Consider the following 119,421-nt stretch of genomic DNA (forward strand, 5'->3'; position numbering starts at 1 on the left):
CGGAGTTCACTTCAGCTGTTCAGGGAAATGGAACAGCCCTTAAGATGGCGGCGGGGATTCCCCTGAGGGCAAGTGAGCGAGGGCGACTCAAACTGTTATTGAAACGCAGCTCCAGTCTTCTGTGAAGCCAATTCTGAAGTGCCTTAAATTAGCATTCTCTCCATTGGCCATCAGGGGGCGACTTGTTTAGTTGCAAAAAGAAGCCTGGTTGTATAGAAGTCTATGAGAAAATGGTCCTACTTCTCTCTGCTGGCCACTAGGGGGCGACTCCTCTCTGGTTGTATAGAAGTCTATGAGAAAATGGTCCTACTTCTCTCTTGATGTATTATCTCAGTAAACATTGTAAACATGAGTTTATGTCTCAATCTCTAGTTCCAAGTCTTCTTCAATCCAGCATGATGTTCATTTAGTACATTATGGTCCATTTAGAGTCCAACAGACCAGAAAGCAGGGGATGCTTGAGGGGGCGGGGCTTACTTGCTGATTGACAGGTCCATTTAGAGTCCAACAGACCAGAAAGCAGGGGATGCTTTAGGGGGCAGGGCTAACCTGCTGATTGACAGGTTACCACAGTGGTTCCCAAACTGTTTCTGCAGCCCCCCCCCATCCCTTTGTGGACCAAAAGTCTGGTGGAACCCCTTCTGTTTGAAAACCACTGGGTTCCCACAATGTCGCTATTGTCACTCTCACGCTACCATCGGTATCACATTACCAATGCAATAAGGTACTTTACACTTTAACACTGTAAAGTTATGAAAGCTAACTGTCAAGACGTGGACGAGGAGGGAGGACCCAGATGCAGGACAAGGCAGTTTTAAAAGGCTTTATTCAAAAAAACTCAAAAGGTGGCAAAACGTACAAAACAAAAGACCAAGGAGGAAAAGACTAACTCTAAAAAATAAACTAACACTACAAAAAAAAAATCACTCCACAGGGAGGAAAACCAGACTTCAAACATAAACCGCTAACATAACTTAACTGGGAATTGTAGAAGGCTGTGAACATGACGAGAGACGTAGTACGAACTGGCACAAGACAAGGGGAGACGCAGACTTAAATACACAGCGGGATAATGGGCAACAGGTGACAACAATCAGGGATCAGGGATGACATCAGACCAGGAAACACATGAGGAAGGGCAAGTGACCTGAAACGAGAGGGGAGTTATTTTCCAAATAAAACAGGAAATGACAAGACAAAACCCAAGACGAGACATTACCTCACCGGCGTGACACAAATTTTGTAACAAGAAGCCAGATGCAGTAAGTTATGCCAAAAAAATCTATTATAAAAATGTAAAATTTAACCTGTTTTATAAAAAACACTTTTCATGCTATAACGTGAGTGAATAAAATGTACAATGAGTACAGAACATCTCATACCCCTATTTGGTCCTTATATAAATTAGTTTAATAATTAGACGCATGAAAGAGATTGTAAATGTTATAAGTTACACTTGCATTCTCTTCATGTTAGAGTAACAGAGGACTGGATGTTGTAAAGAGTCCTTGGCTTTATCCATCCATCCATCCATTATCTTCCGCTTATCCGGGACCGGGTCGCGGGGGCAGCTGCCTGAGCAGGGACGCCCAGACTTCCCTCTCCCCAGACACTTCCCCCAGCTCCTCCGGGAGGACCCCAAGGCGTTCCCAGGCCAGCCGGGTGACATAGTCACTCCAGCGTGTCCTGGGTCTTCCTCGGGGTCTCCTCCCGGTGGGGCATGCCTGGAACACCTCCCGAGGGAGGCGTCCAGGGGGCATCCGATGCAGATGCCCGAGCCACCTCAACTGGCTCCTCTCGATGTGGAGGAGCAGCGGCTCTACTCCGAGCTCCCCCCGTGTGACGGAGCTCCTCACCCTATCTCTAAGTGAGCGCCCCGCCACCCTGCGGAGGAAGCTCATTTCGGCCGCTTGTATCCGGGATCTTATTCTTTCGGTCATGACCCAAAGTTCATGACCATAGGTGAGGGTGCCTTGGCTTTATGGCAAATTGTAATCTCACGCAGGTCTGGTCCAAGTTCTTTTACACAAGTTTTTCAGGTAAGGATCTTCTCTCATAGCTTGAGAGATTTGACGGAATTATCAACAAACGACTCTGTGATAATATGCTTGTTAATGTTGTATCTGCATCCAATCAAAGCTCTCGGTTTGAACACTCATGATAACGTCTTCGCAAGATTTGGGACGGCGTCCCGATTCCCATCCATCAATTAATGTTGAAGAGCAAACAGTGCGTGCAACCCTATTAATGAGCCGCTCATTAATTATGAGCGTGTACGTTGAGCTACACCAGCCGAAATCTCATCCGATCCCTGTTCATGTGCAACACCGGAAGCCTTGAGGGTCTTCAGTTCTGTTCCACAAACGGAAAAGTATCCAATTACATTGCAAGATACTTATTTATAAGAGGCGTAACGATTCATTCGATTAATCGATTAATCAATTGTCAGTCCTATAGATTCAACTAAATCGATCTGCTAAAATAATTAAATAGAATGAATCGTTTTGGCTTCACCAATAATAAATATAAATGCGTTTAATCTTATTAATCGTGATTCTTAATTATGATTAATGTTTTAATACGTTTAAGACACTCTCTCCCCTGCCAGCATGTAGTCTATTGCAAAAATAACTGAGCATTACATTTTTGTATTCAGCATAAAATATTATGCAGGACTACTTTTTTATAGAATACATATGTTAAGTAATTCTGTGGTCTGTTTATTTTTTCACCTTTCAGAAGAATACAGATTGTCTCACTCGCATTATTGCATGTTTATTTCATGGATATAGAATTTTGGTTACAAGTTACCGAATTGAATCGTGGTTTACAGAATCGAATAGAATCAACAAAAAAAAAAAATTGTCCTTGGATCAAATCGCCAACTGCTATATCGTTAATCGAATCGCTGTGAAGCCAAAGATTCACACCCCTATTATTTATGCATTGCAACATTCCTAATAATGGAATGTGGGTAATTAATAAATAAAAATAATGAAGTAAATGGAATGATGCAGAGCAAGAGGGGCAGACACAGGTGAACACAAGATGGAACACAATCTGTGCTTCATGTACTGTTTCACTGAAGTTTGACTCTTGCTCTTCTTGTCCTGGCTACAGCTTGTCTAGTTTTCTTGATATGGTAAATGTGATTACTTACATGTGATAAGTTATCACATATTTCCAATTCAGCTCCTGACAGCAGTTCCAGGTCGGTATATGTAGTAAACAGTGAGAGGAAGATGTATCAGCCAACTGCACGTGTTGGTCTGGTCATCGTAGACGACATGCTGCAGAGATGGACGGAGGATTGTCTTGTTCAAAGCCTTTTAGCTGATGCTGTGGAGAGCACCTGGAGCCAAAAAGCTATCTTAAGGGTTCAAGGGTTCAATTGTTGTCAGTGTACAACACGCAACAAAGTGCAGTTTGTAGTGCCATATGAAAATACACAATCAAACACAACCGACATAGTGTCCCTCCAAACACATCGGATTTCTGGGAGAATCAAAAACTCTGAGAGTTGGTACGAGTGAGTACAGTGATTGATTTTAATGGCTTCATAAACAACTATATAAAACAGTTCATAAAAATTCATGCACTTTCAGTGTAAATTCATTTTGAAATATAGAGGAAATTTATGTACAACAGTGTGAACCGTAACAGTGACTTCATTCAGTTGGGTGGTTCACCACAGGTATACTTGGCTGCATAGAAACATTGACATTATTGCCTACGTAGAAAAGGAAACTTAAAAGGTAAAGAAAAAAACCCATAAAAAAGTTGAGTTTAAGATCTAACAGGTGCTTCCATTGAAAGGTAACTGTCTTTTTTTCCGACTGTGATTTCAAAAGTCAGTTCCTTGCAACTAGTGATTTCGACACACTGAGGAAAAACTAAGCACTAGAGAATAAAACTGAATATCATTAAAGAACTTTCCCTTTACCAAAAGTGACATTCTGAAAGCATTATGAAAGAACTATTATACAGAAACTCACTCGTAGAATGACAAAAAAGCCTGAGTTGATGGGAAAAAGTAGAGTCATAATAAATCCAAAAAGCCTGAGGAAAAAGACCACCGATTTACTATTTTACAAAATTTACAAGAGTATTACTGAAGGAAAAAAAAATGATACACCTTGCTCTCCAAAAAACCCCAAAACAATCTAGGTTTTTTTTTTACAGCTAAGATATGTTATTAAATAATTCACTCCTGGTGGAAAATAGAAAACCTGCTGAGGAAATGAGAAATGCTCTAAATGAGGTACTTCAGGTGATGAGCCTGAGCCCAAACTGGATTCAACCAGACACCTTTACATCACCGCGCAACGTGATTCATGTGACAACCGACTTCTCATCGAGTTAACACTTAAATAAGGTAGATAATCACATTAAGCATGATAGTGACAGAGACAGACAAACATAGAGAACAGTCATTTACAGGATCCAGTGTCATTGGTTGGTGGGAATATGAGGCAGCACACTCAGGGTCATTCCGTCAGTTCCAGAGTTAAAAAAAAAAAACGTTTATAAAAAATAACCAAAAATCGCTGCATGTTGTTGAACACAACATGACAGCTTTAAACTCTTTAATACAAAAATATGCTTTTTGATTTTTCTATTGTTTTGCTGCCTGGTCTGAGCCGCTCCTTGGCGTGCGTCTCCCAGGCAACTGAGACAGAGCTGCAGCTGAAGCGAGGAGAGGACAGCCATGCTGAACTGACTGGTACACAGAGCTTCAAACAGCTTCTGGTGGAGTCCACAGGTCCTGTAAGGCATTTGCTGTGTTGCTGAGTCTATGGCTGCTACAAGCAGACCGAGGCAGCTCCTGTTATGTCTTGCGGCTGCTCCAGATCTGCTCTGGTGTGCTCTTGTGGTCTGATGAGTAGTCCAAAGGTGAGCGGTGTCCCATTGGTGAGCGGGAGTCGAAGGGGGAGCGGGGCCCGCTGGCCGAGGCCCGCTGCTCCGTCTGCCAGTCTGAGTGGTAGCGGTAGGAGGAGCGGTGCTCTGAATGGGAATGCTCCTTCATATCCAGCCGATCTTTGGTGGAGCGGAACTCTTCCAGCTTCCTGTGCTTACCGTCATTGTAGTATCTGCACATACACAAAGCATGACTCAGCAGGAGGGAAAAGATGACAAAACACGTTCAATGCTAAGAACTACTATCAAAGTACTTTGATATTTGCTTTCATATGTCTAAAGATTTTAACCTTTTTCTGCTGCATTTTGAATGACAGTCGTCAGAAAATGGAGAGATGAGTAGGTACACTGACCAATTAATGTCGTCACAAAAGCAAAATTGTGATTTTGATGATACCCAGCCTAAATATCTCGATATGGGAAAAATCCAAAATGACAATGACAGAACAATGAACTTTAATTTGTTTTGCAATTGTTTAAGAATGTTACAATTTCAAAAAGTATGAATTCATGTACATGGTTTGCAGTAATCTGATGTCTCTATATTTGAGTTTGTGATTTATTTGATGGGTAACTTCACATTTACAACCAGACATAACATTAAAGGACTATTCCAGTCTAATTGTGACTTCTCTCCATTAGCAGAGATGTCTCCCGTCTTCAACACATGCATCAGTGTTTACTTTAGTAGAGCTCACACAAGCTAAGTTCCTGTCTTATAGTCAACCAGCAGCTCATTAAAGTGAAGGAGGTTAGCCCCGACGTTAGCAACAACTCTGGCTGCTCCAGTTCAGCCAGCTTTAAGGTGGACCAGCACTATTCTCCTTTCAGTGACAAGCTGCTCCTCCGAGTCTGATTTAGCTTTTTAATATTTCTAGCTGTGTAACTGATAGCAGGTTAAACAGTAAAATATTAATATCCCAACTGCAAACTCTGCTCTGTTTGTGAGAGTATGTATTTCAGTACTTGCTGATACCAAGTACTGATATGACTCATCAGTACTCTGTATCAGCAAGTACTAAAATGTAAATTCTTGTACTTGGTCTGATAAAGAGTGGTATCGGTGCTTCCCTATTTGTGGAGGCTTCACATTCTGGTGCATAAACGCCTTCTGTCATTTATCTTTCCATTCCCACAACAATATACAGGGGTCATTCCATGTCATTTCATCAAATGCCTCCCACCTGACCATCTCAGAATGTCCTGAAAAAATTCAAGTACAAAGACACACTTGTTAATAGGACAAATCCAAAATATTACGTCTCTACTGTCAACAGTTTTCTCATGAAACATCATTGAATGAAGGGTAGTTTAGACGATTTTTGGCATCATACTCTGAAAAGCCATTTTTAAACAGCAATATCTGGAAAACTATCTCACGTGTGGCCTTCAAAATTTCTACAGTGTATATCTGTTACTAATAGCCTCCAGACATGCACACAATATCAGGGGTGTAGCTCAATGATAACCTAGTATGGTAGGTACTTAAAATGTGGCTTGTTGAAATAAAGTAGTACATTTGAAGAGTGGCCTAGCTCCCATTATTACAGATAAAAGACTTCTATCACTTCTGCCTCTATCTCTGGTGTTAGCTTAAACATTCTACAAAATATGGTCTCTCTTAGATGATTAGTTTCACAGATATTAAGGCTCAAAAATGGAAGTAAACACATCTTTGCCCAACTTCAGAGCCATATTCCAAAAAACTGACAACAAGTATCAGATTCAAACTTACTTTTTTTGAAAGATCATATTCTTGTTAAAATCATATTAAAAAATCGGGAGGGTGTTTTGCCTTAATTTGTCGCAGTGATTTTTAAAAATCCTGATATTGGTGGGGTTTTTGTGGCCGGTTTTGGTACTGCATGTCCTAACAGCCTACTAGTAAACATCACAGCAGGGCAATTCAATTGTGTTTTTTACCATTTACCAAAGACTTACATGTGACTAAATGCTACTGATAAATTTAGCCTTACGAAAACATTAAAATGCAGCACAGTTGTAGTTGCAGAGGCAATAAGTCCTTGAATGTGAGTTAAACATGCTGAAAGCAGCTTTTAATGTCTTAAACCATGAACAAACATAGCATAATATTGAAGACTGTACATTTTGTCATACTTTAAGTATATAAATTACACAACCAAATCAAATAGTAATCTTAATTTGAGCATAAAGAACAGTTTGTCTCTATGCTCACTATGAGGGATCACACATTTTTCATCTTTTAGATCCAATTCCTTCGTCACATTCATTCATTTGGCAGTCACTTTACAAATAGTCTAATGTACATCTCTGCTCTGTTGTGCTCATCTTTTTTGATGGCATACATGCGCCCAGTTTCTGTAGAGGGAACGTCTAGTCTTGCAATGCTACCCTGCAGTGGGACATTGCACATGTCTTCTCTTCTTGGCCAGTAGAAACTCTTGGCAGGGCCATGTGGGTGCATGAACTGAACCAGTTCATCTTCATCTTCATCTTCATCTGAAACATCTCTGATACTTCCTATCCACCATTTCTGATCATACACACAACTCACATATTGTCTCATAGTGAGCATACAGACAAACTTTTCTACTGTAATGTAAAATCTTTATGCTCAAATTAAGATTATTATTTGATTTGGTTGTGTGATAAATGTTTGTTCATGGTTTAAGACATTAAAAGCTGCTTTCAGCATGTTTAACTCACAAGGACTTATTGCCTCTGTAACTACAACTGTGCTACATTTGAATGTTTTCGTAAGGCTAAATTTATCGGTAACATTTAGTCACATGTAAGTCTTTGGTAAATGGTAAAAAACACAATTGAATTGCCCTGCTGTGATGTTTACTAGTAGGATATTAGGACATGCAGTACCAAAAACGGCCACAAAAACTCCACCAATATCAGGATTTTAAAAAATCACTGCGACAAAATGAGGCAAAACACCTTCCCGATTTTTAATATGATTTTAACAAGAATATGATCTTTCAAAAAAAGTAAGTTTGAATCTGATACTACTGATAGTTTTTTGGAATATGGCTCTGAAGTTGGGCAAAGATGTGTTTACTTCCATTTTTGAGCCTTAATATCTGTGAAACTAATCATCTAAGAGAGACCATACTTTGTAGAATGTTTAAGCTAACACCAGAAATAGAGGCAGAAGTGATAGAAGTCTTTTATCTGCAAAAATGGGAGCTCAGCCACTCTTCAAATGTACTACTTTATTTCAACAAGCCACATTTTAAGTACCTACCATACTAGGTTATCATTGAGCTACACCCCATGTCTGGAGGCTGTTAGTAACATATATACTCTGTAGAATTGTTTTTTGAAAAAGAGACATCTTTTTGAAGGCCACAGGTGAGATAGTTCTCCATATATTGCTTTTTAAAAATGGCTTTTCAGAGCATGATGCCAAAAACTTAACTACCCTTCATTCAATGATGTTTCATGAGAAAACTGTTGACAGTAGAGACCTAATATTTTGGATTTGTCCTATTAACAAGTGTGTCTTTGTATTTGAATTTTTTCAGGACATTCTGAGATGGTCAGGTGGGAAGATTTTCAGAAATTTGATGAAATGACACAGAATGACCCACAGAGGAAATGAGAATCTTTCAGGTACGAAAGGCAAATAATTGTGACTAATCCACAGCTACCCTGTGATTAATCTGATTACGAATTGTAACTGCTTGCAAATGATTAAACATCTTAATCAGATTAATCACAGGGTAGCTGTGGATTAGACATGATTAATCACAATGCTTTTCATCCATAAATATACCCCCAAAATTCCCATTTTCTCTGTATTTTGTTTCTTGGAGCAGCATGCTTCGCTCACCTGTCCTGTCTCTCTCTGTCCCTGCTGTCTGGTCTGTAGTGGTCTCTGTGGTCTTTGCCGTTGCTGAAGGATGAGTACGGTCTTTTCCTGGACTCCCCTCCTGTGCTCTTCCTGTGGGACTCCGAGCTATGTCTCTCCTTACTGCTGCTACTCTCATGGTATCGACCTGAAGACTGATGCCTGTCTGAGCTGTAGCTGTCTCTGCTGCTGTCATCCTGGTGAGAGTTGTCCTTCAGCCTTTCAATATCTGAAAAGGAAGACCACAAATCAATCATCACAGTGTCAACTTCCTCCTCGTATTCTGTGTACAATAGAAGGAAACTGAAAGTACCTGCATGTTTATAGCCGTGGGCGTTTACACTTCTAGTGTTCTGCTCCATTGCCTGAAGAAAGAATTCTTCGTCATGATGGATTTGTAACTTGTAATGCCAGTAAAGTATGTCACAGTAATCCAAATGAAAAATTAAGAAAGGACCCTCACATACCTGGGCATTCTCTTGTCTTTTCTTGATTGCATGCTTATACAGTTTGTGTAGTTTCCTGGCATCAAACTCAGTGAATTTGGAAACAAATATCCACAGGTTTCTGTAAAATAAAAAACAATTAGCTTAACATATGGAATATATCAACAAAGCTGCAAGTCTTTTACCTCATTCAAGATCCAAGTGACCCAGGTTTTGATTCTTAACTCTGTGTGTGTGTGTGTGTGTGTGTGTGTGTGTGTGTGTGTGTGTGTGTGTACTAACTTTCTCCACTGTTTGATTTGGTCAGGATTGGAATACTCCTTCAGACACTCAGTGATGTGGTCTCCGATCTTTATGAGGCACTGTCTTGTATGTTCGAGCTGCTCGCGCTCTGACAGTCCTTTCTCTGGTCTGTCCAGCTGCTTCAGGGCTGCTTTCACCGGCCGCATCCTCTCTTTACACTGCAACATTCACAGTCAAATGTCAAATCTAGCAACATGTTGAGTCTAGCTGGACCTTATCTGATCTCTGACAGGATCATCATACAAAGTATGAAGTAAGCATTCTCCTAGTCCTAGTCTGTCATCATTAGGGCTGGGTATCGTGGCCAATTTCCTAAATCGATTCGATTTCGATTCATAAGGTCCTGAATCGATTAATCACGATTCGATTCGATTCGATTGGCTCTTACATAATGAAAATGGCTCAACTGTGTTACAAAATACAGATGTACTTTATTTTTTGCTCTTCACCATAAACAACACAAGTTCTGCCGACACTCTGCTGACTGCATTTTCGTTAGGATGTCGTCTTTCACACATGTATACATCATGGGGATAACTGTTTCAGTCAGATGTTTACGTTGCACCATAACGTAGTGTGGATCGAGCACTAGGGCCTTGACTTTTGCCCAAAAATCATATTCGAAGTTCGTTTGTTTATTAATATTAATATTTGAATATATTCGAATATTTATTAATAATCTTTTGACCATTAAAAGCCTTCAGTAAGACCTATATGGTATGGTATGGTACTTAAGTTGTATATGTTTTGTCCACCAGAGGGCAGTGTATCAGTCAACGTCAATAGGCAGGCAACATGTTTTCAGAACCTTTATTTATTTAAGGTCAGACATAAACTGTGTATGCATTCGGTTTCATCAAAATAAAGCGAAATAAGCCGGTCGGCGGGGTTTGTTTGCCTATTTACGGGCAGTATTCGGGGCGGTGCGTCTTAAGAGTTTACGGTTTTCAGGACGGAGCGCGAGTGCGGGCTCGCGGAGCGTAATTGTGGGCTCGCGGAGCCGTGTGCTGCCCGGTGTCGGTGAGAGCTCCAGGCTGCTTTCGGACATTATTTGGGCCATCAGTGGCGACTGTTCGGCAGTGTTTGTTTGCCTATTTCCGGGCAGTATTCCGGGCGGCGCGTCTTAGAGTTTACGGTTCTCCGGACGGAGCGCGAGTGCGGGCTCCTCGGTGGCTGTTGTCGATGTTGACGCGGCCATTGTTCTGCAAAATTGGCACAAACCAGGGCGCTAATGTCACCTATAGGAGCCATCTTGCACGCTTGTGCGCATGAATGAACGTCAACCGGACGTAAACGCGCCACTGCTGCATCACGCACGAGGGGTAAACTTCATGGGGAAAAATCGATCTCATGCCCTATGAATCGATATTGCAAAATTTAAATGAAATCGATCCAAAATCGATTGAATCGATTTTTTTACCCAGCCCTAGTCATCATAGACTGCATATCAGTCACCCTTTGGTTTTTCGCCAACTTGGATTTTGCCCGTCACCATTTTGGATTTTTGCAACCAGTGAACGAAAGAGACCATATTTGGACTGCAGAGGAGTGACAGGTGGATCTGAAGAACACAAGCGACAGAGCGGCACCCTGAACAGCAACCTTACAGGATCTGGCTTATGTGTGAAGCAGTTAAAGTTTCCATAAATCAAGATCAACTTTATAGCCGAGTTTTTAAGTAATCCATCCATCAATACATCGTCTACCGCTGATCTTGTATTCAGGGTCGTGGGGGGCTAGAGCCAATCCCAGCTCTGATTGGGCGAAGGCAGGGTACACCTGGACAGGTAACCAGTCTATCACAGGGCTGACATGTAGAGACAGACAGGTAACCAGTCTATCACAGAGCTGACATGTAGAGACAGACAGGTAACCAGTCTATCACAGGGCTGACATGTAGAGACAGACAGGTAACCAGTCTATCCCAGGGCTGACATGTAGAGACAGACAGGTAACCAGTCTATCACAGGGCTGACATGTAGAGACAGACAGGTAACCAGTCTATCACAGGGAGACATGTAGAGACAGACAGGTAACCAGTCTATCAGAGGGCTGACATGTAGAGACAGACAGGTAACCAGTCTATCACAGGGCTTACATGTAGAGACAGACAGGTAACCAGTCTATCACAGGGCTGACATGTAGAGACAGACAGGTCTTTGGACTGTGAGAGGAACCTGGAGAGAACATGTTTAAGTCATCGTAGTAGCTAATTGCATTGGTAGCTGCAGTGGTGAGTAGGAGGGTAAATTATGAAACGTTGGGATGAAGCCCCCTTGTGGCCACTTTTCGGTCAGAAATAGACAATATGTGGACAAAGACGTTAGGCAATAATATAATAATGACAAAATTACAGCCAAAATAAATAAAAGAATCAATCTACTAAACAACATACAACACAAACATAATGGGCTACGTTTTGCCATGAGCTCAACATTCATACATCTGAATATGTCATCATCAGTGAAACATACCACACTGAAAGTCCTCTGATCCAATTCCTCAGACTCCTCAGATACTGGCACATTCTCCCCACTTGTTGTTATATGGACCGGTATGTCACAGACTTTCTTTGCTCGTTCTCGTACCTCCGTCTTTACTTCAGCCTGATGAGACAGAGAATTTATTCAGAACTAATCCATTGCCATCTTTCCTCAACAGTTTTACAATCATTATCATTCAAGACTACATCACACGCAGAATTATAATTTCACCTTTTCCATGATCTCCTCTTGTTTATGTACTGCCTCCAGAGGCTTTGTTTCTTTTTTCTCTTTTAGCTCCTTTGTCTCTTTGATGTCCCAACTTTCCTCCTTCTTCTCCTTTTTGCCTTCCTTTTTTATCTCTTTTTCTTTGACCTCCCTCTCCCCCGATGAAGAAACGTCCTCCTGTTCAGGCTCCTCATCTTCATCCTCCTCATCTTCATCCTCCTCCTCCTTCAGCACCACCCTGTCTGCTCGGCCCCGTCTGCTCGGCGCCTTCACTGTTACCACCTCCTGAAATGGGCAAATTACATTACACATCTACTCCAAACTGAAAACATCCATTTCTTGCTACAGCAAGCAAATCAATTCAACTGGTTTCTAATTGTACCTTTTCCTCCTCAATGTCATCCTCATCGTCTGACCTCTTGTCCGATTGGGGATCTGAGGACGTGCCCTTCAGCACCTCATCGGCCTTGATGGGCTTCAGAGTTTTGCTCTTTTTACTTCTTGGTTTCCTCTTCCGTGAATTAGCCTACATACATACAAAGAGGCATTTTTAAATGAAAATGATTCATATATATATATAAAAGCATTCTAGTGAGTGATGCAGAGGAAGCGTTAGTTTAACAGCAAGCTCATTTGTGTCTATTCGCATGACTGACGCTAAATTTGCCTTAGTGATGCTCAAACTATATAACCGTGATTTAATTACAATAAATGGATAAAAAGGATGCAGAAATAACTACATTTCTACACTACAAAATATTTGCCCTGGTCGCACCGGTGCACTTAATATTTAGTGGATGTTTTCCCCCCCACCAGCATACAGCAAAGAAGAAGTACCAAGGTCTGAGCCATCAGAGGCAAAGTATGGGCAGTTTCTTTTTCGCTGAATGTTTGTGGGGAAAAAGAAATCAGGCAGTGTGATTTGGGCGAGAAAAATGTATTGAACTGTAGATTGTTTTTTGGTACAGAAAGGGGCTGGGCACGTAACACCTGTACCAGCACAGACACGACATCATCGACGGAGTTAACCGCTTCACCACCTGTCTCCCCTCACGCTGTAAGAGGCAGACACTGTTCCCACATTTAAGAGTAGGCTTAAAACCTCTCTCTTTGACACCGCTTATAGCTAGGGCTGGCTCAGGTTTGCCCTGAGCCAGCTCTTAGTTAAGCTGCTATAGGCCTAGACTGCTGGGGGATTATAGTGACACACTGAGCCTCTCTCTCTCTCTCTCTGTGTATGTTCCCCCGGAGTCCCTGTGCTCTCTCGCCTAGCAGGTCTCCCTGGACCGTGGTGGAACCTGATCCTGACTGCACCGATGCGGTGGTCTTGTTTGCCTCTTACCGCCAGTATTTTTAATTAAAGTAATTGACTAAAATCGGCATCTCTACTGTTCAGGGGTGCAAACTCATCAGGGATGACAAAGGTGACAAGGACCCAAACCCCCTCGCGGAATATATATATATATATATATATATATATATATATATATATATATATATACACACACATATATATATATATATTGCATATGCTTCAATGTTATTCCTCTGCCTCACTGAAGGGGGCTGGCGAGAGCCTGGAAAATGGACTTCCCTTCCAGTGAAGGTATAAATAATGGGAGACCAATGCCAGGGCTAAAAGGTTTGCTTCAAACGACGGAACATAAAATAACTCGATCGACTCCTCACATTGAAAGACAAACTGCTTTGAAAATATTTGGAACCTCAAGAATAGATTTGACTCTGGACGAACGGAATAAATATTAGCAAGGGGAGGTAGGGGGCTTCTCACCCCTCATTCGCTAACATTACATCGATATCAGAGTAAGCCTTTGCTCCGTTGATTTTCCATTATTTATTTTAGGTTTTTTTTTTAATGTGAAGGTATGGTAGGTACATTTAACGTTGTTTTCTCGCTTAGATTTTTCAAAGGTTCCTGAGAAATAGACACTGTACTATCCGATAACACCGTTATTGTAACCAGCAAAAATGGTTGTGATTTGCGATGCGTATGTCAGCGAACTGTCTGACATTAGCACGTTAGCCTACGTTAGAAAGCCTGATGGTACAGACACACCAACTCCGGCAGCAGACGTCAAGTCAACGGATCCCATTCATTGTCTATGTAGAGCAGGAGCTCCGCATGATGGATACGGCACGTCGAATTGACTGCCCTGTCGCCGTACGTGAATTTGCATAAAGTTCGATGGATTGAACTTTATGCAAATGCCGTCCGTCCAACGCAATGCCGCCGGCTCCAGAAACTTCGTTCAAACTATCAAACTAGGCAGTGTTGATCAAATATGAATCCAGATTCTGTTACTGCACTACACATTTCCCGCCTCAAATGTTTTCAGAAACATGCTTTAGCGTGTAGTTTAACTGTAAAATGAGATCGTTTGTGGCCCGGCCGCCATGTTGGAAACGGCAGAGCAAAACTCAAGTCCCGCCCACTTCGCAGGACGTCTATCCAATTGATCCAACTTGAACACAGAACTGCCCACTCGCCGGTGCGTTCGACGGTCCGTTGCGTCGCTGCCGGAGTTGGTGTGTCTGTACCATGACGTTTTTGAAGCGTACCAACGTCACTCCTGTCTAGTACGGCATCAAGGCAGCTACAGACCCGAAGATGACATGATTACACGGGTTGGCCAAACGAACAAGCTTGGAATAAATATTTATGACAGCTTGCGTTCGCCGATTACTTGGACGCCCCCCCCCCCCCGAAATATTTTTATTGCAGATCTCCATGAATCACACAAATGACCTTTTTCGGAACAAAAACGGCGAATTTCGCCGAAAGGTGACAAGTTTGCATCCCTGACTGTTACTAACTTGACTACTCCCGGGAGTCTGGCTATGCTTTCTGGTCCAGCAGAGTCCACTGAGGTCCTGACCGATGCAGACTGCTAACTGGTCTGAAGCTGGAAACACCACTTTGTAGCTCCACCTGCCCGCTGTGTCACTGCTCAACTACTCCTGCTTTTTGGTCTATGGCGACGTGGTTGGGATGGATCCATCTCGGCGTGGCTGTGCCTGCTGCCATGGACTACTACTGTTGATACTATTGCTTCTGTTAATACCACCACTACTGTTAATGCTACTACTACCACACTACCAACACCAAATGCAGTTGGAACCCAAGGGCATGGGCTGCACGAGATTTCTGCCTAAAAGCCTATTAAGGCATTTTTTTCTCGCCAATGTCGCTGTAACACTTGCCCCTGGGTGTTGTTGGGACTTTGAAATTGTGTTGACTCTTGAAATTTTAAGCGTATTCTAGTCCTGCTCAATGTGTAAGTGTCCTGAGATGACTTCTGTTGTGATTTGACACTATAAATAAAATTGAATTGAAAATTAAGTTTCCTGGTCCTCTCTCATCCGATTACGAGCCGGTGTTGCGAGGAGGGTGGTCGGTTGTAGTTTTAAGAACTAGCCATTTGATCTCGTCTCCGGTTGGCTGCGGGCGGGCCGACATTATGCATTGCATTTACAGCAAAGAGTACAGCCAGAGCAGAGCTGGGATCGCCGCTTTTGCTGACGGAGCGTTGTCGTTCCGAATCGAAACGTTAAAAAAAGAACAAGAAACACAGCCTGTACAGTGACAGGTACCGTGGTCTGGTCTTTGTACTAATATGAGGTACCATTGTAGAGCTCTGGCTGACCACAGGATATCAGATTTTTTGCCTTAATTTCTGATTCAGCAATGTCAGGATGACAGGAGGAGAATCTCAACGTTGATAGGCTTTAGTGACACAGAGCTAGCTTGAATGGCGCAAATGTTGTGTATTCAAGTCTTTGCACTGTCTTTGGATCCAATTGTGCTGTGTGAAAAATTTGCTTCACGTTTGTTGTGAACACAGTGAAAAACTTACTGTCCCTGCTTGTTTCTGTGCTTCTCTTTTGGCCAAGTCCTTGCTTAGCAACTTGATGAGGTAGTCTGCTCTGGTCTGTAGCTGTTTGGCCTGTGGCTTCTTGTCCGGGTCATCTGGTAGGAGCTGATCAATAGTGAACACAGTAAACATTTTCATAAACGGCTGTACACAAATACTCTTAAATTAGTTTGAACTTGCTTCTGTACATTTGAAAGTAAAACATCAATACAAAATATTAAATACTTTTTGGGAACCACTTAAAGCGATGGTTCGGAGTAAAATGCACCCTAGGTAATTTCCACCATGACATCCAGCCAAATACCCCCTCAGAAGCATTTTTAGCGATAGTACTGGCGCGAATGGTACATTATGTATATCTCGTAAATTACCCCACTAATAATGCATGGAATGTTACCAAACTTCTGCAGTAGTACACATAGGGTCTGTACTCACAAAATGAGGCATTTGAAAGTTTGTAAGTACACCAGGAGTTTATTTAAAGGAACACTTGCCTGATAGCTTCTATCCTCGGCTACTAACGCCACCACTGCGCCGACGCCGTGTTTACCCAGCTGTTTCCGTGACGCAAGTTTCACGCGAGAGTATGAAAAAGTTTCGCTGAATTTTTATAAATGCTTGTATTATCAGGTCAACACTTGTCAACACTTGTTAACCTGATAATAAAAGCATTTATAAAAATGTGTTGACCTGATAATACAAGCATTTATAAAAATTCAGCAAAACTTTTTCATACTCTCGTGTGAAACTCGCGTCACGGCATCGGCTGGGTAAACACGGAAGTGGTGTCTACGCTGCAGTAGCGTTAGCAGCAGAGGATAGAAGCTATCAGGCAAGTGTTCTTTTAAATAAACTCCTGGTGTACTTACAAACTTTCAAATGCCTCGTTTTGCGAGTACAGACCCTATGTGTACTACTGCAGAAGTTTGGTAACATTCCATGCATTATTAGTGGGGTAATTTACGAGATATACATAATGTACCATTCGCGCTAGTACTAAGTAATTCGGCTGATAGTCCTATCTTGACCAATGCTGACCATCGCTAAAAATGCTTCTGAGGGGGTATTTGGCTGGATGTCATGGTGGAAATTACCTAGGGTGCATTTTACTCCGAACCATCGCTTTAAGTCTGTAAACCAAAAACAATTTAATAGAAAATATAATTGCGGAACTTAAGACATCACAAAGAAAGTCATCGACAGTGTCTGTAATGACAATAACATGACAATAGGACAATATACAAGACCATCTTTGTTTGGAAAAAAGAGATTAGAAATGCACTGTGCATGAACTCACCTTGTGTGTGAGATTGAGGTCTGGATCCATCTTGATCATCTCCCAGCTGCCGTATCCGTACTCGTAGATTCCTATCAGGAGGCTGGAGTCGTCCTCCTTCCCCCACTCAATGTCAAAGTGTGCTGCCTTCGAGTGGCATGGAATCATATACCTATTCAAATTCAGTCAGGTCATATTTAGCAACAGGTTTTGCTTGATATATCAGAGAGTATGTGCCTTTAAAGTGATGGTTTGGAGTGAAATGGACCCTAGGTAATTTCCACCAAGACATCCAGCCAAACACCCCCTCGGAAGCATTTTTAGCGATGGTCAGCAGTGGTCAAGATAGGGCGATCAGCCGAACAGCTTCGTAATAGCGCGATGGTACATACATTATATCTCGTAAATTTCCCCACTAATAATGCATGGAATGTTACCAAACTTCTGCAGTAGTACACATAGGGTCTGTACTCACAAAACGAGGCATTTTAAAGTTTGTAAGTACATCAGGAGTTTATTTAAAAAGAACACTTGCCTGATAGCTTCTACTGCTAAAGCTACGCTGTTTGCGTAGACGGCACGTCCGTGTTTACACGGCTTCTTCTTCGTTGGTGTTTAATGGCAGTCGGCGTATACACAGCTGTTTCCGTGACGTGAGTTTCACGCGAGAGTATGAAAAGATTTCGCTTATTTTTTTTTATAAATGCTTATATTATCAGGTCGACAAGCATTTATAAAAAAATCGGCGAAACTTTTTCATGCGCTGGCGTGAAACTCGTGTCACGGAAAGCTGGGTATACGCCGACTGCCATTAAACACCAACGAAGAAGAAGCCGTGTAAACACGGACGTGCCGTCTACGCAAACAGCGTAGCTTTAGCAGTAGAAGCTATCAGGCAAGTGTTCTTTTTAAATAAACTCCTGATGTACTTACAAACTTTAAAATGCCTCGTTTTGTGAGTACAGACCCTATGTGTACTACTGCAGAAGTTTGGTAACATTCCATGCATTATTAGTGGGGAAATTTACAAGATATACGTATGTACCATCGCGCAATTACGAAGCCGTTCGGCTGATCGCCCTATCTTGACCACTGCTGACCATCGCTAAAAATGCTTCCGAGGGGGTGTTTGGCTGGATGTCTTGGTGGAAATTACCTAGGGTCCATTTCACTCCGAACCATCACTTTAACTTATGGGATATTACACAGACTAGGGATGCAACGGTTCTCAATACAATATTGAACCGTAGGGTATGCCATGCATGGTTCAATACGTACTTGTGAATTAAGGTATTTTCGGTTTTGCAATTAAATCTCATGTAATTTGCAATGTAATTTCCATCCTTGTATTTCTCTCTGAATTAGCTATGTCGGAGCTTTAGAGTAGCACTTGAACACATGCTGAGATAGGGAAACGCCTCCTTGTGGAGTAAATATCCAACGTCCTGGAAGCAGGACGGCTGAGCAGGTAACTCAGTCAGATAAAAACAGTTGTCTCTCGTTGATGCTTCCAACAAGCCGATTCTACCGGTGCAAAACACAAGAACACAACAAGTGCAATGGGACGTTTATTGCTAAAGATTTGCAGCCCTTTTCCATAGTTGCGGACTTCCATCACCCAATTAAAACGCTCGATCTGCGTTACACTGCCATTGTGCACATTTTTCAGCACTAACGTAAATGCAGACTTCTACAAAACACCAGAAAGGCATTGGCGTGGAACTGGCTAAAGCACAGAGAGTAGCACTGACCATGGATCGTTGGACCTGTCGGGCAACAGAGATTTATCTCACTGTGACGGTCCGCTATACACTATATTGCCAGAAGTATTGGCTCCCCTGCCTTGACTGGCATATGAACTGAAGTGACGTCCCATTCTTAATCCATAGGGTTTAATATGACGTTGGTCCACCCTTTGCAGCTATAACAGCTTCAACTCTTCTGGAAGGCTTTCCACAAGGTTTAGGAGTGTGTTTATGGGACTTTTTTTTTAAATATTATTTTGTCGACCAGAGCGCCGTTCAAGCCTTTAATTATTTTATAGAGACAGTGTGGAAACAGGGAGAGAGAGGGAGAAGACATGCGGGAAACTGATCGCTGGGTCGGGAGTCGAACTTGGGATCACCGTGTCAAGGACGTTGAGCCTCTGTACATGGGGCGGCTGCCTGGGTGAGTGAATACTTTTGGCAATATAGTGCATGTCGGAGTGGAGATGAAGAAGCGCAGTACTCCGAACCCGTCCCCTGTATGAAAGTCATCTATAGGCTACTGCAGTACAGGTATTTTTATTTAAAATGGTGACTTTATGTTTATTTAAAATAAGTACATTTACTTTTGAAATTGTTTTACCCCCTTTTATCCTATACCAGTCGTCAAGGCTAAGAAGCACTTTTGCATTTGAAAGTGTTACATTTATTTATTTATTTTTACATATTTATTTATATTAATATCATACAATACAATTGAAGGTGTCTGAATGTAAAAAAAATCTTAGCTCATAAGCAAAATAAATAAATCATTTTGGAATATATAAATAGCAATTTCTTTTCTCCTTGTGCACAAAATGTGTACCGAAACACAACCGAAACCGTAACCCAAGAACCGAGGTACGTATTGAACCGTGGGCTAACTATTGTTGCATCCCAAACACAGACCCATACAAATAAGTTGTAATGTACATTCCTACAGAAAACATGTAGTGTATGGGGAATCTTACTTCTTTCTCTCCTCAGGGTCAGCAGGAATGGCCTTGTGAAGTGGAGCCAGCTCTTCCTCATGTGAGATAACAAGCTTTGCATTCACCTGGACTCCAGAGATCCTGAATGTGGGGCCCTTCACCTTCCCTCTTCTGCCTCCTGATGAGCAGACAAGTGACAACAGTAAAGCACAGTTTCATGCCTTATTAGTCATTTAATCATGCAAAAGAAATAATTCACATTTTGTGGGGCTCAATGTAAAATACGTATTGTAACCATGGCCTATAGCTCTACCGGTATGTGTACGAACCGCAGTTTAATTCTGGTCTGGAAAAGTGCAACCCTACACTGTGATCAGATGACATTAAAATTGAGTACTATTCATCACACACCTTCCAGGCTGTATTTGAGGTTTTTTTTTTGGTACAAATGAGAAAGAGATGGTACCATCCTGATCATGTGTACTGTGACGGCGTGCCTGCAGCTGACTGAACCAAAAATAATTATATGATTGTAGAAGATGACAATCACAGTGATAATCAGTGGTGTCTACATTTTTGCATTATAATTTTTTAGGGAGCTTTGAGGGTCCAGGGAGACAGGTTATCATGTATTGTACATTTACATTTAGGTCATTTAGCAGACGCTTTTGTCCAAAGCGACTTACAATAAGTACATTTGTCAGAAGAAGGAAACCACAACGTATCATTGCCGATAAAGTAAGAGCTAAAAATAAAGGGGGGGGGGGGGGGGGGGGGGGTGTTAGTGGGTCATTCTAGGTAGCGATTGTACAGATCGTAAAGCCCTCTGTGGTAAAAATGATTACATTGGGATTAGGGCTGGGCGATAAAACAACTGTTCCTCGATAGATATATAAAACAGGTCATTAGAACATTAACATAAAACATTCCTTCCACATTTTGACAGACAAGACAAACAGCCAATGATAATGAGAATAGCACTGTGCCGAACCAACAGAGTTACAGCTAGTCAAATTAGGTTGACACACGCAGAGCGGAGCAGAGGAGAAGCAGCTGGTAGCACACGTGCTAATGTTTACTACTGCAGCGGTGCACATTAGAGTTAAAAGCAAACATGATGACTTCAGAAAATATTAAGTGGAATGTTACCTAAGAAGACATGTTAACGGACACCAAGGTGAGGACACCGTTGAAAAGTGTCAGAGGTAGGGATGCACATGGTTAACCGTTTAACCGTTAACCGATAACAGGAACTTTGACCGATTAATACTAACGGTTAATTTATTTTTTTAACACGTGACAACACGTGCTTTCCGCCACAGCCCACTTAACAGCAAAAATGAAGCGCGAAAAAAGGAGTTCTGTGTGGGACAATTTCGACCGAAAAGGAGATGAGGTTATTTGCACTGATCCTCTTGAGTGTTGGAAAATCCAACAGACGCGCTTCCCGAGGCTGGCCATTCTGGCCCGGCGCTACCTCTGCATTCCCGGGACATCGGTGCCATCTGAGCGCGTATTCTCCGCTGCGGGTCTCACGGTAAACAGACTGCGCACCAGGCTGACCCCAGAGCATGTCGACATGCTGCTTTTTCTTAATAAAAACCAGTAAAAAGAAAACAAATCCGCTATGGCGAGAGAGGACTGGGGTTTGCCTGGCCCATTTATTTTATTTTGAGGGCTGAACATTTCGTTAAAAAAGGAGAGGTTTTTTTTCCGGCTATAGTTGCAGCACCGAGTGGATTCATGTGTATGTAAGTTTTGTTTATCTGGTGGCTATTGCTATTTATTTATCTTTTTTCTGGTGGCTATTTATTTTATTTAGAATATTTTGATACACGGGTCAGACTTATTTTCTTGGTTACACGGGAGGACTTCGTGCAATTATAGATACCTATATCCCTATATCCCTCAGTCTAGCGCGCCTGTGTTTGTGTGTCTGTGTGTGTGTGTGCGCGCGCCTGCATGCGAGAGAGAGAGCGAGAGGAGGGGCTGACTGACAGAAGAGGTGAGAGCCGGTGAAGTGCTGTTAAAAAAAAACTTTTGTTTTCTGTGCAAGACTATGGTAAACACTTAATCGCCCGGGCGTTTAATTGAACCGGCGTTTATTATGCCAAATGAGGTCGGACCCCCGGCGGCTATTAGAGCACAGGCGCGTATTTGCACGCGGGCGATTATTTGGTCATCTACGGTAGATATAACTTTCTTAAGTATGCAGCACGGCACTGTTTTGACTAGGCTATTTGATATTTGAAGTTAAACAAATTTCAATCTGTTTTGAATCGTTTACAGCGCTGCTGTCTTTTTTCTCTCTCTATGTTTAATTCTGTTCAGCAGTGCTGCAGGTGTTTGAGATGTGAACAATCCTAATATTTCGTTGTTTTTGTTTATTTGGTTGGTGTTTATTTGGCTGTATTTGCACATTTAAAAATAAAGCCCATAAGAAAAAAAATTGCCACGGTACTTTTGAATGGGTCACAGACACTCAATAGCGCATTTTAATCTTATCAGTTAACGGTTATTAATCGGTTAATGAGCGTCGGTTTTCGGTCATAAAAAAAATTAAAAATGTGCATCCCTAGTCAGAGGAGTTCGCTAGTGTGGAGATATTTTTTCCTGACAAGAAGCAGAGTCGTGTTCACTGCTAACTGTGTGGAAATCATGTTTCCCACAAAGTCAGGTAACACCACCAATCTGTTTACCATCTGAAGCAGTCCTGTCCTATAGAGCAGGAAAATGCAGGACCTTACAGTCACAGACCCAAACCAGGACCACTGGTCCCTCTAGAACCACCAGTGTAATAGCCAACTAAACAGTTTCTGCTGAGTTCAAAGATGCCTCACACAATAGTCCATGACAGATGCATCATGTGTTATGAAAGTGGCCGGGACGCTATGGAGTAATGTTGCCCCCCCCCTGATTAATTGGTAAAAGATCTGTTTGTTTACCTGAAGTTTTCTCTGGTCCACAGGGGTTTTCTCGTAGCGTTCTCACACAGCCATTGTGAACTGTTTCTGCTAAGCGTTTCAGGTCATGTTCAGACTTATCCACAAGTTCAGCATCACGAGCAATGGCATCCAACCTGAGTCACCAAGACACTTGTTGAGCAGACTGTGTTGCACATTGTTTCATTAATCTTAAAAAACAATCAGAAAATGTATGTGGCTTACCTTTCCAGTGGTCCTCCAAATTTTTTGTAACTCTTGACAAACCTGTATTTCACAGACATGTTAACAGGAATGTGAGAAGATGTGAGTAGGTATATGTCACACTGAGATATTGTAGTTAATATAATTACCTCCGAATCTCAGCATCGCTGAAGCCCTTGATATTTTCTCGTGGAATGGTCCGAGGCCGCCCTCGTTTCTTTGGCCTTTTTCGATCTGAGGGGGAGTCACTGTCAGACCCAGAGTACCTCCTGTTCCTGCTCTGCCGGCCCATACCGGCGTTAAAGCTTATCTGTTTACACAAACCACATGGAAGTTCATTAAAAATCTGAAATTCACGAAACTTTTGAATAGCCAACAAATAGCATGACTGCTTGTGTACCTGTTTGGCACAATTCCTCATGCGTGGCAGCAAGTAGATTTCTTCTAGCTCCTTCTGTCTCTCCTCCTCCTCCATCCTCCTCCTCTGCTCCTCAGGAATGATGTCGTCCCAACTCCGCTGACTTCGCTCAGAGTCCATGTCTATTTCCTCTTCCTCCATCATGGAGAAGTTGGCCACCTGCACAGGTCATGTCACAAAATAACTTTAAATCTTAAATGCTGAAGAACATAGCATCACAATGATGAATAATGTTCAACCCGTTCTTAAAACAAGTCCTTTCTTCAAACCTTAAACTGAGACAGCAGTTCTTCTCCCACTGTGGAAGGTCCTGGATCATTCTCCCTGGTCTCAGCTCTTTTAAGGATCTCGTCAATGTCCATTTCCTACAGAGCAAAAAAGGCTATGACATGCTACTCCAATATATTTTAGAGAAAAGTTGTGATTATGAACATCATTCAGTATATAACTGCATACCTGAGGCTCCTGCTCCTCACCCTCTGGCTCTTTGAAAAGCTCCTCAGCACCAAACTTCAGGATGGAGGACAGCTCCTCCTTGTTGTACGGTGCTGAACTGTTAATAATAAAACAAACTTAAATGAGAACAGCAAAGTGTAGCAGCAACCTTTGAGATGATGACAAACACTAAAGATGCACTCATCAATAACAGGGATGTCAACAAGCACACACATTTGAGTTCAAGAGGAACGTAGGCACAATAAAGAAACGTAGTTAAGCAGCAGAATGTGGTATGCTTCGCTTGCCTGGAGGGAGCAGCACCAGTATGGAGGACAGTTTTCCCTGTAGTGTCCATCCTCTGGATGACAAGGTGATCCAGCACCATTTTCTTCTTCGCCCTCTCAATGATTTCCTCCTCCACTGAGCCCTTTGTCACCAGACGGTAGATATTCACCTGCAAACAGTGTATACAGTATACTGTGGTATCAATGGAATATGATTTAAACAAATTGTGGCAGTGTATTCAGAAAGATAAATCACTCGTCTGTGTATAGTTGGGATGATCTGAATAGGGCCAGGAAGGCTGGACTGTATTGCTGGAATCTAATTAAATACATTTACTGAAATACTCTTCTTAAAGCTACTATGAGGAATTTTAAATTTGTAGCAAGGGGCAGAGGTCTCTGCTTCACACCAGAGCTCCGATTGCAAGTCGAAGGCGGTAGTGAAGCTGGATCTGTCCGCTGGGGACCGCTCATTGCCAGAAGCTCCTCTGGAGATTAACATGCAGGACTTTCTTATGAACCTGCATGATTTCATCATGCGGACTGGGTTGCAACCATCACAGCATGAAGAATAAATATACAGCATCCATGTGAAATGTGATCTCGGCCTCTGTTTGCTCGGCTGCATGGCGGCCACATTTTAAGCACTGGCCGTCTCAGAAACTTGCGGTGGTCCGTTAGTCCGTTTATAAATAAACACAACATAATGTTACTCACTTGTCATTATTAGGGTTGTAAACGATAAACCGATGCGACCGGATATTTGGTTCAACAAGTGAGAGATACGGCTGCATCGGTAGCAGCCTCCTCAATCGATACGAATTATCAATGAATTCCTAGATGTCATGGATCGGGTATCGCAAGACTTTGAAGCGGTTGGCGGCATTACACCAGCGTCTCTAAAACAACGCAAGAGCTAAAGCTGCCCGCTAAACGCCGTAGCTGCCTAGCTGGTATGAGTTATAAACAAGGGACAACACGGAACATGGAGGAGGTGGAGGTGGAGAGGCGGGCGCAGCACAGGTAGGCAGCTGCGACGCTGTCGTGTGACCGCAGGCACTCCACAACCGTACCTGAGAGACGGAAGGCTTTGAATGTCAATCGCTTGTGTCTCAACTTGCGCCACAAGAGGCATCCTGTGCCATACAGCCACAATGTTTGGGGATATGTGGTATTTTACACATTTAAAAAGAAACTATTGTACTGTCACTTTCATATAATCTGCTTCTTTATTTTATAAAATATCTACAACAAATATTAACCGTAGAATCGAATCGTATCGTTCTTACACTGTATGGAATCGATTCAAATCGGTCTGTAATAAAAGGATATCGTTATTGAATCGAATCGTAACCTGTGTATCTAGATGCATATCGAACCGTTTATCACAAAGAGATGTGCAACCCTAGTCATTATTGCTGCTTATTTTATATAATGCAATACAAGTTGTACAAGTTGGATTTAGTGCCGTGAAGCCGTCGGCACAGGTCGCTGATTTTAATTTTCCAGAATGTGTCATAAGGACAAATGCCGGTTCAACCGGTTTATATAAATCAAACCGGTTTAGCCCAGTCTACTGAACCGGACCGGTGAAAGCAGAAATCGACCCAACTCTACTACTTTGTATATGTTGTAGTCCCAGATACACCGGCTAATCAAACAGCGTCCTGTCTGAGTTCATAACGTCACCAAAAGGTGCTTGTGAATGCAATTAAGCTGTAATCAGAGTGAATAACAAGACACATTTCCTGGTTCACTACATCGGTTTGCTCCAAAAACAAATTGGTAAAGAGTCTGAAGTCATGGTTTCTTAAGTCTGATAAGCAAATAACTTTTAAAATGCTTGCTGAATGGCGGACGCATTGACCAGAGCTAGGCTAACAATGGAGCTGCTCCGTTAACACTTAAAATAACGTCGTCTCTGTTAGAAATGTAAGATACTATCGTAGAGCTCTGGGAGACCATAGATCGCTACCAGTGTTGGGTATAGTTACTTTGGAAAGTAGTTAATTAGGTTACAACTTTACCATCAATTAAAAGTTATCAGTTACGTTACAGCGTTACCTGTAACGCGTTAGAGTACTCATGCGTTACCAAAAAGCCATTTGCAGCGCCTCGCACATGCTGCAACTTAACTGACACAAACACTGCCTCCTTTAAATACACAGAGAAGTTGTGACGATGAATAACGTCAGTCAAATTAACTCTGCAGGATAACAATAAAGACAGTTAGCAATATGCCACATTTTTTTTAATCACACAACATATGAATCAAAATTCACACCTAACGACCAGTCAACGATCTAACCGAAATTTTAACAGCTGCCTCTATGTCGAACAAAAATGATAACAGGCCGAATAAAATCGCTCACTGGCACACAGGCAAATGACAAATAGCCTAATAGCCGAACTAAAATATAGTTCAAGTGTCACAGGCCTAAATTCACTTTACCATCCTCCACTTACATTTACTCTTCAAAGTAGTGATTAAAACGTAGCACAAGAAGATTTTCAAAACGTCTGTCCGACAGTCGATTTCTAGAGTAAGAACAAGACTCCACGGGTGCACTGGAGGGTGGTGGGGTATTGAAGCGCTGACACAGGTCGCAGGGCACAGATGCATCACAGCGCTGCGCCTCCGCTGACACATCCGCAGGTGGCAAAATGTGTCTGACAAAAAGCAGGCTGCAATCGGGATTTTCCTTTCCGTATTCGGAGAAATTCTTAAAACAACGGATTACCTTTTTTTTTTAAATAACAAAGTTATTGCTTGATGCACGAAACTAACGCGTTACGTTACACGAAAAAAGTAATTAGAGTACACTGATCGCTACGATGTGTCTTTACGTCAGAGTGTCACACGCAAATTTTCCATGTGAACGCACCATATGGCTTTTATTGTAAAGCAGCTTCCTGCAGCCACAGTCAACATGGTCTGCCAGGTACACACCATGAGTTGGCAATTAGTAAATGGCATACTGCTGCAAAATATATTTCAACAAACGGAAGTGAAAATGGTTCAGGCAGGTGTTGCTTACCTGTCTTTTCTGTCCGATCCTATGGGCTCTGGCCTGAGCCTGGAGATCATTTTGGGGGTTCCAGTCTGAATCAAAGATGACTACTGTGTCAGCTGATGCCAGATTGATACCCAGACCACCAGCACGCGTTGATAACAAGAAGCAGAAATCCTGGGCATACAAAGGTACACTATATGATACAGTCCTAGTTTAATCAAATGAACACACAAAGTGAGTTTACTGTAATAAAGGCATAGAACTTACCTCTGAGCCCTCAGCATTAAAATGATCCAATGCCTGCTTCCTCATCTCCCCTTTGATGGAGCCATCTAATCTCTGTACAGATATATAACATTTCAAGTTCAGAAATTTACAACAGAAATATGTAGATGGCTTTTAATTAGCTGGTCTGTTTTGTGGATCATATCTGTTAGGGGTGTAACGGTACATTTACTTGAACCAGAAATAAAGGGCTTTGGTGTGGTGTGCTACATCCTTTCGGTTCGGTACCTAACATTCTGTCTACTACTTGCACAAACGGAACAGTTTTACCCAGAAAATGTTGGCAACCTACCAGTTGTCTTCAGTTGTAGCATGCCACTGGGTTTCAAAAACAAAAACAGACTGGATAGCGAGCTCTTCTCCTCACAACGTTCAGGAAGCCTAAGCCTTTTAGTTTGTGGACAAGCGTTTTTTGAGTTCAGCATTTTGGCTGACGCCATTTTGGAAGTCTTGCAACAGTAAACAGAAGTGACTATATTTGGACTGCGGAGGAGCTCTGATGAACACAAGAGGTAGAGCAGCAACCTTAAATGCTGGCTCCATCTGGCAGACCAAAATTTAGCTCAAGGCACTTCAGCTTGGATTCACTTTTCCCAACCGGAGGTGGCTGCCGTGTGCTGAAGTGACGCCTATAAGTTACAGCCCAGTGCAGGAATTTCCGACAGGTCAGTTTTATGATCGAGTATTACAGAAGCAGAAATACTTTTTTGATCACTGCAGGAAATTAGGTTACATTTACATAGAACATTTCTGTGATGATTTGTAATTAACTTTTAGACAATATGCCAGTATTTTAGTGACTTAACTGTTAAAGTAAGAATGGCTAATGATTAACTGTTGAATGTTTGAAATGTTTTCAATTAATGAACGTAAAGTTATTTTCAGCATTTTCTTTGTTTTTACTGTTGTACCACAAAGTGACTCAAAAAATGAGGTACTTACGGAACCAGGAATTTGGTGTACCATTACATCCCTGATATGTGTATGCAGTTCAGTATGTCTGATAGATATGTTGTAACAGTGTATAGCTACCTGAAAGAGAAACTGACGGCTCCTCAGATAATCAGCCAGGATATCCAGCATTCGTACCATCTGAGAGAAGATGAGGACTCTGTGGCCTCGCTCCCTCAAACGCACCAGCAGTTTGTCCAACAAAACCAGCTTTCCACTGCTGCGGATCAGTTGCTGTCAGAGGAAAAGAGGGGCAAACAGTTACTGATCTATCCTCTCCAAGTAACATTAGGAAAGCAATATTCACGCTGTGTACATTCTGTATGCTACTGGAATCAATCACACACACTTTCTATGGATTAGAAATATTCTGAAGCCTCCCCCACATCCCAACATACACCCACATAACACAAACAAACCTCCTGTGCTGTGACCTCCTGGACAGAAGATTTAACAATATTGTCAAATTAAAGCAGCTACGATCAATATTTTTTAACAGATGAAAGGTGACAAAACAACTTCTTTTCCTAGGTAAAAATAAAAAATATTTATATCTACATTGCAGGTTGAATACAAATAGTAGTTACAGCTCATAACCACTTGAAGACCATCCAGCTAATGGTCACTGGAAAAGACATTTAAGGCCTTTGCAAACTGAATCCGTTTATTTTTTTGTGTGCTTTTTTTTCATCTGTCAAATTAGAAAGTTGTTACGCACAGAAACATTGCACATTGAGTCCAATGTGTATTTAATATGTATTTGTTGTGAAAATTCACAAAACAAAAATAAACGTCATCATCGGTAGTTTCTCGTCTCACTTCTTGAAAAAAAGAAAAAGAGGATTGTGTAGATTGGTGGTCTTCTTCCTGATGTGCGGCCCCAGTAGTGCTGAAAACAGGACCACTGACATCCTGAAACCCACCTGAACCCGATCAGGATAGTTGCAGCTCCCTTCTTTTTCTTCTTTCGATAATGACACAATCACAACATCTTCCTCATTGTTCATTTTCAACTATCCCCGATCGGGTCCAGGTGGATTTCAGGATGTCGGTGGTCCAGTTTGCGGCACTACTGGGACCGCATATCAGAAAGAAGACCACCAATTTCTGAAATCCACCTGACCCTGAACAGTACAGCCCTGATCCCAAACTGCTCAGCAATCGCTGCAACAATCCGTCCTTCATCTCTGCATCGTTATATCTATATCTATCTATCTCCGACCGTTTGTGGGCTCTATGGTGGCCCTGAGTGGTCAAAAAACCCTCTAAATGCTTTTTGACAGAAGTGAAAAACGCAGAAACTCTAACCTGTTCCGAAAAGTTTTTTGACGGACGAGAGTTTGGGAGCCGAAGTGCAAACAAGATTGCAACATGCAACGCAACAATTTCAGATGGTAAAAAGCGGACTCAGTGTACAAAGGCCTTTAATAAGGAATTGATTACTAGTTACAAGTATCTAACGTGATACTGAGATTACATTTTTACAAGTTGGCAAATGTCGAGGCAAAACAGCTCAATCAGTTACTAACATCTGTGAGGGAAAAAAAATAACAAAAGGGTGTCAAAATGTCTGAAATTTGTTTGGCATTCACCAATTGGATGCATTTCACCTGTTGAACCTCATCAGACGCCCTCGTCCAAGTTTTGATTATATATTCATATTTTATATAAATAAAACCATTTTTTTAAATTAAACAAAAGACATACTTTGTTGAGATTTAGAGCCCTGGGAGTTGCAACACAATAATATAAACAGACCTGTAAGGCTTCAGCTCTGTTGAGGAACTCGTTGTCTTCTGGGGGCTTGATAAGGTAACAGTGGTTACAACACTTCTTCAGCTCCATCATGATGTTTAGGAAGCCAGATGTGCTGCCTTTGGTACCTTTACTCAGAGCTTTGTAGTTCCTGGTCAGGATCCATCTGATTTCAGACAGAAGATAAAAACAGATGCACATGTTTATATACTATTTTATAAACTACACTTAAATTAAAGCAATGCACCAGTAGATCACCAGCAGATAGAAACAAGCCACGTTAAAAGTCAGCAGCCATTATCAGTGTCCGGCCAATCTGTATAATACTTTCAGACTTTTTTTAGGCTGCAATTTGTCACAACAAGAAGCAAACAAACAATGAAGGAGCAACTAACATCAGACACTTATTATATTGTAATTCATTCCCATCCATGCTCAGATTAATAGCAGAGGCTTGCTTTTGCACTGAGCTGAACAGCTAATGTTACCCATGGTTGCATTGACTTGCACTATGATGCGTTCAAGCTCTACTCAATGAAAATTAGTATTGGGAGAAGGTAAATTATAATTCTATCATGAGGTGTTTAAATGTAAAACTTGGTTACAAGTTACAAACTTACAGTTGTTCGAAGGGGATGTTTTCACAGCTATATGAAATAGATATTAGAGAATAGACTAGAGAGGGAATTACTGTTATTATTGTCCAACTTCATAACACAATCAGATTATAATATATAATTAGAACTAATAACTAAACAAAATACAGTAGTTTATTTCTAATAATCTGAATTGTGGTTTTTGCAGGGCTGCACGGTGGTGTAGTGGGTAGCACTCTCGCCTGACAGCGAGAGGGTTCCGGGTTCGATTCCCGGATCGGCCCGGGTTCCTTCTGTGTGGAGTTTGCATGTTCTCCCTGTGTAAGCGTGGGTTCTCTCCGGGTTCTCCGGCTTCCTCCCACAGTCCAAAGACATGCAGGATGGGGATAGGTTAATTGGTGACTCTAAATTGCCCGTAGGTGTGAATGTGAGCGTGAATGGTTGTCTGTCTCTACATGTTGGCCCTGCGATGGACTGGCGACCTGTCCAGGGTGTACCCTGCCTTCGCCTAATGACAGCTGGGATCGGCTCCAGCCCCCCCCCCGCCACCCTGAATCTGTATTCAGGGTGGCTTATCCTGTGATAAGCGGTAGAAAATGGATGGATGAATTGTGGTTTTTGCAATAAACACTTTAAATAACATATAGAATGAAAATAGCAAAATGTGCATGTCTTTCAAGCAGCAAAATAATTTTAACTAGAAATGTCCTCTTTCATAATAACGGTCTTCTCTGTATCACTCAAAAAGGAGCAGTACACAATGTGCTGACTGACAGAAAACATTGCAGGGCACTTCCAAGGATGTTTGAGTATGATGGCAGGCTGTTTACACCATGGACAACTGCAATATTTAACCGAGGAACTATCCTCAGTATGTTCAAAGTATTTTATAAAGGACTTCATTTTTCATGAATTCAAAATTTGGATCATTGTAATCCCCATAGTCAGAGAACTGTAAAGATACCGTTTGCTCTATGGGACTTTTCATTCTCCATTTATCTGTCTGTATAGCACAGAGCTCTTCAGTCATACAAATGTTATTTGTAGCATCCAAAACACTGAACACACCTAAGTATCTTCATTCATTGTATCTACATTTTGTGTTATACAGGTCAAATTTATTTCCAGTTGAAGTTAACGATTAGGTAGAGACATTAATTGGGATGTTAATTAAATGGTGATATTGCCTCTGAAATTCAGATTTTATCAGACAAGGATAGAAAATCGTATTTTATCTTCATCTCTTGAATGTGTAGATAGTTTAGCTAACTTGCGATGAATTCAAAATGCCTTTTTATTGCCTTTCAAAGACCAGATTCATGAATGTAAGCCTGATGGTTAAGGAGCTATTCCTGATTCATCTTGGGTGAATTATTATAGGTGTTTTTACCAAGTATTTAGTTATAGGGCTCAGGCTTAAGACGTTTATGGTGCATAATGATGAGAAACCAAATATCGTAATTTTGATTTAACGGTAGTGCCCAACTCTTACTTGTAATACTGTTTCTGGACAGCACTCATCTCCACTCTCAGGATCTGCTCCACTTTGGCAGGAAGAGATTTCTCCACATCCTTCTTGACTCGGCGCAGCAAAAAAGGTTCCAGCTCTTTGTGCAGACTGGTGTAACCCGAGTCCCTGCCTTTACCGTGTGCCTCCTCAAACAGTTCCCAAGAGTGAAACCTTGAGGAAGACATACCATAAACATCAGTGGTGGTGTGGCAATACAGTCAACCTATGGTACAAGATACAGGATAAAATGCATGATTTATTCCTGATTATCATTCTTACTTCGTACAAAGTGTCTCATACTGTAGAGGGACATTTAAATAACAGTTCAGTAAAGGGGGACAAAATGGGAAAAAGGGCTTAGAAAAAGCAGTTGGTTACTTTGGAGGCACTGTGGTTACATTTTTTTTTTTTTTTAAAGCTGGTTGTGCTTTCTTACCCACACCTGGGTAGCATGCTGGTGTTTTCCCATTTGTTTGTGTGTAGAAAAAGGCTATTTGGGGGAAATTATTAACACATTGGTCACCAAACCTTTTAGCTTGTGACCTGTAAAGTGAAGCAGTGTTTACTTGCCCCACTGTCTCATGTTGCATATGTATGAGCTTATGTCTTTTGTCAGATTGCCTCATTTGAATAATTGAGGCTTTAAGAGTTAAAACTTTTTAGTATTTCACAGGAGAAAAATCAAACAGCGAGGCAGAAGAAAAAAAAGAATAGAAATGTGTATAGGGGTATTTAAAAAGTCTCGATATTTAATTTCTCACATCCTTGGTGGGTTAAATCAATGGACTTAATCTTTAACACCAACCCGGAAAGCTTTATGTGACTGAACTCTTCTCATGCACATCACTGTTTGCAGTAGGGGTGCAGAAAATAATCGATTCAAAGATGCATCAAGATGCTTAATGGGACAATTCTGAATCGATGCAGAAACGTCACAATCGATTTTTATTGCGTTTCCTGTTTCTGCTGGACAATAAAGTTGTAAAGTTCAAGTTGCATTGTGGGTGAAGGACGGACAAGCGAGTGAACACAGTAAAGCTGATGTGCGAAAAAAAAATCCACACAATTTAAAAGCGGATATCTGGGAACATTTCGGACGCGATGACAACTGGACAAGACCCATGCTATTTGTAAAACTGACCCATGCTATTTGTAAAACTTGCCATGCTAAAATCAAATACTTCAGTAACACCAATAATATGAGGAACCACATTAGCCGATGGCACGCTGAGCTAATGTTAGCCTCTGGTCACAACGGAAAGAAAACTACTGACCCAGCACAGCCAAAGATCGACGAGTCCGTGAGAAAGTTGCCATCCAAGTCCGAGAGAGCCCAGAGGATAACTCGGTGTGTAGGAGCTTTCATAGCGAAGGACTTACGGCTTTATAGCGTTGTCATTAACGTGAATGAGGAATTAAAATTAAAACACGTTGGTAGGCTTGGCCTATAATTATATTTTTCTTTACAACTTAAAGGGATAGTTTTGGACATAAGACCTATTTTCCAACTCAGCCGGTGTGTTCGAGACGTCTGGAGACGTTTTCAAGAAATTTCATTCAGTTCTTCTAGTTGCCGAGTTCGCTTGTGCTATGGCTAGCGCAAGTCAATCATTCTAGTTAGCATGTAGGGCTGCAGCTATCGATTCTTTTTGTAATTGATTAATTTAGCACTTTATCGATCGATTAATCGAGGAATCGGATAAAAAAAAAATGCGTTTTTAAACAACCAAAACAAATAATGCATAACGAAAATGATGTGGCTGTAAAATGATCAAGCATTTCTAAAAAAAATAAACAGAGGTATTCATTCCAACTCCAAAATATATGTATTTAGCTTTCTCTATCACTACAGTAACTGTTTGACCATTCTTTTCTCTGCTTTGAACTCCTCCGTCCGTTTGGGCAAACACAACAACTCACGGCCAAGCGTAAATCAGGCTTTCCGATTGGCTGTAAAAGCCGCTACGGGAGCCAATACGAGCGTCCGATGCATAAACGTAACTCTATACGTCACTCGCAAGATGGCGGATGAGAAGTGATCGATATACATAAACAAAACGGAGAAATGCGCCACGGAGACGAGGAGACATCTAGTCACACATTTTACTACTTTACGCATTCGTTTTGTTGTCAGAAATAAATCGCTCACATGGGCAAGCAGGATACCGTTGTTTAGCCCCGTTTCTCTAGTTTAAGAGGGAAAAAAAACGCATGTTTGTAGCGAAAAATTCAGAATGAATGACCGTGTATGACGCGCTGGTGTGCTTCCTGAACAACGGTCCGTGTGGAACAATCAGATCCCTGCACATAGGCGCGTCATAGGAATTTAACGAGGCTTCGAGGCAGATGTTTTGCCTCGAGGAATTTTCATAAACGAGTTAATCGAGTAACTCGATGAATCGTTGCAGCCCTATTAGCATGGCATTAAAAACACTTATACCGACTCCACAGTGCACCCGAGGCAAATCAATTGTAACGGCAGACTATCGATGTTATCTGTGTTGATAGAATGTTTGAAATAAAACCAACCTTGCATTTTTAAGGATTTATGTCTCAGCAGCAGCAGCAGCGTGTCATACTTCCTAGTAGGCTATGGCAGCGGCGGAGTGATATCACCTAGCACTTATAAGTTACCGGTTCTATAATAGTTTGTTTACCTGCTGTCATTGCTACAGACGCAGAGTAGCCTGCAGTGCTAGTTTCTTCAATCTCACAGAAATGGCCACTTTTGGAGAATATACTGAAACTTTGGAAGACTCTGATGGGGAGTTTTTTTCCACCCAAACCCAACCGTACCTGTACGAGCCTGAATATACAGAGGAAGAATTGCGCGAGAGGGATGCTCAAAGGGCAGAACGTGAATGAGCGTCTGTGGAGACCGAGATAGTCCCCGCTGGAGCTGAGAACCGGGACCGAACAAACGGAGACTGGTGGTCCGAGGGTTTACGGTTCTCCGGACGGAGCAGAGGTTCGGGTTCACGGTGCGTAATTGTGGGTTTGCGTGGCCGTGGGCTGCCCGGTCTGTGGGTGAGGTCCAAGGGCTTTTCACCCAGGTCTGAAGGCATGAGGCCCGAGAGTTCGGCGATGTTCAGCTGGGTATTTACTGGCTGGATTCCGCGCGTCTTAGAGTTTTGAGTCCGACGGAGAGTCCGCATGTGTGGATTTGCGGAGCCGCCCGCTGCCCGGTGTTGGTCTGCGCTCCAAGGGCTTTTCACCCAGCTCTGAGGGCACGAGGCCCAACTGTTCGGCGGTGTTCATGTGCCTATTTACCGGAGGGAATCCCCCGCAACGCGTCCGAGGGTTTACGGTTCTGCGGACGGAGCAGAGGTCCGGGTTCGCGGTGCGTAATTGTGGGTTCGCGTGGCTGTGGGCTGGCCGGTGTTTGAGTGAGCTCCAAGGGCTTTTCACCCAGGTCTGAGGGCACGAGCCCGACTGTTCGGCGGTGTTCCTGTGCCTATTTACCGGAGGGAATCCCCCGCAACGCGTCCGAGGGTTTACGGTTCTGCAGACGGAGCAGAGGTTCGGGTTCACAATGCGGAATTGTGGGTTTGCAGGGCCGTGTGCTGCCCGGTGTTTTAGTGAGCTCCGAGGGCTTTTCAGACAGCCTTCAGGTGTGTATTTACCGGCTGGATTCCGAGCAGCACGTCTAAAGGCGGGTCCACACCTCACCGACTGCCCGACTCGCGTCGGTAAATGAAGTAGGGCTACTTAATATGGCCGACTCGAATGGCGGATTACACATTTGAATCGGCTGAAATGATTTTCGGTCCGGTGTGGACCCGCATTTAGAGGGTTGAGTCCGACGGAGCAAAGTAAAATTCCGCTGCTGCTGAGAAACTAGTCCCTCAAAAAAAAAATGGATGATTCATGCGATGCAAGGTCAGTTTTGTTTCAAATATTATTCTATCAACACAGATATGTACATCGACAGTCTAGTGTTTTAATTGATTTGCCTCGGGTGCACTATGGAGTCGTTATGAGTGTTTTTAGTGCCATGCTAACTAGAACGATTGACTTGCGCTAGCCATAGCACAAGCGAACTCGGCAACTAGAAGAACTGAATGAAATTCCTTGAAAACGTCTCCAGACGTCTCGAACACACCGGCTGATTTGGAAAATAGGTCTTATGTCCAAAATTCCGAACTATCCCTTTAATGTAACAAAACATGTGAAATGTGTTAACATCTGAATTTAAAAGCAGCTTTCTAAATAAAGAGTTCATATTTATCTGACTGTTTGTGTTAATTGATGAAAAAGCCATGTGTGGTAATAGAAAATTGAGGATGAAATGCATCGAATCGCATCGTAGACTGGTAAATCGTAATCAAACCGTGGGGGCAGTGAAGATGCACACCTCTAGTTTGTAGTGGTGAAAAGTGGGGTCTTTTGAATCTGTAACCAGCTTCAACCCAATATTTTACATATTTCACCAACTTGTTTTTCAAAATGACAGAAACATACTAAGACTGCTGGTCATTTTGAGGGACTGGAAGTGCGTCTGTGACCACCACGGGTTTTAGAGTGGTTCTGGAGCAGCTGATCCAGCAAGAGAACACACTGCGTTATTTTGAAGTGAATTGTATTGAAGATGATATCACAGCACAGTCATGCGGCGTCACAATGACAATCCCAGCACAATCCCGTCCACATCGAGTACAGTTTGCAGACGAAAACAAAATATTAAAATAATTCTGGTACCAAAAGCGAGTCAAGTCAAATTCAGCATGAGTTAGTATTGAAGCATAAAAAATATGGCCTACTTCTCAGGCATAATGAAGTGCAGTAGGGACCAGAGCTCTTTAAGGGAGTTTTGCAGTGGCGTTCCTGTGATCAGAAGCCTGTGATTGGACTTGAAGTCCATCATCGTCTTGTAGAGGAGGGAGTCATCGTTCTTCAGTCGGTGCGCCTCATCCACACCAATGAAAGCCCAGTTAACACTGCCCAAAAATGACTGGAGACACATACAAGTGTTACAAGTTTTACATGCACTATATATACTATATATATAATATTATTCTGCAGCAGACATTACTATTTCATGTCATAAATAAAGCCTGTGGTCTATGATCAAATTTAGTAGTCGCTGACCTTGTCTTTGAGAAGAATCTCATATGTTGTGAGAAGGATGTTAAATTTCAGTCTCTTGCTATGGACATGGATCCACTCATGTGTCCTAATCTATTAAAATGAAAACACAGGTGATAGAGGAACATGTTAAGACAGTTATTAACAAACTCATACCATTGCTGCTTTTGTCAATGTATGTTAACCTTGAATTACAGGAAAGAAGGATTAGGAACTATTTCAAAAATAATTGTAAGAGTGTGTGTGTGTGACCACAATACCATATTCCTGCTGCTAATGTCTCCCAGGTAGACCACAACATTCATCTGAGGGGCCCAGAGCTGGATTTCTCTCTGCCAGGAGGTTAGTGTAGAGAGTGGGACAACCAGCAAGAAGGGTCCAAACAGTTGGTGATCATTAAACAGGTAGTTGAGGAAGGAGATTGTCTGGATGGTCTTCCCTAAACCCATTTCATCAGCAAGGATGCAACTGTTGCCTCTATGAATGAAGACAGTGCAGAAGAGAGAGACAGCAAAAGCTCAGGGTCTGCACCTTCTATATACTGCAGAGTAATGTAACGTCCAGCATATGACTGTGGGATATGTGATGTCAGCGGTTGACCATTAATAGGTTAGCCATCAAGGCCATTTTTGATCTGTAACACAAGTCAGTCTAAAGGGTTGATTTACATCTATATGTTAACAAATTGAGCTGTGCAGACAGCGAGCTCCACACGGAGCCAAGCCAATGTGTGCAAAATAGCTGGACATGCGCATACACGGATCCAATTTCAGAAGCAATGCATGCTGTGAACCTAATGTATGCAACATTTGTAACCTGAACCTTATAAACGACAGCAAAGCCCACAGAAAATAAAAGACATTTATAACACAAAACATTTAAACTGGGTGAATCTAGCGCTTCGACATGCAGCGGTAAAGCTCATTGCTATGGCATTGATGTCGCATGTGTTTGCTCCAGCCGGTAGTTCCCATGAATATCACTACATTTGTCTTCATTTGTTGTTTTTTGTGTTTGTTACTGGAGCACTGACTGGCATATCACAGAATACACTCATTGGAGTTGGGTAAAGTGTGGTCGCCGACAGAGGTCACATTTCAGTCGAGGTGGGAGTGGGGAAATGCATGTGCCGTAGCTTGCATTTGTTTACATCGATGTTTTGAAGACGTGTTATGAGGCGACGCACTATCGGAGCATTTAACAAGATGAGAACGTTGATCCGAAGATGATAAAAAGACGGTAGTTGCTTGCACGAGGCTGCCGTTGTATCATCAACATGTTTATGATGCACAGCAACTTTGCTTGCGGTTGAAGAGTCATGTAAATATGCAAGACAAGCAAACGTTCACCTTTCACAGTTGTTTCGAAGCCTCGAGCTAATTGGACTTCCCATGCTCATTTAATACATCACACACCCGGCAGCGCCACCACGGCGTCTCTGGTTCCGCAAAACCGGGATGTTTTGTAAAAAGAGACACCGTTGCGGCGTAAAGCAAAGTTCTTTATAAAAGTGCCATCGCGGCCCGTTTTTTGACTTTCCTTATCGTGATTACGGCAGAATCTTCTGTGTAAAAAGGCAGAATGTTTCACTCGGGAGGGGCTGCTGTGGCAAGTGCAACACCTAGTGGTTAAAGTCGGTATACCAGTCTGGTCCGCAGCAATTAATCCAACCCCCACACTTCCTTTCCTTTAAGATGTTGATGAGCGTTAGGCTTGGGTCGGTTTAAAACTATTCAAACCGGTTTGATTAATAGACCTGCTGGACCAAACGCCACAGAAAGCAAACTCGACTGCAGCAGGAAGAAAGGCAGGAGAGCCGAAATTGAAGCTAAACTAAACAGGACCTAAGGCTACCCCACTCTCAAGTCTGCTCCTAGTTGTCTGATGTCTGAAATGTGACTTCAGGCTAACCCAGCAATGGGAGGTTGGGGACTGTTTACAGAGACCTGGCTCCATTATGGTGTCCTGATCATGCTGACCTTCGTGGGCGGACCACAGACAGTGCGCAGGACTCAGGTGGGATGAGAGGAGGTGGATCCATTTATGATGCTTGGTGCTCAAACACAGTCAAAGTTGATGAATAATGTTTCTCTGATGTTGTATTTTTGCTGTTATGTTGGCCATGTTATATGCATACAGAATTTGCACTACAGGAATTGACTACTGTTTTTGTTATATTTTGTTTGTCATGTTTTTCTCATGGGCTTCAACTGCATTTTGTTGCACTTCTGTGTTGCACAATGAAAATAAATATCCATAAACCATTGAGTCAGTGGAGATACATGGGAGATTTTACATTTATACGTTAGGTGCATTCCCCCCGCCCTAAAATCATACTTGCACCAGGAGTGGGCCATCCAGTTCAAACTGTCCAGCTGGTAGTCTCTGAGCTCCAGTCCATCACCTCCTATGTAACTTGGCTGCTTCTTCATAGGCATAAACCTTGGTCTCTGTTTTAGCACCTACAAGAAATAATAACAGGTGGTGATAGTCAGTGTTTTATGCTAAACTCACAGTTCACTTTATTTAAATTTGGAATCTGACACAGAAGAGATCACATGAAGCTAAAAGTGAAAATGGTCAATGGACCTGCGTTTACATAGCACCTTGCTAGTCTTTCAACTACTGAAAGCGCTTTACGCGACATGTCAACATTCACCCATTCATATCAAATAAATACAATAATAAACTGATGTAATTTCAACTACACTGAAATATTGATGGAACAGAATTTGGGTGCAATTTGCGTTTCAATATCTTGCCCAAAGACACTTCGACATGTGAACTGGAGGAGCCAGGGATTGGAACACCAACCACTCTACCTCTGAGCCAAAACTGCCCATAAAACTATCATTCTCCCAAGGTATAAATGCATTACCAACATACTGCCACTGCCTTACCTTGCAGTCTCTGGATGGAATGGTCTTGGACTGGTTTCTGCTCATGTAGTCATCGATGCATTTCTGGAACTTCTTGCCAATCAGACAGCCATCTTCCCAGCTACACTCTGAGTAGGATAAACCCTGCCACTTGCACAGGTAGTCTGGGTAACCTGCCGCTGACTTCTGGTTTGAATGTCCTGCTCAAAAGAAATTCAGAGACCTATTTAGTTACAGAAACCCAGTGGAATTACATGTTTCTCAGTAAAATGCGTCATACAAACAACAATTGATACAGCCTGTAGAAAGTGCACCTATGATTCGCTCTACAATCTGGTACTGAGAGTGCAGGTCATCCATCAATTCTTCCTGGCAATTGAAATACTCTATGTCCTCTGGTGAAGCCGCCTTTAACCTGGGGAGAGGACAAAAAGCATTGGAAAATAAGCAATAGCCTGTATTCCATTTCTATTCTGCACAAAAGTCCCTATTTTTCAGAATGTACTACATACAATTTCAATTTTTATCATCAAAAATGTGCACACTTGTGACCAGACGTTTGAATTCCTGGAGCGACTAGGACATGTACACGCTGCCAGCACTGAAGCAAAAGACGAGGCCTGGTGACTGTTTTGATACCAACCCCTTTTCTTGCAACTGAAATAAATGAGGCATCTGCTTCTTTAATTTCTTAGAAGATACAACAGGGACAAATGTGATTAAAATCTTAAAATATGGAGGTGGCCAATGTCACATGGGGCAGAGGGTTGATAATACTGCCAGCCATAATGAATACAAGTTCAAGTGGATTAAATTTGCTTGTATGTACATACTGCTACTTACTCGACATTTTAAGTATGTTTAAGTTCAACTGAAAAAATCCATAAATATTTGGTTTTACAATTTAGTTTGGTTTTTGGGTCATGGTTCGGTACGTTTTAAGCACAATAAGCAAAGAAAATGCAGAAAAGGGCATTTTGTCTATTTACAGTTGCTCAGCGCCCATAATTCTTACTTTAACATTTAAGGCGGAGATGAAGATCGCAGTACTCCAAACCCGTCCCCTGCATGCAAATAGGCTACTGAAGTACATGTATTTTTATTTAAAACAGTGACTTTATGTTTAATGGTATTAAATGTTATACAAAATCTGTACCGAAACAGAACCGAAAACGTAACCCAAAAACCGAGGTACATATTTAACGGCTAACTGTTGCATCCCTAGTGGTCACATATACACATCAATAAACACTATAGCAATAGAGATTACTTTGGCTCGGCTTAAATCTGCAGTGGGAGGAATCTGAAATCTGTGGGGAGAATGACTCGCTCTCCAGTCTAGTTATGGTTCTAAATCGACACATTCTGGTGATGCCATAGAAAATGAAATGCTTAGTGTCCACAGATGTCCGAAAGGATGTCGCATGCCGAACTGAACATATCATATTTTTCATAGTCATTCATGTTGCTCAGTGGTGTGTAGAGGACTGCAGCTTTAAATCGTGTACGGTTTGCCTACTCCTCAACTGTTGATTATGTGGGAAGCTGTTGATGTATTAAACAAGCGCTCACCATCTCTTTTTGTCCTGTTCCTTCTTCTTAAAATTGTCCAGTTTCTTCATGCCCTTGACATTCTGTAACTTGAGTGTCTCCTCTGTCTCCCAAGTGTTGTGGATATGGGCCCAGTTCTTCCACTTTATCAAATATTGGATATCACCGGCCTCTTTGTTGGAATTGAAGTTGGTATTGGGGTCCCCGTCTGCTTCTACAGCATATACAGTGGTTACACTTCCTGTTGCTGTTAGGGGACAAAAGAAAAGAATACAATAAACATTTCTTTCTGGATCCTTGTGTTCAAGGTGAACAGTAGAGAAGCAGGAAGCTCAAGCCGTTTATCACACTGTAGTTTGAACTGTCTTCCCAGTATCTCCTGACTTCCTTGAAATAAAATGTCTAATTCTGTCCCTTTCCCTATGACTCGTTATGTTAACCCTTGAGGCACCTTGGGGGACTAAACGTACATTCTGCTTATTTAATTTATTTGATTCTCGATATCGGTAGGTTTTAAGGCTAACTGTACGAAACTTGGCCAGGATTTGTTTTTTTATTATTAATTTTCAAATTCCATGATCCCCTGCAATTGCAATGTGTATAGAATAGGAGATATGCATATATGCCTACACTCTTTATCCTTGGGACCTATTTTGTCCCATTGACACCCATTATACCTATTTATTTTTGATATACTGTAATCTTTACATTTTTATATTGCTTTTCCTGTGAAGACCTAATAAATCTAAGCCTCTATCTTCAAAATAAAGGGAAAACAGGTTTTAGGTGTAATGACCCCCCTAAACCACCAGGGGCAGCAGAGCTTCATTACATAAAGTTTGAATGGGGGCCTGGTTCTCTTACCTTGCAAAATGCATGGGAATAAAAAAGCTGAACACCACAAAAATGGTCTTGGTGTGTTGGGATTGATATAAAAGAGTGGGGTGAATGTGGTTGGGGATATATGTTGTTTTGTGTGTTTTTTCTTGATCAAGAGAGCGCCTCCTCACTATTGGATGTAATGATAATAATAATAATGACGATGGATGGATTTGTATGGCGCTTTTTCCAAGAGACCCAAAGCGCTCTGACAGGGTTCCAGGTTCCATTCATTCACCAGAGATGGGGGACTCGAGTCTAGTGACTTGACTCGAGTCAGACTTAAGTCGCCAGATTGAGGACTTGCGACTTGCTTGATCAACAGTGAGAAAAGACATGACTTGACTTGACTTGGACTTGCTATCCATGACTTGAGACTTGACTTAGACTTGCATGAAATGACTCGACAAGTCATTGCTGTCTTGGTTAATTGGTGAATAATAATAATAAAAAATATTTTCGATTTGATGTTTCCTGTTGCATGTGGGCGAACCTGGCAACCGGTAATCAGCAGGCGCTTCTTTTAGTGGAGAAAAAAAATGCTTGCCGTATAGTGGCCGTTACTAAATGCCCTCTGTCATCTCTGCGCAGCAGATTAGACTTGCTCGGCAAGACGCGCGCAGCCACAGTAATCCCCACCGCGCGCCCCCGCTACGTTCTTCGTGTACTTTACGCACTTGATGTTGTTCTGATGACCGTCCGCCTTGTTGAACCACCACAATGTCGCTTTCTACTTTGAAAAGTTGACACTGTATTTTGATAAGCTGTTGCACTCGTCAGACTCGTGGTGTGAGCGGAACCGGACCGGTACCGGACCTTATAATAATTTATAATAAAATGCGGTTGTGTGTCTCCGTCCAAAATCCGCTGCCTCGCGCTGCCTGCTCGCACAGATCCGCTCGTGCTCACATGCGCTGATGCAGGTCGAGATATTGATAAGCTGTGGAACTCCGAGTTAACCTATTTCTACCTGAATATTAACTGTTAAGCTGTTGAGTAAGCCTATAACTTATATTTTACTTGATAAAATAAGACAATATATGCACTCATATGTCGTCGTGTTTTACAGTATCTGTAGCTATTAATGTGATGCTCATCATTTTCCAGACATATTTTTCCGACCCCTCATTTTGGATAACTTCCATCAACCGGCCCTCATTCAAAATGCAAAGGAGGGCTACATAAAACTTAGGCTGCAGTCTCTTAAAGTTTTGAGATGGTTGTCTTCCAGCTTATTATATTTCTATGACTTGACTTGTGACTTGCTTGACCTAAGTTATGACTTGACTCTCACAAAAATGACTTGGGACTTGCATATGTGTGACTTACTCCCATCTCTGTCATTCACACACAGTCATACCAGTGGTAGTAAACTACAATAGTAGCCACAGCCCCCCTTGATTTTAGGCATGTTTATCACAAAGCAGGGTCAGAGCACACATCATAATGGTGGCGAGAACCCGGTGCCTGCACGAGCCGCCGGGCCATTCATCATCACTGTCTTCATCATCATCACTGTCTTCATCATCCGCGCTCCACAGCTGCACCAGATTCCCCGTCCAACACCAGAACGGCGGGACACCGTAGCCCTCGCCCGCCGCTCAGACCAGCTGTAGCCCGAACTCCGGCTTCAGCTCGCGGCAAAGTTGCGCATTTCTCCACGGACAACAGGCTGCCGAGGCGCGAGACCAGGCACGAGCCGCGTGCAAACACTCCACAGTCCACGTTGACGTGATTTCTTTTTTTTTTTAACTGACTACCGACAAGTTTAATCGGTTAATGTTAATACGGTCAACCACCGGTCAAACATACAGCAGTAATACACATTCACACGAGGAAAGCTGGGTGAAGTGCCTAGCCCAAGGACAACGACCATGACAAGGGCCAACCCGCTCTCCCACCTGAGCCACAGTCGCGATGTGTGGTTATGCAGGTGCATCGGGGTTCTTATGACAAAAAGGGCATAAAAACACAGAAAATCCAAAAGAAAATTATAATAAAAACTATATCTATGGTTAGATCTTAAGTTGTTGAAAATATTTACACTTGGATCATTTGGAGAGGTTACCTTCGGTAAATACTGAAATTCAACATCTTGTTAATTACCTGTCTAAAGTGACGGTTAACTCCTCAATGTAGGTAACGTGTTTCTTACCTCTTTTCCTTCCTATCCTGCATTCCATAACTCGCTCCAGTGTTTCAAACTCATCCTCCTCAGGCTGCGGGACATCTTCACCCAAAACCTCCACCAGATCATCTGAATCAGTCTTCAGCTCCTCGTCCTCCTTGTAGCTGATGTTGACTGTGGCCTGCCGCCGTGGTCCTGCAGATGCCATTTTCTTGTAGTTATCATCCTCGTCCTCAGAAGAGCACTTCTGGGATTTCTTCCTCTGGGTGCTGCTTTTCTTTCCATTACGAAAATTCATCCTGAAGCATGACAAGTGATGAATGCCGAATTAAACTCATGCAGCTCTTTATATTCCTTTAAACATCACAGGTCACATAAACAACACCTAATCAGCTGAGGTGAGTGATATATATCTATATACCGTAGATGACCAAATAATCGCCCGCGTGCAAATACGCGCCTGTGCTCTAATAGCCGCCGGGGTCCGACCTCATTTGGCATAATAAACGCCGGTTCAATTAAACGCCCGGGCGATTAAGTGTTTACCATAGTCTTGCACAGAAAACAAAAGTTTTTTTTTAACAGCACTCTCTCTCTCTCTCGCATGCAGGCGCGCGCACACACACACACAGACACACAAACACAGGCGCGCTAGACTGAGGGGTATAGGGATATAGATAAATGCGCTAATGTACAGTGTTGAAATTACCGCGATCGACCCCCCCTTCCGTTATCATTCATAACACTGCTCTGATCAGCTCCCTGTGTCGCGGTAACACAGACAAACTGTCTTTGTATTTATTGTCTGATGTCAATAAAGATGCGTCGGGGGGAAAAAGTAGTTTTGTTCCAGTGGTGCTATGGTGCTACGGTGAGCTCCTTGTTCTTTGCATGATGGTCTGGTGCTGCTCATTGCAAAAATAAATTGTAGCCTGTTGCAAATACGCGCCTGGTTCTTATAAACGCCTGGGCTCCAAGTCGATTTAGCATATTAAACGCCCGGGCTACTAAATGGTCATCTACGGTATATCTATATCTATAGATCGATAGATATCCAAGATATATAGATATACATATATAGATATATATATATATATGTATGTATGTATGTATGTACAGGCAGGAAAAAAAAAAAAAAATGCCAAAAACAAGCCACCTATCAATTCATTCATAAATCAATAATCATTTACATTAGGAGCGCCTCCGCACAGCACAGTAGACTAGGCAGTAGGCAGCGGCCACAACAATCCTCGCTGCACGCTCCTGCTACGTTCTTCTTCGTGTACTTTACGCGCTTGATGTTGTTCTGATGCCGTACCACCACGATGTCGCTTTCTACTTCGAAAACACGGGAAGTTGACACTGTATTTTGATAAGCTGTTGCACTCTTCAGACCCGTGGTGTGAGCAGAACCGGACCGGTACATTTATAATAAAAAATGCCGCTGTGTGTCTCCGTCCAAAATCCGCTGTGCTCGCACTGCCTGCTCGCAGATATGTGATTTGTTAATCTATTCAAGGTTTTTCTCTCTCTATCCCAGGGTGCTGCTCAGATCTGATCAGATTTTGTCATGTTCTTTCACCAATTGTTAATGTAAACATCAACATTTTTAATAATGCACCAGGTTAGAGGGTTCCTTACAGCATTAGTTCTATGAGAATCTATTTCAAATCCAAGCAAAATTGGTATTGTAACTGAAATATCCCTAACTTAATCAAATTGAATCAAATCAGAGATTAAATCGAATCCGGACCTTGTGAATCGGAATCGATTCAGGAAATCAGTGGCGATACCCAGCCCTAGTAATCTTATCACTTAAAAGGTTATATGATTTTAATACCGCTGTATACCATCATAGCAGTAGCCATTAAAAGGCAACCGTCCACTTACTTGGTTGGAGGCTTTCTGCTTTTGATTTTGTGAGTAGGCTCATAGTCTGATGCTGTTTCTTCACTATGTTCCTCAGCTGACGAGTCTGATCCAGAACCACTTCCCGATCCAGATCCTGATCCAGAGTCAGAGGAACCTGAATTTCTTCTCCTTTTGGATCCACTTGATGAGTCAGATCCATCGCTACTTGACGAGTCCTTGAAGAGATTACAAACGAAAGACAGAAAATGATTGCAACTCTAAATACAGATGTTCGAGTTAGGTAAACTGATGAGATCCCAGTTTAGATCCCAGGCCAAACAGTACAGAAAAAAGGTGTATTGGGGATCAATAAAAACAAACCTCATCAGATCCACTATTTGATGAGCTTTGTCTCTGCTGCTGCTGCTGCTGCTGCTGCTGTTGTTTTCTTAGCATAGCTGATCTTTGCACGGCTAGGATACTTGGGTTGGACTTCCAGAACTGCAATAAACGATTGAGGTGGAATGTTAGCCAAAATATGTGAACGGGCTATAAAAGCTTCCACATGATGATGAATGTAACACCACTGTGTTAAACACCCCAAAATAACTTTGTGCCAGGGCGCACTCACACTAGGCAATATTTACCGTGCCTAAGCACGGGTACGCAACTTAGATATGGCGTATAATCGATAGGCCATTCCACTCATTTAAACCTGCAACACTCAAATTCATTGAACTTGTCAAAATCTGGATACAATTTATAAAAATATAATATATAATTAACTTCATCCAGTGTCCGTCCACCGAGGAGCGGGGCGCATGCTTGAATTTTGATTCAACCACATGATTAGACACCATTTGATGGAAAAATGCTCTTAAAATCTAAAACACAGAATCTAGAAAATTTTTAAAGGAAAACATGGAATTCGGGGGAAAAATGTGATCGGAATGTGGAAAAAAATGATAACAGATTCCATAGGGCCCTACTGACAGGGTACTGGGTAGGGGGTGTAACGATACATGTATTCGTATTGAACCGAAACGGTACGGGGGTCAGAGTTCAGTGCGTTGATATACACAGTATAAAAATAAATAAAACTGGCACGCAAATTAATTACAGAACTACTGTTGGAGGCCGTCCACACGGAAAGTTTTTTTTTGTGTTTAAACACACGTCTTGTGCGTTTCAGCTGACCGTCCATACGGATCCGGCATTTTTTCCCTGCCTGAGAATGCACTTTTTTCAAACCACCTCTCAGGGTGAAAAAGAAGAAAAACGGCACCCCTCCGTTTCGTGTTTGTTTTTATGCAGACGGCAAAAACGCATACGCTGACGTCATTGCCCCGACCCTCGAGCCTGACTTCTTCCCCGGGACGTCTCATAACAACAACAACAACTTTCAAGTGCTGCCCACCTCTGCCGTTCATGAAAACAAACGATATGTGCATTTGCATATTTAACAATCACTTTCATGCAGACATATAGTCATTGGAATTGTGTTGATAAATGTGTGTGGACAGTGATAATAATTGAATGGTATTTTTATTTATTTCAATCATGTTACAAACTTGACAAAAACGAAACTAAAACCACAAATGAAATGTAAATACAGCAAACGGTCAAACAGGAAGGAGGAGCGGCTGGACCTGAAGCCGGTCAGTGAACCAGCTGTTTATAAAACCAACAACATGGGGAAAAGTAGACGACGCACTTTTTGTAGTCCATTATTGTAGTTTCTCCAACGCAGACGCACATCAATCGCCAAGGACCGATCATCAGCTGTCAATCATCAGCGACTGCATTATAATGACGTAGCTTAGTGAAAGTCTGGTCGGATTCTTTGAACAGCGCGGTCGTCTTTTCCTAAATCCTTTTGAGTTCTCCTATCGCCTTTCCTTAACCCCGTGACGCTTTCTCCAAAGGTCAAGGAATAGGAGTTAGGACCTTATTTTTTGACTATTCGACTGCCCCCCTGGTTCTAGTGTAAGTGCGCCTTAACAGTGATCTGAAGATGCGTCATGTGACTAGGTCAAAGTTCAAACGATCTGAACTCTTCTTTACTGCAACTTTGCATGTGTTCTTTGGACTCATTCATTCATGTGCAATGACAGTATCAATATTCTGTGCAATATCAACATTTCATATATTGTATTTTATCTGTCCACGCAATAAAGTCAACTTAACCACTCAGGTCTGTCTACAATATTTTTATATTACATTTTTTACTCTGTTACTTATTTATCCTGTTCTGCCTCTTGTTGTTTCACTATCCTATCTGCATGGGACAAATAAAATATTATCTTATCTTAATAAGATCTGGTAGAAAGGCAGCTTGAAGTACTGTGAAAAGAAGCTGTTATTGGCATAAAAATATCTGACTGGATGTCCAAGGTTTTTCTGTATAGTATGTTACTCTCAGAAAGATAAACATGCTATACAGAATGAAATATGTATTCTAATATGTGAGTCTTAAAGGAATGTATTTGTATGATCAGTCACATAAATCACATTTCTTTACCTCAGCTCCGTCGATGTTTGACTTGTTTGGCGGTTCAATCTTCTCCTTGGATTTCTCTGTGTCAGAATCTGACTGGCTTCCAGAGTCTGAGCCACTACCTGAGTCACTGCTCCCTGATTGGCTACTGCTGCTGGAGGAGCTGGAACTGGAGCCTGAGGCTGACCCTGATGCTGAGCCTGATCCAGAACCAGATTCATCATCAGAATTACTAGCACATGGAAAGAAAAAAAACAGAAGAAAACATGTATGCGTCCATTAGTAATTCATAGATTAATCATTCACAAATCAAGTCAGCTTCTCATCCTTTACTCATTCAAAACATGTTTCAATATAATACCTGCCACAACAAATATTACCCTTTGCTATTGCTGTTTGGCCATTCTTAGCATCAATTCTGGCCTTGTGCACAGATAAACATGATGGCATATAGACATTTAAAGTGTTGCAAGCTTGCAGCAATGAGAGATGACCCCTTGTTTTATTTCAATAAGAAAAGTGTTAATGCAGCTGGAGAGTAAGGGATGTCCTGCACAAAATGACATCCTTGTACAACTTCTACCACAATGCACTTGTCTGTGCAAGTGCAGATTTTAGTTGGATTAGCCCCCCTATGTTCATAGTTTAACTAGCAATCATTTAGACATCATATTGCTATGATTGCATTTAAAATAATTCAGTTCTGCTTGATGCAGAATATTGTGTGGTGTAAACAGAGGTGTGCAAAACAAGAATACTGTAAACAACAGTGGCATGCCATTAGACCATTAGTCTGTAAATAACCACATTTCAAATGAACCAAACTGAAAATGGCAGTGTCCCAGACACAGAAATGGGACAAGAGTTATGAAGTATTTGCCATGGTCTAATGTTAAAAAATAAGGCTCAGATACACAGTTAACATTTTTTATATATACACACTATTAGCTGACTCATCAGAAGGGACATTTCAATAAAATTATAAGAATTTAAACCACTATCCTCAAGCCATTTACATGTCCGTTTGTCAAAGATGATCAGATTGTTTACCTTGAATCTCCACTGCTGTTGCTTACACTTTCATCCTCACTGCGTCCAGCCATGTTGAAGTCCAAAATACAGACTCCCCCCGACAACTTGTAGTATTATGTTCCACGTGGTTAACCTGTGTGAGAAGATACAAATTAACAACAATAGAAATACTGTCTGGGAAAATGCCAGGACTGTGCCTTCGCCAAAGCTGATTCATTTCAGTAACATTATACTTTCCCAAAAGTTTTTATGAAGAGGATCTGATAAAATGTCAGTGTGCTAAAATAACACATTACTGGTGCAAATCATCTATGCTTACACAGTAAAAATGCATCTGCAGACCAGTACTCCTTATCTGATAAACGATAGCTCTGCATCCAAGTTCAACCAATGAACAATCCTTGGGAAGCTGACAATATATTTATAAACAAGTTATTTTATGTGTGAAAATATGTAGAAAGCAGAGCATACATTCCATGTGTTTTAGTTCTAAGAGATGCTCAACTGTTCACCAAAACAGACTGGAGATGCACCAGTGGCTGCTGCTACATGCAACTGTTAACTTGGCTGTATTTGTTCCCTCACCGCCGAGGCCCATCAGGCCTGAGCAGCAGCAGCGTGTTTCCACATCCGAACAAAGCTCAGTGGACACTCAAAACATTAAAAAGCTACACTAACCATAACCAAGCCCCAAAACATCTAATAGTGACCTGGCTATTGTCAGCCTTGATGTCATCTAGTCTAAGTGTGGCTATACTTTAGCTTGTAGCCAACTAGCTCTTGCCGGCTAATGACGCCAATATTAGCTATTGGCGGGGTAGGTTGGCAGTAATGTATGCAGACACTGCCAACGCGCCAGACAACATTTTACCCCTAAATACCAGCGGAGAAATATATCCCACAACAATCGCCATTATCGTAATACCACCAGCAGTTTGATTTACGCCAGAGAGTTTATTGCTACATCATAATGACTGCCCCCATATGTATAACCAATTGCTGTTTGCTAACGTTAGCTTTTTTGCGTTGTGCTAGTATTATGGTTATCCGCGTTACACAAACATAACACTTGCAAAAGAATAAAACCAACAGCTAGTACTGTAATTCCACATCATAACCGCAGCAACTTGGGCCAAATGTTAACAGTCGTTCCATATTTTTATTTTACGCGAACGTTTGTTCAATAAACATGAAGTGAGAGGGATGCTAGTCCAGCGTCCACTAAGGTTGCCAAGCAAAGTAGCGTTAGCTAACGTGAAGCACGAGGCTAGCACGGAAGCTAACAAAATGACAAAACTTTGAGCTAGTTTATCTTAGCAGGGAACCGATGGAATGTGCAGTTTCCAGTTATAGCCTACACTCGGCAACTATGTTTAACTATGCAAATGAATGTTCAGACAGCGAACCACGGTAGAGTGCCACGCTTATTTAGTATTCATTATAAAACCCACAAACCCAAATTAGCTAGCCTAACTTCACCCTCTTCCATCTTGTTTTCATTCGCCGCTCACTTCTCGCGGCTTTTACCACATCAACATGCAACCGTAGCTTACTTTCCCACTTAACTAGGGGGGTAAGTAACAACACACTGTATGCTGCCCGGTGCTTTTTATGTTACCTGTCAAACTCCAATGAAATTGTTGTTTAAGTCCGCCTTTCCACTTCAGAGGTCCTTTCTTCTCTTATTTAACTAGCGAGCTAGCAGCTGCGATAGCTAACGCTACCTTACGCTAGCTAGCTAGCTAACTCCCAGTTAGGGAAAGCAGCCCGAATGATTCAGTTCGGCAGGACTGGTGCAATATTGGATTTCCTCTCCCTCCGAAATCAAGTGAGTCCCCGACCCGACTTAGATGTAAGCAAACTCTATTGCTTGTAAGTCAACTGCAATTGTAGAAAGCTGGCATTTCAATCCAGGGTCTTCCGACAACCGGCCTCCGCCATGACGCCGTAGGGTTCACTTCACTAGGAAACCCCGGACAGTGACGTAACGACTGTGCGCCTCACTACACTGCATCAGCAGCGAACATCTGGCAGCGAATATCTTTAGACAACAAATACTTCTACAGGACAAATTTAATAACACGCTTATACCTTAATTTCAAGTCAAAGAATATGGCTATGAACATGACTGCTAAAAAGGGTTTTGTATGAGGGCAGGTGGGAGGATTGCGTTCATTTTGAAAATGTTGCATCTGTGGCAAGTGAATCAGACGAAGATTAAAGATAATAGACTGAAGTAAGATGAAGAAGGCAACGTACAGGAAACATTCCAAGTGCTCCTATTCAGTCAATTCAACAGTAATCTAGTTAACACAACATCACATACATTATACATTTTTACACAAAATCACGTATTTCCCATTAATTATATGGAGAAGAAAAACAATTCACCATTGTCCAACATGCAATCAAAGAAACTATGGAAAAAGTAAAAAAAAATATTTTTTGCACAACTTCAGGTATACTTGCGTGTAGGTAAAGACGTGTATGTACTAATGTTTGTATTTGATTAATGGAAAATAAAGTTGGCTTTGTTTGTGTTACAAGCACATTTAAATGTAAAGTGTCTTGCTAATATATAAGCAATATGCCATGAATATATTCTTGTTGTGGAATTAAAACATATGCTTCCAGTGCATTTTACAATAATAATTTTGAGGATATTTATTTGCGTATATTTTAAAAATACACCAGAAATATATTTAACAACAAGTTGACATATGTACACCTTAGTAATTACTCATAACTTTCACTTAAAGTATATTTCCCGATAATACATTAATAGAAAGTGTACAATAGTACAATTATTTTTAAAACATGTTAAAAGAAAAATATAAAAATAAAAACTAAGTACGATGTTAGTTTACTTTCAATATATTTCCAGATACATTTCTTCGTTCGTATTTGCAGTATACTATGGCAATGTACATAAGTACATTTATTTTTCCTCCGAGTATATTAATTACAATATAATTTAGAAGTAGTACCTTGGGATTGCTGAATAAAAGAGAGTATTATTGGCTGAACAAGGAATACATAATAAATGTATTATTAGTACTACTCCAAAAATACAATAAAAGCCAATTAAGTGTAGGCTACTTGACTTGAAGGGTACTATTCTGAGAACCATTAAGATGCACTTAAATGCACTTAATTACAACTTTTGTTAACTAATCAGTATTTTTTGAAAATACAACTTATTCCAACTTTGTTTCAACATGATGTGTATTTCAATCATATTTTGGTGAAATTGACATGAATTCGAAATTCTAAGAAATTCTATTTGACATGTCATATCTGCACTTTTTTAATTACATTATAAACATATTTTATATTAGTATATTAATAGTTATCTGAAAGTGAATTAAAATATACTCCAAGCTAAAAAATAAGTGCATCTTAATGGTGTCTCAAAATATTATGGTCAACTATTTGTACTATTGTATTAAATTATGATGTTAGTATTCTTTTAATATATTTCCAGATACAATTTTTGTTAGTATATTTGAAATGCACAAGTATATTTATTTTTCACCTGGAAAGAGCTATTGCACACCACAGCAGAACAATCTTGTAAAACATGTATTATTGACTTTGGCGTAAAGTTTTGATTGTGATCAGTTTTTGATGGACCTATGGACCTTTTGCATGTTTTGTGCTTCTTTTTTTGTGCCCTGATCCGCCATCAAGGCCGTTGAATTAAATTCAACTTGAAACGTGACAGTATAGTGTTGTGGATGTGACTGTGAATTGAAATAAAAGATTACAAAGTGTCGCATCTCTGTCTATTAGATTTAATTGCTTCCCAGGTGAAAATGAATATCTACTTTTTCAATAGTACTGTATATTAAAATATACTAACAAAGACCTGTATATTGAAAGTTTAATAACATCATACGTTTAAGTATTTTTTCAGAATAACACTTTTAACACACTTTGAAATAATTGTACTGCTGCACACTATCTATAAATATATTCTACGAAAATATACTACTAGGTGAAAGTTACATCTAATTACTAAAGTACATATGGTATGTCCACTTTGTTGTAAAATATATTTTTGGTATAGTTTTGTGTATGCTCAAAATGTATATTGCAACACTGGACTGGAACCATATTTTAAAAATGCACTGATTAAGTGGAATAAGCCAGAAGTATAATTGAGAACATTACTCAAACAAGAATACATTAATGGTAGGCTATATTGCTTATATATTAGCAATACATTTTTAAATAAACTTGTAACACAAACAATGTAATGCAAACTTGAATTTAATTAGACAAGAATGTATATTAGTACATACACAGCCATGTAGCTTCTTACCTGTAAAAAGGGACCATTCAGTAATTTCGGAATAGACCACCTGATTGAAATGGGGGGGGGTTCTTTGTAGAGAGGTGGGTCACCCAACAATTTTTAGACTGGGTTTCCTCAGCTTTTGTCATGAAAACAGCAACATTTCCAATGTATAGTATAAAAATACATCTCATCAACACATTCATCTTTTAAAGTTATATTCTTATTGTTGCTGTTAATTAATTCTGCCATGTCGATTGCAGGGTCATATTAAAATAAATTATATTGTGCATAAAGTGATCAGAGGTCCGAAAATCCCTCCGGTGGGTCTTGAAATAAATAACGTACAGTCCCTAGTAGGCTATACTTGAAGTCGACCCATTTTACAACATAAAGGTACACCAAATACCCTTCAAAACAGCAAACTTCCAGTCAACTAATCATTTATACATGTGTTAACTGATACTTATACTTATCTGTATACTTCAAATGCACTCGAAGTATACAGATAATGTTGTCTGCAAGTAGGCCTACACAATTTTCTGATTTTTCACGTGTGATGCAGCAGCGACACCTGTTGATGACATGTGTTTAACGCAGGATGAATTAGGCTCCGTTTAATTTACATCTGATATACATTTTATATTTAGTCTACTTTTTTTTTATCACCACGAAGCTATAATTGATGGGTTATCATAAACATGCGTAATGAAAATAGGCCTGGTTTAAATGTGCATGGTGATTTGTGTCAGTGAGCAGCATCATACGGCTCGTTGTTTACTGTTATGGACCAATAGGAAGTGAACCAGGAATCAAGCAGCCCAGGTGTTACACCCAATTCTGCCATCCGTCAGATTCTGTGACCGCTGTTGCAACTCACAAATCAGTTAGAAGAATATTACTACTTTACCTGTCTCTCCAAGCAGACAGAACAGATTAGCCGTTTTACACAGTAAGAATACGTTTACTAAATACAATTATATTATTGAACAAAATTATAATCCAAAGTGTCCAAAAATATTCTATTCCACAGAGCGCTCATCCAATATGATGCAAATCAACGCTCTTCGTCGGGCCCGTTTTCGACGAGACACATGCAGAACATTTGCAGCAGATTTGCGATCACAGAATGTGATGGGTCGCAGGATTTAGCGTAACACCTCGGGACGGCAGCCTCTCCAACATTTCACTGGAGTGATGGTGGGATGCTATTGCTGAACGCCCCACTCATCCTCATACATGTTGTTCAAGTTCGAGGCGACCCGAGGCGACACAATACTAACAATGGGATGGCTGCCCGGGACATAGACGGCACCCAAGAGGGTGAGTAGCCTACACACGCGAGTCATTGAACGTGTTTTACTCGGAGTGCATGCGACAGATCTCATGTATTTAGCAGCAACACGGAGAGTGATCAGACACGACTTGAGCTAGTCAGTAGTTGGGCTGATCATGATGCAGTGGAAGGATTAAACGACGTGGGTAATGCGGCGGAAATAATGAGAGAGCGGGTGATCCTCCTGCAGACACACGCATGTAAATGTGGCATGCGCTGCGCTTGAAAGCATCTGCGATGAGTTCAATGTCAAGTAAAATGCAGTATTCTTGTCGTGCTGGTCTATGTTGTGTTTTAGTTGTGCATACAAAGACATTTGCAATAACCGCAGAGAAGTTGCCTCACAGAGAGTCAGAGTCTTCCTGCTATGCCTGGTTGGTCAATGTTGAATCTTTTTTCAACACTCAGGAACAGAATACCTCTGTGACAGCTACATTGACCAAAGGCTAATATTGAAGTGACAAGTGACCATATCTCAGCTACATGTCGGCCCTGTGATAGACTGGTTACATGTCTGTCTCTACATGTCGGCCCTGTGATAGACTGGTTACCTGTCTGTCTCTCCATGTCGGCCCTGTGATAGACTGGTTACCTGTCTGTCTCTACATGTCAGCCCTGTGATAGAATGGTTACCTGTCTGTCTCTATATGTCAGCCCTGTGATAGACTGGTTACCTGTCTGTCTCTACATGTCAGATAGACTGGTTACCTGTCTGTCTCTATATGTCAGCCCTGTGATAGACTGGTTACCTGTCTGTCTCTACATGTCAGATAGACTGGTTACCTGTCTGTCTCTACATGTCAGCCCTGTGATAGACTGGTTACCTGTCTGTCTCTACATGTCGGCCCTGTGATAGACTGGTTACCTGTCTGTCTCTACATGTCAGCACTGTGATGGACTGGTTACCTGTCTGTCTACATGTCAGCCCTGTGATAGACTGGTTACCTGTCTGTCTCTACATTCAGATAGATACTTGTCTGTCTCTACATGTCGGCCCTGTGATAGACTGGTTACCTGTCTGTCTCTCCATGTCAGCACTGTAATAGACTGGTTACCTGTCTGTCTCTACATGTCAGCCCTGTGATAGACAGGTTACCTGTCTGTCTCTACATGTCGGCCCTGTGATAGACAGGTTACCTGTCTGTCTCTACATGTCGGCCCTGTGATAGACAGGTTACCTCTCTGTCTCTACATGTCAGTCCTGTGATAGGCTGGTTACCTGTCTGTCTCTCCATGTCGGCCCTGTGATAGACTGGTTACCTGTCTGTCTCTCCATGTCAGCCCTGTGATAGACTGGTCACCTCTCTGTCTCTACATGTCAGTCCTGTGATAGACTGGTCACCTCTCTGTCTCTACATGTCAGTCCTGTGATAGACTGGTTACCTGTCTGTCTCTAAATGTCAGTCCTGTGATAGACGAGCAAAAGTTCACATTTCATAGTTGTTTTGAAGCCACAGGGTAATCGGAATTCCAACGCTCATTGAATACGTCACACAGCCTGCAGCACCGTATCCGTCCCTCTGGTTCCGCAAAGCAATGATCTTTTGAAGAGACACTGTTGCAGTGCTATGCCATAAAGCAAAGTTCTTTATGAACGGTGCAATTGCGGCATATTTTCTTTTTTGTGATTACATCGCCATCTTCTGTGGCAGGGTCTCTGTGGCAGGGTCTGCTATCGCAAGTGTGACCTCTAGTGGGAAAGGTCGGTATAACCGGTCTGGTCCAGTCTTTGGCTTGGTATCAGACCGGTTTGAAAATGTTTAAACCGGCCCAAGCCTACTTTGTATGCACTATTTGAATGACACTATCAAAGCAACAACAACATGCTGATATACAGTACAGTATTGTATACAAACACTGATGTCTTTGGTACTTCGTATACATTTTGATTTTTTCAGAAAAACATTTCCAGTACAGTACATCTACACACATATCAATGAACACAAAAATAGAAAAGCTTCACATTGCAGGATTTTACAACAACATCTGGCTTCATAATTCAAGATAAACTTTACAGTGTTAAAGTAACCCAGATAATTGCATTGGTAGCGTGGTAGCAATGGTTGCAAGACCGTGTTAGTGAGGTCATGGTTAATCAACTGCCAGGTAGCCCCGCCCCTAAAGCATCCCCTGCTTTCTGGTCTGTTGGACTCTAAATGGACCATAATGTACTAAATGAACATCATGCTGGATTGAAGAAGACTTGAAACTAGAGATTGAGACCATAAAGTCATATTTACAATGTTTACTGAGATAATAATTCAAACTGTAGAAGACTTATTTTTGCAACTAGAGAAGTCGCCCCCTGATGGCCACATTGACAACATGAACTGCATCCATCACCCGACGCTTCTTCTCTTTTTGGACTTATTTGAACATTTTAAAGCGATTTATCATCCATCCTAAGCGAGCATAATTCACAACAAAATATCCTTACGTTGTAAAGTAATTCATTATCCAGTTTTGTTGTGTGGGAGTTCATCTTTGGGTGACAGGGCTTTTCACTGTTGTGAGAAATGGCATTGGTTTCAAGTGAAAGGACTGAACAAGAAAATTACCAGCCAATTTAAGGTAATAACTAATAAAATTGGCAACACAAAAAGGATTTATTTTGTTGAAAGTTCAAATTTAGCTGATGTGTTAACAATTGAAGTCAATAAAAAAAACTCTTATTTATTTGAGAAAACAATAAGTGTGCAGCATAAAAATGAATAATAAAAACAAGCTTATGTCTTTAAGGCACACCACTTTGACAACAGTTTTTAATAACAGAAAACAGGAACTCGACAAGCAAAAAGAGAACTGCAACTCACAAAAATAGTTTGAACCCATAATCAAACTCAACATTTACATAGCTGTTATGCTATGTGAGCATGCTTAAATGTATTTAATGAAATAAAACATTATTTCTTAACAAAAATGTAAAGTGATACTATGATGCTTTAGTGCCATTTTAAGAGTTTAAAGTATATTTTCATGGTTATTGCAATAATATTGTAAATTGCAATTATCATTTCAATCTTATAGACTCAAAATTAAGACTTAAATTACACATCAGATCTTGGTAAACATATTATTCAAATTAATAATCTTTACTGATGAACATGTACATCCATATGCACATTATATAATTTGTTGAGAACAAAATGTTGTAACAATGGTCAATGGAAACCAAACTCATCAACCCATTCAGGGCTGGATTCAAAATCACACCGAAAATCAAAGTATAAAATTAAAATCACAGGCTGATCCAACTTTCGTGATTTTCATCACAACGTAGTGTCTTTGTGTGCCTGTATGCACTCCCGACAATGCCTGGGCATGCTCCTGATGAGTTGGGGGATGGTGTTCTGGGGGATCTCCTCCGATAGGTCCTTTCATCCCATAGGTGCTCAATTGGATTTAGGTCAGGGGAACATGAGGGCCAGTCAATGGCATCAATGCCTAGATGAGCATTGTCCTGCACCAGGAGGAACCCAGGGCCCACTGCACCAGCGTCAATAGCAGTCAGGGTACCATTGGTTATGACATGGAGGTCTGTGAGACCCTCCTATGATATGCCCCCACAGACCATCCTGATCAAACCGGTCCTGCTGGATAATGTTATAGGCAGCATAATGTGCACCACGGCATCTCCAGGCTCTTTCACGCCTGTCACATGTGCTCAATGCGAACCTGCTCTCATCTGTGAAGAGAACCATGCGCCATGGTGGACCTGCCTATTATGGTGTTCGCTGGTGTTCTCTGGTGAATGCCAGTCAAGCTGCACGGTACGGGGCTGTGAGACCACATGCAAACCCATTCCCTTTTTGGACAGTCCTGAAGATGAAGGACCCCCAGAAGGGAGCAACTCCTTCAAACCACCGGCCAATAACCTGCCTCTGCACAACATGGAAGCTCCTGTCAGGCATCATTGCGGCTAAGGTAAGTAGGCACTAGGTCAATACGTGAGCGGGGCCCAGAAGAAACAAAACGAAAAGAACACCAGCTGCTGGTTGACAAGGCAATCACTCAAGACTGTAAGATCAGACAGACCAACATGGGCACGACAGATGGTACTGGAATGCTGTACAACATAAAATGGACACTAAGAGCCTTCATCGAGAACTCAATGGGGCTGTGTGTTACAACCCAGTTCGTGAGGGGAAAGGGAAGCAACATAAAACCAGCTGTGTTTGGTAATGTAAATTATTAACAATAAAGTTTAAAGTTGTTTGGGGAAAAAAAAGAACATACAGAACTACAACAGAGAGGGCTAAAGGATGGATGGATGCTGCTAAAGCAATGAAACAAATATAACTGAAAAAGGACTCTTTAAGACTAGAGCTGTAACCAGAAACGAAATGCAAACAAAGGATCACCTACTGAACTAGATCTCTTAAAACAAAACACAATGTGAGCAGCACCCCTATCCCTAGTGTCTCTAGACATCCAAATAGCTATGGACACAGCAAAATCAGGGTTACGTCTAACCTGGCCCAATCTCTGGAGTAGCCCAGCACAGACAATACAAAGTAGAGCACACAAAAGAGCACGAGGTGGCTGATCAAGTGGAATGACAGCCCTTACCCGATTGCTACACGGACGAGTGATTTATGGAGTGAGCCGGTGCCGCTGAAGTGGTTGGAGCTGCTGCTTGGTTGGTTGAAACTACTGCCGGCCGCCGCACCAATCAGGGTCCACAGATCACCGCCCAAGAAGTGGGAGGGGCCGGAACCGACGGACCAATCCCCAACTGGAGGCCACACATCCTAGGACAACACAAACACTTAATACATGAGCAAAGAAAAGCGACAGCCGTAACACTGTGGAAGACGACTCTAGAGGCCAACTCAAAGCCAATTGCACAAGGTACTAGGGCTGAACGATTTTAGGAAAAGATCTAACTGCGATTTTTCTGGCAGATGTTGCGATTACGATTTGATTCACGATTTCCTTTAAATCAACTTCAGTGCAATATTCACAATGTACTGTAACATTAAAACATTAATTGCTATTTCTTTAATGCAAGGATGAAAACTAAAGTTAAAAATTGCTTCCAAATCTATTTATTAACAAGAAACATGCATGTACATTCCGTAAAAAAAAGTTAAATAAAATACAAAAAAATTACCCTTCTGAAAAATATGTCAGACATTAAAATAGGTGGGTCATTCATTTATGGCTCAGCAGCACACAAATATTGTCTATTCTGTAAATCAGAGCACAGAGCATTTTTCCTGAAAAATAGCAAATATCTTTTTTAAACAAAGGCTGACACCACAAGTCAGGGTGAAGAGCAGAACAAATAAAATCTCAACAGTACTTAATCAACAATAATACTTGCGTCCCTGACGTCTCTACATCACTCTTTACAGATTTTTACTGCACATTTTTCAACTCTGTTACCACTTTTTCCAAAATGGGTAAATAGGTGCTGTTCCATTGATGGCCTTGAAGGCCAGTGCCATCGTCGAGGACCCCAGGTGCAGAACTTGGTCTACCACACCAGACAGGAGCATCTTTGCACAGCCTGCTCCTGGGGTCCTGAGACAGACCAGCACATAACAGCAGGATGTAAGATACAGACAGGTATAAGGGTCATTCCATGTGAAAACAGCCAATTTTGGGGTACCATGAACATGACACCTCTCAGATTTAGCTGAAAAGTGGTGAAAATATGCCTTATGTTACCAAACGAGGGAATCTGAAGTTTCAGGTCAATATCTCAAACTGTTTACCCGTGGCGTCCATTTGAATGTCAAGTGCCACGCCCCTTTTTGACACATTGGAATTTTGCATTTCATTTGTTGGCATATTTGGAGGCCCATAACTTCTGTTCTAATACTGATAGAAGGCTGAAAATGGGTGTGTTGGTTCATTGTAGTTTGTACTATACAATTCTGAATCAACATTCCTTACTGTTTGGGTGAGAGGTGGGTCACCAAAGTCCTAAAAAATGTCGACGGCATGTGTGATTTTTCACTTTTTGTGTGCCCGTAGCGCCCGATTAATGATCATATTTATTCTAAACGTGATTATTTGTTATATTTGGGAACTTTTCTCTTGCCAAAATGAATTTGAAGGGTATAGTACCACTGGTGGGGGTTTTATGGGGGTCCGAAAACCCTTTCGGGCAGAGGTGACTCTTTTGGAACCCCATATTTGGACCCCCAAATGACCATGTGGGCACTTAAAGATCCTAATGGGATTTATACCAGATAAAGATACATAGTTGTTTTTTCTTTTAATGAAATAAAACCTTTGACTATGAAGCTCCATCATATGAATCTTATTCAAATGGTCAAAATGAAAGACACCTCCAAAGATGGCTGAGAATGACCAAGCTAAGATCCTGTAGGACTTTTAGATCCAGACTGATACACTGCTGATGGCTAACCAACGGGACATTGTGGTAGTGGACAAACAACAGATGAGTAGTGATAGATGTAGCAATCCCAAGGGACAGCAACATCAAGAAGAAGGAACATGAGAAGCTCAAACGATACCACGGGCTGAAATAGGATCTAGAAAAGATGTGGAATGTAAAGGCATCAGTGGTACCGGTGGTAATCGGGGCGCTCAGGGCTGTAACCTCTAAACTGGGACAGTGGCTCCAGCAGATTCCAGGGTCAACATCTGATATCTGTTAATACTACCACTAATGCTACTACTACTATACTACTACCAACACCAAATGCTGTTGGAACCCAAGCGCCTGGTTTGCACGAGATTTCTGCCTTAAATGAGAAATCCGGTCATTTTTTACCCCATTTTCGTTAGTTTTGATTTTGTATCCATAAAGAAACGATCGAGCAGTGCAGTCATCATGTCCATAATAAATCCATGAAGCTGTTATGTCCATATGTATGACTATGTTACAACATAGCAATGATTGCTTACAGCTAAACAGCAGCCGTAGCCAAAACAGTGCGAGTCTCGCGCAAGTTTCCGTCTACCGACTGCCGTCGCTGCCGTCTCCCGACGTCCTCACTCTGGAGCTGTTTTCAAGCCAGTACAGTGACAAGTCTTGGACAGTTGTGCGAGGGTCACTTTGAGTACACCTGGAGTCGAAAAACAGTGACAATGGCAAGTAGTAGCTAGCTAGCTTTGGAAGCTCTTGCTCGATCTCACTCTGCTGATGAGAGACTGCAGATGGCACAGGCGACTCCCACTAGTGCTATCAACACAACTAGCCTACTGAGACTGCGCGAGATTTGTTGTCACTGTAGCAGGTTCAACTGTCACAAAGGCTAAGCAATCTTACTATGTAGTTACACTGTCATATGGAGATGACGGCACTGCTCGATAGAAAGAAGTTTGTCACTGTACTGGCTTGAAAACAGCTCCAGAGTGAGGACGTCGGGAGACGGCAGTGACGGTAGTCGGGAGTCGGCAGACGGAAACTTGCGCGAGACTTGCATCATTTTGGCTATGGGCTGCTGTTTAGCTGTAGGCAATCGTTGCTATGTTGTAACATAGTCATACATATGGACATAACAGCTTCATGGATTTATTACGGACATGATGACTGCACTGCTCGATCGTTTCTTTGTAGATACAAAATCAAAACTATGAGGAAAACGTTTTCGTTTCTGCGGTGAGTGGGAGGGACGAGCGTGTGCCCGGCACGTTACTAGCTGTAAGCCATCGTTGAGCTCGGCAATCTACTGCTAATGTCTACGGGGTGATTTGAGGTGAGTAACTCCATGCAAAAACACACATTTATGTTGTTTCGCCACACTATTTGAGCTAAACTAGCGCTGTCGTGTCTCGTACGCACCCAACCTGTGTTGCATAGGTCTTGGAATTGTTTTCTGAGGCCCAGGAAAGCAGATAAAACTTGTCCCTATGGGTTAGCATTGGAGTGAGTCTGGAAGGCTGCAAGGCAGGTACAGATCTCGAGCTAGGCAACGTCAATTTTTGTCTGTTTTTTTGCTTCTAATAAGTCGGGATGACCCTGGGGACAACAAAAATGGGGTCAAAAATGACCGGATTTCTCCTTTTAAGCCTATTAAAGCAGTTTTTTCTCGCCACTGTCGCTCCTGGGTGATGTTGGGTGATGTTGGGACTTGAAAATGTATTAACTCTGAAAATCATGAGCGTATTATAGTACTGCTCGATAAGTGTCTTGAGATGACTTCTGTTGTGATATGACACTATAAATAAAATTGAATTGAATATCTCTGTCCAGAAGAGCCCTGTCCCTAGTGTCTAGAAACAGCTACTGAAAAACCCTCAGGCTCCCTACTCAAGGAGTAAAACACAAAACCGCCCACAAGAGCACCCATGGGGCAAGTGGGACATTTATTTTTCTTTCTATACATATATGCTGTATATGTATAAATAGGCTCATGTGTTGGATTAACTGCAGTATATGTAAGCACTGCATTTTTGTACTTTATGTTTGGAAAAACAGAAATATCATGAAAATAAATATCAGATCAAACTCTGTAGAGGTCAATTCAATAGTATTGCAGAGATTAAACAGTTTAAATAGGGTTTCTTTAAAAACTGAACATTATACTGACATGCTACTCTGGTCATGTAACTGTGTGTCTACAGGATGTGTGCTGGTAAAACCGAAAAATACCACAGGGCTTCTGGTGTTGCTTAGCAGTTTTACATTACATTTCCTGCAATATAATTATTACACATCAGTCAAGCATCAATTACGTTTTTTTGTCATCGCAAGTTCATTATTTGGGGACAGTTGTCCTATTGATTGTGAACTTTGTGTAGTTCCACAAGGTGGCGCCATATGGATTAAAGTTAAGGGTAAATATTATCTTCCAGGATTTATGAAATTCTGATGGGACATTTTGGAATGTCAAAATTGCATCTCAACAAATCCATTCAACTTTTTCTAAAAGTAACACTTAAGATGGATTAGGTGAGAGCTGCATGTGATAGGACTCCAGGGCTCAGTATGTGTTTCACATACTGATATTGGCATCGTTCTGAACAACAATGTGTGACACCTGCTATGATTTCTCTTTTAACTGAGACCCCTGTTGCCCTTCAACGCGTAGAACAGCTGAGCAAATGAAGACGCTTCACTTCCTTCAGTCAGACCTCAAGTCAGGCATGAAGACCACAAAGTGTAAATTAGACATCGTATAGCGAGACTTTCCATTCCGCAGAGCATCGACTCCAAACAAACCTGAACCACCTCACCTTGAAGAGGAACTACAATCTGTATGTAGCCATTTAGCTGGAAAGTGTTGCACAATCTCAGCCACACTGTTTTGTAGATCGTTGACTGTTTTCACTTTTACGCTGACACTGAAGCAGGTCGCTGTAGAAGGATCAGGAAGATCAGACTTCAGTCTTTTTCACATTCATGTGTTTTGCTGGAAAAAATCATTTGAAAATGGGAAGAAATGTGTGTGATTGCTGTGCACATTAATGGAGATTTGTGTTATTTTTAATAACTTTAGTATTATATGAAATGTGTGTTGACTTTGCTTTGTTGACTGTATTTGAAAGATGTAATGGGAGTAAATAAGGGCTTTGAAAACACTTCTGCTTTGGGCTTTAGAGCATTTAATTATGTGTCAACAAAATTAGGTTACTCAGAAAATACAATCAACAGTCATTTAAGTTATGTTTTAAGTAATAAAACACTGTATAAATCTGACTATGAATGATTTATGAACAAAGGGCTCTGTAAAACCCTTCAGAATGGAGGTAGGAATGAAACTGGAAGGTTTGCTAAGTAACTGGAACTATCTGGATCTACTTTAGAGAAAATGTTCTTTATAGATATGGATTGTAAAATGACATACATTTTGAAAGACAATACAGGTGATAAATGAACTATTACATATTCACATGAAAACTTCCCCAGTTGATAACTGGCAAATGATCTAATGCTAACTTTTGGAACTAGTAGTAAAATAAACTGCTATTTTGGATGTTTTCCTTACACTAGTCTGAAAGAAGACATGTTATGGAAGCATGATACTCAAAGTTAACCAGTGCATGAAAAAAATTGTATCGCCTCAAACAGACCTTGAAGAAGTAACAAACGGACAAAATGCCTTCACTTCACTAAAACATTTCTCTCCCGAGGACTAAGAATCGTCAAAGTAACACACAAAGATGCACGTCATCTCTCCTGCTGCGGTCACAGGAAATAGATTTTATATTCACAAGCATTAAGACAACAGATGATTGAATTTAAATGTAATTTCTATCTTTCATTGAAAGTACGTTTTAAGATGTTACGACCAATCAGCAAAAAGGCGGCGGTGGTGCATTTTTACTGACAATATGTTGTGAGTTCGAAATGCACCAAAGCCAGCTGGCACTTCCTGTTAATGGTTACACAATCACACACACACACACACACACACACAGTCTACTTGGCCTAAAGCAAATTATTGTACAGCCTTATTGTACAGCCTTTTCAGTCAACAACAGTTGATAAACATTATTAAAAATGCATCATTTCAGGGTGACAGATACTTCTGCCAGAAAACATTGCATTTTTTAGGTTACTTCAGTGTAACTAGTGTACTAGTGTTTCCTGCTTATGAATAAAAATGCAAAAATAATTATAGTTTAGTGAAGTAAGTTAATACACCTCTACCCGTATGTGAAGGGGATTTAAGGAAAGCACATTTCCATAGAGTTTAGGCAACAAAACAAACATTGGGCTCATTGCGTTTTTGGACCTGCTCACCTTAAGAAGTTTTTATCTATATTTAATACTACTATATTTAAAAACGACAAAAAGTTGACAGTTTGTTTCCTTGTATATGAAAACAATAGATTGCATTAATGACTATTTCACGAACTGATGTGATGCATGTTGAGGAGTCCCTGATCCACTGGCAGACCAGTCATGTGTATGCTTGTGTGCATGAACGTCTTGTCAAGTAAGTGGAAAGGCACTGTATGAACGAAGTCCAAATTCATTGCAGCATTGACACCAAAACTTACATTAATAGACACAATATAATAAAATAGAAACAAACTACAAACCTATGGTGGAAGTAGAAGTGATTATTAAATGTGGTGAGCAGGGACTGGTTGTCTCGTGAGGCCACCTGTGGAGATCTCCCGGATCCGATGGCTGAGGAGCAGGAAGGGTGGCCACGCCGGGCCGGCGTAGCGATGAAGGAGGCGGTGCAGTAGGGAGAGGATCTAAACAGGAGCACAGGGTTAGAAAACACGACAAGCCTGAATACTTGCAACAAAGGAGACCAGGAACGCTACGAACGTAGTTCGACTAGTTGAGGATCTGGCGACGAGTGGTCGGGAAGCCGGAGTAGATGAGCAGGTGAAGTTGATTATGATGAGTCTCAGGTGTGAATGGATGAGTCAGGACAGAGCAGGCCACACAGAGTGATCCTTGCTTCTGCTAGATCTACGGCAGATGCCGTAACATTATCTTACAGAGGCCAGAGCTTTAAGACAGAAGAAGCTACATACATAAAATAACAAACTCAAGGGCCAATTTCCATTTCTTTTTTCAAGATATTTTTGTTCAGCTACACAGTTAAGTTTCTCTCTCATTTCAGTAGACGTGTTGGTCAGTATTCGTCAAAAAAAAGGAAGTAAAAGAATTAATTTGTCAAGGAAGTCATTGAAATGAGGAAGCGCTACACCACCTCAGTATGTATCAGTACACAGGCTGACTGCTAAACTGTGAGTGACTGACTGTTTTTCGTGTGGTGAGGCATGTTTTTTGTTTGTCAGGAGCTGGCTGAATTGAAGACGATGTGTTCACATGTTGCTCAGACTGCAGGCAGCTGATATGCTGAAGGAGTGAAAGAAACGAACAAGAGCACGATCAACACTCATACAGTAAGTGTTAACATTTTCAAACCACAGTTGAAAAAATGTCATTCTGGGATTACACAATCATGTTGAACATTTTCAAACTGTGAATGACCCACTGACTTTTCTTGCAAATTCTATGAATGTGTTGCGACCTGTTGAATGTCGGGTGTGGACTCTGCGTTCGTGCTTTAGCAGCAGTGGAAAGGAGTACTGCACTTAGGCATTTCCATTTCTGATACTTATCACATGTAAGAGGGAAATATGTCACATTTTACTCCACTTCATTGTTTGACTTGTTAGTTTGCAGATTAAAAACGTTAAAAACACATGGGAAGCTGTAAAACACACTGCATTATTAAAGAGTGAACCAGGGTTGTAATGCCTTCAAAGGGGATACCGGTATGCATTATTTCACAAAAAAATACATTTTGCATATTCATGAGTGTAACACAACTTTGTCTTTGCTTCTTTCCAAGCACATATATCATGACATGATCATGCCATGGGTCCTAATTTAAAGTAGCAGCCACCATCAGGATGCTCTGTCGGTCATTTTGAAGGAGACAGACAAAGCTTTCCTCTTGTTTGCTTTTTACACAATCGGCAAATTAAGTGTAATTTTGCTAAAATAATTAATAATCTGCTCTTCATATTTTAATAATTTATGTTTATGTTAATTTATGTTAATAATTTAATAGTTTTGAGTTACCATTTTGTTATGATGTTTGTTTCTCACAGTTCTTTATTCTTTTCTTAGTTGGTCGTTTGTTAAATATGTTGATAGGATGAGTGTTAATATTGCAACGTAATAGAAATATATTAATAATATACTAAAATAATAATATCATGTATAATATGAAAAAAAACAAGACTATATACTGTGTATATATACATATATGATTCTATATAATGAAATAAAGTTGGAATATTTTGGTTTCAGACACAATCCTCTGTTTATTCCTATTTAAATGCATCAGGTGCAATGATTACATGATGTCCCGATTACCCAGGTGAAATGGATTCATGCATAACATTTGTTTGGCACTATTAATGACAAGACATTTGCAAATTATTCCAACTTCACGGGCGACCCTGTATATCATAATGTAATATGATATAATACAATACATTATAGTATGGGATATAAGATAATATATGAGATTAGTTGAAGGTGCAATGTGATAATAATAATAATAATAATAATCCAGTAATAATAATAATAAAACAAAAATAAAGTAAAGTACAGCAGCAATCAGGATCCATCAACTCAAACTATCTTTGATCACCAAGCATCAATAATGTAAACACAGACTCCACCCCCTCCCACCAGAGTCCTGTCTGTCTATTTCTTTGTTAAATGTTTACTAAGTTATTTGTTGGTTCATAAAGATAAATACATACTTTATTATGCATTTATTAGTAGTTAAATACATTTTACAGCTACCGGATCCAAAGCAAGAACATTGCCTTGTTGTTAGGGTTAATAAATTATTGTGCACTTATTAACAGTTAACTATGGGTTTTCAGGGGTCTCAAACTGAAATGGTCTTTGGGCCACTAAGTCATCTCATAGGAGGGCCATGTCAACATTCTCCTCTCCCTTCTACCTCTCATCCTGCTCTCCATGTTAGACGAGTAATGACATTTCCGATTGTATTCCCTTAGAACGTTTTTAAACTAGTATATTTGGGTTTTTATTACAAAGGGTAGTTTAAATTGATATGAAACAACTATAAAATAATAAAATAATTTAATGTATAAACATAATATTTTTGACATCCGTTGTGCGCCGGATGGAGAGGGGGGATGGGATGTGGTCCGCGGGCCACCAGTTTGAGACCCCTGATCTAAAGCAGTTCAGTTTAATATATCCTTTATCTTGCTGAATACTTTGTGACTCAATGTTTCATACTTTAGGCTACAAATTAAAAGAATATAAGAATAAATTAATCTTGATTTGGATTCTGCTTTGTTTTTAGGGTTAATTGAATCCTTTGTTAGAGGACTTCCTTCAGCATCCAGAAGCCAACATGGCTGACACAGTAAACACATTGCCTTTCTTCTATGGCAACATCACCAGGGAGGAGGCGGAAGAATACCTAAGGCAGGCAGGCAATAGCAACGGCTTATACCTGCTTCGGCAAAGCCGGAATTATCTCGGGGGCTTTGCGCTGTCTGTGTTGCATTCTGGCCGCTGCTACCACTACACCATTGAAAGGGAACCCAATGAAACGTATGCTATCGCTGGTGGTAAGAGCCACAGGACTCCTGTGGATGTGATCGACTACCATTCCCAAGAGACGGATGGCCTCGTGTGTCTGCTAAAGAAGCCCTGCAACAGGCCCAAAAACATGCAGCCAAAGGTGGGGCCGTTTGAGGACCTGAAGGAAAAACTGATCCGGGACTATGTAAAACAGACATGGAATCTGCAGGTTAGTTTCGACTCTTTACTCTTACCGAAGAGGAAAGTGAAACCTTTGATCAAAAGAGTCATTCCCATCTCCTACTCACTTCTAAAGTGAATTAAATAGTGTAAATGAACAAATCCCCATTTTTCCTCGAGAACTCAATTAAGGATGTACAATATGAAGATAGATGGTTTCAATGTACAATTGTGTAATCATTTTCCAAAAACTTCACAAAATTATGAAATAGCTGGCAATAAACTCAATTTACTTTAGAATGTTTTTGGAATGATTCATGGACCTTGGGATCATTGTTTTGTACTTGATGAGTTATCAACTCTATTGCTGTGTTCACACCAAATGCAAAGTATTTTTCACACGGCGCGATTGCATTCACACTGGGCAACATGCACAAAGCAGATGTACCTGTACAAATGACGTAACGTCAATGAGGCAAATATGGATCATTCCTGTATTCATGCAACGTGAAATATTTTAACTTGAGCAAAACAATTTGCTGTCACAAATTTTGCGAGATTTTGAAGCAGTTACAGTGTTCACAAAGTCTAGCGACTGTGGCTCAGTTGGTAGAGCGGGGTGAGGTGGTGGTCGGAGGGGCCGTAGGCGCAAAATGGCAGCCACGCTTCCGTCAGTCTGCCCCAGGGCAGCTGTGGCTACTATCGTAGTTTACTACCACCGGTATGACTGTGTGTGAATGAATGGAACCCGGAACCCTGTCGGAGCGCTTTGAGTATCTTGAAAAACCGCTATAATTCCAATCCATCATTATTATTATTATTAGCACCAATCAATCCAAACTCTTCAGAAAACAAGCATTTTAAAAATGTATCGTCTCACAGAAACACAGAACAAAGCATGACTTCAACATTTTTACAAGCCACCATCATTATGTAGTTATTTCAGCATCCTTTTGTCTCTGTTTATTGAAATTAAATCACATCTAAATAGTCTATTTTGGGTTCATTCAGCTGTGGTAAACCAGCTATTCACGGTGAATACATGTACAAACCAGCAAAAGTGGTTCTTTCAGCCATGACTTCTGGAACATTGTTGGTGTGTATATTGAGGTAAGCCTCCCTTCTCTCTAGCACGGGGTGCAAATAAATACAAATGATCCCGGGGTCAAAATAGCACGTGTGAACATAAAGCCCAAGTTATGCTTCCGCGTCGACACAACGCAAGGGGGCTTGCGGATCCCTTACGTCCTTGCGGACCCCCCTTACGTCCAACGCAAGGGCCTGACGTGCACCTCCAAAAAAATCCTAGACGCGCGTTGAGGCGACGCAACGCCGACGCAACACCAACGCAGCGGCATTGGCTGTGATTGGTCCGCAAACTACATCAGCTGGAGACCGCTTTCCGGTTTCCACTCATAAACACCTCCATTTAAACTTTTAATAGGCTACTTGTATTGTTTTCACCTCGTTTTATTGTTTGCAGTTCTGAAAAATTGTGGATGTTTAAAGCTGGAAAGTAAACAAATAGGCTATACGAGTCTAACGACGATATACGTCAAGAGTCTCGGTCGGTCGGTCAGTCTTTACAAAAAACATAGCGCCCTTTACCGGTGTGGCATTGAATTGCATTTCGACACGTAAACCCAATGCAGAACCATCACGGTCTCCCAGCAACTGCGTGGCCATTGCGTGATCATTACGCGGAAGCATAACCAGGCCTTAAGGCTTGTGATATACTGAAGGATTCAGCTGACATAGCAGATCAGGGCCATCTCATCCATGTTCATGTTCAGCGAGTACTTCCAGTTTCACAAACATAAGTAAAGGAGGTTTCTATAATATTATTGTGAACATGTCACAAAAGGTTTGGCCTGTATATTCTTCTTATTAAAAGTGCTCGCTCCTAGTTAATGTGTGTGTGTGCAGGGAGCAGCTCTGGAGCAGGCCATCATCAGCCAGAGGCCTCAGCTGGAGAAGCTAATTTCTACCACTGCACATGAAAAAATGCCCTGGTTCCATGGATCAATAACCCGAGAAGACTCAGAGCCCAGGCTTCAAAATGGCTCCCGTACAAATGGAAAGTTCCTGTAAGTATTTTACCAATGTGTGTTTGTCCAGATTTTGGCTTTGTTTTCAGTAAATGGTGTGAAATGAATTGTATGAAATCCGTCCAAATTTGACCAATTATTTCCGAGATATCGACAACGCGACCCAGTTCTCAGAGGAATATTCTTGGAACTATACTGGGGGGCTGGATGACGATGGCGGTTGGCAGAGCCTTGGTTGTTCTCAGAGGTAAACAGAGGGAACAGCAAGCTCGACCTCCTGGTCTGGAAACAGTGGTGGCTGGTAACCTAGGGAGGACCTGAAAGGGGAGAGACCAGTAGCAGAGCATGTGAGGAAGTTATGTGCATACACCACCCAAGCCAGATGGGAGCTCCAGGAGGCTGGATTTGAGGACTGACTCCGGGTCCTGGTTGATGCATTCAGTTTGTCCAAGGGCTGAAAGCCTGAGGAAAGACTGACTGAAGCTCCCAGCGATTTACAAAAGGCTTTCCAAATATGAGAGTTGAAGTGGGGGGCTCGATCAGAGAGACTTTCAGAGGGGATGTCATGGACACAGAGGTTCACCAAAATGTTGGCTGTCTCAAGAGAAGAGGGCCGTGTAGGTATGGCAATGAAATGGGCCGCTTTCCAAAAACGGTCTACAACTTTTTGTCTCTGCCTCCTGCTGCCGTCACCTGATCACGCATTTCATCTCCATTACATCACGTGGTTAAAATTTTCACGAGGTTAGCAATGTCACGTGGCGATGATTAGGTTTAGGCAACAAAACCACTTAGGGTTACAAATAATCATGGGTTGCCTTAACTGAGATATCATCTTTATGAGAATAACACTATTGACCTGAGGGCTTGTGCTTGGGGTCTCCATGGATCTGTCAACGCAGTTGCGATACGAAAGCGCAGTGTGACCATAGTTGAAGAAAAGGAGATGAAGAAAATCAGTGGGGTCCATCTCTGTCCTAGCTGTCAGATTGGCTCCATCCTCCCTACGGACCTTCATCCCAGCTGTGAGAGCTGCCCTGGTGCTTTTTTCGCCAGCCTAGCTCTTACCCCACTGGCTGCTTGACAGTTCACCGACCATGTGTTGAAGATGCCAGGACGGCAGATTGTCTGTCAACCCTTCACAGAGGGGATTTGTCCTGATCCGGGAAAACTAAGAGCAATGTTTTCCCACTACAAGGCCTTCATCAGGGTCCACTAAGACATGGAAAAAGTTTTTCCACAGTCTCACCACTGGAACAAAGCCTAGCATCCTCCCTGCCTCCTATGGCCACTTTCTACAGCAAATAAAAGCCCATCGCTGTTTCCTCGGGACCGGGTTTATGCTCCCTTCACTGGGTATTCCGCTGCTTTCCTTCACCAGGAGTAAGGAAACAGCTATTGGAGCAAAGCTGCACTTTGGACACAGTGTTACGATGAAATTACAGCTAAAGAGTTGAGTTTTGGTTCATCCAGCTCTAGTAAACCAGCCGATGTGTGCCTTGCTAGATACAGTGACTACAGCTTGGTAAAATTCACAGAAAAACCTCCAAACATGTTTCTGGGCGTATCTATAACTTCACAACATGTACAAAGCAGCTAAAGTGGTTCCTTCAGCCCTGATGGATGAAACCTGGTTGGTCTCGATGTGGAGGTAAGCCTCCCCTACTCTCCAGCACGTTTACCACAAATGGTGTGAATAAAAACAAATGACTCCGCAACGACGAAACTTTTCTTGACGTTTGTTGTGAACACACAACCAGTGATGTCCTGAGGGGTATTCCATCAAACTCGCTAAGCGCAAAGCCGGGCTAATTTCGATAAGCCTCGCTACCTTTATCGAGAGTTGTGTTCCATCAACGTGACTTGAGGCACTCTCCGCTATGTAACCATGGGAATTTATCTGACCAAACTAGCCTGCCCCGGGGCAGGCTAACCATCAGGCTTACTTTAGCGGGGGTTTCAGAGAAGTCCGTCTGTTGGAAACAACTGTACCAGCAGAAGGTTCCGCCAAGCCTAGTCCTCGTGATTTCGTCATGTGAAAGACCAAAAATTACCAAAATTACATATATGAAGTACAAGCAGACTATATTTTCATCAAGCGTTTAAGAATACATGCTTGCAATTAAAAAAATATGAATAAATCGTTTATTTTGTTTAAGACCGACTGGCCATATGATTATTTAAAGCCCCCAGTTGGGTGAGTGGTGATGCACCTGCCCTTGAATGTGGGCGTCGCAGGTTCACATCCTGGCGAGGACATCTAATGTGTGTTTTTTTTTTTTTTTTGCCTGTCTTTAGATCAGAGAATTAGACCAACATTTTACCTTAACTATAAACCTTACCTATAAATATATCATACAATTTCCCGAGAACCCAAATATAACTTGCAAAAACATGATAGGCATAAAGATGTTATTATTAATAGCATGTTATAGATCCCAATGACAAAGGCATTGCTGCATGCAATTTTCAGCCACATAAATTCCTTTCAGGTGAGTTCATTAATAGATTCATTGAATGTGTTCATTGAATTGTTGAGATAAATGAGTTGGTCAATGTAGATGCATTTACTAGGCCTATCTAAAAAAAGACAGAAAGAGAGCAAGAGAGATGAGAGAGTGAGAGAGTTCCGGCCAAAGAAAGAAGTTTCACAAACTTCCATAGTCGGGAATTGATCCGTCGCCTGCCGCATGCAAAGCCGGCGCGTTACCTCTACACTATCCTTACGTTCAAGAACTCTTTGTCAGTGTTATATTAGAGCATGTTACTCTTAACGGTACTTCCGTATTTAATCGCTCGGCAATTCTTGCCCAAGCAGCCTGGCGATTTTTATTTATCACTACAGTATTCCCTTTTTTCGGTTATGATGGGATTGTACTCCTCGTACAGTTCCATCAATAATTTTTGCTCTGGTCTTTTCTGCCATTTTCTCGATGATTCGACATTCACGATTCTGGTCTGACTTCATATCCCGTGAACGGCGTAACACACGACAACGTTAACCTGGCTTGAATTAGCCTCAACAAGGCGCGGCTGAAATGCGTTAATGGAATGGGTTTAGCCGCAAGTGGAAGTTGGTGTTAGTTCTAACCAGGCTTAACCAGGTAAACACCGCTTTAATTAGCGAGTTTGGTGGAATACCCCTCTGGTCCCCCTGCGACTCCTCCTCATGAGGACGATACAAAGGTTGTTTGACCACCTTCACCTTCACCTTCGCCTCAACACGGTTCGGCACAAAGTGTGAATGCTGAGCATCCCTCCCTCACCGCAGGCAGATTCAGTCGGTTCTCCATGAACACACATGACCACTGTCCTCTAATAGTGGATGCATTTTCTCACCAACCCTGGCCCAGAGCTCTCCTTTATGCACTTCCCTTTACATGATTAGATAATGTTCATTATCAGATAAGGTGAAGGTCATTCTGGTGACCCCAGAATACACATGCACGTCATGGTTTCCGACCATGTTGTAGTTGCTTGTGTCAGCTCCGTGGCACAGAGATGCAATGCACTGTCACAACTGCTGGGTCTCCGAGGTCACGTTCACCAAATATTTTCCGTCATTGACCAAATTGTGTATTATTTTATTATTATTGAATATATGAATATAAAATATAAAATGAAATACAGTTGTTTTGCTTTTTGACCAAAGCCTGTGGAGCTTATCTGGCAGCTGAAGCTTCAGTTGAGACACAGTGGGTCTTGGCTGCTGAAACACAGAGGACACACACACACTGCGGTTTCCGCTCTGGCAGTTTGCAAAGGACTTCCTGAAATAGCCAAACAAGGAAGAATGACACAGAAGTTCAAAACTCTAAAGCTGTTAAAAGCTTTAAAACGCTTTAATATGTAAAACAAACAGTAAATAAATAAATGAAAAAGTGTTTAATTGCATTTATTTAGATAACTGTCCAAATATGTTTTTGAAGGTCTAATTACAGATTGATTGATTCTCTTCACTGCTGGTGGAGAAACACTATATTCCACTTTATAACAGCCTAGAGACAGCTACATTTAAAGTTATTTCCTACAAAATGTTAAAAGCTGCGTAATTTAAGAATGCAAAGGTCTTTAAACTATCAAATGCTTATTAACAATACTAGGGACAGAATGATGAGTTTTCAGAGGTAGCTACAGTATTACCACTTAATATATAATAATACTGTGTTTCAGTAGCCGTAGACAACCCGAGGAGGTTTCTGTAATTGCAGGAATATATCATCTGCTCTGCATTTCCGACAAGCTGATGGAGAGAGATTGTTTTATGACTCATGATGTAAATTCAGCTGTTTTCAGAATAGAGGCAAGTTTAGAATCGTCACAGCTGGATAAATACAACATCAGAAATAGTCTTGCTTCACATTTTGTACGGCATGTGTTTGCCACCTAAAAATACCATAGATATGTACAATTCATGAGTTCACATGTCAAATAAAAAATAAATACTATCTCTGGAAACCACATACGCCTTTACAATATTATGTGTGATAAATCACATGTGCCGATTTTATTCATGTAATATGTATTTTTTAGATGTCTTACATTTCAAAGGCAAAATATTTACATGTTTTATTACCTTGAATAATTTTTTCTGTAAACTCATGTCTGCTTTATAGTTTCCTCCAAAGCAAGCTCTCGAAAATTTCAAATAGCACATTTTTAAAAATGCTTAATGTCAAACAAAGTTTGACATTAAGGCTATACAGTATGTGGCAGCACCGAGGGAGTGAAGTCACAGAGAAGAGGATGTATAAATAGTCTTGTTCTTGAAGCATTTCCTGTTTCGGTCATTCTTAATCATTGTCCCGATACAGTTTCTGTGATGAATGACTGTGGTCTCATTATATTTGTTCACTGTATCTTTTTGAGGCGTTTGTTGCTGTGGACAGACTCAATTCAGTTGTTTTTAGCCTGAACATAATTTCTGAAACTAAACAGTACTAAACAAGTACAAAGTGTTCAAACTGTGATCAGTCATGCAAAAAATATGTTTCCCCAGGGAACACAGTTTGGTTGTATCTGCACACTGATGTGCCATGGGTCATACGCTATTATCCAGAGTATTTGGTGTTTTCATTTGTAGCGAGTTGTAAACAGACTATGAACACAAATACATGTGCTTATTCTCAATAGCCTACTTACACTGTAACTGTACAGACACAATGACTTTAACTGAAGATGACATGAACATATGACAGTATTGTAAACCAAATGCAGTCAATTAAAATTATAGTCCTCTAGCTCTCTCCAAAATTGGCCTCCTATTTTGTGCACACCAAAGAGAAAATGTGAATATTATTCATAGTGTTCAGGCTCTGATTTCTGATCTAATTGGTTACAGTTGTTTTGAAAGGTTCATGATGTCTCTAATTTAGACAACCGTGTGTGTGTGTCTGTGTGGTGTTTGTGTTTTAGAATGTTAAACTTAGTGTAAAGCAGACAATGTGCTCATGCTTTATCACAATCCACATCAGGATGATCAGAGTGGCCTGTGACCTTTGTAGTGGGGCACATCTGTATACAGCAAACTGACTTACGGCAAGTGGCGGACTCACTGACTATCAGTGAAGTAGTAACGTTACAAAGCGTAGAGAGACAGGCTAAATGAGTCAAATTTAACAACTTCATGTTTCATCCACACACCTGTGTGTGTGTGTGTGTGTGTGTGTGTGTGTGTGTGTGTGTGTGTGTCTGTAAAAAGTGCAACATTAAAGCAGTGGAATTAATGAGCTAACTAGCGAACAGCTGATTAGTTAGCCAGCTTGTTAATTGTTTAATGCTACACTGGCTAACATAAAATGAGCTGAGCAGCAAGCTGGTGAACAGCGGCAGTGCTGGTATAACGGTTCCTCTGCCTCACTCCCCACCCCTCGGGAGATAACCTTTTATAAAAGTTCCACCTGGTTCCACCTGGAACCCTTTTAGAGGGTTCTACCGAGAACCCCACATAAAGGGTTATACCTAGAACTGTGTGTGTAAGGTTCCATCCAGAACCCTCCATGAGAGGTTCTACTAAGAACCCATACTGGGGGTTCCATCAAGAACTCTTTCATTTTCCAAAGGTTTCATCTAGAACCCAAACAGGGAGTTCCACTAAGAACCCTTTCATATTTCAAGAGTTTCATCTAGAACCCACATAGGGAGTTCCACTAAGAACCCTTTCATATTTCAAGAGTTTCATCTAGAACCCACACAGGGAGTTCCACTAAGAACCCTTTCATATTTCAAGGGTTTCATCTCGAACCCACACAGGGAGTTCCACTAAGAACCCTTTCATATTTCAAGAGTTTCATCTAGAACCCACACAGGGAGTTCCACTAAGAACCCTTTCATATTTCAAGAGTTTCATCTAGAACCCACACAGGGAGTTCCACTAAGAACCCTTTCATATTTCAAGGGTTTCATCTCGAACCCACACAGGGAGTTCCACTAAGAACCCTTTCATATTTCAAGAGTTTCATCTAGAACCCACACAGGGAGTTCCACTAAGAACCCTTTCATATTTCAAGAGTTTCATCTAGAACCCACACAGGGAGTTCCACTAAGAACCCTTTCATATTTCAAGGGTTTCATCTAGAACCCACACAGGGAGTTCCACTAAGAACCCTTTCATATTTCAAGGGTTTCATCTAGAACCCACACAGGGAGTTCCACTAAGAACCCTTTCATATTTCAAGAGTTTCATCTAGAACCCATACAAGGAGTTCAACTAAGAACCCTTTCATATTTCAAGGGTTTCATCTAGAACCCACACAGGGAATTCCACTAAGAACCCTTTCGTTTTTCAAGGGTTTCATCTAGACCTCACACGGGGGTTCTAAAAACATCCCTTTTTAAAGGTTTTCACTAATAACCGTCTTGTCTTCTGAGGGTTCTATAAAGAACCATATTGTATTCTACAGATCAGTTTAGTTCATATCTTATCATGTTGACATTGAACAAACATTCAAAACATTTTAATGAGAAAAACATTTATTTAAAGATAGTCCAACAGAACAGGAGAGGCTGTGTAGGTCCCAGGGGAGAACAGGTCAAAAGTCAGCATAGGTCATGTGGAATCAGCAACATGACAGGCCAGACACATCATGCTGTCCTCAGTAGGTGAATTTGTGTAATCTCCAGCAACGGTGACATGGCAGAAAGGGGAGACAAAAAAGAGTTTTAGTTCCATCAATCCAAGGTGCACTTATTGCATTTACTGCGCCTTATTGTAAGCTATCTACAAACAATAAAATAATGCATGGTCCATTGAAAGGAATCAGAGTACATACTAATTGTGACAGTGGAACAGAATCATGAGAAAGTTAGGGAACCTCACAAAGTTTTCACATTGATTTAAATAATGTTGAAATACTTTTCAGTTTTATGTAACAAGCACTCGAAATGTTACGTATTGTAACAATAATGGAAATCTCGGCAAAACCCTCTTTTTCAAGCCAATGGCACACTTCGGCTTTCGTCCAAGCTGTGTAAGTCATTTCTACAAGAAAACAAACAAACAAGCAAACTGTTAACTGGTAGGCTTCACTGCCTACTACAGCGGAATAATAATTCTATAGAAGAACGGTGTCTCTTCTGCCAACCGGCATACTTTATTTCGGTGCCCAAGAACATGTTGCCCTCCGTGAGAGCCAGGTACAAGAGAGAGAGAAAAATGCAGTGTTTTTCCCTTCAGGCCACGTGACACATGACCACATCCAGCGCAACAGCGCCTCCCCATGGACAAATACAGTTACATGCATTCATACACTTAAAGGAAAAGTTCGGAATTTTGGACATAGGTCCTCATTTCCAACTTACCCGAGGTGATATAGGTCGGTGGAGACCGTTTTCAGCACAATTAGAATAATTAAAAAAATATTTTTAACGCTGCTACGAGTACTAGCTGTCACGACTGTAGGGCGCTTAGGTTTCGTTTTTACGCACTACTACTAACACGCAAAGTAAAATTCCGCTGCTGCTGAGAAACTAGTCCCTCAAAATGTTTTATCATTGAAAATGCAAGGTTGGTTTAATTTCTAAAATGATTCTACCAACACTGACATGTACATCGATAGTCCGACGTTATAATACATTTGTCTCGGGTGTTCTGCGGAGCAGTTAAAGCTGGTATTAGTGACAGGCTGGATGTTACCGTTGACGTGCGCTAGCTCAACACCAGTTAGCAACGGTGACTTGTGCAAATATAAGGACTGGACCAATTGTGCTGAAAACGGTCTCCACCGACCTATATCACCTCGGGTAAGTTGGAAATGAGGACCTATGTCCAAAATTCCGAACTTTTCCTTTAAACCACTCTCAACACAAACGAACAAAACGTAACAAGAAACAAATGCTTAGTCCAACTTTCACCATAAAAGTCCTAGCTAGGGTCGAGCATGCCGAAATAAGATATTATATTTAGCTCACCTTGTTTCTCTGAAGTTTCTTCTGTTCTTCTTTGTTCTGTTCTGTTCACAGTAATCACTATTGGTATGTCACACCTGGTTTGTAGAGGGGGAAAACCAGACCATATGGTGCAATCCATGGGGCAACCAGCTCTCAACTCACACATGACAGCCACCATGGGGCCAGCTCCCAGGCCCAACACACCAAACCTCGCCCTTTCCCCTGGGAGATTAAGGTTCAATTCCTGGCATCAACAAACCCTGATGCGGTAGCCCCAAAGTCAGTGTTACAATATGATTTTTGCATCAGTTAAGGCTTGGCCTCTGACGTCAAAGACCTTCCTTTATCACTGAACTTATGTGCAGCTTCACAACTTGACTAAGCCAGTCAGCAGGGTACAGCAGCCATGGGATGAGGCCGATCATGGAAAAGTATGAGGAGACAAATACATGAGTAAAATTGTCTGTAAAATAAGTGTTTAACATTTTTCAAATTGTCTGTCACTAATCCACACATCACCTTAGTAGGCATTAACATGGTCACTCTGCATCAACCAGGCCTTGAACTCACAACCTCAAACTGTATCTCTGGATCATGTGACTTGTAACAAACTTTCAAAAGCCTTTGTCCAGTGAGTAGTATAGCTCACTTAGATGCCCCAGAAAGAGGGGTTATATCCTTGCTGCAGGGAACCAGGGTTAATTTCCCCCTGAAGAAGGGAGTAGTGCAGGGGTGCCCAACTCCGGTCCTGGAGAGCCCCATGTTTTAGGTTTCTCCCTTCTCTTACACACCTGATTCTAATGACGTGCTCATTATCAAGCAACTGAAGCTTGTCACAGGTTTGAAAATCGTTCGAATCAGGTGTTAGAGCAGGGAGAAACCTAAAACATGCAGGACAGGGCACCCCTGGAGTAGTGTAACTAAACTTTAAAAAATAAACACAATTATAGCTGCTGCGCAGCGATGGGTCGGGTCCGTGCTATTTTTGACAAATTTAGGCAATTCTGAGCAACAAACAGGAGAATAGGAAGACAGTTGACATTATAATGTTAATTTTGCACCAGTTGAGGCTGAAATCCACAATTTTTGGAACCAAAGACCATTGTCTATTGCACTGAGCTAATTGACAAGTGGCAACTCAACTGTGGCTTCACAAATTGAGTAAGCCATTCACTGTCGCGCAGGCAGATTTGAAACCACTGTAAAAAAAGTCATGTGTACATTTGTTTCACAAAGACTACCAGGTTTTTTGATGTATTACCATTATCACCCTTGCTGGGGCTTGAACCCACATCGTCTGGCACCAAGAATCAGCTCCTAGCCAACTGAGCTAATTGTCTGGAAGTGCAATCAGCAAGGTATGATGTCTGTCAACACGGGAATTGAACCTGTGACTTAAAAGCAGAAGTCACACATTGTACAGACAGAGCTAAACAGACACATGATCAGCTCTCTGTCTGACCACTGACATGAAGGAACTGTCAACCTGGCTGTGTGAGTGAGTGTGGCGAGTCAGAGGAGTCCCTGATCTACACGTTCTGCTGGATAGCTCAGTGGGTAATGGGACAGATTTAGATTTGGAGGGTGGGGGTTAAAATCCCCGTCACAGCTAATCTTTGCCTGCGTCAACAAGATTTGCTGATGAAGGTCTTGCTTTCTTATAATTTATTGTTGTGAAAATAAATTGGTAACAGACCATTTCAGTTATAGGCCATTATTTGTATGTCTGATCAGAAGGTGTAAGGTAATAGACTAGTATGGTGGACCTGATGACTCAACACAGCTAGCTGGCTAGCTCAGTCACTACTGCCAGTGACCTTAGGCTGGGTGGCATGGTGTTCAAATCCCAAGATGGGCAATTATGTTACAGTTTGATCAACAGGATCTGGAGAAGAAGAAAAAAACAAATAAACAAAAAAAAATGGACATGAAAAGTGTTTGTATCAGTAGTCACAAGGAATTGTATTATCATTATTGGTAAGTGTTATCAGGAATGTCCCTGGTGACAAAGGATCTTATACCCATGCTTTCAACAATCCCTGAAGAACTCTTTCTTCCAAAAACAGTTTTCTGGATCAAAATAGTTCTTACTGGAGCCCTTAGTGTTACCATGAACCCTTTTAAAACCTTTTATTCAGGAAAGGGGTTTTAAAGGGTTCTCTGGATAAAAATGGTTCTAACTGGAACCATTAGTGTTACCAAGAACCCTTGAAAAACCCTTTCTTCGGGAAAGGGTTTTTCAGAAGCAAATGGTTCCAGGTAGAACCTCAGCCCTTGTAGAAGAACCCTATTGGAACCCTTATTTCTAAGAGTGTACCTAGTTTCCAGGGTAACAAGCCAGATATCCGTCTCCTGCTATGACGCTTTACGACACCACCGATGTGTGTTGTCACTGGCAACTAACAACAGTCGCTATTTTCTTTTCTACTTGTCAAATGACCACTGAAAAAAGTTCAATGTCTGTTCCACTCCTATTGTGTTTCTATAGGTTAAGCATACCTGCTCATTTGATAGGCTACACATGCCATGTGTAGCCTACCAGTTTTTGTATATTGGCAATTGCAAAAAAACATCTTTTAACACAGTAGCTGTTACTCAGTGGATGGGGTAATAGTGTTGAAACCATGGGCTAATACTCCTGCAAAATATACTGCTAGCAACAAAGACCCTTATGTCTGGATAATGTTATTTTGAGTTTAGATGGAGCAGCTACAATGTTAGCATAGCTTCATCAATCATTCAGAAAACATTTTTAAAATTGTTTGCTTGTCATCTCGCAGACAGACGTAACAAAGCATGACTTCAGAAAAATTGCATCATTATACAGTTACTTAATTAACCCTTGTATCTGTTGCAATTAAAGAGAGACAGACTAATTTAACAAGCACATTGATATTGTCATTGATGAGTGACAACTTTGTCCTTTTCTGTAAAAAAAAAGCCATTAATGCGGTGGATTTAGCAAGTGAGCTATATTACTAGCTTGCAAATATCGCAGATATTTAATGCTACACTTGTTACAGAACATGAGCCAAGCAGCAGGCTGTTGAACAGAGGCAACGCTGGGTCTAACGCTCCCTCCATATCACTCCCTAACTAGCCAGACATCCATCTCCAGAGCTGCATTTTCAAAACTTGCTTAGTGGTGCATGAAAAAAAATAAAATTTGACTTTCTGAGTATAAAATCCAAATTAAATGACACTAATCATACGGTGATCTTCATGTCATGGTGCCTGTGGAGCAAATGCACCTTAAACCCCACCTCGGTCAAGCTTCAGGATCAGGCTCATTCATAAGAATGGAGGAAGGAAAAGAAATGGATTTGGATTATGATTTTATTATGACTGTACTAGTTAAGTATCCATACCGGGAAGTTAATTTACCTACGCCAAAGTGTTATGAAGTGATGTGTTCATGAAGGTTTTTATTTTCGTGACTTTGACGAACTGCCATGAGACTGTGTTGTAATGACAACACACAACGCACTGTGTTACATTATGTGGTGGCCGAGCGAACAGGGTGAGGGTTTTAATAGTTACAGATTGGAGGGAGATAAACTTATCACCGACATTGATGCCACCATGGGAATTACACCCAAGGACTTAATAACAATTTGCAGTGCAATAACCAAGGCACTCAGGTTGGCATATAGACGCAGCAACAACAATCAATTTTATTACAAAAAAAAAAAAAATTGTTAAAACTAGTAACATATCACTCACTTGGGACTCAGGAAATGGGAAGACCTAACCAGGGCTGAGATGTGCCGGTGATGAGCTAAGGGGTCAGTCAGGGGTGAGAGGGATCCGAGGAAGACAACCAACCACACAAGTCACACACTCGCAAAAAAAGGAAAAGCAAACTGGCAGTTGCATGGCGCACAAAAAGAGGGTAAAACCACTACCAAAGACACCAGAGACACCACCGGTGGCACTCAGCAGCTGGAAGGACAAGTGGAAAACAGTTAGCGGGGTTCATCCACACTCAAAACAAATACACAAATAACAAAACATATAACAAACTTAATACGGTTGGCAGCCACCAGTTTACAAATCTAATTAAATGTAAATCATATAAGCTGCCAACATTAATGATTAAAAAATACTCTTATAAACAATTAAGCCAAATAAAAAAAATAAGTTTTTAACAAAAATAAACAATATCGACCACACAAAAGAAAGAAATTTAAATGTACAAATTAATGTGGCATAATCTAAACTGAAAAGAAAGAGGGAATGCACCCCACAGCTCATGCACACAATTAAAAAGTGCGGCCCAAACGTGTATTTAGCAGAGTGACGCAGCGAAGCTCAACGCGAAGAAGAGCCACACAAGTGTAGCCACGCCAGCCAGAGCAGAGCCAGCTCAACGACGTAGCGCCGAGCAAGCAGCGCCAGGCAAAGCAGCAGGGTTTCTAATGATCGTCAGCGGGGCCGCAGGTCCACAGCAAGCCAAAACAGGCCGACCGAGAGTTCCTGTCACACAAACAGTAGATTAATAGACTTATAACACTGAGAAGGAGTGCATGATATAAACATTGCCATTAGGCATAGGCTACATACGATCCGCTTCAGACACCTGAGGAAGAGGTGGAGCTTCACGCTCCTGTAGCTGCACACACAGCGGCAACACGCAAGACTTTTACCGCAACCAGGGGGGGCCGCAACTGTGAAACACCACTTAGAAAACAGCCAATTGGGTGGCTAACGCTACACAGACAGCACACCAATAGAATGGCTACTGCTGACATAGGGGGCCCTAGTTTCGTGGCGCAGCGCAGGGTGGCGGAGCAAGTTTAATGCAAGTTTCGACCCGCGCAGCCTTGCGCACGGTCAGTTTGGCAGTTTGGTGGATCGCCTGCGCCAAGATGGTTGGGGAGACGTCACAGATTCAGCTTGGCGTAGCGGAAGTTTCGTGGCAAAAAGCCTCGCCGAGACTGCGCTGAAAGCTCGCCAGCTCCGACCTGGTCTACTCTCGGCGCAAGGCGTAAATAAAGTCCATTCATTCAATGCGAATCACAGCTGGCGGAGTGGAAGTTTGGCTGACGGCGCGCAGTGCGCACACGTCACCGAGATCTCACAGGCAGGTTTCCACAGTTCCAGGCACATTTAAATGCAATAAATAATGACAACAAACACTATTTAATGCAACTAATTGAATCAACACGTGAATTTATATCTATATAGATTGTCCCGTCACATCTGACGTCAGATCAAAGGCGGATGGCACGCGTAACGGAAACTCAGCCTCTCGGACCAAAACATCTCCCTCTCTCTCTCCTGTTTTTTATAATATCGGCATTGTTATTATTATGATACGTGCGCACAGCGCGTGATGCGCGTGGGGGGAGCGGCGGCGCTGCTTCTGTCATCGGGTTGTCAAGTGACGGAACTTGCACTGAACCTCCCCTAACGCATTAAAGGTGAGGAGAGGAGCTCATTTGATTGGTGAAGATCTGAATCGGCTGTGTGAATCCCAGTCCACGCCTCGTCTCCTCCTCGTCTCCCACTCATGCCTTCTTCTCCTCCCTCTTTCCCACCTGCGCTGCGCCTGCGCGAGCCTGCGGTGCACGAAACTTGCAAAGTCCAGGCAGACACACCCCGTCGGCGTGGCGCAGGTGCGCTGAAAGCTGACTGCGCCTGGTCTACGAAACTAGGGCCCAGGGAGAGAAGATACCCACCTCCTTTTTATACTGTGCCTAGTGCAGCAATTGGCCAATAAAAGCCAGGCAAAGAATCTCATCCTGCTACAGTCATACAGCATTTATGGGAGGATGATTTGAATTTCTGATAATAGTCATATGAAATAGGCTTTCATTTCAGAAATCTGTGTTTGGTACATCACAAAACATCATTCACATCTGTGGTGGAGTATAAATGAATTCATTTTCTTGTGAATTGCAGGATCCGACAAAGAGATGTGAATGGATCCTATGCTCTGTGTTTACTTCATGAAGGAAAAGTCATGCATTACCGCATAGACAGGGACAGGATTGACAAGCTCTCAATCCCAGATGGCAAGAAGTTTGACACCCTGTGGCAGGTAAAGAATGTTTTCTTATTTCTATTTCCACGTGGGTCTTTAACTATGGTTCCCTGGATTATTTGGGGTTTTCCATTAGTTGTCTTGTTGCTCAGTCTTTCGGGAATAACATGACGCATTTCATGGTTGTTATAGTTATATCCATCAAGACACTATCTTGAAAATTGCTGAGGATATTCATGCTCCTAGGGTCAGTTATGTATAAGAGGTCCCCCACCCCTGCCTGACAAGTCTTTGACTAGCCTCCAAAATTATAATTCTGATTTTAAATAATTGTTCACATTTTTAGGAATACTTTCTACACATTGCTAGGAATATGCAGTACATCACGATTTCAGAATACAAAAAAAAAAAAAAACACCCAAATGCAGAAATGAGTAATGTAGGAACAAAACTGACAGGCAACAAAAGCTGAGGTAGCATGATAAAGTACAGAGGAAAAATGCCAATGCCATACTAAACTGAAGACAAACTGCTAGGCATGAGGAACACAGGCAGAACATCCAACGAGGAACAAGACAGACCCTGGAATAAGGCAGATGCCCTCGATTGTATTCCAGAAAGCAGGTGAAAAACTCTGAACCTAACCCTGAACTCTGAGTCAACCAACTCTGAGTTGAAGGTTCTAGAACAGCTGTTCTGAATTAGTTCAATCAACTCTGAGTATGTAAACTCTGAGTTACGCCTGCCGAATCTACAAAGCCATCATCAATGGAGCTCCGATACTATGATTCACCATGGCAACCGGGAGAGTTAGAAATGTTACTGAGAAAACAAGTGTTGTGGAGAAAACAAGTTCATCCTGAGAAAGCGTAGCAACACGTAGAGAGAGTTGGTGTGGGAATCGATGGGTAAGACTGAATTAAACAGTCCATTGATCTGAAAGTTCAAAACATTTTCTTTTTAATTGAACAGTTTAACACTGTGGTGTAATGGTTAACACTGAATACTGTGGGAGTGGAAGTAGTGAAATATTATAATCATCTTTTTGATTCAGGCGCCATCACAGGCAAAAAAGAACGTGGCTGCATTTGAAACTGAAACATGAGAATATTATGCAAACAGGGAGCCGAAGGCATATGGTTTTCATCATATTTCACACATGAAACAGATGAAATATCAGTGGCTATTTTAATTTGTAGTAGCTTTAATCCACAACAGAATGCTGCTTCAACACTCGGAAATGTCCAGAAACGTTTCAGAAAACTCTAAAAAAAAGCTAAGGGCTATGCAATAATCTGTTCTGGTCAGGGATTTTGTCCGGAATATGAAATGTTGGAAACGTAAAGCCGGAGAATATTGTTCAGATACACTATATTGCCAACTAATAAAAATGTTATGAATATTATATTCCATTCGTGCTAATAGATCCTCAAAACACTACACACCTTTAATACAGCCTTTGTCCAGAGGATCAGACGATCCTCTCACTCTCAGGACAAAGGTTTCATGTTGGAAGTATCTCAGAAAACAATACTTTCCACACATTGGGGGCCCTAGTTTCGTGGCGCAGCGCAGGGCGGCGCAGGGTGGCGGAGCCGGCGCAATGCAAGTTTCGACCAGCGCAGCCTTGCTTGGCAGTTTGGCAGTTTGGTGGATCGCCTGCGCCAAGATGGGTGTGGCGGCGCAGCAGGGGGAGGCGTCACAGATTCAGCTTGGCGTAGCGGAAGTTTCGTGGCAAAAAGCCTCGCCGAGACTGCGCTGAAAGCTCGACAGCTCCAACCTGGTCTACTTTCGGCGCAAGGCGTAAATAAAGTCCATTCATTCAATGCGAATCACAGCTGGCGGAGTGGAAGTTTGGCTGACGGCGCGCAGTGCGCACACGTCACCGAGACCTCACAGGCAGGTTTCCACAGTTCCAGGCACATTTAAATGCAATAAATAATCACAATGATCCCAGTCCACGCCTCGTCTCCTCCTCGTCTCCCACTCACGCCTTCCCATTCATTGTCTATGTGAAAAGCCGTGCAATGCATTCTGGTAGCGTCGCGGCGAATGTCGAGAGACGGCGCGCGAGTTGGCCGCTCCTCATTTGCCTAAAGTTGAAGTCGAATCTACTTTATGCTAATCAGAGGCGCCGGGCTCGACTCGCCGCCTCGGGAACGCTCGCGAACGCTCGCAAAAATGTGTTGTTTAAAGGAGAGCGCCTGTCAATCATCCTCTAGTGGCAGCCCGCCAAGCGTGCAATACTGGGAAGCGGCGCGTCCACACGCGTTTAAAATCGCCCCTGTGGACACGTACCTTTACGCCGGTGGGCGAGACGGGAGGTGTGCCTGCGCGAGCCTGCGCGGGGCACGAAACTTGCAGAGTCCAGGCGGACACACCCCGTCGGCGTGGCGCAGGTGCGCTGAGAGCTGACTGCGCCTGGTCTACGAAACTAGGGCCCTGGGTCTCATTCATGAAACGTGAGCAGAATTAATTTGAGGGTAAACTGTTCATAGAGTGCAATTTACATGTATGCAGCGTTGATCAAAACTTTTTGTAGCTACTAATAACATCTCCTCCTGCCTCTGACTGCTAGTAGAGCTTGTGTAAATAAGGAATGCACATAAATATTGTACATTATCAGAAATTACGTTAATGCGTTCTCTGCTCTGTTATGTTGACAATAAACAGAGAAGAGAAACAGCCTTTAAAACACATATTTTAAAACATGACAAAAAGTTTTGTAATCTATAACACATTTAGTTTAATTAGTGGGCAATTTGCATATTTAAGCTTCACATTAAGTTTCTTAAACATGTGAATGGGTTCATTAAATCCACTTAATATTCTATTCCTATATCCTATTGAGCGCCAGACCAAAGCGGTTTATCTTTCTCTCCCTCCTTCGTTGCTTGCTCCATGTCCGCAGGTTGACAGGATGCACCTCTCATTTGTCATCATCACCTTATATGGTGCTTCATGGGTGGGGATGTATTATGATTGATTGGCATTCATGACCATACACAAGTGGCTACGATCAAATCAAACAAAGAGTTTTACGCGGCGTTCATGAATCCGGAGGAGGTTTTTAGGTAGATGTCGTCTTCTCGGGTATAATGAACATTATGATTTCATATGTCACTTTACAGACTTTTAGTCTTGTTACTGATGCATGTATATAGTCCTGACAACCGTTGCATGTCTAATATGTAAACTTCTCTCTTAACCACAGCTGGTGGAGCACTACTCATACAAACCAGATGGCCTGCTGCGAGTGCTAACAGAGCCCTGTCCTAGACCTGGCGGAGAAACTGGTAAAATCCAAATGTGATTAGAGCAAGACTGTCATTTAAGCATTTGAGCATTTGAATTGATATCTAACAACTAAGAGCCTGTGTCAACACAGTCAAGTGTCTGCAGGGCAGCATAAAAAAAGCTCTGAGAGAACATTCATTGAGAACAATTTGAAAAAGACCCTAAATGTGGACACAGGCCTGAAAGTGTAGGAATGTATTCTGATTGTCATTTGTCACACGTTCATAGGGATGATAGGGAGGCCGCTACTCCCGCGGGAACCTGGATTAACTTCTGCCTTTGTAAGTTGTAATACATTAAGTAATAATAATAATCATAATAATAATAATAGTAATAATAATAATAAGTAATGCATTAAGTAATGTCAAGTAATAATAATAATAATATAATAATAATAATAATAGTAATAATAGTACTATGTAATGCATTTGCATATTGTCCTGTGCCTGTGGTATCTCTAAAAAACAGGAAGTAAGATAACTTGTAACTTTGTCTCTAAAAGGGGTTTAAATGTTTCATCTGATTGTTATTTGTTTTCTCACAATAAGAAAATATAGACCAATTATGAGAAATGTCATAGTTCTTGTGAATTCTTTGCATGTTTACAGCTAATGTTGCAAAAGTTGGTTCCCTTAATCACTAAAAAAAGGCCTCAACTTTTTTCACTTCCTTCCAGTGGTATCAATGATGCAGATAGTTTTGGTTTCATTTTTAGGCTACATGTCGTGGTTTGGAACACAGATAAGGACCGATAGACAGATACTGACAAAGAGAAGAATTATGCTTCACAAAAACACAGTCAAACAACAAAGGCAGTCAAAAGGAGAAAAACAACAGGATCAATCAGGAACCCAGGCACAAAACGAAAGCCGAAACTTATTTAACTTGGACCCTGTTTTTGGAAGGAGATGTTGCAGTTTAATGAATTAATAATCCAATATATCTGTGTAGTTCAGTGAGTAGCACAGGATCATTGACCTCCACTGAATTGCGATGGAGGCTGAAATCTCATAGACAGATAGGGCCCTAGTTTCGTAGACCAGCGCAGGGCGGCGCAGGGTGGCGCAGCCGGCGCAGTGCAAGTTTCGACCCGCGCAGCCTTGCGCACCGTCAGTTTGGCAGTTTGGTGGATCGCCTGCGCCAAGATGGGTGTGGCGGCGCAGCAGGGGGAGGCGTCACAGATTCAGCTTGGCGTAGCGGAAGTTTCGTGGCAAAAAGCCTCGCCGAGACTGCGCTGAAAGCTCGCCAGCTCCAACCTGGTGTACTTTCGGCGCAAGGCGTAAATAAAGTCCATTGATTCAATGCGAATCACAGCTGGCGGATCGGAAGTTTGGCGGACCGGCGCGCAGTGCGCACACGTCACCGAGACCTCACAGGCAGGTTTCCACAGTTCCAGGCACATTTAAATGCAATAAACAATCACAACAAACACTATTTAATGCAACTAATTGAATCAACACGTGAATTTATATCTATATAGATTGTCCCGTCACATCTGACGTCAGATCAAAGGCGGATGGCACGCGTAACGGAAACTCAGCCTCTCGGACCAAAACATCTCCCTCTCTCTCTCCTGTTTTTTATAATATCGGCATTGTTATTATTATGATACGCGCGCACAGCGCGTGATGCGCGTGGTGGGAGCAGCGGCGCTGCTTCTGTCATCGGGTTGTCAAGTGACGGAACTTGCACTGAACCTCCCCTAACGCATTAAAGGTGAGGAGAGGAGCTCATTTGATTGGTGAAGATCTGAATCGGCTGTATTAATCCCAGTCCACGCCTCGTCTCCTCCTCGTCTCCCACTCACGCCTTCTTCTCCTCCCTCTTTCCCACTTGCGCCGGTGGGCGAGACGGGAGGTGTGCCTGCGCGAGCCTGCGCGGTGCACGAAACTTGCAAAGTCCAGGCGGACACACCCCGTCGGCGCGGCGCAGCTGCGCTGAAAGCTGACTGCGCCTGGTCTACGAAACTAGGGCCCTTAATTTCAAAATTTGGGTCAATAATCTGTCTCTATGGACAGACACCACAAGAGGGAGATCAGAGAATATGTTTTCTTAATTTAGGGGAACCAACTATTTCATTTTTGTCTTGTCTTCCTCCTCACATGAATACCATACAGTAAAATGAACATGGGAATGTTGCATGCTGTATGAACAATATCTCTGAATGATTCAGTAAACTGAGACTGAGATGGTCTGAATCTGTTTGTAATGATCACATGCACGATAATAATTTGACCAAGTCTGATTGATAACCTCTCTGACATTTTGATTTTTTAGCACAATGCAGCAGATGGACTTCTCTCCATGCTCAAAATTCCCATACCTGGAATCAAAAAGGTGCGCTAACGCTTCATAATGGCGATTTTGCTACATTGTGGATTTCTACTAACTAACTAACTAACACACCACACAATTGTGCTTTTTGTGCTTTTCTTCATCACGTCCCCTCCTCGTCCCTCTGACAGCTTTCAGAACAGATACAATTCAGTTTGTGTGACCTCAGTGTAGTTGGGCCTACTTGTAATTACAATATACCGCCATCCAGAGGTTACTCACTGTAATTGCATTCTGAACCACAGCCAGCAGCCTTGTGCTGTTTTCCATTGCTTCAACAGCCTGATCACACAGCCATTCCCACCCTTACTATGTAGTTTTGTTGTCTAAAACTAACTATGTAGTTTCGTTGTCTAAACCTAACTATGTAGTTTAGTTGTCTCAACCTAACTATGTAGTTTAGTTGTCTAAACCTAACCTTGTAGTTGTTGTTATCACGAGTAAAAATACTGATACTGACTGAAGACTGCTAGAATAAAACATTCCAGGAAGCTTTTGCCAAAGACTTAAAAATTGTTCCCAAATACTCAGAAATGTCTTTAATTTCAGTACTTTCTCTTTCAACTTTACATCAAATTCTAATGTTTATAAAAATCCCTCTTTATTGATCCTAAACATTCAATATCACTATACTACAGCTTAAAAATGGAGCGTCGCACTTAATTGCTTAATTATTGTAGATTGCATTTCAACAGTGCGCCGTGTGTTTTCACACTGTGTTCTCTCAAACATTGTCTTCTCTGATACACTGAACAGAACCGGGGATCTCGACACAATACCACAGATCATCTCAATCCTTATGAAACCAGGCTGCCCAATAATCAAGCAGGAGGCAAAGGTAAAATATTGAATACACGGACAGCTTTAACACAAAGTGATATGTTGTTGCTCAGTTGTGATTGCTAACTTGCTAGTGTATATATATATATATTATAAGTCCAAACTCCCCTGCAGGACTGTCTGTCCTGTCTGTATGCTTTTATTAGTTTTCTTTTTTTAAGTGATTTTCTTGGCCTTTTTGCCTTTATTGAGATAGTACAGCGTGAGAGTAAAAGGGGGGGAGAGACTTTGGGATGACATGCAGAAAGGGACGTCAGTCGGATTCTAACCGGGGGGCGCTAAAGGGGCATTGTTCTATGCAGGGGTGGCATGTGCATGCAGGCATTTACAACTAAGGGGCTCTAGCACCATGGATAGTGTCCACCACGACAGAGAGCAGCCCTGAGCAGCCAGGCCCATAGCCATTGGCCTATCTCTGGGAGGTGGAGGATTGTACTGTCCAGCTATGGCATTGCATCTGCACCATGGTCAGAAACCATGTGCTTGTGTGTCATGATGCCACCAGAATGGCCGTTAGATTATATTCCTGAAAATGCTAAAAGGCGAGGAATCAGAGGAACTGTGGGGAAATGCTCACCAAGAATTCATTCAATCCCTAGTCCAATTCCTTTTCTGATATTGAGGGGCGTATTCTGTCACATGCCAATGAGTGCTCCAAAAATGTAGCAAAATTCTTGGGAGCTACCAGCAGCTACATGTGCTGCGGTTGCCACAGTTGTTTTTTTTACCAAACGAAGCAGAGAAGGAGAAAGGTGTTGCTGTGGGGATGCAGGAAGCTGAAAGTACAGGGTGTTAACCAGCGACAGTTTGCAGAGGGGACAACACCTATATGATATAGTACAATGCAAAAACTAAAAGACTGTCACAGTATACGAAACCAACACAATTAGAATAGATAAGCCTGCATGGACAAATTCAGATCTCTTAAAGGCACTTCAGTGAAATGCCATAAAAGCTACAAGCTGCTTCTTACAACGCAGCCCAATATACATTGGCTACATTATAGACTCACAGGTTTAAATTGGCGAGTGCCAACCCTGGCACCCCTGGGAGAAACAGACCTGTGACATCATGTGTGTTTTGGAAGGCACTGAAAAACTTTACCATCCTGCCAGAAGGGGCACCAGATCAGAAAGTGCTTGTATATATTTTGGAAGGTAACACAAAATTACTTGTTTTATCAATCAGGTTCAAGTTCACATTGCCTGATATCTATGTTTCAACTTCACTTCACAGACAATTTTCATACTGTACTATGGTAGACTGAAATGTCAATCCCTCCATCACTATTCCCCTGATGTTAAATGGTCATTTCTCCATCAGAGGCCATGCCAATGGACACAGAGGTATATGAGAGTCCATATGCAGACCCAGATGAACTGAGGAGTTCCACTGTGAATCGCAGCCAGCTCTTCTTGGAGGATGGAGAACTGGGCTCTGGGAACTTTGGTACAGTCATTAAGGGCATCTACAAGATGAAAAAGTATGCTCAATCACCTAAAATCACATTACACCTATAAAACAACCCAACATCTCCACTTGAATGTCAGACCATTGCAGACTTTACCCCAGAAATTTGGTATTCTCCTTATTATGAAGCAAGGCTGCCTTCTTAAAGGAGTCATCACCAGGAAATCGCAATTTCTCTTGTTAAAACATGCATTTGACCTCAGTTGAAACTTGCCTGAAAGGCTGGAGTTTGAAAGTGGCGCCGTTTTTTCGCTTCTGCTCTTTTTCCGAACAGGAATAGCACACAAGGGTGTGCATTCCTAAAGCACGAGATTTTGATTCTGCGCCTTCGGTGACGTCACCGTGGCGGCTACTTGCATAAGCCCACCCCTCTTTCACCACCCAACCCCGCCCCGTCCGCTACCTGAAATCGCCGAAGCGCCGCCATTATGTTTTGGAGTCTGCATGCAGGCAAGCCCCCCCGGCTCTGTCCTTCCTGCGGCGAATCAACGCGCGCCTCATTACATATTATACAATGCACATCCGGACCAGTCAAAACCTCGCGCGTAATCTCGCGTGATAAAATCGCGGTACGAAAAAGGGTCAGAACAAGCTCAATGTTTGATTAAAAATTTTTTTTTTTCTTTCTAATAAGTTTTACGAATTGATCCAAAGCGATCCAAGGGGGGCTGGATACGTATAAAACCAGGTTATGACTCCTTTAAACAAGAAGGCAGCCTTCTGGGGGTAATTTCAGGTTCAGTAACTCACCCAAGGGCGCTTCAGCATGCGGACTGGAGGAGCAAGGAATTGAACCACTGATCTTCCAATTGGAAACTCTACCTCTGAGCAACCAATTTCTCTTCCTGCTGCATCTATTGTACCTCTCACACATAAATATGGATAGTAAATGGTGAATGGAGCTTAAGGCGCTTTTTAAGTCTTTTTAGCCACTCAAAATGCTTTACACCAGTTCACACACACAGAGTTTGTGTATTTGTCTTATTCCATTCTTAACCGATGATTTGTTGTTGATCCTTTTTTGTTGTCTTGTTGTGTTTGGCTTTCTGAGCTAGAGAACTGTTTTCTTGAAAGTGCATCTGTGATGAGGTCCAATACAAACCTGGTGGCACATTCATCCTAATGCTACCCCTCCCTGCTTTTAAGGGTAGAGAAGCCAGTTGCAGTCAAAATCCTGAAGAATGATGACAACAACCAGTCAGTACATGAGGAAATGCTGCGAGAAGCCAATGTCATGCAGCAGCTGGACAATCCTTATATTGTTCGGATGATTGGTATCTGTGACGCAGAGAACCTCATGCTGGTCATGGAGTTGGCCGAGTTGGGCCCGCTCAACAAGTTCCTGCAGAAAAACAAGTATGTATCTTAATTGGGTTTACTGTTTGGAACAAGGTATTCTACATTGCTTCTTTCACAGTAATACAAGTGGGTTCAAATTTTATTTTATATATTTTTCCCCTAATGGCAAAAGCACATGTTTTACTCTGTGGATAGGCTGGACATGTCCCTCTCACTTTAAAAAAAAATCCAAAAGATAAGGTGGGACAGTACTCTTTGTAATAATGTTGCAAATTCAAATTCATCATCTTTCATTAAGTATCAAGACTAGATCAAGGAAATGATTAAAATTGCTGCAAGCAGGTTTAGTGATTTAACAATGCAGAGATTTACATAGCATTTCCATTTTTTGTCAAATTATCAACAACAATGAAAATCAGTTCCATCATAATTTGTTGACTTAATTTTGTCCTCAAAAGACTGTCCTTCTAATTATATGTTTAGGTTTAGGTTGAACCTTGAGCCCAACGCATATTGAACGTGTTCCTCCAAGTATTAGACTGAACTGAAACGCTGTGCTGGTTTGAAATTTAAAGAAACTGAAGATGGCAGTTTGCAATCTTAGGGGTCTATCTGCAGTGTTTAAGGCTACATGACAGGCCGCTCGTGAACCTAACCCAGGGGTTTACGACCTGCAATATCAAAAAATCTATCTGGAGCCGCAAAACCCCCATTTGACCCCTAAACATTAAGAATCAATTGGTGAACACTCCTGTCACCTTGGCTGCAGAATTTAATTCTTTTTTTATAAATTCTGTTCAAGAAATATCAAGTCTGTTCACTGCACCTGACTGTGTTTATCATCCTGTCAACTGCGAACAGCCTGTTTTTAACATAACTGAAATCTCTGATAGAGAGGTAATGGAAATGATTTGCTCCCTTAACAATTCTAATGCCAAGGATGACTATGGGTTTGACACTAAGTTTTTTAAACTTCACATAGAGTCTCTGGTTTGCCCCATCACGCAGCTGGTAAATCAGTCTATCAAGCATTCTGTTGTCCCGACGAACTGGAAGGTGAGCACCAGTGGCGAGCGGTGACCTTTTACTGTGGTCATGCTGAAGTGTCAATACCATGCGCGCCCGTGGGGGGGCATTATATTTTTTAATAAAAAATATAATATGGTTAGTGGAAACAGCTTGTAGTGATCACGTTGGTCCAGAGTACATTTGATCACTATAAGCGGTTGATTACTAAAACCGAATTGTTATTACAGTATTTCACTTATTTTTTTATGGAGAACATCATAAATGCCAGTTGTATAGTTTTTCAATGAGAAAAATGTAACGAAGCGGTCGTCAGCGCGATCCTCTCGTCAGCTCCAAACTCACCCGTCTGCACCTCAATCACAGACCACAGCTGGTTTCCGCACAGCGTTTACAGTAACTCACTGACACGTCTCAGATCAGTAGGCGCTGCCGGTGTGTTTTTAAAACGAACTAGGCTAGTAGCGCCGCAGATTTCTCATTCCCCACCTTGTTTGACTGAGAGTGTTTCGAGATGGTTTTCATGAATGAACAGGCAATATGTCGCTGTCAGACCGGATCGTTTGACGGGAGGGGGGTCGGCTAGCTAGCCATTTATGTTTCTCATACGTGCTAGCTTGAAAGTGACGGACGAAATTCTTTGCAGTCTTTGTGATATTTACTTCAGGAGTAGGCCGACCACTTGAAATTATAGCTTTCTTTTCCTCAAAAGGTCTCCGCAAAAACGGCACTGAACGCAAAGCCTGAATATAATTAATATTTTCAGTCATTTTGACCAGGCTACACAATGAATGAACCACTGACAGTTTCCCGCTGAACAATTCAAACAAGTCATTTTTGCGCATGCGCGTTGGCAGATAAGCTGCTTCACTGACAGCTTTTTTGCCATTCAAAATGCTCATCTACAGTAAACACCTGTATCCGAAACCGCATACTACCGTACTGCCTACTACATACTGCGTTAGTATATACTGTATACTGCGTACTGAATGTGGGATTCAGTATGCTACTTCAGCAGACCGACGCCGTTCACACCGCAGTATGCAGTATGCAAGTTTCCCAGAATGCATTTCGTGGCGACCGGCAGCGGTAGTTGTAAAACAGGCGAAAAGCTGTTTTATTTCCCGCTGTAGCGCTGTTATTATGTCACTTTATTACATTTTAATATTTTTTCATGCGAGAAAGTAACCGTTTAGATCCCCAATGTGCGGTTAGTTTACCCAAATGACGGCTGTTTAGTAATTTGCCTCGATGTTTTCGGAGAAGTGAAGCTCCGGAAGGAGCGGGTCGTCTCAGAGGCAGCAGCCCGTCTCCAGAGGTGTTCCGCCGGCCAACATGCGTCGTCGTCCCGGGGGAGACAGCAAGCCAGTTATCTTAACCGCTGTTTGTAGTGGACAGTATACAGTATATAGCGCTGTCTCGGGAGCTCTGCATGTACAGAAATCACCAAATATTAATAAAAGAGAGTACTTTTTTTCATTTCATATGTACAACAGCCTGGATTTCTATTGTACCTATATAGCTTTCGTCACAATAATCAAGTAGCCTATGCACTGTACCAGGCCCGGAGTGGCTAATCGGGAGGACCGGGACAATTCCCGGTGGGCCGGTCTGACTTTTGGGCCGCGAGGGCCGGTGTTCAATTATTATTTTTATTTATTTTTGTGCCGGTGTTCAGTCATGGCACTGAGTGGAGTGGGTATCACGTGTATGCGTCGCGGGGATTCCCGCAGGTAAATAGACACAAGAACCCAGCCGAACTGTCGGGACTATCACCCTCAGAGCTGGCTGAAAAGCCCGCGGACATCGGTCAAACACCGGCCCGCCCAGGTCCACAAGAGTCCACACAGGCGGACTCTCCGTCGAACGCGAAACGCCAAGACGCGCCGCACGCAAACCAGCCGGGAAACAGACAGCTGAACACGGCCGAACTATGGGCACTTGTGCCCACAAGGCTGTGTGAAAATACACGGAATTACAAGGCTTTAGAGAACAGTGCGCTATTGTATGCTTAACATGTAAAGTTATAATTACATTATTTTAATATAATAGGTCGTGATCTAAAGTGGGCCGGTCTGAGGTATGAAACTCCAGGGCTGAAAATGAGTCCCACTCCGGCCCTGCACTGTACTTATGTAAACAAATATAAACGCCGTACTGCTCCGGCGTTTTTTTTTTTGTTTTTTTCGTCCCAGCTCCGGCGTTTGTATTTCCCTGGAAACGCTCTCTTGCTCCGTCATTACTCGATTTATCCAGGCTCCAGCGCATTGCATTGTGGGAAACAGTAGGCAGAGTAGACTGGTCGGATGCATACTGGAAATATTCTCCGAATCAGTACGACATCCGGGAACTTTTCGCATACTGCAGATTTTGCATTTGTTTGCATACTGCATACTGCATACTACATTTTGGCCAAATCAGTACGTACTAGCAGTATAGTATGCGGTTTCGGATACAGTGCACATGTTCCTTTAGCAGTAACTGTACTAGTCGGTGTCACAGTGCGCATGCGCGAAAACAAGCTGTCAGCTTTCCAGCTTTTCGCAAGCAAAACGGGACAGATTAGGCACGGAAGACCAAAACAGTAAAACTAAGGTATTGTATAATTGAACACACTGCCAGATTAATATTTTCAATTATTTTTATTGAAGGGCTTGGGCATGCACTGCATTTATAGCTTATTATGACCGCTCGCCCATGGTGAGCACGGTGAATCCAATCTTCAAATCTTGAAGTAAATCAGAAATCAACAACTATAGACCATTCAGTATTCTTACTGTCATCTCCAAAATAATAGAAAAATGGGTGGCTAAACAGTTAGTTGAACATCTCAATAACGGTTACACAACATTACATCCGATGCAGTTTGGCTTCCGGACTCACCATTCCACAGAGTCGGCCATAAGTATGTTTGTAGAAAAAAACAAGTGTCTCCTGGATAGGAACAGCTGTGTGGAAACTGTCTTCCTGGATCTTAAAAGGGCCTTTGACACCGTTGACCACCGAGTACTGTTAACTAAGCTGTCAAAATTTAATTTTTCTACACAGGCCCTCAATTGGTTTAGATCATATCTTGCAGATAGAAAGCAGTGTGTGGTGGTCAGCGGTGTCAAATCCCCTTACCTGGACTGTCCAGTAGGGGTCCCTCAAGGTTTCATACTTGGACCTATTTTGTTTTCATTTTACATTAATGATTTCTTTGATGTCTGTAAGGGTGTAAATGCACAGTTGTACGCGGGTGATGCAGTGATTTTCGCCATTGCGAAAAACACGACAGAGGCTGCTCAAATACTCACGACAGCAATGGCTCATGTTCAGGGCTGGCTCACTGATTCATGCCTTTCTTTAAATGTTAAAAAAAGTGTCTGTATGTATTTTGCTAAAAGGCCGCCAAATACTGATCATTCTGGTGTCTTTCTGGGAGGGGAGGAGCTCGCTTTGGTGAGCGAGTTCAGATACTTGGGAGTTATTCTGGACTCGACACTCTCATTCAGGAAACACATCAAAAAAGTGTCTAACTCTGTCAAATACAACCTGGCAAATTTCAAACAGATTAGGAATTCATTAACCAGCAGTGCAGCTTTGATGTTTTTACATTGTATGATCTTCTCACATATAGACTACTGCTTAACGAGCTGGTCACTGGCATGTACGACAGCACTCAAACCAATAGATTCTCTCTAAGGCCCCCACACACCGCCCAGACGTCCAACTGCCTTATCCGACCACTCTCCGCCCACTCTGTACGCGTTGTACACACCGCTTCGACGTGCTTCCGACACCACAGCAGCGTGCACGTTCTGCGCTTGCGCGAGATGCAATAAGCCTCCTTAACAGCGGGTGGCGCTAGTCTCGTGCCAGTACTCCAAAATAGGAAAACAGGAAATGACGGAACGGAGTGCAGATAAAAACAATGCACACACAGTCTTGGTTCAGTATTCGTTCGACTCGAGAAGACCTTTGTGGACTAAATACTTGGCATTTCTGGAAAGATGACTCTGGCTAGGGTGACACTCGCGTTGTGTGCTCTCGGGCTCATTATTTTACGAAGACGTCGTCTCAGTAGGGAACGAGTAGGCTTGTTTCGAATCAAGCATGCGCATGCATTTGCCTCGCAATACAAGGCATTCTGGGAAAAAAACGTCACAAATGCTGGTGATAACTTCCCTTTGCGACATGTCACATGACTTTAAAAACTTGCGGTATCTCCAGGGTACCTCCCTTCGCATGCTTTTCTCTGCAGATGGTCTGAAATAAGTGCGGACATAAGACACTCCCCTCAACGTTGCCCTAGTTGGTTAGAATTATCATGGTGGTATTTCCCACGTGAGAAGATTCCTCAGCCTCCGTCAACAACGGGACTTCAAATGCCTCGGCTCGAGTTCGTCAGTGACGAAGAAAGCCAGCGCCACTGGGCAGGCCATATTCTTTGTGCAAAGTCCGTGAAGTTTCCCCTGGCGCGATAGTTTTTGTTATGTATACAATTATTAATAAAGTTTAAATTAAAAAAAAAAAAAAAAAGCCCGTGAAGTGCACCTGTGTCCGACTTGACGTGGTGAGAACTTGGCGTGTTTATGACGAGTTCCGGCGGATCCTCTCAAGTCTCGTGCATGCATCGGCGCAAATGCATGCGATCCGAAACGCGCCCAGTAATACAGAGTTTACCATCGTCACTTCCGCCCCGCCCACACACCGCCATTGGATACTCTGATTCGCTAGCACACCGCCAATCAGAGTATCCAATGGCTCAGACCCACCTCCTCAGACTTCGCATGCTCAGTCTGATCAGACAACGTCCGCGCGGCTCCGAAAGCTTCCGACGCAGCTGTACACACCAAACATATGTGTTCCCGACCTCGTCCGAGCCACTCCAAACGCTTCAGACGTCCAACGGTTGGGCCGGTGTGTTCCTGCCTTAAAAGAGCCCTAAAGACTCTGGATAAAAAACCCTTCTCCTAACACATCTGCAAGACTCTTAAAAAACATAATTTTTTAAGTTTCCATAATTTCAGAAAACATTTAGATTTGCTTGTTGTGTGTATAAAAGTCTCCATGGTCTTGCTCCACCACCACTGAATGAATTCATAAAGAAAAGGACTCTGGAAGGTATGAGCACCAGGGCTTGTGTTAGAGGAGACTGTGAGATCCCCCACAGGCGCACTGCATTTGGGAAGAATGTGTTGTCTGTTGTAGGGGGGGAAATCTGGAATGGTCTTCCCTCTACAATAAGGGAACGCCCCACATACAGTGGTGTGAAAAAGTATTTGCCCCCTTCCTGCTTTCTTCTTTTTTTGCATGTTTGTCACACTTAAATGTTTCAGATCATCAAACACATTTTAATATAAGGCAAGGACAACACAATTAAACACAAAATGCAGTTTTTAAATGAAGTTTTCTTTTATTAAGGGAAAAAAAAAATCCAAATGTACATTGCCCTATGTGAAAAAGTATTTGCCCCCTAAACCTAATAACTGGTTTGGCCACCCTTAGCAGCAGCAACAGCCATCAAGCATTTGCGATAACTTGCAATGAGTCTTTGACAGCGCTGTGGAGGAATTTTGGCCCACTCCTCTTTGCACAGTCGTTGTAATTCAACCTTATTGGAGTGTTTTCGAGCATGAACCGCCTTTTTGAGGTCATGCCACAGCATCTTAATAGGATTCAGGTCAGGACTTTGACTAGGCCACTCCAAAGTCTTAATTTTGTTCTTCTTTAGCCATTCAGAGGTGGACTTGCTGGTGTGTTTTGGATCAGTATCCTGCTGCAGAACCCAAGTTCGCTTCAGCTTGAGGTCGCGAACAGATGGACAGACATTCTCCTTCAGGATTTGTTGGTAGACAGCAGAATTCATGGCTCCATTTATCACAGCAAGTCTTCCAGGCCCTGAAGCAGCAAAACAGCCCCATACCATCACACGACCACCACGCTTATTTTACTGTTGGTATGATGTTCTTTTTCTGAAATGCTGCGTTACTTTTACGCCAGATGTATTGGGACACACACCTTCCATAAAGTTCAACTTTTGTCTCGTCAGTCCACAAAGTATTCTCTCAAAAGTGTTGGGGATCATCAAGATGTTTCCTGGCAAACATTAGACGAGCTTTAATATTTTTTTGGCTCAGCAGTGGTTTTCGTCTTGGAACTCGGCCATGTAGGCCATTTTTGCCCAGTGTCTTTCTTATGGTAGAGTCATGAACATTGACCTTAATTGATGCAAGTGAGGCCTGCAGTTCTTTTGATGTTGTTCTGGGGTCTTTTGTGACCTCTTGGATGAGTCGTCGCTGCACTCTTGGCATCATTTTGGTTGGCCGGCCACTCCAGGGAAGGCTCATCACGGTGTTATGTATTCGCCATTTGTGGATTATGGCTCTCACTGTGGTTCTCTTGAGTCTCAAAGCTTTAGAAATGGCTTTATAACCTTTTCCAGACTGATAGATCTCAATTGCTTTCTTTCTCATTTGTTCCTGAATTTCTTTGGTTTTCACCATGATGTCTTGCTTTTGAGGAGCTTCACTTTGTCAGGCAGGTCCTTTTTAAGTGAATTCTTGATTGGGAACTTGTGTGGCAGTAATCAGGCCTGGGGGTGGCTAGAGAAATTGAACCTTGAAGTGATAAATCTTAGTTAAGTTATGTTTTAACTGGAGGGGCAAATACTTTTTCACACAGGGCCATGTAGGTTTGGATTTTTTTCTCCCTTTATAATACAAACCTTCATTTAAAAACTGCATTTTGTGTTTACTTGAGTTATCCTTGACTTATATTAAAATTTGTTTGATGATCTGAAACATTTAAGTGTGACAAACATGCAAAAAAAGAAGAAAGCAGGAAGGGGGCAAATACTTTTTCACACCACTGTATTCCTCTTTTAAAGGACAACTGAAACAGTGGCTTAAATCAAATCAAAAGTGCGACCACTGACTCGACTTGAATCAAATTACACTTTACTTTTTATTTCATTGTTATATCCTGTCTGGGTCTGGTGTCCTTCCGAGTATGTAATGTATTGCGCTGTGTCTTCTCTCTTCTATTTGTATTTTATTTATTTATTTAGTAGGGACTACGGATGCAAATTAGCATCTTTGCTATAATCCGGCATATTTACATCCATCCATCCATCCATCCATTTTCTACCGCTTATCCTGTATTTAGGGTCACGGGGGGGCTGGAGCCGATCCCAGCTGTCATTGGGCGAAGGCAGGGTACACCCTGGACAGGACGCCAGTCTATCACAGGGAGACATGTAGAGACAAACAACCATTCACGCTCACATTCACACCTACGGGCAATTTAGAGTCACCAATGAACCTATCCCCATCCTGCATGTCTTTGGACTGTGGGAGGAAGCCGGAGAACCCGGAGAGAACCCACGCTTACACGGGGAGAACATGCAAACTCCACACAGAAGGAACCCGGGCCGACTCGGGAATCGAACCCAGGACCCTCTTGCTGTGAGGCGAGAGTGCTACCCACTACACCACCGTGCAGCCCCCGGCATATTTACAGAGATATGTAATTATCGATGTTCATTAATGTGCACTGTCCCTATCCAAAAATAAATTGGCATTGGCATTGACATTAAAATGAACACAGCGTATAAAGTTAAAGTAACTGGTAATTAGAAACACACTGTGGTGTGAATGTGGAGGTCTTTATGTGTATTAGAACTGTGATAGACCGGCAAGCTGCAAAAATAAAAGAATCCATTTTTTTTTTACCAAAGTTGCAGTTCAGTTTAAGAATGCAGAAGCAAACATTTTAACTATAATTGAAGATAATTTTAACTATAGTTAAAGGTTCTTTAAACAAGATTGGGAGCAATTCTATTGCTTCTTAACGTCTCCACGACTGGGCCAGCGGCTTGCCACTAACGGTGCCATAAGGCAAAAGAGCAAGCAAAAGCTGATCCTTGTGAAAGCAATTAAAAAGAATGTTCTGATCTATATCATTTGAGGTTAACAGTGAAATTAATTACTTTTCTAATTAATATATTGATTACCCTCAGGCAAACGTCCTTAAAGAACATTGCAGAGCTGGTCCACCAGGTGTCGATGGGGATGAAGTACCTGGAGGAGCATAACTTCGTCCACAGGGACCTCGCTGCCAGGAATGTGCTGCTGGTCACACAGCACTACGCCAAAATAAGCGACTTTGGCCTCTCCAAAGCTGTTGCAGAGGAGCAAAACTACTACAAGGTAACTGTTGACCGGTACAAACTGTGAAGTCTGCAGCTTCTTGGTTGTAGATCAAGTCTATCCAAATACAGGAGGAAATAATCAGACCACAACTCACAGATGGGCAGGCTGACTTATTGGTGGAAACAAAGGGAACAAGAACGACGGAATAAACAACACTGGGGATATACAGAGAAAAGGAGGGGGGAAACAAGACAGGAAGTCAAACAAACACAGGCAGGGAATTTCTAAATAAAACAAGGAATGAAATAAAGAAAAACACAAGATCATGAGAAAAAAATGAAATACTTAAACCTTGATGAAATGGTTTATGAAAAGCTTTTTATAGATTGAATTAAAGTGAACCAATGTTTAGTATTTTAGAGTTGCACGGACCAATATAAACATTCTTTTATTCAACATTATAAAATGGATTTGATCATATTTTCGATCATCTTTGCAGTAATGCAACAAACCGCTCTTTGTCACAAAGACTGAAAACATCAAAATTAAGTTAATTATGAAAACATGGATTTAGCTGTTAACATAACATATATAACATATGTCTGTAAACACAACAGAAAGGTTACACTAGTGGCAACAACAGAAGAAACAAAGCACCGGCAATTATTATGAGTGAAAATGTAAATTCTCTACATTTGATTCCTTGGTTGCATATCACTCCCCTCTCTCCTACTCGTTTCCTGTCTGCCTTTATTCTGGCGGTGTCACTACTCACTGGATAGTTGTAGTGAAGGTTTATTGAGAATTATTATACGCTTTATAGTGGATAAAAAAGTATCCCACAGTTCTTGCTTTAAAGTAGTGAACAACCAATGGTCACTAACCAAGCATATATATCCCATCATGCATTGCACTGAAGGAAAAACGACAGAAAGAAGTGACCAGAGAGAGCAGAGAGATAGAGACAAACACATAAATTGAGATCAGGGACACAAACATAATATTTTTGCTGCAAGCAGAACAGCACATCACATCACAAATGGTGGAAAAGTTATTTGTATTTATTTATTTATTTAATAGGGGAAATACACTTCCTGCCCCATTATTGACATCAACATCGTATTACACACCTTTCACAATAAAAGCCTGAGACTTCTGTGGCCAGGGGAACTTAAATTACAATAACCTGGCTTACAATATGTATTAATTACAAACAAATGTCAGTATTTATACATTTAAGATAAATGTTTTATGATAATCCATAGGTTATATTTTTAGTTTTCTTTTTAGTAAGTATAAATATTACACCACATCTATACACAAACATAATGTATATAATCATCCAGTCCATGTTGATCCATCAGAAATATCTCTTCGCTCTATTTGTATTGTTAAGTTACAAGTTACAGAACGAACACCTGACCTATAGACACATTCCATACTAACAAACTTACTAACTAACTAACTAACTAACTAACTTACTAAAATTACTAACTAACTGGAAAACAGCTCAGGGATGCAAGTCACATTAAAGCAATATTCTAAATAATATGAAATCAATAAACGATGGTAAAAAGGAAACTGCTATTGAAAAGAAGATGTATTGGATGAAATAAAATGGAATACAATGACGGTGACTGTTGGTGGTGAGATTCTGATGTTGATAGTTATGGTGGTCTGCTCTGGAGGGGTCTGAACTACTGATGCTTTGTATGTGTCTCCTCCAGGCCAAGGCTCATGGGAAGTGGCCAGTGAAATGGTATGCTCCGGAGTGCATAAACTACTTCAAATTCTCATCCAAAAGTGATGTGTGGAGCTTTGGAGTGCTCATGTGGGAGGCCTACTCATACGGCCATAAACCATACAAGGTATAACTCACCGTCACCCCAACGCCCTGACGACACTAAGTTCACACATCAAATCACTATTACAGATGTAGAAGCAGATCTTTAGGTTTTTTTTTACAGCTGTTGTCTTTTCTACATAAGGCATTATTTAGACCAAAACACACACATTTCATTATTTGCAGTTCATGTATGGTGTCATTCTATATTATTTACACTACCTCTGTCTGGTATTTGTTCTGCCATATGTGACCAGCCATGGCAAAACCAGGAACAAGTTCAGGGCATTTTGAGAGATTCTGAAAGTGTAGTTTCTAAGCTTTCCAATGATGTCTAACACATGGAAATCTGCAATTTGCATGTATGCTTCTCCGAAAACCGTTCACTGAGAAGACTGGCCTGAAAGATTTGCAAATCTCACCTCACCTCACCTCACCTGGCCAGAAAGGAAACACAATGGTGCTCATTTGCATCTTATTCAGATAAGCCCTCCCCCCTACAGATGTCACACGATATCTGGTATCTGTTAGCCTGCAGGGCAGAACGTATTGTAGTGGTTTGAACAATGGTTATCAAAAGGTTATTTTCGTTAAGCACTTTACTGGACTGATCAGAATTAGAAGGTACTTTATTGAAATGCTTAAAGTGTACAATGTAAACATTTGAGGAAAACAAATCCTACAGTACAGTCAGTACTAGAATTAAGTGAATTTAGTCCAAGCCCATTCTCCTCAAAGTGTTTGATTATATCTGTCAGGGTGTCTTTGCCAATTCTGAAAAGGAAAACAAAGTTTCACATCATGTGTCCTCAGGTAGACTAGTTGCTAAACCGTTAGCATCACAGTCAATTCAAGCAATGCCAACAGGCCCCTTGGCACCTTACTGTGAAATCAGATGCCCACATTACGAGCCAAAAACCTCCCATTACAGCTTAGTTTTGATGTGCATATATACTTTTAAAATGACAGTACTGAGCTAGCTTAGCTAGCTAAGCAAAATAGATAACTTGGATGTTAACGGAAACTTGCTGGTTTTGCCGTGGCCCAATATTGACATATTGGGCCCTTGTTTCGTGGCGCAGCGCAGGGTGGCGGAGCCGGCGTAATGCAAGTTTCGACCAGCGCAGCCTTGCGCACGGTCAGTTTGGCAGTTTGGTGTATCGCCTGCGCCAAGATGGGTGTGGCGGCGCAGCAGGGGGAGGCGTCATAGATTCAGCTTTGCGTAGCGGAAGTTTCGTGGCAAAAAGCCTCACAGAGACTTCGCCGAAAGCCCGCCAGCTCCAACCTACTCTACTCTTGGCGTAAGGCGCAAGGATCAAATAAAGTCCATTCATTCAAGGCGAATTACAGCTGGCGGAGTGGAAGTTTGGCTGACCGGCGTGCAGTGCGTACACGTCGCCAAGACCTCACAGGCAGGTTTCCACAGTTCCAGGCACATTTAAATGCAATAAATAATCACAACAAACACTATTTAATGCAACTAATTGAATCAACACGTGAATTTATATCTATATAGATTGTCCCGTCACATCTGATGTCAGATCAAAGGCGGATGACACGCGTAACGGAAACTCAGCCTCTCGGACCAAAACATCTCCCTCTCTCTCTCCTGTTTTTTATAATATCGACATTGTTATTATTATGATACGCACGCACAGCGCGTGATGCGCGTGGTGGGAGCGGCGGCGCTGCTTCTGTCATCAGGTTGTCAAGTGACGGAACTTGCACTGAACCTCCCCTAACGCATTAAAGGTGAGGAGAGGAGCTCATTTGATTGGTGGTGATCTGAGTCGGCTGTATTAATCCCAGTCCACGCCTCGTCTCCTCCTCGTCTCCCACTCACGCCTTCTTCTCCTCCTTCTTTCCCACTTGCGCGGGTGGGCGAGACGGGAGGTGTGCCTGCGCTAGCCTACGCGGTGCACGAAACTTGCAAAGTCCAGGCGGACACACCCCGTTGGCGTGGCGCACGTGCGCTGCGCGCTGACTATGCCTAGTCTACAAAACTAGGGCCCATTGTGTTGCACATCTCTTCGGAAAATTACCTTTTTAACCCGTTTAGATCACATCCCTGGTCATACTGTAATAATTTATGACCCCCCCAAAATACAAAAAATGTACTTTGTACTTTATTTCAAAATCCAATATGTTTGCCTTCCTGTAGGTAAGTCATTTTCATAAAGTGCTTAACACATGATAAAATAAAGATAATTATGGTCAGAAGAGTAACCATAAAAAGACACAAAGCCATACACAATGAAAAACTCAACAAAGTACACAGTAATTGCATGTATTGTAAACCTGGTACATTCAGCGCACACAAACGATTTCCTTAACAAGCTTGTCTAAGATGATTTTTAAAAAGCCAACAAAATCAGCAGACTAGGGTTGCAGGCTGAGCAGTCAATGTGAGTCAATGAGAGGATGAAGGTGTGTTTGAGTATCTCTAGTTCAGCTGTTGATACTACAGATCTGTTTACTCAGATTTCTTCATTGGAAAAAACAATATAAAGACAAACGACGAGGATTGATCTACTCAACGACACAGGAACCTCCTTCTTATCAGCACCGTTTGCTGTCCAGCCCCTGAAGGCGTTATGACAGTCCAGGAGCCGAGGTCACGAACAATCTTCACTAAGTTTGAATGAGAAGTAGAGTTGGATATCATCCGCATAGAAATGATGAGCAACATTGAATCGGTTTATAATCTGTTAGGAGGAATTTGAATAAACAAAATGTGACACCTGCTTACATCAGCTAGTACTAACAGTAACTAACACATCCATCCATTGTCTACCGTTTAACCTGTATTCAGGGTCGCGGGGGGGCTGGAGCCGATCCCAACTGACAATGGGCGAAGGCAGGGTACACCCTGGACAGGACGCCAGTCTATCGCAGGGCCGACATGTAGAGACAAACAACCATTCACACTCACATTCACACCTACGGGACATTTAGAGTCATCAATCAACCTATCCCCATCCTTCATGTCTTTGGACTGTGTCTTTTGAAGCCGGAGAACCCGGAGAGAACCCACGCTTACACAGGGAGAACATAGAAACTCCACACAGAAGGAACCCGAACCTGTCCCAGGAATCGAACCCGGGGCCCTCTCGCTGTGAAGCGACAGTGGTACCCACTACACCACCGTGCAGCCCAGTACAAACACATTTCAACCAGTAATATCATCACATCCATCCATTAATCAACCGACAACTTTTAATGGCAGTTCAATTCAATTGTATTTATAATGTGATATCACAACAGAAGTTATCTCAGGACACTTAACACATTGAGCAGGACTAGAACACGCTCAAGATTTTCAGAGTAAATACAATTTCAAAGTCCCAACATCACCCAGGGGCAAGCGTTACAGCGACAGTGGCGAGAAGAAACTGCCTTTATAGGTTTTTAAGGCGGGCTCACACCGGACCGAAAATCGGCGTCTTTGAGAGAGTCGGCGTCCGTGACATGAGTCTACTTGGTGTGGTCGCTCGAATCGGCCTACGTCGGCGTTCATTTCAGCCGATTCAAATGTGTAATCCGCCATTCGAGTCGGTCATTCTTTTACCATTCTGATTGGTGGAGGCTAGCAGCTTGACTAGCGAATCAGTGAAGCCCGGAAGTGACGATGGTAAACATACCAGATAACCAGTGGAATCAAAGAAGGTGGTCTAGAGAGGACCGCCTACTTCCGGTTTTCATGTTTTTTGGCCCACAATACAGATTAGCGCCGCCTGTTGTTTTGGAGACATTACATCTCGCGCAAGCGCGGAACGTATGGCATCGGCTGTAATTCCGTAGGTGTGAACCGCCCATGTCGTTGTTCGAGTCGGCCATATTAAGTAGCCGACGCCGAATTTACCGACGCGAGTCGGGCAGTTCTTCCGGTGTGTACACACCTTTAGGCAGAAATCTGGTGCAGCCCAGGCCCTTGGGTTCCAACTGCATTTGGTGTCGGAATTAGTATAGTAGTAGTAGTATTAACAGTAGTGGTAGTATTAACAGAAGGAGTAGTATCAACAGTAGTAGTCCATCTTTTCAACCATTATATCAAATCCCTCCTAACGTTATGTCCCACCTCCTGTTTCACTCTAGAAACACCGTCTCAGCTCGACTTCAAGATTATACTCTAATATGGTTACTTTTCTCAAGAAAAATCACAACTCACATGAAACAGTCCACTGATACCATTTAGTATCAACTCGACCATTTTGCATTCCTTTCAGACGTACTGAGCTATACCACCTTAAATCTGGCGTTTCAATGTTCACAGGGAATGAAAGGAAACGATGTACTGCAGATGATCGAGAGTGGAGATCGCATGGAAGCCCCAGTGAACTGCCCGCCAGAGATTTACGACCTCATGAGGAAGTGCTGGACATACAAGTAAGTCATCACACAGTACAAATCACATCATCAACACACTTCTACGCCAGTTGGGATTCATGTTTTTGAAACTACTTGCTGTTTCCATGTGCTACAGGGCGGCCGAGAGGCCTGGATTTACTGTCGTCGAGGCAAGACTACGAGACTATTACTACGACATTGCACAGTGATTCTTCACATGAATGTTATAAGATTATGCAAACCATTGGTTGATGAAAAACGATGTTTAATAATGTATGAAGGACTGGAGATGGTTATTAATTATAAATGCTTGAATTCTAACCATGATTATGCAAATTACAACATTTATTTTATTACTTGTTCTTGTTCCTTCCTGAATGTAAACAATATGCAAGATGTTTTTCATACTGTGAGTGAATATAGCTGAACCATTGCATTGTCATTATATTTTAACATGAAATCTTTGAATCCTGATTGTACGAGTGTGATGGAGAGACGAGACTAGGGTTTCCATCACTGTGACTCATTATTAAAGGAGCAATAAACAACTTTCAGTCACTTTCATTCATATAGCAGTTAACAATACTTTGCTATGTAAAGATGTAGTGGAGAAATGTAGAGTAATACATCAGCTACATTTTCTCTAAAGAAAGGAAGGAAGCTGCATTTTATCTTGTTGGTAAGTCGGAAACTAATTGTAGATCCTGGGTTTAGGCATTCTGCGAATAGTGCTAGTTGTAGGAGTCATCGAGGAAGTCCATCAGGGAAGTCATAACAACTCAACCACCACCCATCACAGCCATGTGTCCTGTCCCAGTCAGGACAGCAACCGAAGTCTGCCTCCCGAACCAGAACCGTAAGACTTTCCAGAGAAGAGGAGCTTGATGGCTGAAAGCTCTGGCCCCTGTTCTAATTTTGGAGACTTTAGGAACTACAAGTTACCCTCTATTCTGAGAGCGAAGTGCTCTAGCAGGACCGTAGGGTTTAATGAGCTCTTTAAGATATGACGGTGCCTGACCATTAAGAGCCTTGTAAGTGAGGAGAAGGATTTTAAATTATACTCTGGAATTTACTGGGAGCCAGTGCAGAGAAGCTAATACAGGAGAAATGTGATCCCTTCTTCTAGTTTTAGTCAGAACACGCGCTGCACCATTCTGGACCAGCTGAAGAGCTTTAAGAGATTTATTTGAACAGCCTGATAATAAGGAATTACAATAGTCCAGCCAAATGCATGGACGAGTTTTTCTGCATCTTTTAGAGACATAATGGCCTAATTTTAGTAATGTTACGCAGGTGAAAGTAGGCTGTCCTCGTGGTTTGTTTAATATGTGAGTCAAAGGACAGATCCTGATCAAAGATAACTCAAAGGTTTCTTACGGTAGTATTTAAGGCGTTGGCAATCCCATCAATAGTAGCTATATCTTTAGACAGCGAGCTTCAGAGGAGTTTAGGCCCAAGTACAATAACTTCTGTTTTATCAGAGTTTAACATCAGGAAATTGCAGGTCATCCAGGTTTTTATGTCATCAACACAAGCCTGGACTTTAACTAGCTGATTGGTTTCTTCAGGCTTGATTGATAGATATAATTGAGTATCATCAGCATTTATAGAGTGTCCTCTAATAATGTTGCCTAAAGGAAGCATATATAAGTTGAAAAGAATTGGTCTGAGCACAGAACCTTGAGGTCTGTAGTTTGCTAAAACCCCTGGATCTAGAGTAGGCTTCTTAAGAAGAGGTTTAATTACAGCTACTTTAAATGACTGTTGCACACAGCCCGTTACAGTTTTTCTCCATTGGTTTGGCTCTTTTCTTGAAACAGAAATTACATTCTCAAAACAACATGGACAAATCTCCAAACCACTTGGCAATTGTCCACAACAGAATTGCATTCCTCATTCATTAATCAAATAGCAATTGTCTTAGTACATATCTCAATATCTCATTACATCTTTGCAAATGTTTAAGTACAGGTAGCCTACATTTAGCACAATTTCCAAGTGAATAGATCTTGTTGATCTAAACTGATTGTCGATTCTCAGTCTAATGGTTGTTCTCTTCAAAACATGTCAGCATCATTTCATTGTGTAAGTCATCACTTGCACAATAGTCTGATCAATTGTCAAAATTAGTCAAGAACATAATACCATGAATACCATATATGAATCTCTTGGAACGTTTGATAAATTGAGTACAGTAATTCAGGTGAAACTAAAACTTGACTAACAAAGGAGGAGTTTCACTCATCTCAGATGACCAATCAAACCGTATGTTTAGTTACCTGACAGGTGCTGTCTATGATTTTGAATGCTGCCAAACATATACAGTATATATATAAAGGTTGACCAGGACCAGTACCATTTCTGAACATGGAGGCACCTGGCCAAGCAAATGAACAAGGGCAACTGCCTGCTCCATGAAGAAGAAGAGGAAGAGGAGTAAGGGTGCATGGTGGTGGAATAGGGGGGAGAGGCCGAGGAGCACGAAGACACCATGTTGTCCCGGATGAAATTCGGGCCACAATTATAGACCATGTTGTCAACCACCGTCTCACAATGGTGGAGGCAGGTCGCAGAGTGCAGCCTAATGTGCCTCGCTCTACAGTCTCCTCCATCATCCAAACCTTTCGCAGGGAAAACAGGTATGTACTCATATCAGTCAATAATTGAATTATATGTTGTATACTGTAGGACTGGACACTGTGCATAAAGCAAGAAATGTGCATTTACCTATTCATTTAGTGTGCGTGTGTGTGTGTGTGTGTTATAGCCCTGCAGTAATGTACCTCAATGGGATACAGTAGTATTCCAGTCACTGTTCAGTGATGCATTAGAATAGTGGTAAAAAGTAAAGCAACAATACAATTTCATTGGTAACTCATTCTGTAAGAAATACATAAGACATACATTACGAATGGAGTGTTGTCCTTTGAATTCTATGTTGAACGACAACCTGGCAAGGGTGGCTACTCTTACCGTAAAATCCTTTTTTTTTTTAGTTTTACACACAATTGTATTCTGTTAGCTAGATAAAAAAAAAAACGAGTACAGTAACTATTGTCAATGAAGGACTGGGCTAAGACTTAGTGGTGGACATGAGGGATATTTCAATTGTCCTCTGCCATAGTGACAAAACATCTAAACATTTTGAATTGCAGTGCTTACACAATGCCAAAGGGATGATGCATTTTGGGGGCACTGACTATTTATATGAGAAAGGAATTTAGATTTGACACATGAGCGAACTGTTTTGGGAGAGATATGAGCTTTTGCAGGTGAACCATGGTGTTGTGCTGAACCATCCAGGTTATTTTGGCAAATGCACCAAGAGTGTTGAGAACGTCCGGTCTGTTTCGAGAAATGAGCCAAAGCAATTGAGAAGGATCTTTTGTCTTTTGGGGGCACTGACTATTTATATGGGAAAGGAATTTAGTTTTGAAGCATGAGTGAACAGTTTTGGGAGAGATATGAGCTTTTGCAAGTGAACTATGGTGTTGTGCTGAACTGTAAGACTGTTTTGCCAAATGATCTTAGAGTTTTGAGAATGTAATTTCTGCTTCAAGAAATGAGCCAAACCAATGGAGAAAAAACTGTAATAAAGACACATTGATCATATCTAGTAAGGACGAGCTAACTAAGGGTAAGACTTCTTTCAGTAGCCTGGTTGGTATCGTGTCTAGGAGACAGGTTGAAGGTTTAGAAGAAGAGATCATTGACATTAGTTGGTTAAGGAAGATTGGAGAAAAGCAGTCTAAATATATATCAGGTCTTAATGCTGTTTCTATTTCTAAGATTCCTGAGTTTGAGGGTAACATGGTTCCAATTGAAGGCAAGACATGAGTAATTTTGTCTCTGATACAGTGGGTATGGAAAGTATTCAGACCCCGTTAAATTTTTCACTCTTTGTTTCATTGCAGCCATTTGCTAAAATCAAAAAAGTTCATTTTATTTCTCATTAATGTACACTCACTTTGCAAATTTATTAAAAAAGAAAAACTGAAATATCACATGGTCATAAGTATTCAGACCCTTTGCTGTGACACTGATATTTAACTCACATGCTGTCCATTTCTTCTGATCCTCCTTGAGATGGTTCTGCTCCTTCATTGGAGTCAAGCTGTGTTTAATAAAACTGATTGGACTTGATTAGGAAAGGCACACACCTGTCTTTATAAGACCTTACAGCTCACAGTGCATGTCAGAGCAAATGAGAATTGCAAGGTCGAAGGAACGGCCCAAGGAGCTCAGAGACAGAATTGTGGCAAGGCACAGATCTGGCCAAGGTTACAAAAGAATTTCTGCAGCACTCAAGGTTCCTAAGAGCACAGTGGCCTCCATAATCCCTAAATGGAAGAAGTTTGGGACGACCACAACTCTTCCTAGACCTGGCCGTCCAGCCAAACTGAGCAATCGTGGGAGAAGAGCCTTGGTGAGAGAGGTAAAGAAGGAAAGTGCCAAATTTAAAAGCTAAATCTCAATATTTTAACAGAGGCAACAAGATCACTGTGGCTGAGCTCCAGAGATGCAGTAGGTAAATGGGAGAAAGTTCCACAAAGTCAACTATCACTGCAGCCCTCCACCAGTTGGGGCCTGACGGAAGCCTCTACTCAGCAAGACATATGAAAGCCTTCATAAAGTTTGCCAAAAAACACATGAAGGACTTCCAGACTATGAGAAATAAGATTCTCTGGTCTGATGAGACCATGATTGCATTTTTTGGCATTAACTCTAAGCGGTATGTGTGGAGAAAACCAGGCACTGCTCATCACCTGCCCAATACAATCCCAACAGTGAAACATGGATGTTTTTTCAGCTGCAGGGACAGGACGACTGGTTGCAATTGAAGGAAAGATGAATGCGGCCAAGTACAGAGATATCCTGGAAGAAAACCTCTTCCAGAGTGCTCAGGGCCTCAGACTGGGCCGAAGGTTCACCTTCCAACAAGACAATGACCCTAAGCACACAGCTAAAATAACAAAGGAGTGGCATCGGAACAACTCTGTGACCATTCTTGACTGGCCCAGCCAGAGCCCTGATATAAACCCACTTGAGCATCTCTGGAGAGACCTGAAATGGCTGTCCACCAACGTTCACCATCCAACCTGACAGAACTGGAGAGGATCTGCAAGGAAGAATGACAGAGGATCCCCAAATCCAGGTGTGAAAAACTTGTTTCCTCATTCCCAAGAAGACTCATGGCTGTACTAGCTCAAAAGGGGGCTTCTACTCAATACTGAGCAAAGGGTCTGAATACTTATGACCAGTGATGCCACTAATGCGCTACTTAGTAACGCGTTACTGTAGTCGGACTACTTTTTTCAGTAACGAGTAGTCTAACGCGCTACTATTGCCAAACCAGTAGTCAGATTAGAAGTTACTTATCCAAATACACAGCGCGTTACTATTTTTGTCAGTAAAAAAAAAAAAGATTTGCTTTCTTCTTGTCTCAGAAGGGTGACGTATGTTAGCCGACACCTTCACGGACGGTCGCGTGTAGTCGGCTATACCAGCAGAAACGTAAACAATGTAGGGGGAAAGATACGCATTTTCCAGCTGGAAATACAAGCATTATTTCGACTTCATCTCAGCAAAAGATGGCAACATAAAGGTTCGTTGTACACTCTGCGTTAACAACAAAGTGTTGTCTACTTTCAAGAATACAACGTCAAACTTGAAAAAACATTTAGAGTCACAGCATATATATATATATATATATATATATATATATATATATATATATAAATAAAACATGTATTTTCATTCAGGAAATAGTTTTCAAGTGCAGTGGATACATTGTTGATGTTACTGTTAAAAAAAGCATGTCAATAAAGTGAGTATTGGCAAAATCGGTAGTCGGCAGCTGTTGAATGTAACTAATAAAGTAACTTGTAATCTAACTTAGTTACTTTTAAAATCAAGTAGTCAGTAACTTAACTAAGTTACTTTTTAAAGGAGTAGTCAGTAGTCGGATTACTTTTTCAAAGTAACTGTGGCAACACTGCTTATGACTGTGATATTTCAGTTTTTCTTTTTTAATAAATTTGCAAAAATGTCTACATGTCTGTTTTGTTTCTGTCAAGATGGGGTGCTGAGTGTATAGTTATGAGAAATAAAATAAAATGTTTTGATTTTAGAAAATGGCTGCAATGAAACAAAGAGTGAAAAATGTAAAGGGGTCTGAATACTTTCCGTACCCACTGTAGCTAAAATTTCATCATTAAAAAAGTTCTCTCCAGAAAGGCTGCCAATTATCAACGAAGCCCACATCGTTATCTTGACACCAGGATTCAAGAATGGCATCACTGATTCTACTCTAACCTGGTTAACATCATACCTGACAAATCGCACCTTTCAGGTCACATGGAATGGCCTCTCTGCACTGCTCTCTTATTGCTCTCTTAAGCCTCGTTCACATACGTCGCCACTCGCCTATTTCTGAGCGACAACTGTCAATGGAATGTGAATGTGTTTTAGCGGAATGTGGCCAGGACAGGCGATGCGATGTGGGCGGGTACGGAGATAAAATCATTTTCACTTTCTGCGAGTGAAGCGAGTACTAATTGGAATGTAGAATAGAGATGATTGACAGTTGACGTCAACAGAGTGTTCCACAGAGAGTTGCCGCTTGAACTAGCCTCGCCATTACCAGCCGGCGGCAGTGATTTTTTTTTGCCAGCGAGTAGAATTCAGCGAGAAAGCGCGGGGCGATGGGCGAGTAGCGACGTGAATACGGCTTTACTGCTCTCTTACTGCTCTCTGCGCTGCTCTCTTACTGCTCTTTCTGCTCTCTGCGCTGCTCTCTGCACTGCTCTTACTGCTCTCTGCACTGCTCTCTTACTGCTCTCATATTGCTCTCTGCACTGCTCTCTTACTGCTCCCGCACTGCTCTCTTACTGCTCTCTGCACTGCTCTCTTACTGCTCTCTGCGCTGCTCTCTTACTGCTCTCTGCGCTGCTCTCTTACTGCTCTCTGCACTGCTCTCTTCCTGCTCTCTGCACTGCTCCCGTTCTGCGGTTACAGCTATTAATCCCCCCATTCCCCCTCAGGTAAACCCTGTGATCTCCGCCGGCACGTTTATCGTTCTTTACAAAGATGCTTGTTGAAATATTTCATCTGCTATTTATAAGGTTACTAGTAACCCAAACAAACATCAAGTACTAGCGGTGTTATCACCTCTAATGCTGCTCAAATTTGCACTGATAATAACACACGTATAACACAAATTAAATCCTAGTACACCCTAAGGATCAGATTCCCCCTGAGAAAAAGTGTGATGTGATATATGAGATCCCTTGCCTAACATGCAATAAAACATACATAGGAGAGACAGGCCGACAATTCAGCACACGAAAAAAGGAACACCAGAAAGAATGTGAAAAGGAAACATCTGGAACGCTCACCCGTGCAACAAGAATGAAAGCAACGCAGGAAAATCTGAAATCTGCCATTTCAGACCACTGTAAGAGGGAAAACCATCTAATGAACTGGGATGCAGCCAAGGTCATCAGAACGGAACAAATTCCATCGGTGGTTCAAAGAGGCGGTTGAAATCAGGAAGCGGGCCCCAAAGACTGTCAACCGGGATGAAGGAGCCTACCAACTATCCCACACCTGGGACACAGTCCTGCAGGGCCACCCCCGGATGTATGATAAAACCACCAGACGGCAGAGGGCGCCCCGCCCCTCCCCCGGCGCACCCCAGGGGACACGGCCATCCCATCCCATCTGGTGGGATGAAAAACTCCATATAACACATCACAGACGACGTCACACCAACATCACTTGACACCTCTGATGAAGGCTACAGAGGCAAGGTAGCCGAAACTTGTCAGGTACAAGGAATTCTACTTTATTGGCCTCTATAGAGAAACAAGTGTAAAAACATAAAATAGTGTTCAGGAAAACCTTCAACCATCAAGATGGATTGTTGTCCTAAAATATACGGATCGTCTGCCACTTAAACTGGCCAACTAAACCCTGAAAAGACCCTTTAAATTTTGTGTGTGAGAATAATAAAATGTAATTCATTACACTGTGACAAAAATATGGATAAAACAAATGTGCTGAGCACAGATGGAGGTCATTTGTATAAGCCTTCTATTGTCATGTTTTCGGTGAGCCGTGGAAAACTGCAGGTGGCAGTAGAGACAATGATGTTAAACTGAAGAAAAATTCATATTTCACTCACAGCAGGGCTGCTCACCAAGCCAAAGTTTAATTTTTTAACGCTGACTTTATTGATTTTTCAAGCAAGAAACAAAAA

General features: G+C 41.9%; 2 protein-coding genes across 2 annotated transcripts; one reads left to right on the forward strand and one right to left on the reverse strand.

The window, feature by feature from the left end:
• Window positions 1-3,524: 3,524 nt before the first annotated feature.
• Window positions 3,525-52,325, reverse strand: chd1 (chromodomain helicase DNA binding protein 1). The gene is made up of 36 exons (XM_084034427.1): window positions 51,982-52,325; window positions 50,382-50,496; window positions 49,356-49,563; window positions 47,216-47,335; window positions 46,874-47,070; window positions 45,011-45,282; window positions 41,998-42,223; window positions 40,740-40,840; window positions 40,447-40,625; window positions 39,884-40,008; window positions 37,807-38,023; window positions 37,550-37,639; window positions 37,222-37,412; window positions 32,444-32,632; window positions 30,359-30,521; window positions 28,682-28,834; window positions 27,632-27,703; window positions 27,389-27,538; window positions 24,372-24,520; window positions 24,085-24,181; window positions 23,898-23,993; window positions 23,611-23,787; window positions 23,360-23,520; window positions 23,232-23,273; window positions 23,010-23,143; window positions 20,104-20,242; window positions 17,409-17,559; window positions 16,094-16,216; window positions 12,601-12,744; window positions 12,222-12,503; window positions 11,982-12,113; window positions 9,487-9,665; window positions 9,226-9,325; window positions 9,072-9,123; window positions 8,741-8,987; window positions 3,525-5,090 (listed from the first exon to the last, which is right to left on the reverse strand). The coding sequence occupies exons 2-36, from the start codon at window positions 50,432-50,434 to the stop codon at window positions 4,829-4,831; spliced, it is 5,373 nt and encodes a 1,790-aa protein (XP_083890553.1). The 5' UTR covers window positions 50,435-50,496; window positions 51,982-52,325; the 3' UTR covers window positions 3,525-4,828.
• A 3,456-nt stretch (window positions 52,326-55,781) lies between these two features.
• syk (spleen tyrosine kinase) lies at window positions 55,782-111,729 on the forward strand. Its single transcript, XM_084034437.1, has 15 exons — window positions 55,782-55,983; window positions 67,682-67,789; window positions 69,745-70,197; window positions 72,075-72,235; window positions 86,489-86,627; window positions 89,785-89,866; window positions 90,096-90,148; window positions 92,145-92,204; window positions 92,958-93,039; window positions 94,365-94,524; window positions 95,658-95,867; window positions 104,839-105,028; window positions 106,699-106,839; window positions 111,088-111,200; window positions 111,298-111,729. Exons 3-15 carry the CDS (start codon window positions 69,796-69,798, stop codon window positions 111,368-111,370), a joined length of 1,866 nt encoding a protein of 621 aa, XP_083890563.1. The 5' UTR covers window positions 55,782-55,983; window positions 67,682-67,789; window positions 69,745-69,795; the 3' UTR covers window positions 111,371-111,729.
• The last annotated feature ends 7,692 nt before the right edge of the window (window positions 111,730-119,421 follow it).

This window comes from Eutrigla gurnardus (assembly GCF_963514095.1).
Source record: "Eutrigla gurnardus genome assembly, chromosome: 19".
NCBI lineage: Eukaryota > Metazoa > Chordata > Actinopteri > Perciformes > Triglidae > Eutrigla > Eutrigla gurnardus.

Excerpts from the sequence above, each read along its gene's own strand:
- chd1 (XM_084034427.1), bottom strand. The coding sequence starts at position 50,434 with ATGGCTGGACGCAGTGAGGATGAAAGTGTAAGCAACAGCAGTGGAGAT. Across the intron at positions 49,564-50,381 it reads AACAGCAGTGGAGATTCAAG|TAATTCTGATGATGAATCTG; the intron begins GTAAACAATCTG and ends TCCATGTGCTAG. Across the intron at positions 32,633-37,221 it reads CACTTCATTATGCCTGAGAA|GTTTCACTCTTGGGAACTGT; the intron begins GTAGGCCATATT and ends GTCTTCCTCAAG.
- syk (XM_084034437.1), top strand. The coding sequence starts at position 69,796 with ATGGCTGACACAGTAAACACATTGCCTTTCTTCTATGGCAACATCACC. Across the intron at positions 93,040-94,364 it reads TAATCAAGCAGGAGGCAAAG|AGGCCATGCCAATGGACACA; the intron begins GTAAAATATTGA and ends TTTCTCCATCAG. Across the intron at positions 94,525-95,657 it reads GGCATCTACAAGATGAAAAA|GGTAGAGAAGCCAGTTGCAG; the intron begins GTATGCTCAATC and ends CCTGCTTTTAAG.